The sequence below is a fragment of the Mauremys reevesii genome, linkage group 13 (genome assembly GCF_016161935.1).
Source record: "Mauremys reevesii isolate NIE-2019 linkage group 13, ASM1616193v1, whole genome shotgun sequence".
NCBI lineage: Eukaryota > Metazoa > Chordata > Testudines > Geoemydidae > Mauremys > Mauremys reevesii.
Window position 1 is genome coordinate 6,501,643 of NC_052635.1, and position 139,774 is coordinate 6,641,416.

Below are 139,774 nucleotides of genomic sequence, written 5' to 3' on the forward strand. Positions count from 1 at the left end.
TCATGTTAATAAACTAAACATTGTGAAACAATCTTTTCAATAGATGTAGCTCTACGCTACTTGTCGGATTTGTTTTTAATCAAGGGCATTTCAATCTTTTATACAATTGCTTAGTTTTAATAGAATTATTCTTTTTCCATTTTCAAATCACTATCGTATAGGTTTTTTCTTGCTAACAACATTTACTTGTCACCACGGCTAAACAGAACTTTTGGATGAGGATGTTAATGGTGACACTCCATTTATATATTCACTGATCTGTCTTGGGCTGGGTTGGTTTTTGTGTCCAAAGCACACAGCCATGTGAAAAAGAAAACACAAGCTATTGTGGCTCCTTCTTGGAGCCTCTTTGGGTTTTAATTAAATAGCATGTCTTAATGACAGTTGTTTTATCCATTGCGATAAACACTCCATTTTCACGAGAATGCACCTTCCTTCCATAAAGTAACCCTTACCCTTTATGTGCCATAAAATCACGTTCGCCGATGTAGGGTCTGGATGAGCTCCCGCCTGACATCTAGTGGTGAGCTGGGGAAGAGGACTTCAGGAGCCAACCTTGTTTGCATGGGCACACCCACCCTGCCTAGGTGCTCAGCATGATGGGGATATGATGACTTTCGGCTGGTGTTGGATCACAAGTCACTTTGTAATTGGGGGCAGGGGTACTAAAGGGTTGTTGTCCTTGTTGTGCTAATCAAGGGCAGCAGAACTGTACTTGTACCCTGTGTGACACTCTGTACCTCAAAGTAGCATCCTGAAACCCTCATATTCACCACTGTCAGACAATTATGATGTGTTGTAAAAATATGCCTTGTGAGGTATCATTTTAGAAGTCTTGATCTCTTGAACATTATTATCCTCTTGCATTAGATGTGCTATTCTTGTGTGAAGTTATGAAGCCTTGCTATACGTATTACTAAAATATGTTGTGCGGTTCGAAACACCCACTACCAGTCTTTCAGTTGTAAGGAAATAGTAGCCATCAATAGCCAAATGGGCATTAATGGCTAATCAACTCCCAATCCACTATGCCAGAGACTTCTCAGAGAAGGCATATGTGCCCTGGGGCTAACTAACACTCATCACAGCAAAGATCTTTTTAGCAGCTGGAAGAAAGTCTAAAAGAGGGATAGTGACATTATCACTTGGCCTCTTCCCCGCCCCCGCCCCCATCTCAACACCTGGAAGCAGGTACTAGAGATGTAAAAAACGTGTAAAAACAGTAACCGTGTAAAAGATCAAAATTCTATTGGTTACATGGTTAAACATTTACTCGGGGATGTAGGGGTGCAGGAGGGACCCCCATGTCCAGGGGCCTTGCTGTTGGCCCTATGTCTGGGGATCCCCGCTGCCAGCCCCATGGCTGAGGCTCTGCTGTTGGCAGGCATCCTGGCACACCAGGGGTTCCGGCTGCCACTGCACCTGGCGCTCTGCTGCCGTCCAGCATCCCTGCTTGCCTGGGGTCCTGGCTGCCAGCCTGTGCCCAAGGTCCTGGTTACTACCATGCCTGGGGCTCTACTGCCACCTGGCATCCTGGCGTGCCTGGGATCCTGACTGCTGGCCCCACGCTCAGGGATCCCAGCTGCTGGCCTATGCCTGGGAGTCCAGGTGTCAGCCCCACGCCCGGGAATCCCCACTGCCAACCACGCACCTGGGGCTCTGCTCAGGGGTGGCTGGTTTGTATAATTTGTATAATCTGGTGATGTCCAGAATGGGTTCAAGTCCTGCCCCCGCCCAGGCTCTGGGAGGGAGTTTGGGTGCAGGAGGGGGTTTGCAGTGCAGGCTCTGGAAGGAAGTTTAGGTGTGGGAGAGGTGCAGGCTCTAGGACAGAGTTTGGGTGCAGGGTGCAGGCAGGGCCACTGAGAGCGGGTTTGGGCCCCAGTGAAAATTTTTTTTCAGGCCCCCAGCAAGGGCGGACTGGCTAAAGAGGGCTGCCGGCGGGGGGGAGCCGGGCCCCCTTCCGAACCGCCAGGTTCTGGTAATTTGTACCGGCTTCCCACCCCCATCCCTGGGTGCAGGCTCTGGGCTGGGGCAGAGGGTTGGGGTGTAGGGGGTGGTGCAGGGCAGGGAGGCTGGGCCAGGGATGAGGCATTTGGGGTGCAACAGGCAGGATGCCCCGGGGCTGGGACAGGGGGTCCAGAGAGGAGGACTCCCCCCAGGCCTGTCCCCACTGGAAGCAGCGAGCTCTGGGGGAGGGGGCTCCGCCCCACCCCAGCCCCTCCAGACTGCTGCTCAGGGAGGTCCAGCCAGAGTCGCTTGCCGGGGGGATGGGGGGGGGGCTGCCAGGCGCCTCCTCCCCTTCTCCCCCCGCAGGCGCAGCACCCGCCGCAGCCTGCCCCGGCGCTGCTCCCGTGTAGCCGGCGGCAGCAGCAGGCGGGCAGGGTGCGCAGCGCGGGGCTGCGGGGCAGGCAGGGAGCAGCGCGGGGCGAGGCGGGCGGGGGCGGCAGACGGGGCCGGGGGACTGACCCGCCCGGACATTGGTGTAGCCCGGGACCGCGCATCCGTGTAACTCGCTGTCCCGTGACGCAGCGAGCAGCGGGGGACAATTGGTTTCTCTTTCAAGTTTGCTCCGCTTGTGGGTCTGGGTTTCCCCTCTGGTGCTTCCTGTCAGAGCAGCAGAGAGCTGGGCACAGGGAGGGGCGGCCGTGCCCTCCTCAGCTCTTTGGGTCCTGGCCCCAGACACCACCCCATGGAGCTGCTGTTCTCTCCCCTCTAGCGCGATGGCTCCTGGGGCCAAACCGGGCTTGGTGTCTTTCTGGCTCCTGGCGCTCTGCTCTGTCGCTTTGGCTGGTAAGTGTCCCCTGCTCTCCCGGAGGCCTGGGTCCCATTCCCATCCCAGTGTGTCTCCCCCAGGGCTGGGTGCTGCATGGCCCCCTCGGGTCGCTGTCCCAGACGCCTGGGTCCCATTCCCACTGCAGTCTCTCTCCTTCCTGCAGGGGTTCACCATGTCTCCTATCTCCAGCTCATCTCCCCACAGGCAGCCCCTGATCTGCCCAAGCGGCTGAGTGTGATGAAGGTGAATGACCTGGTGCTCACATCCTATGACAGCAACACCGGCAGGGTGCTTCCCCGCAACGGGTACATCCCGGGTCACAAGGAGACCCCTCAGTTCTGGAGTGGAGGCAATGCTAATTGCATGACCTGGGACTCCTGGGTAGAGAGCAAGTACCAGGCCCTGGTGCAGGAGGTGAACACCAGCTCCCCACAGAGAGGTGAGTCCCTGAGCCCCACCACTTGGCTTGGCTTTGGAAGGGGATGTGTGGGCGGCTCAAAGGAGGTAGGAGGGAGCTGGGGAAGGGTACACCAGAGGGGAGGGACTTCTCTGATACATAGTGTTTAGAGCGGGGGAGGGGGGCTTGGATTCTGGACTCGTGGGTTCTCTCCCTGGGTGTAGAAGGCAGCAGAGCCTAGAGGGTTAGAGCAGGGCATGCTGGGAGTCAGGACTCCTGGGTTCTATGGATAAGAACTTCTCACCCACTCTGGCCCCAGCTGGCAGCTCTGTGCTCAGTTGCTCACTCAGCCATTCTGCCCCCAGAGCCCTACTACATGCAGATCCTGAAGACCTGTGAGCTGGACGATGCCACTGGTGCTGTCCGAGCTGTCACCAGATATTCCCTCAACGGGGAGGACGTGCTGCAGTATCAGTCTGACCAGAACCGCTGGTTCTCGGAGAACCCGGAAGCCTGGCGAGTGGCAGAGCGCTGGAACCGCGAAGGGGAGACTTTCGCTGTGAGGAACCTCTTCCTGCCCCAGCGTTGCAGGCTCGTGATCGAACTCACTCTGCATTTCATCGCTCAGAAGACAGGTGACAGCTTTGCCAGTGCTCCTCACTCCCAATCCACAGTCTCCTGATATCCCATTCCCTGCGACTAAAAACCCTTTCTCACTCTCCCCCCCAGCCCAGCCCACAGTGCATCTGGCCCTCGTCCCAGGGACCCAGGACCAGCCACGCCACCTCGTCTGCCACGTGATGGGGTTCTATCCCCGTGACATCGAGGTGACCTGGGAGCGGGGGGGCCAGGTGGCTCAGGGGGAGCAGCTGACCAGTGGCATCCTGCCCAACGGGGACCAAACCTTCCAGATCCAGGTGTCCATTGAGCTGGGGCAGGAGGGGGTTGGCCCCACAGAGCATGCATGTGTGGTGAGACACAGCAGCCTGGGGCACGACCCGCTGAGGGTGACCTGGGGTGAGTACTGGGGGGGGGGAAGAGCATGGGGAGCAGTGGGGAGAAGCTGGAAATGGGGCACCTCCAACGGAGGGAAGGGGAATGGGGGAGGTGGACACAAAGGGTAGGGGGGAGAAATGGGTGGGAAATGCAAAGAGGGAGTTTTCGGGGGGCACCAGCGGATGGGTAGACAGAGAGAGGTACTAAGGGGAGGTGGAAAGAAGTCTTTTTGGGGGCTCAGAGGGGAGGGGAAGAAGAGAAGGGGCACTGGGGGGCTCACAGACTGGGAGGGGGAGGCAGAAAGAAGGATATCTAGTTGCAGGGCAGACACAAAGAGGGTGGTGACTTGTTGGGCAAACTGGCTGGGGGAGGGGTGATGCTAGCCCAGGGTTATTGGGCAGGGAGCGAGTAGGGGGCAGAGGCTTCGGAGGGCCCATGGCTCAGTCTGTCTCGGTGCATTTCCAGATTCCCAGGTCACAGGCTGGGCTGGTGTGCCGGCGATCGTTGCTGGCTGCATCCTCGCTGTGCTGGGAGTTGGGGCCCTGGGCTGGTACCTGAAGAGGAGGCAAGGTGAGTGATGCCCCCACACAGCGTTCCCTGCAGCACAGCGCTCCCTTCTAAGCTCCTGTCCCTCTCCCTGCAGCAAGGCTCCCCCTAGCACTGCCCTGGGGCCAACATGAGCCAGGAGGGGATGGTGCCCTCTGCTGAGTCCCCATCCTGCACTATGAGCCTGGTTGTGCTTAGCAGGAGGTCACAGGGGCTCCGTGCTGAGGCCTCGCTGGATATAGGGGCAGTAGCTGTGGGAGCTGCCCCAGCAGTGATCCCCATTGTCCCCCTCACACACCTTTGCTGCAGGGGGTCAGGACCAAGCTCCAGGTGGCAGAGTCTCAAGATGAGTCAATTCCTGCTTTGGCTTCCCCTGCAGGGGCCCAGAAGAGGCCGTATCACCCGGCACAGACACAGCCAGGGACTCTCGACTCTGTTCCAGCCACAGATAAGCCAGCAGGAAACTCCTCGTCCCTAGCATCTTCTTGCCCAGCTGCCACCGAGTGACCAGACTCAGAGCCGGCTGTGCCAGGGCCATCGGATTTGGCTGGAGCTACATGGAGCCTCCCTGGAGAAGGGTGTGTGCTGGGGGATCAAATATTGCTCAGTTAATGGATCAAGCACTTCTACTGCTCGCTTCTGTTCAAATGCTTAGTCATGTTCCCACAGCATCTCTCTGTGAGTTTGCTTTCTGAGCCACACACCAATCCGAGACATCTTGGCTCCCCTGCTGATTCCACCAAGCTGCCTTCGGTTTCACTGCTGCTCCACCTTGGCAGGCTCGTGCATTTTAAAAGTTTCCTTTTTTATCCACCATAAAGCCTTCAAGTAATTTGTAACCATTTCTGACCAAACCCCAGTGACTGCAGACTGGTGAAATTTTACACTTGGCATGTTAATCAACTAAATATTGTGAAACAATATTTTCAATAGATGTTGTTACAACCCAATGGCCCCCTCCCTCAGGTCCCCTGGGGAGACAAACCAGCATTGTATGTTGCTAATGCTGTTGCAAGCATTGCAAGGTATTTTGGGAAGAGTTAAAGGTGTGAGTGTGGAATGAAAGGTTCCTTTGCAGATTGCGAGAGGCCGAAGAGGGAGGAAGACAGAGGAGAATGGGTTAACTCAACGCTTCAGCTCAGTCCAAAAATAAAAGGCTGATTCCAGCCCAAGACTACTGCACACAGCTGACTCTTGGCTACCAGCCAAGGAAAACGGGAGCCTAGATTCCAACGCCGATCCGCCGTAAGAAGAAGAACAAAGCTGAGCAGGACTGCAAAAATTGCAAAAACTAGTGAGACTGCGAAGGCCAGCAAGGGGGAAAACAAAGTCTCGCATCCCTGAAGCCGGGGGGTGAACATTGTAAGCCCTGGTTCTGGCGTGGGCAGCATGACATTTCAAGTGACTGGAAAGACCTTAAGAGTTGTACTAAGGGATTGTAACAACATGTTCAGGAAACAGAAGGGTACAGCTGTGGACTCAGGAGTGCCACAGTCTTGGGCGATGGCATCAACGATGGGTTCAAGGCTGGGATGAGCATTAGGGAGCACGGACATGGGAATCTGGCTGCCCGGCCTGCTGGGGTCATGTTAGGTTGGCGGACTGGATGCCTGCACCACGGGGAGGCAGCAAAAAGGGATGGGACCCTGCTGCCTCTTTCAAAGGGGGGTGAGGACCTCTCCCGGCAGGAGAGGGCTCTGATCAAGGTGGAATACAATCCCTGGGGTTCCGTGGCGGAGCTCCAGAAAAGGGTGCAGACTTGGCTGGATTTGTTAGACCTGTCTGCCAAGTATAAAAAGCAGAAGGGTAAAAACCTAGGGGCAGCCTTGGGATTAATATGGACTGCAGCGGCCATGTGGTATCAAATGTTGTTGGAACAGAAAAAGGAATTTGGGAAGTGTGGTATTTTTGTAATTAATATTGTTTAAGGAAAGGAACCAGGAGGGGTGGGGGGTAGTTAAGAAGCCCACCCTCCTTGCTAAATTGGTAATGGAACAAATCCTGTGCCCATAAAAAAATAAAATTAAAACAGGTTGAAAGCCCTGAGGGCAGAGTGGCAGGAGTAAGGGAAGCAATTAGTACAGGCATGGGAAATTCAGATCCCTGGAACAATACTTGGAAAGGTGAAATCTGAGTTAATAAAGGTGTAATGTTAAAAAATAAGCAAGTAATTAAAAAAAAAGTAAAAAGTTAACTCTATAAATGCAAAAAAATCCCTAGGCAATTAAACATTATACAAATATTTTAAAAAAATTCTTGGTTTCTTTGCATCCATTCTAAAAAAAAAAAAAGGGCCTTTTTCCAAAAAAAATCTGTAAATAAGCCAGGCAAAAAAAATCTGATTTAAATCATTTGACTATAAACAATTTTGTCAAATTTGCTAAAAAAAAAAAAAGGGTGTCTATTAAAACTTAACTGCCCCCAAATAAATATAAATGTATCTATATACAGCTGTGTAAAAACTAAAGCAGTGCAAGGGGTGTTAAAAATAAAATAAATTGGTTTTGTTTTTAAATAATGCCACTAAAATCCATTTAAATCTTTCATTCAGAGTTCCAAACCAAAAAATGTTTTTTGCTGAACACGGGTAACTAAAGTGCTGTTTGGCTTTGGTATTTGGCATTTAACCCTTAAGGGGTAACTCAGTGCTTTACAAAATTTAAAATGTTTTTAAATAAAGACCAAAGTCGTGGCTGCAGCAGGGCGGTCAAAACCAAAAGAATGGGAAAAAATTCTAAATTTGTTTTTTGGTAACAAAATAGCAAATAAAAGCTGTAGTAAAAGAAAAAAAGACAGTACCCCACACTCAGCCTTAAGGTGGCTCTGTGTCACTTTTCTAAGGGTACATACAAATTCTGTAAGTACAAAAAAAAAAAAACAGTTACACCTTATGTAAAAATTAATATAGCTATTGTTATACAAACTAAAATATAAAAAATTTGCATTTTCCCCAGAACATGTGCAGTGTATATTGTAATTTTTTTTAAATGAAAATTATACCATACTACTTAATTAGAATCCTATTAGGGCTCCAAAGGAAGCCACAATAGGTTGTGTTTTCTTTTTCAGATCTGTGTGTGTTTTAAAAGCAAAAATTAAAAGTTAAAAGTAATCAAAACTCTGGTGAAAGTTGATTGTGCCCCTTTTAAGACAGAGTTTCTGAGTTGCTAATGACTTTAAAGCAAGCCAGAAAGTGTTTGTGTTAATGCAAATTACCTAACTAATAAAGGTAAAAGCCATTGAAACCTGGCCTGCCTATAGAACAAACACAGGAAAATATGGGGGTAATTCCTCTGTTTTGCCTGCAATCAGCAAGGATATTTATAAAAAATATATATATTTTAAGAAATAACCTGCCGCCCCCAAAGGGGTAAAAATATGTTTGTTTTGTCTTTCAAAAAAACAGAAGAAGCTGATATCAGCTGAAAAGTAACCCAAAATACCATGAATCTAGTGTCACAATAGAAATTGGTTTGTGTTTTGTTTTGTTTTGTGGTGTTTGTCTTGTTCCTAGCACTGTTGTGTATTAAATGCTGCAGGGGAACATCCTCATGTAGCAGACATCATATTAGAAAAAAGTGGTTTTAAAGCAGGAATTATAAATAGTGTAGACCTGGAGGTAATTAAAAATAAATTAAGCTCTCTGTCCCAGCTGCAGGACAGCCTAATACAAAAACGAATAAAAATAAAAAACCAGACTGCTATTGCACATGGAATGTACTGAAAGGCAGATACTTGCTTTGTCCATCTTGGAACACAAAATGTTTTAAATAATATCAAAAAACACTAAGGTTTTAATACACTTGTGTACCAAGATGGACACACCCTGTTCTTCATGTGGTGGCCTGGGAGACCCTTTGGCAAGCGATAGCAGTCCCTGAGCCCTGGATGCAATATTGTTATTGTGACCTCCTAAACCAGGCAAATAACATCCACAACGGAAGCCAGGAAGGGCTGTAACAAAATGACTAATAATTTAAATGGTTTTGTACGTGCCTCAATTTCCCCAATAGGTGCATTGACGTTCTTTTTTCCCCCTTTTGCTTTGTTAACAGGACAGGCAGTAATAGCGAGAGCCCAGGGACACCCCGAACAGTGGTGGTGGGACTGCTCTTGCTGCTTCAGGCCTGCAGAATCCTTCATTGTAATACAATGGTTTTCTGGGTATTTTCCAAGGGCAGCCTCCGGCTGAGAGCCCCAGGTCCCCTGGCCCTGCGTATCCCTCCCCAGTTGGAGCCCAAATGGGATTAATCCAGCAGAGCTCCATACGCCGCCAGGCAGCACCAGACGGGACAATGTTACAGCCCATTGCCACACAGTGGTGGTGGCAAATTCCACCAGCCACTCAACGCTGGCTCCTCCTCAATGCCACCTTGGGAGCTTTAGACATTTATTTGCCTCTGAAGCACTTCCAAGGCCCAGCCTTCCTTCCCAATTGTACCAAGGGGCCCACCCTTCATCTCACCCTCCTTACCAAGATGTTGTCCCCCCAGAAAAGGTGGACCTTAATAAGCTCCTTGTGGGATGGGGCCAATTCAGCAGTCAGTATTTGGAATATTCAGCAAGGGGCCATAAAAGACAAGCGATTGGAACAATTGGAAAAGGCCATGGGGCTGGTTACAAGTGCGGCTCTCACCCACCTGACAGTGGCCACTGCCGCCCTCAAACACACTGCTGAATTGGCCCTCTACACGCGGGACACCTTGCGGGAATTAATTAAAACCATAATTGAGGCCAGACACCAACTAGCTTGGGATTCTGTGTGTGTTCCCAAATCCAACAATATTTAACTCAGCAAATTCGCAGCATCCAGAAGGATGTGCTCCGTAAAGCCTGGCCTGGGGAAATCGATTCCCACTCAGGAATTCCCCGGGAACAATGGCCTTTTCGCTACTCCTGGAGGCTCACTAATTGGAAGTGCACAGGAATAGCCTGCTCCTTCATGGCCTTTGGCCCCATGAAAAAAGTTTGGGCCCTCACTATCAAAATCCAACCAGGCCTTTGGGAAGGCTGCCTCTGGGATTGGGTGGTCCATCACAATGTGTGGGAGGTGGCTCCCCCTAGTGACATGGCTAAGCGGTATGTGCTGACTGCCGCCCCTGACTATCGGCACATATGGATTGCAAAGGGCAACTATGGCCTATGGAATCCCATCAAATGATGTGTAAAAAAAGAGCAGTGCCAGGCCGCTTTTACAAGGTGGGTCAACACATCTGCTGGGACGGGGATGCATCGGGATATGCCCCCAGCAAGGCACGTTTGTTCACCAATACCTCTACGTGTCTGTGAAGAACCACCTACCCCAGGGTGCCCCTACATTTGCAGTTTCAATCTCAAGTGCAAAAAAATTCATTAAGAAAAAATTGGTTGCTGATGAGACTAGAAAAATTGCTTACTTGATCCAGCAAACTCAGATGTCACATGCTAAAATTTTTGCAATTATTTTGCTATCTGTATTCAATAGAGATATGGGGCGGAGGTTGCCACAGTTGCAACCATCTTTGTTCATCTGTAAGATTAAAGAAATTAAAGCAGTCCTCATATCACGAGACATGGTTCATTTTTGGAAAGTTTCAGTGAAGACCTTCCTACCAGTAAGGAGTATGAGCAAAGTGGGATTGCACAAATAGAAATGTTAATAGCATGAAGCCTTAAAGTGTGTCTCTAAGTGATCAGAAAATCACTTTGATAGAGGTTTATGGAAAAACTATAAGCACAAAACAGTTACACTTCATGTGAAAATGACTATGGTGTAACCCTTCTGCTAGTTGAAGTCAGCAGTGACAAGGGCCAGGTTCAATACGTAGGGGTTCCTTTTCAACAGTACAACACAAAACCCTCTTGAATCCCCACCAAGTAACCTGGGACTATTACACACCACCCATTCAGTGCCTATAGAGGTAATACTTCCTCGCTTGCAAGAACAGTGTCTGAGTGTAGAAAAGAAACTTTTAATAAAAAGGGAGAAGATAACTCGGCATTAACTTGGGAAAATGCCACAAGCAGGAGCTGTAAGTGTGAAACTATGAGCAAAACACCCACTCTAGTGTACGTTGGGCTGTGTCCTTTTGCCTCAGGTTCTTAAGTCCAGCAACCAAACGTTCTTTTAACATGCCCCTCCCTTATTCCTCCAGTGCACCCCACTCACAGTTGTTGTCCTTGGTCAGTGAAGTCCCAGAGTTCAGAAGTGCCTCTGTAGAGTTCACCTCCTACCCTGGTGGGGGGGCACCTTGATTGCTCCGCTGTCCAGAGAATCACTCCAGTATTAGCCATCCTTCCAGATGCTCACTGCTCAGCCCCACCGGTTGCCCTACCGGTACTTGCCGCTGCATGCTGCTCCGCCAACCACCCTGCCAGCCGCTCACCACTCCACCAACTGCCCTGCTGGTCACTCGCCACCTTGACGGCCACCCTGACAGCTACTCACCACTTTGTTCAGGCTGGGCAGTCTCTTGCATCAGAGACACAGTCCCAAAGCTGGTCTAATGCTTAGGCCTGGTTATCAGTGATTTCAGCTCTATTCGTCTACAACAAGACTCTCCACTGAGTCTCAATCAGCTCCGTCATTACAGAAACAGGGAGGGTCAAATGATGTCTAGGACCCTTAGGGAGGTCCCACATCACCAGGTACAAGTACTTGTCCCCACCCTCTCTCAACTCCCCTGGGCTTTGGCACCCATGTCCCCTGCCGAGTGAGTGCAGTTTAGTTGAGGGTGAGTCCTTCAGTCAGGTGTGACAGCATCCCCCAGGTACAGCTTGGATTGTAGGACTGCTGAGGCATCCAAACCCAACAACCTGAGCTGCCTCTGACACTGTGATGCTGATGTCAAGCAACAAACCTCTGGCAGGCCCTGCACTTACACAGCCATCCACGGGCAAGGACACACCTACCTGAGTTACATGAATGATCTCCCAGCCACTCATGAACCATTGTACAAGGGTTTGCCGGGGCTCAATCCCCTCCAGGGTGGAAGGGAGCAACACCAGCTCCCTACACACAGTTGATGTTTGGGGGAATTAGTCTGACTGTGGGGTCTTCGTCGGCAGCTCTTGCGGTACTGGAACAAACACCATCAGCCCAGGCCCTGGGTCAGGGCGGGACAACAAGGAGTCAGGGCTCGGGCCCTCAGGTAGGGCTGGGCAGTGACAGTACAAGTAGTAGCAGGCCCAGGCCCTAGGTCAGGGCGGAGCAGTACAGAGTCAGGGGCTCAGGCCCTTAGGCAGGGCTAAGCAACAACAGTAGGCCCCAAGCCTCCAGAGTCCGGGGAGATGGGGAGGTTGCCACCCATGAGTGGGGTGGCAGGGGGGACACAGGCCCACTCACTCCTCTGCATCCCAGCCCGGGGCCCTAGCAGCGGCAGACAATGGGGATCCTGGCCGCAACACACTAACCTGGGCTCTGGCAGTGCTGCAACCAGACTAGGGTCGGCTGCCCCCGGGCTACTTCCAGACTCCCCCTCGGGTAATATCTGGGTTGTGGTGGTGTCCTCTGGGGGGTCCAGCACCATGGGTTCTTCGGGGCAGTGGGCGAGTGGCAGGCCTGGCAACTCCTCCGGGCAGCGAGCTCAGGGCAGGTCAGGCCAGTCCTGGCCTGCAGCTTGGGCCATGGGGGTTTCCCAGTCGCGGGCTACACTGGAGGCATTTGGTCTCTCCGGTGGCTGGGGCTTTACTGAGCTCTGAGGGCCGGCCTTTATACTTCCGGGTCACCACCTGACCCTGTGAGGGGCGGACTCAGAGCTCCCTAGCTCCGCCCACTCCAGCCTCTGAATGGGCCCAACCCCCTCCAGGGCGGCGGGGAGCCACACTGCCTCACTACAACCATTGATTGAGAGGCTTCAGCCAGTTTCCCCCAGCTCACCAGTCTTGCACCCCAGAACTGTACCCTCTGACACTGCTCATAAGCCTGGCCAGGGTAAGCTCATTACCTAGTTCACCACTTCATCTAGGGAAGTGGACATGCACCAGCCTTTGTAACCTGAGCTGCGATTTTCCCCAAGCATACTTCAACCAAAACACACTGTTTTAGGTAAAATATAAAACAGATTCATTAACTACAGAAAGACAGACTTTAAACCACTATAAGTCACAAGCATAGTGATCACAGTTGGTTACCTAAGAAACAAAAATAAAAGTGCAGTCTAATTCTCATTTAAAGAGACTAAGCGAGATTTGACCCAAGCACCATAACAGATGGTACAAGCAAGTTGTCAGATGTCACATGTACCCTTCATAAACTTATATCTAGATACAGCGAAAGCATTTGATAGGGTTGAGTGGCCTTATCGAATGGCTGTCCTAAAAAATTCAGATTAGGACCAATATTCCTGAATTGGGTTACAGTATTATACAACTCTCCCTGCACATCACTATCAACACAATTATTTAAATAATAAATAATAATAATAATTTCTCCCACATTTCAACTAGCGAGAGGGACACAACAAGGCTGTCCCCTCTCACTCCTCCATTTTAATCTCACTCTTGAACCACTGGTATTGTACATACCTCAGCTCTCAGCCACTGAAGGTATGACTATAAAGAGGAAAGAATACAAAATCAGTTTATATGCCAATAACATTTTTGTACTATTGAGGAATCCATCCTCATCAATCCTATCATTATTGAATGTAGTTGATATTTTTGGAAAGATCTCTCATTTTTGTATTAACTAAAACAAATCAAAAGCTATGGATATATCCAAAAGACCAGATCCTTCTTAGTTTCAGCATTTTCTATTGCAAGTATGCAAGGAAATAACTTGCTGATGTGTTAAAAATTGTCCTATATATTAAAAGACATTTCCAAAGATGTAGAGAGGTGGTATCTCCTCCTTTTCTACTTACCGGGGAGAAAAGAAACAGTCAACATGAATATCTGTTCAAGAATAATTTATCTCAGCCTATTGCCTTTGAAGGTCTGTCCTTTGCACAAAAAATGGGCCTCTGATGGAATTGATATAAGACAGCCTTGCTTATCAAAGAAGACTTAAAAAATTTAAAAGTACTGGGCAACTGGAGGTATGGGGTGGCCAGATTTGTGTCTCTATTATCTAGCATTCCTAGTGCACCTTTGTCATAAATATAAAGGGAAGGGTAACAACCTTTCTGTATACAGTACTATAAAGTCTCTCCTGGCCAGACGCACAATATCCTCTTACCTATAAAAGGTTAAGCACCTGACCCAAAGGACCAATAAGGGGACAAGATATTTTCAAATCGGGGGGTGGGGGTTGTCTGTCTGTTCGGTGTGCTTGCTGGACACAGATGAAGAAAGCAAGCAATCCAACCCCAGTAGAATTAGTAAGTACTAGCAAAGGAATGTGTTAGCTTACTTTTATTTTGGCTTGTGATTTTCTCTGTGCTGAGAGGAAGGTGTATTCCTGGTTTTCTTTTTGTAACTTTAAAGTTTTGCCCAGAGGGAAATCCTCTGAGTTTGGAATCTGATTGCCCTTTGAGATTATCTTCCATTCTAATTTTACAGAGGTGCTTCTTTTACCCTTTTTCTTTCTAATAAAGTTCTGTTTCTTTAAGAATCTGATTTTTTTTTTAGCATCCTGAAAACCCCAAGTTTGGTCTGTGCTCATCTTCTTTATTCTCAAGCCTCCCCAGGAAAGGGGGTGTAGGGCTTGGGGTGATATTAGCGGGGAGTAGGAACTCCAAATGGTCCTTTCCCTGAGTTTTGTCTAATCACTTGGTGTGGCAGCGTTACCTAATCCAAGGAACAAGGGGGAGTTTGTGCCTTGGGGAGTTTTTAACCTAAGCTGGTAGAAATAAGCTTAGGGGGGGTCTTTCATGTGGGTCCCCAAGTCTGTACCCTAGAGTTCAGAGTTGGGAGGGAAAACTGGCAACCTTATTGTAATATGATTCCCCTCCAGTAGCTCCATACACACACTGGCCAGGTTTGAGGTTGAAAAAAGCTTAGCTATGGCATTTGGTTCCCTCTCTTCTTTTATATATAGATCATAACCTAACCACTAGATGGTGCAGGGTGGATGAAATGTGTTGCCAGTGCAGGCTGCCTCTCTCCACGCAGATCAGCCTGTCATCAGGAATCCCCTTCTCATGGCCCACTCCTTCCTTTCCTGTCAGCGCCAAACCTCCATGCTGCACATCTTTGAAAGCACCACATTCATCTGCCTCTACATCAGCTAGTAAAATACAGATTTTTCACAAACAACAAATGCAAGGCTTGCCAACCACCTGTCCTCATTTTCCACCCACACCTCTTCCACGGCCACATCCCTCTCCCTATACCTGTGCCCCCCATCCCCACTCTCCACACCCAACTGTTGCAGGGAAAGAGAGCCTGGAGCATGGGTCCTGGTGCAGAACCTGAGGCCTGAACCAAAGGCTGTGAACCAGAGTAGGCCTGGCCTTGACAAAACAATATACTACAGTGTTTCTCAAACTGGGGTCTATGGACCCCTGGCACAGCACCGAAGGGCCAGGGTCCGGAGGGGAGTGGAAAGATGCACCCATGTGTAGTGGCTCTCTGCTGTTGAAATATGGGATAAAAGGCATCCCGTACTGATCGAGTATGGGACAGGCAATTTTCTATTTGAATAAGGGACGTCCCTTGTAATACGGGACTGTGCAGTGTTGATACCACTGGTGCTTCTGGGATAGAAAAACTGAGCAGCTGGCACAGCTCCAGCAGCCTGAATAGTGTGACATTCCAGCCTTCTACACTTAACAGCACCACCCACAAGTCTTGTCTCTGGATAGTCCCTATTGATTTCAACAGCTGTGGGTTGGGTCACCTGACGACTCTTCGGCTGTGCTCACAGAAAACCTCCCCATAAAGTAAACACACATTATAACCGAGACAACTGGAACAAGCAACAGGAGTTATAAAAGCAACAAAGAGTCTTGTGGCACCTTATAGACTAACAGACGTATTGGAGCATGAGCTTTCGTGGGTGAAAACCCACTTCGTTGGATGCAGGAGTTATGTACTCTTCACAGTCCTGCTGGGGAGCGAGGCTTCCTGTGACACAGCAAACAATGCGGGGGAGGGACGGTTGATTTGTCTCTGTTGAATTTTGCTCAGCTTGTGGGTCTGAGTTTCCCCTCTTGTGTTTCCTGTCAGAGCAGCAGAGAGCTCAGCACAGGAAGGAGCGTCCGTGCCCTCTCCAGCTCTCTGGGTCCTGGCCCCAGGCCTCAACCTGCAGAGCTCCGTCCTGTCCCCGCCAGGGTGATGGCACCTCAGGCCAAACCTGTCACAGTGCCCTTCTGGCTCATGTGTCTCTGCTCCATTGCCTGGGCTGGTAAGTGACCCTCTTCTGCCTACGCCTGGGATCCATTCCCCATCCCAGTCTCTTTCCCCTGGGGCTGGGTGCTGCAGGGGTCCCTTGGGATTGTGCCCCACATGTCTGGATCCCATTCCCATCGCAGTTGCTCTCCTTACTACAGGGGTTCACCGCCTCTCCTATCTCCAGCTCATCTCCCCGGAGGGGGCTCCTGGGCTGCCCAGGCGGCTGAGTGTGGAGAGAATGAACGACCTGGTGCTCTCAGCCTATGACAGCACCACTGGCAGGATGGCTCCCCGCAATGGCTACACCCCAGGGGACAAGAACAGTCACCAGTTCTGGACTGTGCGCAGTGCTCGGTGCCCGGTCTGGGACTCCTGGGTGGGGACTGAGTACCAGGCCCTGGTGCGTGAAGTGAACACCAGCTCCCCAAAAACAGGTGAGTCCTTGAACCTCAGTATTCCACTTGACTCAGAAAGGGGATGGGTGGGCAGCTCAAAGGAGGTGGAAGGGAGCTGGGAGAGGACACCAGAGGGGAGTGATTTCCCTGATACGTAGTGGTTGAAGGGGTGCTGGGAGCCAGGACTTTGGGGTTCTATCCCAGCTCTCCCAGAGGAGTAGTTAGAGCAGGGCAAGGTGGGAGCCAGGACTCCTGGGTTCTGTCCCAGCCCTGGGAGGGGAGTGCTCTGGTGGTCAGTCCAGACACAGATTCTGGCTGATGTATCTCTACCAATGGCCCATTAGGCCATTCCTTTCTGTTATTCAAAAAGGGTGCCTGGCAGGATATGATCAAATCATACACCACAACATTTAATACATGCTACATTATTATTCTTTATCCTTCATTCTAAATTATATTAATAAAATCCTACTACTACAATTCTGCCCCCAGAGCCCTACTACATGCAGGTCCTGAAGACCTGTGAAGTGGACGATGCCACCGGTGCTGCCCGAGCTGTCACCAGATATTCCCTCAATGGGGAGGACGTGTTGCTGTACCAGGCCGACCAGAATCGCTGGTTCTCGGTGCACCCAGCGGCCTGGCGAGTGGCGGAGCGCTGGAACCGCGAAGGGGAGACTTTTGGTGTGATGAAACTGTTCACACCCCAGCGATGCAGGTTCTGGATTGAAAGCTCTGTGCCATTCACTGCTCAGAAGACAGGTGACATCTCTGCTGATGCCCCTCAATTCCTGACCTGCAGCCCCTGCTATCCCATTCCTTGTGATTAATAACACTTTTCCCCTGCCCCCAGCCCAGCCCACAGTGCACGTGGCCTTCGTCCCACAGACCCCGGACCGGCAGCAGCGCCTCATCTGCCATGTGACAGGGTTCTATCCCCGTGACATCGAGGTGACCTGGGAGCGGGGGGGCCAAGTTGTCCTTGGAGAGCAGCTGACCAGCGGGATCCGACCAAATGGGGACCCCACCTTCCAGATCCAGGTGTCCATTGAGCTGGGGCAGGAGGGGGTCGACCCCACTGAGCATGTGTGTGTGGTGAGACACATCAGCCTGGGGGGTGACCCCCTGAGGGTGACTTGGGGTGAGTACTGGGGGGGGGAAGAGTGGGGGAACAGTGGGAAGAGGCTTGGAATGGGGTGCCTCCTATTGAGGGGAGGGCATGGTGGAGGAGTGCGGGTGATGAGGGAGGTAGGTAATGCAGAGCTGAAGTTTTGTGGGGCACCAGGGGATGGTTAGTCAGAGAGAGGTCTTATGGGAGGTGGAGACATGTTTTGGGGGACTCTGAGGGGAGGGAAAACCAGAGAGGGAGTAAGGGGGGGGCTCACAGAGAGGCAGGGGAGGCAGTGAATGGGGTTTCTAGCTGCAGGACAGCCATATGGGGGATGGGTGGCTGAGCTGGGCAGTCTGGCTGGGGAAGGGAGGTTGCTAGTTTAGGATTCTTGGGCATGGAGTGGGTGGGCAGGCCCCAGGGGAGGGGAAGGGGGGAAGGATTTTTGGGGGGCCCATGGCTCAGTGTGTCTTGGGGCATTTCCAGATTCCCAGACCGTGGGCCAAGTTCATGTCCCATTGATCATTGCTGGCTGCATCCTCACTGTGCTGGGCGCCGGGGCCCTGGGCTGGTACCTGAGAAGGAGGAAAGGTGAGTGATGCCCCCAGTGCCCCTCCTGAGCCCCCCTCCCCACCCTCTGCAGCAGAGCGACCCCTAGGACTGAGCTCCTACCCTTCAGCACTTGGTCTCCCAGTGAAGTACCAAGCCAGCCTGGCCCTGCTTACCTTGTGATCCCAGGGCTCTGTGCTGAGGCCTGGCTGGATATAAGGGTCATGGCTGTGGGAAGCCCCCCACCAATGTAATCCCCATTGCCCCCTGTCCATGGATGGGCTGGGGGGGTCTAGTGAATAGCATCCCTGCCTCCTGGGAGGCATTTCTGACTCCTTTGCAGGAGGCTGCAGGGTAGGTCTGCTCCTCCCAACCTTCCCCTTCTGAGCTGGGCTGCTCCCTTTTCAAGGCTGTCTCCAATTGGAACATGCTTGCAGGGTTGGAGGGGTGGGGCTAGGTGGGCATAGTATAGTCTTTTAACCCCTTCCATCCCAGCGTGGAGTTTGTATACCAGATCATACCCCTACCCACATGCACCCTCGCTCCAGGGAGTAGGAGCGAGCCCCAGGCAGCCAGGTTTCCAGATGAGTAAATTCCTGGTTGGGCTTTCCCTGCAGGGGGCAATAAGGGGCCGTATCACCCAGCGCAGACACAGCCATGGACCATTGACTCTGCTCCAGCCACGGCTAAGCCAGCAGGAGGCGCCTCTTCCACGACATTTTCTCTCCTGGATGCCACTGAGTGACCAGATGCGAAGCTGGCTGTGCCAGGGCTATCAGCTGGAGCCACATGGACCATCTCTGGCAAAGAGGAGGCGCTGGAGGGGTCACGGATAAGGCTAATATCCCCGAGGTTACAGAGTGGGATGGGATGTACCTCTGCTGAACCTCCATCCTGTGCTGTTCCCCACTCTCCAATCACCCCTGTGCTCCATAGATCCAAGGCCTCCTAAAACCACCCCCAGTTTCCATTCTTTGTCCTCAGCCAAGCTGCCCCTCAGTCATTCTACGTTTGCAAATTTTTCACACATTTTGATACATGACTCATCAGTACAAGTTTCACCTTCAGAACATTTTTTTATCAGATTCATGTCATATATATAAAACCTCCCAAGGAATATACCTAGGTCCCTGAGGCTCTGTGTGCATTTAACTTAGGGATAATCGCACTGTCCCTGGGAGGAAGGGAAGCTGAGTCATCACTGAGTCTGCTGGACAACCAAGAGGGAGAGGAGAAACACAGTTTAGGATGATGGGCTACTGTTGACTTCCAGGAGGGTAGCAGGCAGCCTTCTCAGAGGAGAGGGCAGAGTCAAATGGTTGAGAAGTGAAAGTGCGGGAAGAAGGACAAGCCTGACCAATAGGGAGTGAGATGCCTGCCCCAGGAGCTCGGGGAGGGGGTCAGGGAAGCCATTTTGGAGAGTCTGGGTGTGTGGGGAGTGGGTTAGTCCAAGGCCTGCTTGTAGGGTTTCCTCTGAGAATTGGCTTCTGGGCACCTGGATCGAGATTCCTCAGCTTGGTGCTTTCACTCTTCAAGTTACTTCCAGTTAGTAGAGCTTTGTTGCTAAAACTTCCCCCAACCAGACTGAATTCGCTCCAGTTACCTAGGTGAGATCTGTCACCACATGGCAAGCTCTGCTCTGGCTGCTAGTCCAGGGCTCCCACCAGCTGTGAGTCTGTCTGAGCGCTAAGGTAGGACACTAAAGTTTGGATTTTTAGTATAGTTTTGTAACCTGCACCTTGAGCTTTGCACCCCTTTGAGGCCAGGGGAAATCCTGGGATCAGACGCAGCCTGACTCCTGCACATCTCTGAACCTGAGGATCATTTTCAGCGTTGAGTGCACCATGTTTTAGTTAGCTGGTCAGGGAAGTTGTGTAGGAGACTCCCTACTTCCTGAACTGTTGCCCTGAAGCCAGGGGGTCAGTGTTTGGGGATTTTATTAGCTGCTGCCTATTAAAACAATGGAGGGACTTATCATCTTATACAGGTGTGAGGTTTTTGGGCTCTACTGAACCCAGTCAGCCATGTTGCTAACTGCGGCACAGAAGATACCATGGTCACAGGTCATCAAGGGCCCCTACAAAGTATGTGTAGCAACGGGACACTAATTTTACATTTCCTGTATCAGGTCACATGACTGGGAAAATTCAAGGGTATTATCAGTGTGGGCACCGGTGGTACTGAGAAGAGTGTTTTATCCTGTTGTATAATGTTATGTTCTATCTCCTGTTTAATATAATGACTATAGTGGATATATTGTATGTGTCTGTGTTATTTCTGGGGAGTCTCTAATTATCTGGCAAGTAAATGGGGGTTATCCTGTGGTTAGAATTTTCCTCCCAAGCTGCCCTGGTGACCCTGCCAGGAAGGAGCGAGGGGGGTGGAGGCATGGCCATTTAAATTCATATGGGAAGAAAACAAGGAAGTTACACCCTGGTGAGTTGGAGGCGGGATCCAGAAGAATCTAGGCCTGTACATCAAAACCCATAAGGGGATTGTCACTAAAGGAGGTAACTGGGTGGATAGGGGATGGTATATATCGTTAAAAGCTCTTTATTAATAATTTTTAATTTGTTGCCTTTCATGATGTTAGAAGGTTTTCCCTTCACCCCCTCCCCTGGTTCTTGTCATGCAGACAGAAAGCAGAAGACCAGAAGTCCAAAGTGCGGGCCATGGGATGTTTATTGGGGTTAGTTCCAAGCAAGCAGATCCACAGCTCTACACGCCGGGAGAGTCTGTTTCCCAGTGTTCTGTTCCCAGCTGTGATGCTGCAGAGCCTGGCCTGTGTCCCCATTCCCCCGTCCCCATTCCTATTCCCACCTCCTCCTCCTTAGCAGGCCCAAGTATACTCACAGTGCATGCCCCTAGTCACACCCCTTGCAACTTATGGTCATGTTCCATTTCGAGAGGTCGTGGGTCTGGGGTCTTCATCCCACCTCTTTTGTATCCCATGGGAGGGGTAAGGAGTGAGGTTGTGCTCTGGCCAAGGCCTGGCATTGTTTTTTAAAATGTTCTTATGCCTGACCCCCATCCCCCTTGCCCCTCCTAACTGGTTGCTTAACCTTGGCCAGGCAGCCTTCCAGTGTACGCTCACCTATCACACTCCCACCATACCCTGACACACTTTAGTTCCATCTCTTCTCGCTTTTCACCCATCTCCTCGTGGGCAGGTGTAACACACAGTGTCTTTGTCTTTTGTTCTTCACACATGTTAGTATAAAATATAAAAGTATCAAAAAGTGAAACCCCAAATTCTAGCTCAGGCTAACAAACAAGCCTATTTACTATCACATAATATGGTACTTTTGATGTTAATTCTGGCTGAAAGCCTTGCTAATGTAATGGATCAAGTAGTTCTGCTGCTAGATTCTGTTGAAATGCTTGGTCATGTTCCCACAGCATCTCTCTGTCAGTTTGCTTTCAGAGTGACACACCAGTCCCAGACATCTCAACTCCCCTTCCAATTCCACCAATTGCCTTCAGGTTCACTGCTGCCCCACCTTGGCAGACTCATGCATTAAAAGTTTTCTTTTTTGTCCATAACATCTTTCAGTGGTTTGTAACCAGTTTTGACCAAACCCCACTGACTGCAGACTGGTGAAATGCAACACTTCGCCTATTAATAAACTAAATATTACTCAACGATAATTTCGGTAGATGTAACCCTAAGCTACTTGTTGGATTTGTTTTTAATCAAGGGGTTTACAATGTTTTATATAATTGCTTAGTTTTAATGCAATTATTCTTTTTCCATTTACAAAACACTGCCATATGGGTTTGTACTTCCTAATAGTGATTACTTTACACCATGACTAAACAGAACTTTTGGATAAGAGTGTTGATGGTTAAGCTCTATTCTTATAGTCACTGATCTGTCTTGGTGCTGGGTAGGTTTTTGCATCTGAAGCACACAGCAGTCTGGAAAAGAAAACGAAACCTATCGTGGCTCCTTGTTGGAGCCTCTATGGGTTTTAAATTAAATAGCATGTCTTATTGAGAGTTGTTTTGTCCATTTGCGATAAACACTCCATGTTTCATGGGAATGCACCTTTCCTCCATAGTGCAACCCTTACCCCTTATGTACCATAAAACCATGTTAGCCATATTCATTTTCACACAAAGTGTAACTGTTTATTATGTGCTTATAGTTTTTCCATGTAACCCCATCAAAGTGATTGCCTGATCACACCAAGCCATCTTAAGACTTCATGTTCTTAATATTTCTATTTTTGTGCCCCTCACTTTGCTGTTACTCCTTACTGGTAGAAAGGTTTTCACTGAAACTTTCCGAAAAGGAACCATGTCTCATGACATGAGAACTACTTTAATTACTTGAATATTAAAGAGGAACAAAGATGGTTTCAACTGTGGCAACTTCTGCCCCATATTGCAATTGAACACAGATTGACAGAACAAGGAGTAATGGTCTCAAGTTGCAGTGGGGGAAGTTTAGGTTGGATATTAGGATAAACCTTTTCACTAGGAGGGTGGTGAAGCACTGAAAGGGGTTACCTAGGGAGGTGGTGGAATCTCCGTCCTTAGAAGTTTTTAAGTTCAGGCTTGACAAAGCCCTGGCTTGGATGATTTAGTTGGGGATTGGTCCTGCTTTGAGCAGGGGGTGGGACTAGATGACCTCCTGAGGTCCCTTCCAACCTTGATATTCCATGATTCTAAATATAATTGCAGAAAATTTAGCAACATGATTAAACATCACCATCCCATCAATCATACACACATGAGGTTGGTTTTATTAAAGGAAGATCGGCTGCTGATAATATGAGAAAAAATTGCTCACTTGATCCAGCAAGCTCAGATGTTGGATGCTCCCTCCAGAGCCTTGTCTCTAGATGCAGAGAAAGCCTCTCCCACCTCCATTCCCATCTCAACACCTGGAAGCACGTTTGTAAGACAAAGTCTTTGAACTGGGAAAGTTTGGTCCAAGGCTGAAAAAGAGTCCCAGTCTATGTACTGAGGAACCTGCTTGTACTATCTGTCACGGTGAAACACGGCTTGATTCAAATCTTGCTTAGTCTCTTTAAATTACAATTAGACTGCAAATTTATTTTTGTTTCTTAGGTAACCAGCTTTGATTGCTATGCTTGCTACTTATAATCACTTAAAGTCTATCTTTCTGTAGTTAATAAATCTGTTTTCTATTTTACCTAAAACATTGTGTTTTGGTAAAAGTGCCTGGTGAAATCCAAGCTCAGGTTACAAAGGCTGGTGCATGTCCACTTCCTTTGATGAAGTAGTGAACTAGGTAATGAACTTACCCTGGCCAGGCGTCTGACCAGTGCAAGACAGGACAGTTCTGCGGTGCAAGACTGATGAGCTGGGGGAAACTGGCTGAAAGCTCTCTATTATTGTTTCATGAGTGGCTGGGAGATCATTCATATAACTTAGTTGGGTGTGTCCCTGCCTGTGCGTGGCTGTGTAAGTGAAGTACCTGCCAGAGGGTTGTAGCTTTATATCAGCATCACAGTGTGAGAGGCAGCCCAGGTTGTTGGATTTGGAGGTCTCAGCAGTCCCATAATCCAGGCTGCACCCAGGGGACTCCGTCACCCCCTGACTAAGGACGAAATCTCAACTGAACTACATTTGCTAGGTAGGGGACATGGGTGCCAAAGCCCAGTGGAGTTGAGTGAGGGTGGGGACAAGCTCTTGTACCTGGTGGTGTGGGCCCTCCCTAAGGGTCCTAGACATCATTTGACCCTTCCTGTTTCCACTATGTAATGACAGAGCGGATTGAGACTCAATGGAGAGCCTTGCTGCAGACCAATAGGGCTGAAATCACTGATAACCAGGCCTAAGCATTAGACCTGCTTTGGGACAGTGTCTTTGATGTAAGAGACTGCCCAGCCTGCACTAGCCATGAGACTCCCCCAGTAACAGCTGAAACAACTGAGAGCTCTGTTACATGGTGATACATCAACACATCCCAAAGGGTGCAGAGCAGAGTGGTGAGTAGCCATCAGGGCAGCTGTCAGGGTCACAAGGGACCATCAGGGCAGCCGGGGAAGTGGTGAGTGGCTGGTAGGGTGGCTGGCCGAGAAGAGTGCAGTGGTGATTGACCAGCAGACTGGCTGGTGGAGCACAGAGGTGAGTGGATGGCAGGGGATCTGGCGGAGCAGAGCAGTGAGCAGCCAGCAGAATGGCTAATACTGGAGAGAGCCCTGGACAGCTGAGGAACCAAGGTGCCCCCCCCCAACCCCACCCCCACCGCCAGGGTAGGAAGAAGGCTCTGCAGATGCACCTCTGAAGTCTGGGTCTTCACTGATCAAGAACAACTGTGGGTGGGGTGCACTGGAGGAATAAGGGAGGGGCATGTTAAAGGAACTTTTGGTTGCTGGACTTAAGAACTTGAGGCAAAAGGACACTGCCCAGCGTACTCTAGGGTGGGTGTTTTGCTCATGGTTTTATGCTTACAACTCCTGCTTGCGGCATTCCCCCAAGTTAATGCCAAGCTATCTTCCACCTTTTATTTAAAAGTTTATTTTCTACAATCAGACTCTGTTCTTGCAACAGGGAAAGTATTGCCTCTATAAGCACCCAATGGAGGGTGCATAACTGTCCTTGGGTATTCAATGAGGGTTCAAGCCAGTTTTCTGTTGTATTGTTGAAAACGAACTCTTAGATATTGAACCTGGCCCTTGTTGCTGCTGACTCCAACTGGCAGAAAGATTACACCATATTCATTTTCACATGAAGTGTAACTGTTGGTTTTGGGCTTATAGTTTTTCCATATATCCATATCAAAGTGATTGTCTGATCACTTAGAGACACACCTTAAGGCATCATGCTATTAACATTTCTGTTTGTGTAATTCCACTTTCCTCTTACTCCTTATATGAGGACTGCTTTAATTGCTTTAATCTTAAAGATGAACAAAGATGGTTGCAACTGTGCCCCATATCCCTATTGAATACAGATAGTAAAATAATTGCAAAACATTTAGTGACATGACTGAATACCATCATACCATCCATTATTAACAGATCAGGTTGGTTTTATTAAAAGAAGTTTGGCGGCTGATGATACTAGAAAAAATGCTCATTTGATCCAGCAAATTCAGATCTCACATGTACCCTTCATAACCTTATCTCTCGATATGGAGAAAGCATTTGATAGGGTCGAGTGGCCTTATCCAATGGCTGTACTAAAAAATTCAGATTTGGACCAATATTCCTGACCTGGGTCACAATATTATAAAACTCTCCTTGCCCATCACTATCAACACAATTATTTCTCCCACATTTCACCTAAAGAGAGGGACATGACTGGGCTGTCCCCTCTCACTACTCTGTTTTAATCTCACTCTTGAACCACTGGCAATGTACAAACATCAGCACTCAGCCGTGCGACTATAAACAGGAAAGAATAGCAAATCAGTGTATTTGCCAGTAATGTTTTTGTACTGTTGAAGAATCCATCATCATCAATCCCACCATTATTGAACGTAGTTGATATTTTTGGAAAGATCTCTCCAAAACTAGAATAAATCAAAAGCTATGGATATATCCAAAAGACCAGATCCTTCTTAGCTTCAGCATTTTCCATTACAAGTATGCAAGGAAATATTTTGCTGATGTGTTAAAATTTGTCCTATATATTAAAAGAAATTTACAGAGATGTAGAGAGGTGGTATCTTCTCCCTTTATCCTTTTGGGGATAATAGAAACAGTTGTATGGGGGGATTTTGACAAACCAGTAAAGTGCCTGAAACCACTACTGCTTATTGCTAAAGCAGCCAAGTCAGCAGGGCGAAAAGTGGCCATGCAGCAGCCTCAGCTTGACCAAGGCAGGAGGGAAGGAGGGTTTGGGTGCCACAGAAAGGGCAGCTTGACCCCACCTCCTTCCTGATAAGAATTGTGCTGAAGTTGCTGATACATGCATTTTAGAAGAGCAGGATGTGCCCCCAGGAATGTCTGTTAGGGCCTCAAGGCTGCAAACTCTGAAAAAACCCACACCTGGTTAATCAATAATCAGAAGGAACCTCTTGCTTGACTGTTGAAACTGCTTGTTTTACAAGGTTTCTTTAAGTGACATGTCATTATATTACTTAATGTATAAATAAGGTGGGAAAGTTTGAGGTGGTTGGACTGGTCTTTTCCTCTGGATGCATCTTGTGTTCTGCACCGGCAGACGGGCTGCCTCTGTGCCACTCTAGAGCCACACTCAGCTTCTGTAATTATTGAGGGTTGGGGGTGTTTTACTAACCTGTTACGGACGTGTGAAAGGGCTTGTGACTAAGTACAGTTTATCTTTAAGTGAAAGCACTGTTGAGTTGTCCTGTCTGTGCCAGCCATCTATCGGTCGGACGGCCGTGTCTCCCCTGATTTATTTCCTGACACCACCTCGCACAGAGTAAAAGTTACCAAGAGCTTTGGGTTGAAAGAACCCCGGATAACACAGTCAGAATGAATAGCTGTCCAGGAATGATGTATCTCATGCCTATTGCCTTTCAAGGTCTCTCCCTTACTCTTTGCTCAAACAAATAGGCTTCTCATGCAGTTACATGAGAGAAAAAGCAGCTTCGCTTGTCACACAAGACCTTTAAAAAACACTGGGCAACTGGAAGTATGGAATTGACAGATTTGTATCTATATTATCTAGCATTCCTAATGCACCCAATTGTAATATGGCTTCCTTCCAGTAGCACCTTCTATACACTGGCCAGGTTTAAGGTTGAAAAAAGATTAGCTATTGCATTTGGTTCCCTCTCTTCTTTTATATATAGATCACAACCTAACGACTTAGATGGTGCAGGGTGGGTGAAATGTGACACCAGCACAGGCCACCTCTCTCCATGCAGATCAGCCTGTCGTCAGGAATCCCCTTCTCATAGCCCACTCCTTCCTCTCCTGCAAGCTTATGGTACCTTATGCGTGACGGGTTCAGTCACAGAGACCCCCCTTGGGAGTGTTACCCGATGTACTGAGACTATATCTGAGCCCGTTTTCTTTGCCAGTTTGGGCCTCCAGAACCCTGCCTTGTTGAGCCAGACATGCAAGCCTGCTGCAGCACAGTCCCAGGGTCTGAACCACGCCCCCAAAACTGCAGACTTCACTGAGAACAGCTTAAGAAGTGCTCCTGTCTCCAGCACCCAGACACCCAGCTCCCAATGGGATCCAAACCCCGAATAAATCCGTTTTACTCTGTATAAAGCTTATACAGGGTAAAGTCATAAATTGTCTGCCCTCTATAACACTGAGAGAGAGATACGCACAGCTGTTTGCTCCCCCAGGTATTAATCACTTACTCTGGGTTAATTAATAAACAAAAGTGATTTTATTAAGTATAAAAAGTAGGATTTAAGTGGTTCCAAGTAATAACACACAGAACAAAGTAAGTTACCAAGCAAAATAAAACAGAACACACAAGTCTAAGCCTAATACATTAAGAAACTGAATGCAGGTAAATCTCACCCTCAGAGATGTTCCAATAAGCTTCTTTCACAGACTAGACACCTTCCTAGTTTGGGCCCAATCCTTTCCCCTGATACAGACCTTGTCAGTTCCAGCAGGTATCTTAGGTGAAAAGCAGGAGATTCCACATGACTGGGACCTTCTTTGTTCTGTTCCAGCCCCTTTTATAGCTTTGGAAGAAGGTAGGAATCCTTTGTCTCTCTCTGGGTTCCCACCCCTCCTTCTCAATGGAAAAGCACCGGTTAAAGATGGATTCTAGTTCAGGTGACTTGATCACACGTCCTGGGAGACTTCATTACCCAGTGGCTGGCACACATGTATTCAAGAAGTCTTACAAGTAAACAGAGCCATTTACAACCAATTGTCCTGGTTGATGGGAACCATCACGATTCCAAACCACCATTAATAGCCCACACTTTGCATAATTACAATGGGACCTCAGAGTTATATTTCATATTCCTAGTTTCAGATACAAGAAAGATACATTCATACAATAGGATGATCACACTCAGTAGATTATAAGCTTTGTAATGATACCTTACAAGAAACCTTTTGCATAAAGCATATTCCAGTTATATCCACCCTTATAAACATATTTTTATAAAAATATGGAGTACAATGTCACATTGTGATACAGGAAATGGCCAGAATCCACCGGTTTCTTATCCCACAGTGGTCAGCTTCAAACCTCCATGCTGCACGTCTTTGAGAGCACCGCATTCATTTGCCTCGACATCAGCTGGTAAAACACAGATTTTTCACAAACAACTAATGGAAGGCTTGCCACCCACCAGTTCTCATTTGCAACCCACACCTCATCCACAGCCACAACCTTTCTCCCTATAACTGTGCCCCTCATACACATCCTCCACATCCAAATATAGTAGAGAGAGAGAAAACTTGAAGAATGGGGCCTGGTGCAGGGCCTGAGGCCTGAACCAAAGGCTGTGAACCAGAGTAATATAATATAATGGTCAAAATAATAATATGCTAGATATTTATGTAAATACATTTCAGAAGGCTAGTACAGATACACCCCAATCTAGTAAAAGGTAAGATGGTTTGATGGAACAATGTATAGGGATGTTTTGTCAAAGATATCAGGAACAAGGGGAGGTAACAAGCAGATATCATGAAACACGTCAGGTGGTATGTAAGTTGTTTGTCTCAGTCAATAAATATTGGGGCACTTTGCCTTATCCCTTTGTGGGGCCTATGGGACAACAGAGACTCCCACTGCTGACTGAACTGCTCCTTGTCAATGGGCACCTGTGTGTTAGTTTACCTGTCACCACGGAGCCAGGGTGTTAGGACTGTGCCTCGAAGGCAATGCACCTGGCCGCGTGCCTTTGTCACCATACTGTGCCTATGGTCTTCTTTTATGAGCTATTAGGGTTGCCAACATAGTTTTTCAAAAATAAGGGACGGTTTTCTTAGTACTCCCACCCCACCCTCCTCCCGATATCATTATCATTATTATTAATAATACCAAGCAGGACTCACCTACATCCACCAGAGGTGTTTCTTGCTGGTTTTTGCAGCACTGATGCTGGTCTTGGCTGCCAGGACCAGGCTCCCTGCCCGTCTCGCTCCCCCAGGCTGCAACTGTAGCAGCCACCAACCAGCAGTTATTCTCCTCTGCTGGGGACGTGGTCAGAGACTCTGTGATCAGGGAGACTACACTCTGGGACTACTGACGCCCTGGCCAGACAGTAGCCTCTTCCCGACCCCGGCCCTTCAGCGCAGCCCCAGGGCACACAGTTCCATCCACTTGCATTGCCAGACAGAGCTTGCATAGGGCAAACAGATGGGGCTGCACTCTGGGGCTTGAGCATGGTTCAGTCTGCTTTCCCTGCGCAGCACTGAAGGGCCAGGGTCCGGAGCAGTGTGGAAAGATGCCCCCATGTGCACTGATCCTCTGCTGTTGAAATATAGGAGAATCAGCACCCCCTACTGATTGAGTACGGGACAGGCAATTTTCTATTTAAATGAGGGACGTCCCTTGTAATACAGGACTGTTGGCAGTGTTGATAACACGGGAACTACCGGGTTAGAAGAACTGAGCAGCTGGCACAGCTCCAGCAGCCTGAACAGCGTGACGTCCCAGCCTTTTACACTTAGCCACACCACCCACAAGTCTGTTATCTCTGGATACTCCCTCTGCATTTCAACTGCTGTGGGTTACCTCACCTGACCACTCTGTTGCTGTGCTCACAGAAAACTTCCCCATAAAGTAAACAGGTTATAACAGAGACAACTAGGAACAAACAGTAGGAGTTATTCAAGCTTCACGGTCTTGTTGGAGAGTGAGGCTTCCTGTGACGCAGCGAGAAGTGCGGGGAAGGGAGGGCTGATTTGTCTTTCTTGAAGTTTGCTCATCTTGTGGGTCTGGATTTCCTCTCTTGTGTTTCCTGTCAGAGCAGCAGAGAGCTCAGCATAGGGAGGGGCGGCCGTGCCCTCTCCAGCTCTCTGCGTCCTGGCCCCAGACACCACCCTGTAGAGCTGCAGTCCTACCCACTCCAGGATGATGGCTCCTTGGCCCAAACCTGCCTTGGTCTCCTTCTGGATTGTGTCTCTCTGCTCCATCACCTTGGCTGGTAAGTGACCCCTGTTCTGCTGGATGCCTCAGTCCCATCTCCCATCCCAGTCATTTTCCCCCAGGGCTGGGTGCTGCAGGGCCCCCTTCGGTTGGTGTCTTACATGCCTAGGTCCCATTCCCATCCCGGTCTCTCTCCTTCCTACAGGGGTTCACCATATCTCCTATCTCCAGCTCATCTCCCCGCAGGCGGCCTCTGGTCTGCCCAAGCGACTGAAAGTGATGAGGGTGAATGACCTGGTGCTCTCAGTCTATGACAGCAACACACGCAGGCAAGCTCCCCGCAATGGGTACAGCCCAGGGAACCAGGAAAGCCAGCAGTTCTGGAATGCACGCACGGCTGGGTGCCTGGCCTGGGACTCCTGGGTGGAGACCGAGTACCAGGGCCTGGTGCGGGAGATGAACGCCAGCTCCCCAAAGGCGGGTGAGTTCCCATCCCTCAGAACTGGGAATAGTTGAGCAACTCAAAGGAGGTGGGAGGGAGCTGAGGGAGGGGACACAAGAGGGAGTGACTTTCAGAAATACATAGTGGTTAGAGTCAGGGAGGGAGGCTGGGATCCAGGACTTCTCAGTTCTTTTCCCAGCTCTGGGAGAGGAGTGGGGCCTGGTGGATTGCAGGGTGGGGAGTGCTGGGAGTCAGGAATCCTGAGTTCTGTGCATGGGAACATTCCTCCCCAATGCTGTCCCCTGGTGGCAGCTCCATGCTCAGTTGCTCACAAAGCCGTTCTTCCCCCAGAGCCCTACTACATGCAAGTCCTAAAGACCTGTGAGCTGGACGATGCCACTGGTGCTGTCCGAGCTGTCACCAGATATTCCCTCAATGGGGAGGACATGCTGCAGCATCAGACCGACCAGAACCGCTGGTTCTCAGTGCACCCGGCAGCCTGGCGAGTGGCTGAGCGCTGGAACCGCGAAGGGGAGACTTCTGCTGTGCTGAACCACCTCCCACTGCAGCAGTGCAGATTCTGGATGGAGAGGTCTGTGCCATTCACCACTCAGAAGACAGGTGACAGCTCTGCCAGTGCCCCTCAGTCTTGACCTGCAGTCCCCTGCTATCCCATTCCCTGTGACTAACATCCCTTCCTCGGCCTCCCCCCAGCCCAGCCCTCAGTGCACGTGGCCTTTGTCCCAGAGACCCAGGACCGGCAGCAGCGCCTCATCTGCCACGTGACAGGGTTCTATCCCCGTGACATCGAGGTGACCTGGGAGCGGGGGGGCCAGGTTGCCCTCGGGGAGCAGCTGACCAGCGGGATCCGACCAAATGGAGACCCCACCTTCCAGATCCAGGTGTCCATCGAGCTGGGGCAGGAGGGGGTCAGCCCTGCAGAGCACGTGTGTGTGGTGAGACACAGCAGCCTGGGGGCTGCCCCTCTGAGGGTGACCTGGGGTGAGTACTGGGGGGGGCAGAACAGGGGGAGCAGTGGGGAGAAGCTAGGAATGGGGCCACTCCTACTGAGGGAGGAGATGGAAACAAGGGGTGGGGGAAGAGGGAGTTGGGAAATGCAGAGGGACCGTTTTGTGGGGTACCAGGATATGGGTAGGCAGAGAGAGGTACTAGGGGTAGGTAAAGAAGTGTTTTGGGGGGTTCAAAGGGGAGGGGCAGGCAGAGGAGCACAATGGGGGGTTCAGAGGTGAGGGGAAAGCACAGGGGGTTTTAGGGCAGTTGGCAAATAATGAGGTGATGCAGAGAAGGGTTCTAGTGGGGCATGGAGGGGAGGGGAAATGAGGGGGGGCTCACAGGCTGGGAGGGGAGGCAGAGAAGGGGCTGTTTAGATGCAGGGCCGACACATGGGGGATGGGTGGCTGGGAGGTCCAGTTCAACTGGGGGATGGAGGCACTAGAGAGGCAAAAGGGCTTTGGGGCACCATGGCTCAGTTTGTCTCGGGACATTTCCAGATTCCCAGGCCACAAACCAGCTTGGTATCTTGGTGATTGTTGCTGGCTGCATCCTTGCGCTGCTGGGAATCGGGGCCCTGGGCTGGTACCTGAGGAGGAGGCCAGGTGAGTGATGCCCCCCCACTTCCCTGCAGCACAGCTCGTGTCCTGCAGCACAGCGTTCCCTAGGGCCACACTGGGGTCCTGGGGTCAGCACTGACTGGTGGAGGAGAGCGCCCCCTGCTGAACCCCTACTCTGCAGCACTTGGTTTCCCAGCCAAGTACCAAGCCAGCCTGGCCCTGCTTAGCATCAGATCCCAGGGGCTCCGTGCTGAACCCTGGCTGGATAAAGGGGGAGTGTCTGTGGGAAGCTGCCTCCCAGCTGTGGTCCCCATTGTCCACACACACACACACACTCGTTCCCGGGAAGCAGGGTCTCCAGATGAGTCAATTATTGCTTGGGCTTCCCCTGCAGGGGCCCAGAAGGGGCCGTATCACCCGGCACATACACAGCCAGAGACTGTCGACTCTGCTCCAGCCACTGCTAAGCCAGCAGGAAACTCCTCGTCCACAGCACTTTCTCTCCCAGATGTCACTGAGTGACCAGACACAGAGCCGGCTGTGCAATGGCCGTCACCACAGACTGGAGCCACATGGCCCATCCCTGGCAAAGGGGAGGTGCAGGGGGTGGGGGGCAACGAATAAGGCCAAAATCCCTGAAGTACAGGGTGGGGAGTGTGACGTTGCACTACATATGTTTTATAGAAATATGCTTATGAATGTGAATGTGATGTAAATGGAATATGCTTTATGCAAATGGTACCTTGTATCATGTCCTTAGGAAGCTTGTAATCTACTAAATGTGTTCATCCTATCTGTTTGCTTGTATTATTTCTATATGGGGAGTTAGGAAAATAAGATATACACTTGTATCACTGCTATGTAATGGTCTTCTCTTACTGTGACAGTCTGAGGCCTGGTTCTTCAGCTAAGCAGCCATAAACTGTGAAATGTATGGTCACATCCTCACATTCCAAACTAGTCATATTAAAATAAGGCAATCTGGGGCTATTAGGAAGGTGATTCGATCTATCACCTCCAGAGAAAGGGAAGAGCCTAAAACATGTCAAAGAAAACTTAGTTTGATAGTTTTCTGTCTGGCAAGAACTCACTTATCAATAGACACATCTGGAGAACCCTTATGTCTGTATAGATGTAATTGTGAAATCCTCACTTCTGTATTGTTTTGTATGTTTATTTGCATGGTCTCTGTCTGGTTCTGTGATTGTTTCTGTCTGCTGCATAATTAATTTTGCTTGGTGTAAACTAATTAAGGTGGTGAGATATAATTGGTTAGCTAATCATGTTACAATACATTAGGATTGGTTAGGTAAATTTTAGTAGAATGATTGGTTAAGGTATAACTGAGAACTATATAAATTAGGGGCAAACAGGAAGTAAGTTGGGATTTGAAAATAAGGAAAAGGAACTGGGATTTAAGTTTCCTGGAAGTTCACCCCAATAAACAATTGTTTGCACCTTTTGACTTCAGGTATTGTTGTTCTCTGTTCATGTGAGAAGGGCCAGGGAGAGTGAAGGAATAAGATCTCTAACAACCCAGGAAGAATGGGGTCTTAGAATCATAGAATATCAGGGTTGGAAGGGACCTCAGGAGATGTCTAATCCAGCCCCCTGCTCAAAGCAGGGCCAATCCCCAGACAGATTTTTGCCTCAGACCCCTAAATGACCCCCTGAAGGATTGAACTCACAACACTGGGTTTAGAAGGCCAATACTCAAGCCACTGAGCTATCCCTCTCCCCCATGTCTTACAGTGACATGTAACCATGTCACATGATACTGGAATTCAGCTTAGTCCTTGTACTTTTCCATTGATGAGGCGGTGGTGGGGACCAAGCACAGACAAAAGATTTCCCCCCTTGTGCCAAAGTTATAAAAGGGGGTGAAACAGGAGAAAGGGGGCTGCCAGTCAATAGAAAACCCCTGCTTACCACCTGAGATGTCTACTAGTACTAACAAGGACTGTACGAGGGGAAAGGATTGCACCCAGACTAGGAAGGAGTCTAGTCTGTGAAAGAAGCTTATTGGAACATCTCTGAGGGTGAGATATTACCTGCAATCAGTTTCTTAATGTATTGGGCTTAGACTTGCGTGTTTTTCCTTTATTTTGCTTGGTGACTCACTTTGTTCTGCTATTACTTGAAACTTAAATCTGTTATTACTTGAAACTTAAATTCTACTTTTTATACTTAATAAAATCACTTTAGTTTATTAATAAACCCAGAGTAAGTGATTGATACCTGAGGGAGCAAACAGCTGTACATATCTCTCTATCAGTGATATAGAGGGTAAACAACTGAAGCTTTATACAGAGTAAAATGGATTTAGTTGGGGTTTGGATCCCATAGGGAACTATGTGTCTGGGTGCTGGAGAGAAGTAACTTGCTGAGCTGTTTTTAGTTAAGTCTGCAGCTTTGGGGGCATGGCCCAGACCCTGGGTCTCTGTTGCAGCAGGTCCCCCCCATTACCTTATTGCTGGGCCATGCCCTGAATTGCAGACTTTCCCCCTGGCCCCACACCCCAGCACGAGGCTCTTCTTTTTTTGTGTCTGCCAGTTTGCTACTTACCAGTAGAAAGGTCTTCACTGAAACATTCCAAAAAGGAACCATGTCTCATGACACGAGAACTGCCTTAATTAATTACTTGAATATTAAAGAGGAACAAAGATGATTTGAACTGTGGTGACTTCTACTCCATATTTCTATTGAACACATATTGTCAAATAATTGCAAAAATGCTAGCGACACAACTGAACACCATATTGTCAAATAATTGCAAAAATGCTAGCGACACAACTGAACACCATTATCCCATCAACTATACACACAGATGAGCTTGGTTTCATTAAAGGAAGATAGGCTGCTGATAATATGAGAAAAATCACTCACTTGATCCAACAAACTCAGATGTCAGATGTACCCTCCATAGACTTATCTCTAGATGCAGAGAAAGCATTTGATAGGGTTGAGTGGCCTTATCTAATGGCAGTCCTTAAAAAATACAGACTTTCAGCATTTTCCATATTCCTGAATTGGGTCAATGTCTTACACAACTCTCCCTGCACTTCACTTCAACTAACAGGAATTATTTCTCCCACTTTTTCTGCTAAAAAGAGCACCAAGACAAGGCTGTCCCCTCTCACTCCTTTTTAATCTCACTCTTGAACCCACCGGCAAGCTACATACATCAGCACTCAGCCACTGAAAGTGTTTGTATGAACAGGAAAGAATACAACATCAATTTTATATGCTAATGACTTTTTTGTACTATTGAAGAATGCTTCCTCATAAATCTGATCACTATGGAATGTAGCTGATGATCTCTTTTGGAAAGATTTCTGATTTTTGCCTTGACTGGAATAAAGTAAAAGTTATAAATATATCCAAAAGATCTATCCTTCTCAGTTTCAGCATTTTCCATTGCAAATATGCAAGGAAATGTTACTGAGGCCTTAACATTTCTCCTAATCTTCCCAAAATTGTTTCTATAAGTATGAAATATATATTCAAAGACATTTCCAAGGCTGTACAGAGGTGGCATCTCCCCCCGCTATCCTTACTGGAGAGTACAAAAACAGTCATAATGAATATCTGGGCAAGAGTGTCTTATATCTTCAGACCTTTCAAGGTCTCCCCCTTGCTTTTGCTCAAATAAAGAGGCTTACCATCCCATTTATATAGGATAAAAAAGAACCTTGCTTGTCACAGAAGACATTTAAAACATCCTGGGCAACTGGAGGTATGGGGCTGTCAGAACTGTGTCTATATTATCTAGCATGCCAAATGGATCCTCCTGTAAGTTCACCCTCCTCCAGGAGCTCTGTGTACACACCAACTTGGTTTGAGAGTGAAAAAAGCTTAGCTATGCCATTTGGTTCCCTCTCTTATTTCATATATGTTAAGATGCCACCCTCACCCTTAAGGAAAAAAATCCAAACTTGCATCTACAAGGGGCATCCTGACGTGTGTTAAGATGATTAGAGCAACATATTTTACTAATTCTCTCCTTGCACCACTATGGGATAATCCATACCTTAATATCGAGGCCAACACCACAGTTAAAATAATTTGGAAAGAAAAAATTAACAAAAATTAAAGATATAATAAAAGGTGATACATCAGTGTCTGTCACTCACCTGGGTGTCAAATATCAGCTACCTGTCCCGCAGTTCCTTCTTTCAGCAGCTATGCCCCAGGATTCCTGCTCTTTCAGAGGTGATGAAGGGCCTTAGCACAGATGAGAGAGCCAAGATCTATGAGTTGCCTCTCAGGTGCCATGTGGGGACCAGTATGTGAAGTGTGATGGGACACTGAGCATCCTCTTCGAAGGTTGGACCGTACTCTGCTGCATCATGGCTTTGAGAACAGATGAAGTCAGCTGTGACTCCCCCCTGTCCAAGACTCTTAATGCTGCAAGGGATTCTACTTCTTGAGGATCCAGCTATTCCTAACCCTGATCGAAGTAGACAAGAAGAGGGGGTTCAATTCCACTGTAACCAGGATAAGAGATACCCCAAACTGATCTCCTTCTATTCCACCCACTGGAGGTGCTCAACTTCTTCCCTGGGGGCCTGACCTTCACCAAGGACACCTGTCCAGAGGCTACAAGTGTATCAAGACCCTGCACAGCGACTCTGACTGTTACCAGATTTGCCTGTTATTTTGGGGTATGCTCATTTTTAGGGTTACTCTTCAGGAGGGTGGGGGAGGGTGTCTGTAATTCTATCAATGTTCTGCTGCTGTCACTGGTGTTCTCATGCAGAGCTCGACTTCTCCCTGCTGCAAATTCCCCCCTCAATGGAGCTGTCCTGCAGGACCTCGGTTCCCCAGGGCTGGGTTCTTCCAGCCCCAGAATCAGACAAACACACACACACACACACACACACACACACACACACACACACACACACACACACACACACACACCATGTCTGAGAGGACTGGCTTAATCAGTGCTCTCAAGCTGACCCCTTATATGTCCCTGGACTTAGTAGGCTGGGTTGAGCAGCATTTCCAAGCTGTCAGCCTCATATGCCCCAGGTTCAGCACGTCCTTATCCCCACTTTCACGTTACAATCATTCTAGTAATAGCCCACCTGATGAGCAAACCCCACAGGATTTTTGGGTGCTGCAGGGTGTCATAAACAGATAGTTAAGGGTTAAGGTCTCTTTTACCTGTAAAGGGTTAACATGCAGTACCTGATGACCACCTGACCAGAGGACCAATCAGAGATGAGATAATTTCAAATCTCTGTGGAGGGAAGCCTTTGTCTGTGTTCTTTGTGAGAGCTCTCTTTGGATCTAAGAGAGGTCAGTCATGTCTCCAAGTTCTCCTGGAGTAGTTTCTACTATTTAATAGTAAGTATTAATTAGAAAGGCGAATTAGTCTTATAATTTGATTTCTACATTTGCAATTGTGTGTTGTGCTAAAGGAAATTCTTTATTCCTGTTTGCTGTTACTTTGCTTTTACTAAGAAAGAAAGGAGGGGGGATTCTCTCCAGAGATTGATAAGCTTAGACCCTGTATTGTTCTATCTTGAATTACAGAGACAAGTTACTTTCTTTTTATTCTTTAATAAATTCTTTTCTATTAAGGACTTGTTTGGTCTTTCCTTGGGTGGATTCTCAGGGAAAGAGAAGGGGGAGGTATCCCTCTGTAGTTAGATCCCGGTATCTCTCCTAGGAAAAGGGAGGGGGGAGGAAGCAGGGGGAATGGTTTATTTCTCCTGGGTGTAAGAACTCCATGGATTTGGGGCTCTTGGAATCCCCTAGGATTTTGGGGAAGGACTGTGTCTCAATCCACATTTCCTGATTGAGTGGTGGCAGCTTACTAGATCTAAACTAGGATTTTAGTTTAGAGGGAAACCAAGTCAGGTCCCCACATTGGAACCCAACAGCTCCAAGTGGGGGTGAGACCTATGACACAGGGATCTTTAGCTTAGGTACAAAGAGCGTTGCTGCAGAGCAAATGGGGAAGCCAAAAACACCCATGGCGGGGGAGGGAAGGGGAGAGGAGGGTGGAAGGAACCAATTTAACCATGACTGTTATTTATTGCCAGGTAATGGGGCATCCAAACAAACAAAACAGCTATAATATTAAATCTTATTTAAATTGGATGACAAAAGTCAGGTTTAGAAAACTATAACTGATCACACAAGTCAGGGCCAGAAGGCTTTACCAAGAGAGAAAGAGGGGTGAAATTCCCCTCTGGTGTTATCCGGACCAGTGATCTGCTAGGTCACTCCAATCCTTGACTCTGGGAGCCAGCCTTACCCTGCTCTTCTGTGAGAACCCCCACCCCTGGACTATTCACGCACAGCCTCTGGCATGTAAGCTGCTCCTTGGATTGTGCAACCAAATGACACTAGCCAATATCTCCGGTCCCAGACACAACCCTAGGAACCTCCAATCTGCAGTTTCCAGTTATACCCACTGGATGCTGCAAGTTTATATAAGTTCATCAATTTAACAAAGAAATTGATATGTACCAGGCTTGTTATCCCAAGGGGAGTCTCTCATAGAATATCAGGGTTAGAAGTGACCTAAAGAGATAATCTAGTCCAACCCCCTACTCAAAGCAGGCCCACTCCCCAATTTTTGCCCCAGATCCCTAAATGGCCCCCTCGAGAATTGAACTCAGAATGTTGGGTTCAGTAGACTAGTGCTCAAACCAAGCTACCCCTCTGACCCACTTCAAAGCCCATTCACTGCTTCAGGTAAAATAAACAGATTTATTAAGTATAAAAGGTAGATTTTAAGTGATTAGAAGTCAAAGCACAAGAAGTCAGATTTAGTCAAATGAAATAAAAGCAAAATGCATTCTAAGCTGGTCTTAACACTTTCAACGTCCTTACAGACTTAGATGCTTCTCACCACAGGCTGGCTGGTTGCCCTTCAGCCAGGCGCTCCCCTTTGATCAGCACTTCAGTCCCTTGGTGGTGGTGGTTGTTAGGGGGCTTATTTCTTCACCCTCTCACTTCCCTGGTCCCTCTCGCATGAACAGAGAGCAACAATACCTGAAGTCCAAAGGCGCAAACAATTTGATGTTTATTGGGGTGAACTTCCAGCAAGCATGATTCCAGTTTCCTTCCTCAGTGTCCCCCTTCCCAGCTCTGACACCACAGAGCCTTGCCTGTGTCCCTGTTTCTGTTCCCATCCCCTGTTCCCATTGCCCCCTTTAGCAAAACATGATCCCAATTCCCCCATCCCCAGTCTCTGTTCCCATCCCCACCCCCACTTACTTCCTGATTGACTGCAGACTCTATAGTAAAACCTGAGTTTTGCTTAGCAATACCTTAACCAATCATTTTACTGAAATTTAACTAACCAATCCTAACATATTGTAACATGGTTATTTAACCAATCGTATTCCACCACCTTCATTGGTTTACACCCAACAAAATTAATTATACAGCAGACAGAAACAATCACAGAACCAGACAGAGACCATGCAAATAAACATACAAAACAATACAGAGGTGAGGATTTCACAACTACATCTGTACAGACATAAGGTTTTCCAGCTGTGTCTATTGATAAGTGAGTTCTTGCCAGGCAGGATGCTATCAAACTAAGGGTACGTCCATACTACCCGCTGGATCGGCGGGTAGCAATCGACTTCTCGGAGTTCAATATATCGCGTCTCATCTAAACGGGATATATCGAACTCCGAACGCGCTCCCGTCGACTCCGGAACTCCACCGCCGTTTGCGGCGGTGGCAGAGTCGACGGGGGAGCCGCGGACTTCGATCCCACGGCGTGAGGACGGGTAAGTAGTTCGAACTAAGGTACTTCGAGTTCAGCTACGCTATTCGCGTAGCTGAACTTGCGTACCTTAGTTCGACCCCCCCCCAGTGTAGACCAGGCCTAAGTTTCCTTTTACATCGTCTAGGCTCTTCCCTTTCTCTGGAGGTGATGGAATATCAGGACAGGATTGTATTCCTAACAGCCCAATAGCATCTTATTTCAATGTGACTAGTTTGGAATGTGAGGATGTGACCGTACACTTCCCAGTTTATGACTGGCCTCTGCTGCTTAGCTGAAGAACCAGGCCTCAGACTATCACAGTAAGAGAAGGCCATTACACAGACAGACAGTGATTTTGATTCTTTCTTTTATACCTCTATAACTAGCTAAGTGATAAGAATACACCTAAATTCTTAACGTATAGGCCTTTGCAGACAGGCCTGAATATCTATATCCTAACGGTAGTGTCTGTAGATGTAGGGCAGGGTTTCTCAAACTGGGGTCGCTGCTTGTGTACGGAAAGTCCTTGGTGGGCCGAGCCGGTGTGTTTACCTACCCCATCTGCAGGTCCGGCCGATCGCGGCTCCCACTGGCCGCGGATCGCTGCTCCAGGCCAATGGGAGCTGCTGGAAGCGGCACAGCTGAGGGACTTACTGGCTGCCACTTCCAGCAGCTCCCATTGGCCCGGAGCAGTGATCAGTGGCCAATGGGAGCCGTGATTGGCCGGACCTGCGTACGGGGCAGGTAAACACACCAGCTCGGCCCGCCAGGGGCTTTCCCTACACAAGCGGCGACCCCTGTTTGAGAAACCGTGATGTAGGTGGAAGAGAGAGAGATCATGGCAAATGTCTCTTCCTTTTATCATTTCCTTTCTTCCCTACTGGCTTTGCCCCCACCCCCACACCTTTCAGAGTCAGGTGAGCATTACTGAGGCTCTCCAAGGTTGAGCAAATCCCCTGGCGTGGCCTCATGTAGGTGAATCATTGCATTGTAGCTCCCTGGCTGTACAATGGCTGTTGATGGGTTGATTGACACCCAGCCGGGTGTTGGTTACTTTCCTTGCTGTTGCCTCTGGGGAGCTAATATCTGGCTGATTTTCTGAATGCACAGCATGTTTTAGTGACAACCATATTACACAATTCTCATAACTTCATATGCATTAATGATTTACATGTATGGATAGCAAAATGACTTTCAGCAGATCATGACCTTTCTCCTGATACCTTACACGTCATGCTTTATATATAGGGATCACAATTATATGAAAATGAGGAATATGGGGCTTACAGTATGCTCCCCCAAGGTATAGAATGTCACAGGGCGGGGGTGGTAGCTGAGAGTCTGGAGTGCTAGAGACAGGCAGAGCCCCAGCACAATCCGTCAGGGGAAGATGAAGTCCCAATGGAACTGATGCAGATTTTGGATCCAGGCATCAGAACATATACGTGAGCATGGGTAAGGGCTTTTGTAGGGAAAGAACAATGGTTCAAGGGGGAACACTAGATTTGTTTATGGGTAAACTGATGGCTCAAGTAGTGTACCAAAGTGGTTTTCTTCTAGATGGATATTCCTGGCTATGGGTGCTGTTCCTTCAAGGAAGCTCACAATGCAATTAGGCAGTTTCAGTATTTTGGATACCAATAGAGGATTTATTACAAGAATTGGTCTGATAATTACTGAGCTGGGTGTGTGCAGGCGTGGGTTCATTAACATCTGGAGCAGAGATCCCCCATGATGCACTGCTTCCCTGTTTTGCTGGTCCCAGAGCTCCGTGCTGTTCTTGCCTTGGAATCTCTGGTCTCCATTCTGTAGCTAATGGAGATGCCTCCCTGTCCCATCTTTGATACAAATGAGGCCAGGGGAGTTTCCTTAATCCTGTCATCCTTATCCGGAGGGGCTTAGGTTTTTCTCTCAGGGCTGGTCCACACTAAGAAGTGGGGTCGAACTAGGGTACGCAAATTCAGCTACGTGAATAGCGTAGCTGAATTCAAAGTACCCTAGTTCGAACTACTCACCCGTCCAGACGCCGCGGAATCGAAGTCCGCGGCTCCCAGGTCGACTCCACCACCGCCGTTTGCAGTGGTGGAGTACCGGAGTCGACCGCGGCGCTTCCGGAGTTCGAACTATCACATCCAGATTAGACGCGATAGTTCGAACTCCGAGAAGTCAAACTCACCGCGTCGACCTGGCTGGTAAGTGTAGACTAGCCCTCACTGCAATTTCAGTGCTTTTCGTAAGTCTTTTGAGCAGTTTTGGTTCAAGCAAAGGCTGGTGTGCATGTATGTGTCCTTCATGAGTCAGACAGGCTGGATATTGCACCTTGGTTCCCCAAGAATGCAGAGATGATAGCTAACACCAATTCTGTCGACCCCCAAGCCCTGCTCTCTGATGAAGGCCATGATTGTTTCACCAGATAGCGGTGTCCCTGCCTGACTCTTATCTGCATGGTCCGTATTGTGGTCACACCCTCTGTCAGCCCATCCCGTGCCTGCAGCAGTTTGAACATTTCCAGCGAGGAGAACAGGGCATAATCGATTGGGGCTGAAGATTACCCTGTTTTTGAGAGGGTCAGTGATTGTGTCAAGGGGCCTTTCCCCTCTAGGGGGTGCTGGATCCAATCTAGTCCCAGGGCTGCGGGATTGTTCACTCAGGGAGGGAGGGGGGAATGGGACACTGGGTTTTTCCCCTCTAGATGAACTAAGGGGCAGGGAATGGAAGATAAGGAACCTAACCAAAGCAGCTCAACCTGGTGCTAACATTTGCAGCCCTGTATGAAGACAATTACTATCATCCAATCTCATGCTTCCGGACGTCCCCTGCAGGGGTCAGGCAGGAAGAGTTACCCTGATGCCCCCTTGGCTCCCTGTATTCTGGGATGTTTTCTCACCTTCCTCTGAAGCATCAGGTATCATCCACAGCCAGAGACAGGGTTCTGAGATGCCTGGCTGGTGGGTCGGGCTGAAACGCTCTGGGTCCATGTGCTCACAAGAATTGACAGGGGGCAGGAATTTTCCACCACCCGGGGCACAGAGTGGGCTGAGGCTGAGACTGGCCAGGCCCCAGAAGGGGAGGTTGGGGGAGGATTTGGGGGAGGGTCACACCAAGAGGAGCTAGGCCCTGGGTCTGTGGGGGAAGAGAGGCCTGGCCCCAGTTGGGGCTGTGTGGAATTTGGTTCTGCACTAGGCACCATAGGTAACCAGCAGCCCAGCAGAGCCTCTGCTCCCCCCACCACTGAAGGAGAGTCCCCACTTGCAGAACCCCCCAGGACAGGGCAATGGGGCAACCTGGAAGGGGGGAAATATGGCACCTGGATCTCACTGGCACTGGGAGCGGAGATGCGACTGTGTGCCCCTCTCCAAGGCCTGCGCTCTTGGTGTCCTGTGCCCCTCTCCAAGGCGCTGGCTAGAGATCCGTGCGGAGCAGCCCAACGGGAAGTCATAGCTAAAAGGGAGGGGAAGCAGCCGGCCAGCTCCTTCCAGCTGCATATCCATGAAAGAGCTCGGGTAGGGGAAAAGGATGGGTAAAACAGAACGCCTGGGTTCTGTCCCCAGCTCGGAGAGGTCAGTGGTGTCTAGTGGTTGGTTGGGAGTGTGTGTGTGGGATCAGTACTCCTGGGTTCTATCCTCTGCTCAGAGAGGGGGGGGGGGTGTAGTGATTGTAGTAGGAGGAGTTGAGGGCCAGGATGCCTGCATTCTTTCCCATGCTCCGAGATAGGAGGGGTGGTTGAGTGGTTAGAGTGGGGGAGGGCAGGATGTGTGGGTTCTCTCCCTGGCTCTGTGAGGGGAATGGTGTCTAGTGGTTAGAGCACTAGTGTAAGGGGCTGGGTGGTACAACTTTTGAGGTTTCATTCCCAGCTCTCCCCATCTGTATGTGAATCAATCCCCCTCAGTGAATCATCTGGAGCTGGAATGTAGCTGGGAGGTAACTGGCCCAGAATTGCCATGGCATGCTCTAAATCTGCCTGTTGTTGAAGAATCCCTAGGCTCCATGAGCCCAGGGAGCCCATCTAGCCTGGCCTTTGAGAGTGGCACCCCTGGCAGACAATTGTAGAACAACCTTCCCAGGGGAGCCACTTCCTCCTACCCCCTTATTGCTGGGCCATGCCCTGAATTGAAGGCTTCCCCGCCATCCCAGAGTGTGGCTCCTCTGCCTTGCTGCCAGTAACACCCATGAACTTTTGATTGGCCCTTGAGCATCTCTTAAATTCATGCGGCGGTGAGTTCCACAGACTGTTCCTGTCCCCATGGCTCTCATGGTCCCATTCCTTCTGCCCGCTCCCCCACACCAGCCCTGTCCAGTGGTGTAACCTTTATAGCTATGTGCTGGGTGCTCAGGAAGAAGGGGGTAGGGAGTGGAGGGGATATAGAAGGCTCATGGGAGATGAGATAGGTTCCCTGCCTGTGTACCTCCACCTTGCCTGCATCTTGCATGTCCCCTGCCCGACGTGCCATTATAGGGTGTGCTGGGCATTTTTCTACCACTTACTGGGGGCTCTGTCATGTGGGGGCACTGTGTCTGAAGAAGCTCTCCTGTCTGGGAGAAAAGGACAGCAAGTTCAAAACCTCTAGAGTACCCCGTCACCTGATTTAGGAGGTTAATAAATATTAATTTGGATAGTATGGGTTATAGGCTCACCAATTTGTTTCATTAGAAGATAATAAGTTTCTTGTCCTGAATCAGGCTCCTCAGAATTTACAAAGGACCCTCGGGGGTATGACAGGAAGCTCACACTGAGACAGACAGACAGAGCATTAAAGACTTTTTATTAAGCTAAATGAAGTAGTAATTAAAAGGGTAAAATAATCAGTTACAAGCGTATTACTGCTATTCAAAAGGTACATATGGTATTATATGCTACAAAGCTTTGGTTAACATACTCACACCCTTCCATGATGGGTGGTGGTGAGAGACATAGGACCAGCCTCACCTCTGGTGGTTCAGGTTCCTCAATTCTTGAGTGAGAGGTGCAAAGCTTAGAAGAAGCTAAAGTGAAGAGCTATCGAAGCTAAGTTAGTTCAGTAAACTCTAACTTAAAATTAAAACCTAATAAACAAAACTAAGACCAAAAGCTTAGGGATACCAAGCTTAGCCTAGTTTCCTTGGAACTTAGAAAGTTCTAAGAAAAACAACTGCAGCTGACTAGTCTACTCTAGCAAGGTGGGTCACCTCTTTTATGGGCACAGGTGCCTGAAATCCTTCCTCCTATACCCAAACTTCATTCCTCACCATCAGAAACGGTAGGATACATTTACTCCATAGGCTAGTATTTTTGTACCTATTGATGACATTAGATCATACACACACGTTATTTTTGTTGTCCCGGTTATTTTGGTTCTTTTCTTATGGTGTACCTGTTAAGTCTGTGGGTACAGACTTGGAAACCCCATATGCCATTCTCCATCTGGGTGAAAGGTCTCGGACATAGATATGCTAACTTTACCTTAGCTTAACATACAGAATATGGCCTGTAGGTCGCTTGCATTACAGCCGAACTTATATATTAAAGTAAGTCTAGAAACCTATTACAATAAACCAAATACTTAAACTATAAGATTATATATATATAATTATGATCATCGCAGCTCCCTCCTGCTTTTTACACTTCTACAGAGCCCAAACCAAGGAGAAAAATCAAGGAAATTCAACCCCAGTAACCTGATGAATGCTGGAAAAAATCAATTCTTTATTCTGGCTTGACTAATTCTTTGCGTTTCGGCATCAGATTCGAGCCCAGAATTATCCCAAAGCAGAATTCAGACTGCAGGTTATAACGAGAGAAGACAGAGAGAACATGTCATGAAATCACCTGCCTTGGTAACAAGATTTGGAGAGAAGCTGGGGAAGGGGAAGTGGATGAGCCAGGTTTGCAATCTGGGAGGAGGGCGCTGGGAAGTGGTAAGCACGGATTTGAAAGGACTGATTTGATCCCATTGATTTACCGGAGGCCAATGCAAGCCTCAACCCAAGAAGTTCTCGCTCCTGCAGGCACCCATGGTGTTCATAAAAAACCCAATCTGGCATCTTCAGGCACCTAAATACCTTTTAAAATCTGTCCTGGTGTCCACTACATTTAGAGGAACTAGATAAGACTGTGTCTGTTTTCTTTTAAACAATTTGTTGCCCCTGGAAGTGATAGGAATTTTCTGGGACAAGAAGGAAACTGAATTACTGAAAGGCAGAAACACCGAGCATGTGTGTGACTTCAAAACTTTAAAAGAAATTGCTTTAAAAGGTGGGAAACCCAATTAATAGGTTGGTTAATACAAAAATACAATGTTTAAATCAATGCCTAACACACACAATGCCTCCTATAAGCAAAGAATGAAAGAAAATGTTGATACACCAGTGCCATCTACTGGATAGTGATGGGAGCAGCAGAGAAGGAAAATCTCAGAGCTGGTAGTAAAGGTCGAATACAAAATAAGAGAATTGCCCTCTTCCAGCGAACCCCAAAACAGGATGTATACAATGGGGCCAGCATGGTGGATTCCACAGTTAATTGAAGCCAACAGTGAAGCTGTAGAATGGACAAGCCAGGTGTCCTGCTCTTCTCAACTGCTGGGTTAGGTGAGATGAAGCAGTGAGAGCATTTTGGGGGACTGTTCTGAGGAAAAATTGGATTTTTTTGCAAAAGGAAAATATTCACAGAAATTGTTGGTTTCCCTCAAAAGCTGTTCCTGTTTCATCAGAAAACCTGAAAACTTTTTGCTAAAAATAAAACAATATTCCCTTTTCAGCAAATATATTTTGATTTATTTTGGGCAGCTTTTTGCCAAGATTTTTCAGTTTTTTCTTCATTTTTTTGCCAAACTTTTTTCATCCCAATTTTGAGAGGTTAGGCTAGTTGAAGCCATATTTTTTTGGTGTTTCAATAGAAAGTGTAATTTTTTTGTGGGAAAAATCAAACACCATTTTCTGACTGGCTGTAATAATAATAATAATAGCAAGGACAGATGATTTAATTAACTGTTCTATGTTGCAAATGAGGTTTGGGTAAAGCTGGGGACACGAAGCAGAACATCAGGAGAAACAGCTGGGATGAGGTGGGAGAGATTTGGGGTAACCCAGGGGAAGACCTAAAAGGGCCAAACTGGATCAGAGAAGCTCTTTCAAACACATGTCAACAATAGCATCATGGTGCTGCATTCTCCTGGATGCTTAGGGGACTGGAGGCAGCGGGATGCGGTCGGGTGGGTTGTGTTCTTTGGTGAACTGGATGTCTCTGCAGAACAAGACGGGCTCCTGGCCCATGCAGAGGCGGTACTGCCAGATGTAGAGGTTCTTTTTGGGCTCCAGGGTCACCTGGATTGACTCCTCTTCTTCTCGGGCTTCGTTCCAATCCTCCTGCTTCGTGTGGATGATTTTCCCGCCGTACTCGGCCTTGAGAGAGAACTCGCATTTGGTGATGAGCTTGGTGAGGGCTCCAGCCTTAAGCGACATCTCAGCGGAGATGCTCCAGTTGTGCTCAATGCTGGACATCTGCTGATTGGCGTAGCCCACCTTGCAGGTGACTTTGTCGGACCAGGTGATGGGGGAGTCAGAGTCATTGTGCAGGGTCTTGATGCACTCCCAGCTGCCGGTTAAGGTGCCATGGGTGAAGGTCAGCCCCCCGGGGAAGAAGATCAGCACATTGGGGTGGATGGAGAATATGTCTCGGGGGGCCGAGTTTATGTCACCGTACAGGTAGCACTGAACCCCCCATTTCTTATCCACCTGGATCAAGGCTATGCAGGGAACGTAGCCGAAGTAGTAGAGCCCCTTTTGGAGTTCTGGCTTCAGGGGCACATCCTTCCCTTTTTCATCTGTGGTCAGGTCATAGACCTGGTGCATAACCCCCCGCTCTAGGAAGATGACGCAGAAAAAGATATCATAGACACTGGGCAACTCATAGACATTGCCGAAGATCTGTAAAAGACTACCACGGTACATGTAATGGTCCCCACCACGGCAGCTGGGATGCAGCTCACGGACTGTGGCCCCGGCATCTGTGCTCAAGTCCTTCACCACCCGGTAGGAGTCGCCCTTGATGATGTAGATGTTGGGGGGGTCCTTTATGTCACTCAGGTAGTGATCCCCTCCCTGGCAGGCGGGGTGCAGTCTCCGGATCTCAATGCCAGTCCCTGTCTTTAGTTCCTTTGTCTGCAGGTAGCAGCCCAGGTCGGAGCGGACAATGAAGACTCCCCCTCGATTACAGAAGACGTCGGTGCCCGGGGCGTCTTTGTGAGGCACCAATGATCCATTGACAGGAGTCCAGTCCTGAGGTGGGGATAGAAGAGGGGAACAGGGAAGGGACGACCTTAGCTTACCTGATCTTTTGTGAATCTTTGATGCTTCAAGAACCCACAATTTCAGTATCAACCAGGCACCTGGGACAGGAATTGGAGCAGCCCTGGGAGGTGCCTGCAGTGAATTCTCCTAGATGTGCCCTGCAGCTCTGTCTCCAGGGGGTGTCACTGTCCTTAGAGAGGAAGGGAGGGGAAAACCCAGCGTTTGCCCCGGCAGGATCCCACCTCACACGGGATCCCACTTACCACTGATGATCTCTCTGACCGGGCCATGTCTCCTCTGTCTCACCCCGTAAGTAGGAAGGGCTGCCCTGCATTGAGATAAAGAGGGGAGGAAATATCAACAGTTATCCTGATGTATAACTCTGCACACAGCTACAAGTCTATGAATAGAGCTCACAGAAAAACAAGGTGCCAAAGTTCCCTCAGTCCCAACCCGCAGTCCCCTGCTAGCCCAGCTCTGGGCTCAGTCCTCGCCACCAGTTCTGCCAGTGCCCCTCAATCCCAACCCGCAGTCCCCTGCTAGCCCAGCCCTGGGGTCCCCCCCTGAATTCCAATTAGATGTTCTCAGCTGATGACAGCCCTGCTTGGGGTGGGAGTGAGCTCCTGGGCCGTACCAAGATGGACAGAACCTTAGAGGAAAGTAAAACCAGCCCTGCAATTCTCTGGGTGTAAACGCTCATGAGGGTGGTTTGCTTCTTCTCCACTGGCTCCGCCCCCTTTCCATTGACTCCGCCTTCTCAACAGGCTCCTCTTTCCTCCCCCATACAATGCCTCCCTTTTCTCCCAAAGTGTCCTTTTCCCATCCCACCTCCCCTCTCCCACTCTCCATTCCACCCCCAACTCCCACTCCAACTCCTCCCCCAATTCCTTTGGGTCAATCTAGCTCCGTGTTAAAGGGTCCTGTAGGCTGGGGCCCATCCCCATCCAGGGCAGCAGGGAGCCAGACCGCCTCGCTGCACTGGTCAGGTATGTTGGGGAATTAGTGTGACCCCACAGCAAACAGCCCATATTAGCCGGTCCCAGCCCCTGGGTCAGGGCGGGGCAAGAAAGTCACTAGCACAGGCCCTCAGGCAGGGACTGAGCAAACAGTTTAATAGTAGCAGGCCCAGGCCTCCAAAGGTCTGGGGGAGGGGGAGATGCCACCAGGGCCGGCTCCAGACCCCAGCGCGCCAAGCAGGCGCGTGGGGCGGCATTGTCGGGGCAAGGCGGCATTTGGCTCCGGCGGACCTTCCGCAGTCATGCCTGCGGGAGGTCCACCGGAGCCCCGAGAGGAGCGGACCTGCCGCAGGCATGACTGCGGAGGGTCCCCTCTTCCCGCGGCTCCGCTTGAGCTCCCGCAGGCATGATTGCAGCGGGCGCGCTGGTCCCGCGGCTCGGACGGAGCTCCCGCAGGCATGCCTGCGGATGCTCCACCGGAGCCGCGGGACCACCGCACCCGCCGCAGACACTTCTGCCCCGGCCGCGGGACCGGGGAAGGGCGGCGTAATTTCTAGAGCCACCCCTGGATGCCACCCATGAGTTAGGTGGGAGTGGGGGACGCAGGCCCACCCACTCCACTGCATCTCAGCTCGGGGCCCTAGCAGCGGCAGAAGACCCGCTGCTGTGTCAGTGGGGATCCCAGCCACCACACACTGACATGGGCTCTGGGTGTGCTGCAGCCAGACTAGAGTCGGCTGCCCCCGGGCTACTTCCAGACTCCCCCTCTAGCAGTACCTGAGTCACGGTGGTGCCGTCCAGGGGGTCCAGCACCATGGGTTCCTCAGGATAGCTGGCGAGAGGTAAGCTTGGCAGCTCCCCTGGGGAACTGGCGCACGGTAGACCTGGCAATTCCTCAGGGTAACAGGCGAGGAGTAGGCTTGGCAGCGTCTCTGGGCTCAGGCCAACTTCAGGTGGTGTCTGGTCTGGCCAGTCCCCAGGTCGGCCACCGATCGCCGGGGTGTCCCCACTGGTTGCTACGCCACAAGCATCTAGTCGCTCCGGTGGCTGAGAGTCAAGCAAGCTCTGGGGGCGGGCTTTTATAATTCCTGTCCTGTGCCCTGACCTCTGAGGGGCGGGCGCAGGGTTTTCTGGCTCCGCCCACTTTGGTGTCCAGGGAGGCTCATCCCCCTTCTGGGCAGCGGGGAACCGGACCGTCTCGCTACACCCCCACCCTTAAGTCTGGCTCCTGTTCATCGGGGCCAAACCCTTCCATACCCCCCAGGTGTGACAGGAAGTCGGCATTAGCATGGTCCTTGTCGGCCCTATGGCGAATCGTAAAGGCATGGGGCTGGAGCACTAGGTACCAACGCTGTATCCTCATATTATTCTTTCATTTTGTTCATTCCACCGAAGCAGGATGTGGTTGGTGACTAAGGTGAACGGGGCTCCAAGAAGGTAATAACGTAGGGCGTCACAGGCCCATTTCACTGCCAGGGCCTCCTTCTCCACCACCACGTAGTTCTTCTCGCGCGAAAACAATTTCCGGCTGCTATACAAGACCGGATGGTCTTTGCCACCTATTTCTTGAGATAGGATGGTGCCTAGTCCTACCTCTGAGGCATCAGTTTGGAAGATGAATTCTTGGTGGAAATTTGGGCTGTAGAGAACTGATTCACGGCAGAGACACTTTTTGAGTTCCTGAAAGGCGTCTTTGCATTCCTGGGTCCAAACCGCACATTGAGGGCTGTCCTTGCTTAAAAGGCTGGTCAAAGGGGTGGCTATCGATGCAAAATGGGGGATGAAACGCCAATAATAGCCAGCAAGGCCCAAGAACTGTAACACCTGATGCTTTGTGGTGGGAGGTGGACAGGCCGCCAGGGCCTGGACTTTTTCAACGAGGGGCTTCACTTGTCCATTCCCTGTTGTGTAGCCCAGATAAATAGTCTCTTGCCATCCAATGCGGCATTTTTTTGGGTGGGCGGTCAATCCAGCAGCCTACAGGGATGTCAGCACTGCCGCTACTTGTACCAAATTATATTCCCATTGGCGGCTCTAGATGACCACATCATCCAGGCAGGTGGCCGCATAATCTCGATGGGGTTGGAGGACATGGTCCATCAGCCGCTGAAACATGTCTGGGGCACCATGGAGACCGAAGGGCATCCAGGTAAATTGGTACAGATCTGTTGGGGTGGCAAATGCGGTCTTCTCCCTCGAAGCGAGGTCAAGGGGGGGATTTGCCAGTAGCCCTTGCTGAGGTCGAGCGTGGTGATGAAGTGAGCCTCCCTTAACCGACCAAGCAGCTTGTCTACGCGTGGCATAGGATAGACACCAAACCTGGAGATGGCGCTGACCCGTCGGAAGTCGATGCAGAAGCACCGTGTCCCTTGGGGCTTGGATACAAGCACTATCGGACTACGCCATTCGCTCTGTGACGGTTCAATTACGCCTAGTTCTAGCATGGGGATCTGCCACATGCGGTGCTGCAAGGGCCTAGCTGTTTCTAGGATCACTACCCCAGGTTCTGTCTGAATGGTATGGTAGACAAGGGTTGCATAACCCGACTGGCCGGTGAAGGTTCGTGGGAACGCCTGCAGGAGGCACTGGACTTGCTTACGTTGTTCGTCCATGAGGGTCTCCGCGAGCTGGGGTCCCTCGGCGTCTTGGGTTAGGGCAGCATGGGGACCCAGTTCTGGCTCCGGCGGGTAAGGGTTAATTAATAGGCCCTCGCATTCCCACCAGGGCTTCAGGAGGTTGACATGGTACCTCTAGATTTTCTTACGTCGATCTGGCTAGTTGACTTCATAGGTGATGGGCCCCACCTTCCGGACTACCTCGTAGGGGCCCTGCCAGTGGGCCAGTAGCTTGGACTCACTCGAAGGCAGGAGAAGCAGGACCCGGTCCCCAGGTTTAAAGTCGCGGCTCCACCTGTCTTGGTTATAGGTTCAGGCTTGAGCCTTCTGGGCGGCCTTTAAGTTTTCCCGGGCAAGAGCCCCGGCCTGTGTGAGGCGTTCCTGAAGCTGGAGGACATACTTCAGGAGGCCCTGGGTGGGTGATGGAGCTTGTTCCCAGTTTTCGCGCATCAAGTCAAGCAACCCCCGTGGGCAGTGGTCATACAGCAACTCAAAAGGGAAAAACTTTGTGGAGGCCTGGGGCACCTCCTGGATCGCCAGAAGCAAAGGCGGAAGTCAGTGGCGGAGTCAGTGATGAGCTGCCAAAATCTTAACAACTGGTTCCCTATAAAAAGTTCTGATTTAAGGTACTTTTTGTACCTTTCTCTATAAGAAAGGCCAATGCATTGAGTCATTGGGAGTCATACTTAACAATAAAAAACAACATTTTTACAGGTTTATTACAATAGAAACAAAGTATTGCTTTATTACATGAATTTAAAATACATTTGAAAAGAAAATATAAAGAGATGTATGAGTAAGCAAACGATAATATGTAAGAATGAAATGCCTATTCTTGTATTTTAAAATATTACATGTGAACTACTTAAGTTATTTTAAAAAGTGTAATATTTATGCTGAAGTATACAATGCAATAACAAACAACATTTTAAAGAACATTTAAGTACATTATTTTTTACTAATTAGGTAGTAATTTCCAAATGGCTTCTTGATCTTCTCCATAATCTTTGGTGTTGGATACACGAACTCTGGTATCTAATGCGGATCGATGACTTCTCATCCATGATTTAACATATGGTATTGGGTTCCAGGAACTTCGTGGTTTTCCCAACAAATTGAATGTCATAAAGCTTGAGATACGTTTAATTGTTAAATTCATCCTTTTATCACTACAAATAATATTCATCAACGAAAAAGCTCTTTCTGCTTCTGCAGAACTAATTGCAATTGTGTTCATAATTTGCTTTGCTTTACTTATTGTTTCCAGATCAGGAAGATTTTTTGATTGAATGTTATTCTCTACATAGTCACGAAAATCATTTAAATCGACTACAAATTTTATGAATTTACTTAGTTCATGCACTTTTTCTTCTCCTGATTTCCAAGGTAACCTGACTTCTGCAATATTCCATGAAGTGGGATCCATAACATTGAATAATTAAACTATTTTAGGTGTATTATGAGAATAACCTAAATTATCTTAATTTAAATGTGCTTTTCATTTAATAATCTTGCCTTCATTTTTTCAATAATGCACTCTATTACTTTGTCCCGTGGCAGTGATTTAAACCTTACATTATCTCCAAACTCTATGCATTTAAAAGCATCACTTTCTATCATTTCATTAATTTTATTTTCATGTATACCAAAAGTATTTTTAATTGTATGAAAAAAAACAATCGTTCGTTTGATTAGTTTATCTGCCTTTGTTAAACTCAACTGTCTCGGTTGCAGTGCATTTGATAATAATGAAAGTTCATCCAAAATGTCAATCATTAATGCCAAGTCTTTTAAAAATTCTTTTTTTTCCCCAACCTTTTTGCCATGTCAGAAAATTTCTGATTTTTGGAAAAGTAAATATAAAGAGCTGGATAAGCTCCCCAGACTGCTTTGACAGCTCTAAGGCTACAAGAAGCCCATCTTGAACCAAAAACATGGCCTATTTTGATGATTTCAATATACTCTTCTTCAGAAACTTGTTTAAGTTCAAACGGACTTTTACTTGACTGATGAAAAATTGCATAAATCTTGTCCAAAAAAATCTTGAAATGGCTTATTTGATTGATATCATTTATAGCATCATCTAAAGCCGGTTGTAGCCGATGATTCAAACAATGCCAAATTATAATGTTTGGAAATCTTGAATCAGTCTTGTAGGAACTCCAGATTTATGTCTAAGCATGGTGCTCGTGCCATCAGAACAAAATCCAATTAATTTTTTCTTTAAATATTCTGTGTCAAATCCTGTATCAGTTAATGTATTTCTCAAAGCATTATAAATATTTTCTCCTTTTGTTGATTCTATTTCCACTAAATTGAGAAAAATTGTTGGTGAAAAATCTTGTAATTCACATTTTAGAAGAATTACAAGCACAGTTTTACTTGAAATTGTAAACGCTTCATCAATAATACAAATCTGAATCGTTTTTGATGATTTTACTAAAAATTTGTTTTCTTATTAATTCAGCAATATGTCCTAGGATTCTGATGGCCAAAAATCAAGAATGTAGGCAGTTTCAGTCTTAATTTGTAGCTCTACTTCATCCTCCATATCTGATATTGGTCAGTTTCTTTTTACTAAGCTGTAAACCATGTTGAAAATTTTGCTGGTTATTGCAATATTTTTTTCAGTAAGTCTATTCATCACTGTAGTGAGAGGTTCTTTTTTAGATTCATTTAAAATATTTATAACTCTCAAATGAGAGCTTTAATTCAAAATGTTCCTTCATTTTTTTCTTAATGAAGCTTGCTTGAATTTTTTTTTTTAAATCAGTTCCAGATGCTTTAATAGTACACTTTTGCCATTCTGAAGAAATGTGTGAAGATTTTCCTCCAAGGACCCCCAAATGTGATGTCTTTGCACAGTGGGAACAGCCAAGATTTTTGCCTTCAATTATCAAGCCATTATATTTCTTTAAAAAAAATATTGTGCCTGCTCAGAAGTCCAACAATCAGGTACTACATTTTTCACAATCATGTATATCCTCTTCCATTGCGGACACATTTTCAGATGATTCAAAATTTAAGATATTATCACCAAAATTATTGTCATCGGCGTTTTCAGTAATTAAATCATTATTTTCACTACTAGAACTACTGACTAATGATTTTGTCATTTTACTGGAAAACCAATCACTAATGCATTTCTCGTGTTTCAAATGAAGGGTAAATAATACTGAATAGAAAACTTTAATCTTCGAATAACAGTTCAGTTAGTATTACACACCGAAATATCACACGCAATTTAATAGAAAAAAAACAGACTGACTATGACTGGTCATGTTAATTGTATAGAAAACAGCTGTGCAAGTGCACGAAGAAAGCAAGTGGAACTTCGATTAATTAACACAAGAAACAAGATGTCTCTCTCTCGGCAGGATGAACTTTGGCAGCAATGACATTTGACTCACATGAGCATATCAACATAAACAAAGCAAGTGCGCGACTGTTAATAAAATAATAAACTAGACCAGGGATGGGCAAACTTTTTGGCCCGAGGGCCACATTGGCAGGGCCGGCTTTAGGCCAATTCCCCCGAATCAGGCCCCACACCCAGTGAGAATCCCTTCCCTGGCTAGAGGCACCTTTTTAATTCTTACTCACCCGGAGGTGCTCCGGCTCTTTGGTGGGTTCTTTGGGGTCCGCTTGGGGCTCTGAGAACTGCAACAGGAAGCTTGTTTGCAGAAAGGGACTTAGGGCTTGGCTACACTGGACAGTTGCAGCGCTGGTGGAGGCTTTACAGCACTGCAACTTAGTAACTGTCCACACCTGCAAGGCACATCCAGCCCTGCAACTCCCTGGCTGCAGCGCTGGCTGTACTCCTGGTCTACTTGAGGTATAATGATTGCAGCGCTGGTGATGCAGAGCTGCTCGTCAAGTGTAGCCACACACCAGCGCTGTTATTGGCCTCCAGGGTATTAGGAGATATCCCAGAATGCTTTTAACTAAATTACTCTCTTTGTTTTGTTATGATGCCTCTCTTTGTTTTGTTGTGAACTCGGGGCTCCGGGAGCTGCTTATCTAAAAAAACAAACAACTCTTGTTTGCTGTGATCAATCTGTAACTGACTGTGAACAATCAATTGAGAGAACCCACTACCTTGCTGTGAATTAGGCAGGCAGGGAGATGAGTGTTTGCTTGAGGAGAGAAACAGCGGGGGGGGGGGGGGGGGGGGCGGAGGAGGAGAAAGGGATTACGTTGGAGCAGCTGCTTAACTGCAAACAGCCTGCAGACCAGATAAGAGTAAATGAGGGGTCAGGGAAATTTTCAGATGTTGCAAGGCAGGGAGCTGACACACAGTGTCAGCTCCAAAAATCCACTCTCTCTCTCTCTCTCTCCCCCACTCCCTGTCACACTCCCCCCCCTTTTGAAAAGCACGTTGCTGCCACTTGAATGCTGGGATAGCTGCCCATAATGCACCACTCCCAACAGCGCTGCAAATGCTGCAAACGTGGCCACACTGCAGCGCTGGTAGCTGTCAGTGCGGCCACACACCAGCGCTCTCCCTACACAGCTGTACGAAGACAGCTGTAACGCCCAGCGCTGCACACCTGCAAGTGTAGCCATACCCTTAGACAGAATGTGCAGATACTTGGACGGCTGCAACTGTCTGCAAACTCCACAGCGAGTTGCTGCCAGACAGCCCCAGATGGCCACCGGGCACAGCACTGCCAAGTGCTACCGGGGCACACAGGCTGCTCCATGTGGCTTACCCGGGGTAGGGTGACCAGACGGCAAATGTGAAAAATCAGGACGGGGTGGGGGGTAATAGGAGCCTATATAAGAAAAAAAAAAATTGGGACTGTCCCTATAAAATTGGGACATCTGGTCACCCTAACCCGGGGCCACGGACCTTGCCCCGCTGCCTAGCCACCGCTCGCCTTACCAAATGCGGCTGTAGGAGAGGTCTGTACCCACCCAGAGGCAGAACTGGGGGCTGACTCTCCCCTGGAGGATAAAAGGAGCCCCCCCCCTACACACACCTTGTCCTGGGTCCACCCTTCCCCTCCTGCCTTCATCGCACAGGCTCCTCCAGGAGCTGCATTCGGAGGCTTATAAATTACAGCTCAGCAAACAAGCTGCTGGCTTCCAGGAGCCCTAGGCAGCCAACCCAAGGCACAACAACAGCTACACAACCCTTTACTGCACAACAACCCCCCATCTACACCACTCTTAAACAATCCGCTGTGCTGCAAGAACCCTGTGCAGGCCCAGCAGAGCATACAGCACCCCCACCAACACAACCGCAACACACTGTACACAGCCCTCCTTCTTCCATACACACCGTAAGTGATCTGAGCTGCACAACCCCAAGCATTATACATCCCTCCCCAGCGCACAGTCCCCATCCCCATCCCCACCACTGTGCAGACCCTCTCCCAGCTGCACAACTCCCCTGCTACACAGCCGCCCCCCAACACACAACTCTGTTCGCACACACTATACACACCTCCCCACTACACAGCACTCCCCGAACTACACAATGCAAAATACTCTAAGCAGGGGGATGAGGAAGGGGAAGGCAGGGCAGGGGGGAGACATCCTCATGGGGCTGGGGGCCCCTGCAGGGCCTGGGGCAAATTGTCCCACTTGCTCCTCCATGGCCCTGGAGCTCACAGCCCTCCCCCCCCCAACTTGCCTTGCCAGCAGCCCAGAGCCCAGCTGAGCTGGACATGCTGCGGCTCTGCGGGGTGGGGCAAGTGGGGGAGGGGCCAGAGGCCCAGGGGCAGACACACATCCTCATGGGGCCAGGGGCCTGGGCAAATTGCCCCACTTGCCCCTCCCCGGCGGCCCTGGAGTTCGCAGCCCCCTCCCCCCCCAACTTGCCTTGCCATCAGCCTAGAGCCCAGCTGAGCTGGACATGCTGCGGCTCTGCGGGGTGGGGCAAGTGGGGAAGGGGCCAGGAGCCCAGGGGCAGACACACATCCTCATGGGGCCAGGGGCCTGGGCAAATTGCCTCACTTGCCCCTGCCAGCGGCCCTGGAGTTCGCAGCCCACCCCCCGCTTACCTTGCCATCAGCCTAGAGCCCAGCTGAGCTGGACATGCTGCGGCTCTGCAAGGTGGGGGAAACAGGGGAGGGGCCGGCGACACGGGGGGAGACACACATCCATGTGGGGCTGGGGGCCCAGGGAAATTGCCCCACATGCCCCCCCCTTACCTTGCTGGCAGCCCAGAGCTCAGCTAAACTGCTGCGGCTCTGTGGGGAGAAGACATCCTCATGGGGCCAGAGGCACCTGCAGAGCCAGAGGCAAATTGCCCCACTTGCCCCCCGAGCTTGCAGCCCTCCCCCGCCCCGCTTACCTTGACAGCAGCCCAGAGGCCAGCTGAGCTGGCTATGCTACCTCTACAGGGTGGGGGTAGTGGGGGAGGGGCCAGGGGGAGATGCACATCCATATGGGGCTGGGGGCCCAGGGAAATTGCCCCACTTGCCCCCCCCAGTGGCCCTGGAGCTCACACCCACCCCCCTTACCTTGCTGGCAGCCCAGAGCCCAGCTGAGCTGGCCATGCTACCTCTACAGGGTGGGGCAAGCGGGGGAGGGCCCAGGGGTAGACAGACATTCTCATGGGGCTGGGGCCCGGGCCCAGGCAAATTGCCCCACTTGCCCCCCTGCCCCCAGCGGCCCTGGATCTCGCAGTCCACCCCACACCCTTACCTTGCCTGCAGCCCAGCTGAGCTGGCCATGCAGCTGCTCTGTGGGGTGGGGGAAGCGGGGGAGTGCCGCCGTGCCGGGGGGGCGGGGGGAGAGACATTCTCGTGGGTCCGGGGACCTCGGCAAATTGCCCCACTTGCCCCTCCCCCATTGCCCTGGAGCTCGCAGCCCCCCCCTTACCGGCAGCCCAGAGCCCAGCTGAGCTGGGGATGCTGCGGCTCTGCTGGGTGGGGCTAGTGGGGGAGAGGCCGGGGCCTGGGCAAATTGCCCCACTTGCCCCCCCTCCCTTGCCTTGCCTGGCCTGGCCTGCAACCCAGAGCCCAGCTGAGCTGCTGCGTCTCTGCGGGGGGCCGGGTGTCCCCGCCTTGACTTGCCTGCAGCCCAGCTGAGCCAGCCACGCTGCGGGGGAAGGGTATGGGGGGGAGACAAGCATCCGCCTGGGGCTGGGCTCTTAAAGGCACAGGCAGCCCAATTCCTAGAGTGTGGAAGCTTAGACACTGCAGCTCCTCTCTATCCTATACAAGTGCTGCAGGGCTACGTTAGTGCTACAGCCGGGAGACTGAATGCGGTGAAATATTGTACAGACGCCCCCTCCCTCCCTCCAACTCTGTATTTCACATTTGGAATATGTAAAAGAGCCTTCTCTCAGTTTCTATGTCTCTATTAAATCAGTGCAGCTGCTTTCGCTCATATCACCTGCTGCTGAGTTGCCAACTCCCTCCCAGAGCCCACATGTCTGCACCCCCTCAGGTACCATCTCCTGCCCCAGGTCAGAGCCTGCATCCCTCACTCAAACTCCCCAAAGCCTGCAACCCTCCTGCCCCCCAACTCCATCCCAGAGCCTGCACCCCAAAAAGGGCCAGATTAACCTTTTGTGGGCCCGGTGCTAAATATATTTGTGGGCCCCATGGGGGAAATGGGGACATGGGGGAGGGGGCAGAGTCCTCAGAGCGAGGGGCTGGCCGGGGGCAATGGGAGATGGGTCATGGTACGGCAGGGACAGTCCTGCTCCACCCAGCCCAGTTCAAGGGCACTGTTTACAAACCGGGAGCTGCCAGACCCACGCTGTCCAGCCTGGCCCTGTGCTGCCATCGTGCTTCCCCACCTTGGGGGTGGGCCCGTGTTGCACCATGCTACCCTCCTGCCCAGCACCCCTCTGACTCCCTACGCCCAGTGCCGCACCACCCAGAGACCCCCACAAACCCCCTGCCAGCACCCCTCTGACTCCCTATGCCCAGCGCCACACCACCCAGAGACCCCCACAAACCCCCTGCCCAGCACCCCTCTGACTCCCTCCGCCCAGTGCCGCACCACCCAGAGACCCCCACAAACCCCCTGCCCGGCACCCCTCCGTCTCCCTACGCCCAGTGCCGCATCAACCAGAGACCCCCACAAACCCCCATGCCCAGTGCCCTCCCAGTCCACTCCCCCGCCCACTCAGAACCCCCCCCCACAGATCCCCTCACTGCCCAGTGCCCCCCTGCCACAACTGCACAGCACCCCATGTAGACCCCACACTTCCCAGTGCTCCGACACACACAGATCTCCCCACTGCACAGCCCCCAACACACACAGATCTCCCCACCCCCACTGCCCAGCACCCCCCCCCAGACCCACTAGAGACCTGCTCTCCCACACCCTAACCCCCAGCCACAGTAGCTGGCCCTGATGGGAGGTGACTGTGTCTGCCAGGCTGAGCAGCTTTGCATTTGAGAGTTTGGCTACACTTGCAGGTGTGTAGTGCTGGGAGTTAAAGCTGTCTTTGTACAGCTGTGTAGGGAAAGCGCTGCAGTGTGGCCACCTCAGTCCCTGGAAAAATCATGGAACAGGTCCTCAAGGAATCAATCCTGAACCACTTAAAGGAGGGGAAAGTGATCAGGAACAGTCAGCATGGATTCACCAAGGGCAAGTCATGCCTGACTAACCTAATTGCCTTCTATGATGAGATAACCGGCTCTGTGGATGAGGGGAAAGCAGTGGATGTGCTATTTCTGGACTTTAGCAAAGCTTTTGATACAGTCTCCCACAGTATTCTTGCCAGCAAGTTAAAGAAGTATGGGCTGGATGGACGGTAAGGTGGATAGAAAACTGGCTAGATGGTCGGGCTCAACGGGTAGTGATCAATGGTTCCATGTCTAGTTGGCAGCCGGTATCAAGTGGGGTGCCCCAAGGGTCGGTGCTGGGGCCGGTTTTGTTCAATATCTTCATTAACGATCTGGAGGATGGTGTGGACTGCACCCTTAGCAAGTTTGCAGATGACACTAAACTGGGAGGAGTGGTTGATACGCTGGAGGGTAGGGATAGGATACAGAGGTACCTAGACAAATTAGAGGATTGGGCCAAAAGAAATATGATGAGGTTCAACAAGGACAAGTGCAGAGTCCTGCATTTATGATGGAAGAATCCCATGCACTGCTACAGACTAGGGACCGAATGGCTGGGCAGCAGTTCTGCAGAAAAGGACCTAGGGGTTACGGTGGACGAAAAGCTGAATATGAGTCAACAGTGTGCCCTTGTTGACAAGAAGGCTAATGGCATTTTGGGTTGTATAAGTAGGGGCATTTCCAGCAGATCGAGGGATGTGATCATTTCCCTCTACTCAGCACTGGTGAGGCCTCATCTGGAGTACTGTGTCCAGTTTTGGGCCCCACACTACAAGAAGGATGTGGATAAATTGGAGAGAGTTCAGTGGAGGGCAACACAAATGATTAGGGGGCTGGAGCACATGACTTATGAGGAGAGGCTGAGGGAACTGGGATTGTTTAGTCTGCAGAAGAGAAGAATGAGGGGGGATTTATAGCTGCTTTCAACTACCTGAAAGGGGGTTCCAAAGAGGATGGATCTAGACTGTTCTCAGTGGTACCAGATGACAGAACAAGGAGTAATGGTCTCAAGTTGCAGAGGGGGAGGTTTAGGTTGGACATTAGGAAAAACTTTTTCACTAGTAGGGTGGTGAAGCACTGGAATGGGTTACCTAGGGAGGTAGTGGAATCTCCTTCCTTAGAGGTTTTTAAGGTCAGGCTTGACAAAGCCCTGGCTGGGATGATTTAGTTGGGGTTGGTCCTGCTTTGAGCAGGGGGTTGGACTAGATACCTCCTGAGGTCCCTTCCAACCCTGAGATTCTATGATTCTATGATTCTATGCATTATGGGCAGCTATCCCACAGAGCACCTCTTCCCATTCTGGCGCCGTGGGTTGTGGGAAGGGGGCAGAGGGTGCGGGTCATTCTGGTTCCTGTCCCAACGCCCCGTGATGCATCGCTTCACATCCCAGCAATCCCTGTTTTTCCATCCATGTTTGGCGCCATCTTGCATCTTTCAACGTTTTCTGTGCAGTGCGATTCTGTGTTCCATTTCGGTCTGCAGGAAATGGAGCCCGAACTGCTGAGGAATATGCTGACGAGTCTCGCCAGCACATCACGTTTGGCAATTGAGCTATTCCTTAAGATCCAAAGTGACAGTGAGGAGTCTGACGATGATAGCGAGTCGCGTAATGCGTATGACATTGTGGCATTCCCAGACATGCTCAGCACCGTGGAATGCCGCTTTTGGGTTCGGGAAACAAGCACTGAGTGGTGGGATCACATCGTCATGGAAGTCTGGGATGACGAGCAGTGGCTGCAGAACTTTCGGATGAGAAAAGCCGCTTTCATGGGACTATGTGCTGAGCTCGCCCACTCCCTGCGGCGCAAGGACACGAGATTGAGAGCTGCCCTGCCAGTGGAGAAGCGGGTGGCTATTGCAATCTGGAAGCTGGAAACACCAGACAGCTACTGATCGGTCAGGAACCAGTTTGGAGTGGGAAAGTCGACCGTTGGAAACGTGTTGATGCAAGTTTGCAGGGCCATTAATCGCATCCTGCTAAGAAGAACCGTGACTCTGGGGAACGTGCAGGACATTGTGGATGGCTTTGCACAAATGGGTTTCCCTAACTGTGGAGGGGCGATAGATGGGATGCATATTCCTATTCTGGCAGCACCCCACCTAGCATCCGAGTACATTACTCGGAAGGGATATTTCTCTATGGTTCTCCAGGCGCTTGTGGATCACCGTGGGCGTTTCATTGACATTAACACAGGCTGGCCCGGAAAGGTGCATGACACACGCATCTTTCAGAACACTGGCCTGTTCAGGAAGCTGCAGGCCGGGACTTTTTTCCCAGACCGGAAGATCACAGTAGGGGACATCGAAATGCCCATTGTGATCCTTGGAGACCCCACTTACCCGTTAATGCCTGGCTCATGAAACCGTACACAGGGATCCTTGACAGCAGCAAGGACCAGTTCAACTACAGGCTGAGCCGGTGCCGAATGACTGTGGAGTGTGCTTTTGGCCGTTTAAAAGGGCACTGGCAATCTCTGTATGGGAAGCTGGATTTGGGGGAAAGCAGCATCCCCGTGGTTATATCCGCGTGCTGTACCCTCCATAATATTTGCGAAGGGAAGGGTGAAAGATTCAGTCAGGCATGGACCTCCGAGGTTCAATGCCTGGAGGCTGAATTTGCACAGCCAGATAGCAGGGCTACTAGAGAGGTCCAGCACAGGGCTGCAAGGATTAGGGATGCCTTGAGGGAGAAATTTGAGGCTGAAAACTAACAGTAATGTTTGGTGCCTTGCACGGGAGTGAAGTGCAGTGGTTACAATGTTAGTAGGAATCTGTGTTTCCTAAGCTGATTTGCAATGCCTGTTTCTTTCCTGGGCTAAGGTATCTTTAACTTTCTGCAATAATAAAGACTGTTTCAAAGCCAAACATTCATTTATTGAAAAGAAAATCAATTTATTGAAAGACACACAACGTTTTTGGAATCTGAAAGGGCAAGGGGGTGGGGTGGGGAACTGTACAATCACAGGTTTGCATATATCCTGTCTGGAGTGCTGTGCAATGACTGCTGCACTGCAGGATGGCTATACTGCATGGTGATGGGGGTTGAGTGCAGAGGGTAAGGGTCGTAGTTCTCAGAGCTGGTTGGTGAACGTACAGGTGTTGGAGGCAGCTGGTGGTGGTAAGAACCCGGCTGCTGGGGAAGGGGGTTTGGAGCTGACATGGGGGCACAAGGGAAAGAGCTTTGGGACAAGGGCAGCGGGGGCAGTAGTGCTCTGCCTGCATGGCTATGAGTGCCTGGATAGAGTCTGCTTGGCGCTCCAGGATGTTTATCAGCCGCTCCGTGCATTGCTTCCTTTGTGCTGCATTTTCCTTGCGGATCCTACTTTCCCTCTCCTTCCACTCCTGTGCTTTTTGATTCTCTGTGAGAGATTGGTGCATCACTTCTTGCAGCATGTCTTCTTTGCTTTTTCGCGGCCTCTTCCGGAGGTTTTGTAGTCTCTCAGCCAGTGATAACACGGGCAGCCAAGATCTCACGGTTGCATCTATAAAGGCAAAATGCAACACTTAACAGAGGCAGCATTGTTTATACCAGACAGGGTAGTTCCCCCGCATTGAAGCAGGTCACATTAACAGTCTTCACAATAGCATAATTATCCCATTCCAAAGAGAGTGCACATAACCCACGGGAGCCCCAAAATGGTGAGTAAGGGGGACTGATTGGTTCAGGGCTGTACTGTCCTCTGGGTTTCTGTGAATTGGGGAAAGCAAACAGCTGCAGATGCTCTGGCCAGGTAGACAGGAAAAGCCTTGGGAACTTTTGAATTTCATTTCCTTTTTGCCCAGCATGGAGCACTGATCAGCACGGGTGGCCATGCAGTCCCAAATCCAAAAACAAGTCCAGCACGGACTGTACGGGAGATACTGGATCTGATCGCTATATGGGGAGACAAATCTGTTCTATCAGAGCTCCATTCCAGAAGACGAAATGCCAAAGCATTTGAAAAAATCTCCAGACTATGATAGACAGAGGCCACAGCAGGGACTCAACACAGTGCTGCGTGAGAAGCATAACGGAAAGCCAAAGAATCAAATGGATGCTCATGGAGGGAGGCAGGGGGTACTGAGGACTCCAGCTATCCCACAGTCCCCGCAATCTCTGAAAAGCATTTGCATTCTTGGCTGAGCTCCCAATGCCTGAAGGGTCAAAAACATTGTCCCGGGTGGTTCAGGGTGTATGTCGTCAATTTACCCCGTTCCCCCCCCTTCCCGTGAAAGAAAAGGGGAAAAAATAGTTTCTCGCCTTTTTTCAATGTCACCCTATGTCTACTGGATGCTGCTGGTAGACGTGGTGCTGCGGCGCTGAACAGCAGCATCCCCTCCCCTTCCTTACCTGTTGGCAGACAGTACAAAAGGCTTGAAAACCATCCTCATCATCCCGTGAGTGCTCCTGGCTGGCCTCGGTGAGGTCGGCCAGGGGCGCCTGGGAAAAATGGGAATGACTCCCGGTTATTCTCGGCAGACGGTGCAATAGGCTTGGTAACCGTCCTCATCATAGCAGCTGGAGGCTGAGCTCCTCTCCCCCTCCCCTTTCATGTCTAATGAAGATTCTGTACTGCCTGGACTATCATAGCAATGGGAGGCTGCCTCCCCCTCATTTTATCTCACTAAAAAGTCAGTATTTCTTATTCCTGCATTCTTTATTACTTCATCACACAAATGGGGGGACAGTGCCACGGTAGCCCAGGATGGGTGTGGGAGGAGGGAAGCAATGAGTGGGGTTGTTGCAGGGGCACCCTCTAGAATGGCATGCAGCTCATCATTTCTGCGGGATAGCTGGGGCTCTGACCCGGAGAGGGTGTGCTCTCTGGTTCTCTAGTAGACTTGCCCCATATTCTAGGCAGGACTGACTCTATTTTTAGACAAAACATAAAGAAGGGAATGACCTGGGGAGTCATTCCCATTTTTGTCCATGCGCCCCCGGCTGACCTCAGCGAGGCCAGCCAGGAGCACCCATGACAGCAGCAGATGGTATAAAACTATACAAGCGGCGACCCCAGTTTGAGAAACCCTGCACTATGGGGATCTGCAGTCCGCTAATGTACTCTCTAAAAATTTCAGAAACTTCATCAAATGATTAACTAGCAAATCCTCATCTGATTGGAATAGTAAAATTGTTCAGCATCCCAGACAAAGTGATGGCCACAACTGCGGATTACTCATCTTAAAGGTATTGAATACCAAATTGCCATTACTATTTGTTATGTATGTGAAATTATCCAGGGTGAAAGTAAATGCCAGAGATTACCAGTGAGCACTGCACCGGCATCCTTGCCAAGGTGTGTGGGGTGGGCTTGTGGCCCCCAGAAGGGATGGAGTGTCCGGCGGAAGGTGTGGTGCCGGGGGTCCAGATTCCACCTTCCTGACAGCTTCTGCTGAATTGGCCAGGAGCACCCGGCCCTTGTAAATTGCTGGAACACAGGGCCTCTTTTGCTCCCCCCACTGTCAGTGGCCCTGTCAGTAGCATGCAACAGCGTTGCTGGACCCTATGGCAGGGCCGCTGATGTGGGGGCGGGGAATGGGATAAAGGGGGCAGCGACGTTAAAGCATAAAGCACTGCCACAGCGGAAGTGTAACGTCAGCCGCGTACGGGTCGGTACTGGTGGCCGGTTCTTACTGGTATGCTGGACTGGCCCACTTTCACGTCTGGTAATTATGATTCTTATTCTAAATATCAGTGTTGTTAGTTTGCAGAAACATATTTACAGCACAAAGACATCAGTCCGGTAGAAACAACACAAGAGGCTAATACTGCGTTTAGAAGACATATAGCAATTCTTCTAATGAAGGAGTCAAGTAATTACTTTCTACCATGTACTGTGGACTCATTAGGCACATGTGAAGATAACAGGAAGAGTGGAATTATGTCATGTAGCAGACAGTTATCTTAATACCCCTAAAGTGGGATATCTCACAGGTTTGGTTCTGTAATGGTGACTATGAATCAATAATATCTTTAACTACACAAAAATTTGAATGGGGTGAATGATTGCTATTGATCGACTAGTTAAATGAAATTGGTATTTTTATACAGAGGTGCAGTAAAGCAAAAATTTGAGAAAATGTGACTCACAAAAAAGAAAAAGATATGTTTAAACCAGTGACTGGATTAAAGTATTGACATTAATTAATAAATCAAGATTTGCATTTTCAGTGTTGGTCGTTACCAGGGCCAGCTCTAACTTTTTTGCCGCCCCAAGCAAAAAAAAAAAAAGAGTGCCACCCCGCCGTAACAAACAACCCCCTCGAGCGCCGCCCCACCAAAACAAAACCAACCCCCCTGAGCTCCGCCCCATCAAAACAAAAGCAAAAACACCCCCCCGAGCACCGCCCTACTGAAACAAAACCAACCCCCCTGAGCTCCGCCCCGTCAAAACAAAAACACCCCCCCGAGCACCACCCCACCGAAACAAAACCAACCCCCGCTGAGCTCCACCCCATTGAAACAAAACCAACCCCCCTGAGCTCCGCCCCATCAAACCAAAAACAAAAACACCCCCCTGAGCGCCACCCCACCAAAACAAAACCAACCCCCTGAGCGCCGACCCTTCAAAACAAAAACCAAACCACACCTCCGAGCGCCGCCCCACCGAGAAAAACACCCACCCCGAGCGCCGCCCCACCGAAAGAAAACCACCCCCCCTGAGATCCGCCCCATCAAAACAAAAACAACCCCCCCCCGAGTGCCGCCCTGCTGAACCAAAAGAAAAACAACCCCCGTGTGCCACCCTGCCACCCCAAGATTGGCTGCCCCTTACAAAGTGCTGCCCCAAGCACGTGCTTGGTCGGCTGGTGCCTGGAGCCAGCCCTGGTTGTAACCTATTCATCATTTCATAAAGCTATATTTATTTTTAAGAAAGCGTGGAGGACAACTGCATATATTGCAACCTTGTCAACTGTGAAAAGGAAAGTGAGGATTGCACAATGGTAAGAAACATGGAATTGTATGAGAAATAAATGCCATAAACTGCCTAAGGATCATGATTCTTGTAAAAATTCCACATCCGTAAACATTTTCATCATGCTGATAGACATATAGATTCATAGATTCTAGGACTGGAAGGGACCTCGAGAGGTCATGGCAGGACCAAATACTGTCTAGACCATCCTGGATAGACATTTATCTAACCTATTCTTAAATATCTCCAGAGATGGAGATTCCACAACCTCCCTAAGCAATTTATTCCATTGTTTAACCACCCTGACAGTTAGGAACTTTTTCCTAATGTCCAACCTAAACATCCCTTGCTGCAGTTTAAGCCCATTGCTTCTTGTTCTATCCTTAGAGGCTAAGGTGAACAAGTTTTCTCCCTCCTCCTTATGACACCCTTTTAGATACCTGAAAACTGCTATCATGTCGCCTCTCAGTCTTCTCTTTTCCAAACTAAACAAACCCAATTCTTTCAGCCTTCCTTCGTAGGTCATGTTCTCAACACCTTTAATCATTCTTGTTGCTCTTCTCTGGACCCTCTCCAATTTCTCCACATCTTTCTTGAAATGCGGTGCCCAGAACTGGACACAATACTCCAGTTGAGACCTAACCAGCGCAGAGTAGAGTGGAAGAATGACTTCTCGGGTCTTGCTCACAACATACCTGTTAATGCATCTCAGAATCACGTTTGCTTTTTTTGCAACAGCATCTCACTGTTGACTCATATTTAGCTTGTGATCCACTATAACTTCTAGATCCCTTTCTGCCGTCCTCCTTCCTAGACAGTCTCTTCCCATTCTGTATGTGTGAAACTGATTTTTCTTTTCTAACTGGAGCACTTTGCATTTGTCTTTATTAAACTTCACCCTGTTTACCTCAGACCATTTCTCCAATTTGTCCAGATCATTTTGAATTATGACCCTGCCCACCAGAGCAGTTGAAATCCCTCCCAGTTTGGTATCATCTGCAAACGTAATAAGCGTACTTTCTATGCCAATATCTAAGTCGTTGATGAAGATATTGAACAGAACTAGTCCCAAAACAGACCCCTGCGGAACCCCACTTGTTATACCTTTCCAGCAGGATTGGGAACCATTAATAACTACTCTCTGAGTACGGTTATCCAGCCAGTTATGCACCCACCTTATAGTAGCCCCATCTAAATTGTATTTGCCTAGTTTATCGATAAGAATATCATGTGAGACTGTATCAAATGCCTTACAAAAGTCTAGGTATACCACATCCACCACTTCTCCCTTATCCACAAGGCTCATTATCCTATCAAAGAAAGCTATCAGATTGGTTTGACACGATTTGTTCTTTACAAATCCATGCTGGCTATTCCCTATCACCTTACCACCTTCCAAGTGTTTGCAGATGCTTTCCTTAATTACTTGCTCCATTATCTTTCCTGGCACAGAAGTTAAACTAACTGGTTTGTAGTTTCCTGGGTTGTTTTTATTTCCCTTTTTATAGATGGGCACTAGATTTGCCCTTTTCCAGTCTTCTGGAATCTCTCCCATCTCCCATGATTTTCCAAAGATAATAGCTAGAGGCTCAGATACCTCCTCTATTAGCTCAGTGAGTATTCTAGGATGCATTTCATCAGGCCCTGGTGACTTGCAGGCATCTAACTTTTCTAAGTGATTTTTAACTTGTTCTTTTTTTATTTTATCATCTAAACCTACCCCCTTCCCATTAGCATTCACTATGTTAGGCATTCGTTCAGACTTCTCGGTGAAGACCGAAATGAAGAAGTCATTAAGCATCTCTGCCATTTCTAAGTTTCCTGTTACTGTTTCTCCCTCCTCACTGAGGAGTGGGCCTACCCTGTCCTCTTGCTTCTAATGTATTGTTAAAAAGTCTTCTTGTTTCCCTTTATTCCCGTAGCTAGTTTGATCTCATTTTGTGCCTTTGCCTTTTTAATCTTGCCCCTGCATTCCTGTGTTGTTTGCCTATATTCATCCTTTGTCATCTGTCCTTGTTTCCATTTTTTATATGACTCCTTTTTATTTTTCAGATCATGCAAGATCTCGTGGTTAAGCCAAGCCGATCTTTTGCCACATTTTCTATCTTTCCTACCCAGCAGAATAGCTTGCTTTTGGGCCCTTAATAGTGTCCCTTTGAAAAATTGCCAACTCTCCTCAGTTGTTTTTCCCCTCAGTCTTGATTCCCATGGGACGTTACCTATCAGCTCACTGAGCTTGCCAAAATCCACCTTCCTGAAATCCATTGTCTCTATTTTGCTGTATTCCCTTCTACCCTTCCTTAGAATTGCAAACTCTATGATTTCATGATCACTTTCACCCAAGCTGCCTTCCACTTTCAAATTCTCAATGAGTCCCTCCCTATTTGTTAAAATCAAATCTAGAACAGCTTCCCCCCAGTAGCTTTTTCAACCTTCTGAAATAAAAAGTTGTCTGCAATGCAGTCCAAGAACTTATTGGATGGTCTGTGCCCCGCGATGTTATTTTCCCTACATATATCTGGATAGTTGAAGTCCCCCATCACCACCAAATCTTGGGCTTTGGATGATTTTGTTAGTTGTTTAAAAAAAGCCTCATACACCTCTTCCACCTGGTTAGGTGGTCTGTAGTAGACTCCTAGCATGACATCACCCTTGTTTTTTACCCCTTTTAGCCTAACCCAGAGACTCGCAACACTTCCGTCTCATATGTCCATCTCCACCTCAGTCCAAGTGTGTACATTTTTAATATATAAGGCAACATCTCCTCCCTTTTCCCCCATCTATCCTTCCTGAGCAAGCTGTACCCATCCATACCAACATTCCAATCATATGTATTATCCCACCAAGTTTCAGTGATGCCAACAATGTCATAGTTGTATTTATTTATTAGCACTTCCAGTTATTTATTAGCACTTCCTGCTTATTACCCATACTTCTCGCATTTGTATATAGGCATCTAAGATACTGGTTTGATCTTGCCTGTGGGATTGTTGTGCATGAGAGTGTGAGAAACTGACATGCAAGTTTCAAGGTTGAGGCTACTTCTTATCTGCTGGTAGGCAGTAAACAGGATAATAAATTAGAAAGTGGGACAGAATGGCAATTACCCAATGAAGTTACAGTTGTGCCTGTGTGTACCTTATTAACCAATTAGCAATTGCTTGATTGCTTGGCCTTAATTGTATATAAGAGCATGCTGGAGAGAAATAAATGACTTTGCTGCCAATCACACTGGTTGTTGAGCTTTGTTCATATACGCCTGCGATGCAACACTTGCCTTCCAGTTTTGCCCTGACCCTCCTTTCTCTCTGCCATTATAGCCCATGCTCCCTCCTATTTCTGACCTATCTCCCAGGTCTCCATGCTCCCCACTTACCTGTGGGCTTTGCTCACCTGGCCCCGTCGAACCTAGTTTAAAGCCCTCCTCACTAGGTTAGCCAGTCTGTGTGCAAATAGGGTCTTTCGAAAGGTGAACGCCATCTCTGCCTAGCAGTCCTTCCTGGAATAGCATCCTGTGGCCGAGGAAGCCATCTTTGCAGCCAGGCATTCACCTCCATGATGCATCTGTCTCTGCCCGGGTCCCTATCTTTGACAGGAAGAATCGACGAGAATACCACCTGTGCTCCAAACTCCTTCACCCGTACTCTCAGAGCCCTGTAGTCACTGTTGATACACTCAGTGTCACACCTCGCAGTATCATTTGTGCCCACATGGATGAGTAGTATGGGGTAGTAGTCAGAGGGCTGGATAATCCTCGACAATGCCTCTGTAACATTTTGGATACGTGCCCCCGGCAGGCAGCATACCTCCCGAGATGAAATGTCAGGGCAACAGATGGGCGCCTCCGTCCCCCTCAGGAGAGAGTCTCCGACCACCGATACCCTACGTTTCCTATTCGCAGTGGTGGCAGCAGACCTGCCAGCCTTAGGGGTATGAGGCTTCTCCTCCTTTACTGTAGGGGGTGATTCCTTCTCTCCTGTATCAAGAAGAGCATAATGGTTACCTATTACCATGGTGGGAGGGTTCAGAGCAGGGGTGGAGCACTGCCTGCTGCCAGAAGTAACCAGCTGCCAGCGTCCACTGTGAGCCATCTCCTCCTCTACCAGTGGTGTGTCAGCAGTCCTGTGTACTGGGACAGCTACCTCAGCTGTCTCCACATGGACACTGTCCAGGAATTGCTCGTGGATTCAGATGCTCCTCAGCCTAGCCACCTCCTCCTGTAGCTCTCCCACCTGCTGCCTGAGAGATTCCACAAGCAGGCACCTTTCACATTGGATGCCCCCTGCCCCCAGCCTGGATATCAGTAAGTGGAAATTGCAAGTTACAGTCCCTGAAAAAACACACCAGAATCTGGGTAGAAGCATCCATGCTCAGGTGCTCTGTCTGGCTACAGGCACAGGTGGAGGAGACAGAAGCAGTGCTGGCACAGGTGTTGCGGGTCTTCCTAACCCTTGTAAGCCTCCCTCTGTCAAACTCCCTCTCAAACTCCCCTGTCTGCAGCCCCCTGTCCACTCTGTGAGGTAATGCTGACATGTGGAAGGAATAGCATGAGTGAATGCAAAGTATGTGTAACATTATAACTTCTGTGATTTCATTTTCTCAATTGTTACTTATCAGAGGTCCAGTATGATTCTTGCAAGAGGTGGGCACATATGCCCTGCATTACAGAAGGAACCAATCAAGACTACCTGACTGATGAGAAGAAAGAGTACAACTGCAAAAAATGTGCATAGTTCACTTCTTTTATATATATATATTTTCAATGCCTCTAGTTTGAAACATAATGCAACCAAAATAATTTTTTTTATTTATATACCAGATTATAATAATAAATGTTTTTTATTTGAAAAAAAATTATTCTCTGTATTTGTGTCCATGTGTATAATGCAAATTATAAAAGCAGCAAGGAGGAAGCAAATCATGAGTGTTTTCGACCAAAAACCCCATCCCTCCTGATTCGCAACCATCCCTGGACCAGTGGCAGGTGCATGGGCAGCCAAGTCATTGGAAATAAGCAAGGTGGAAACCAGTGAAAAAAATCAAAGGGGCCACTCTGGTATCACCTTGGGTTCAGGGGCGTGCTCTGTACCCCCAAACCTTACCTCCCTTTTCATGTATTCACACACAAACAAGTGAAACAGCACACCTCAATAATCCAATAGATCAATTTGTCACATTAGCCAGGAGGAAGCAAATCATGCGTGTTTTCAACCAAAACCCCCATCCCTCCTGATTCACAACCCCTAGACCAGGCAGTGCAAGGAGGAAGCAAATCGTGAGTGTTTTCAACCACAAACCCCATCCCTCCTGATTTATGCATCAATCATCCAATAGATCAATTTGTCACATTAGCCAGGAGGAAGCAGATCGTGAGTGTTTTTGACCAAAAACCCCCATCCCTCCTGATTTGCAACCCCTGGACCAGGTGGGAAAGGAGGAAGCAGATCGTGAGCGTTTTTGTCCAAAAACCCCCATCCCTCCCAGGGCTGCCTGATGGGGGGGGAGGAGGGGACAAGTGGGGCAATTTGCCCCAGGCCCCACAGGGGCTCCCATGAGAATATAGTATTGCAACTTTTTTTTATGGAAGGGGCCCCCAGAATTGGTTTTTCCCCAGGCCCCTTGAATCCTCTGGGCGGCCCTGATCCCTCCTGATTCTCAACCTCATGGACCAGGCAGTAGCAAGTCCTGAGCAGTAGCCCAGATGGTCAGGTTGCGTGGTGGAAACTGCACCTAGTTGCAAAACGGAGGGTTGCTAAACATGGTGTAAAGAAGGATACTGCTCCCGTAGAAATGTGCTACTTATGGCGTACTGAGCATGCTCAGTACATCTGCTGAAGCCACTGCCCTTCCCCTCTGACCTTATACCCGTAGGACTCTGCTGACTGCTTTTGACAGGAGTTAAAAAGGGGCAAAGTGGGCAAATCGGAGCAGAGGGGTGATCAGGGTCTGAGTACAGGGTGGAAATTGACTGGTCGGGGGGTCAGGCAGCTGGAGGCAGGGTTAGGAGAGGGGCTAAAGGGCAAAATCAGGGCTGGGGGGGAGGAGCAGGCGTTAAGTTCGGGTTGAGGCGCTGGCAGAGGATGACCAAGGGCAAAACCCAGCACAGTCAGGGGCAGAGGGGGTAGCAGTCACCCCAGTGTGACTGAGACACCAGTGTTTGCAAAAATGGTGGCGGGCAAAGGGGCTTTTTTATTTCCCCTCTCACAGACAGCAGCTCTCTCAGCAGGGGCTTCCCAGGGCTGGGTTCTTAAAGGCTCTGGCCCATCAATGCAGCTCCTCTTTGTCTGGTCTAACTAGGGTGACCAGGCAGCAAATGTGAAAAAATGGGACGGGGTGGGGGGGTAATAGGAGTCTATATAAGATAAAGACCCCAAAATTGGGACATCTGGTCTAACCTACTGAGGCTATGTCTACACTACAAATTTCAAAGTGCTGTGCTCCTGGTAATCCATCTCAATGAGGGGATTAGCTCTGAGCACTGGGAGACAAGCCTGTCCACACTAGCGCTTTAAAGCACTCAAACTTGCTGTGCTGGGAGGTGGGAGGGGTGGGGGTGTGATAGCCCCTCAGAAACAAAAGAATCTCTTATCACTGTTTCTGATTGCATAGAGTCTCTGAGCAGTTTCCCAAGTTGTCTTATCTGCTGCTGGGATTCCCTGATTTTTTTCTTCTAATTTTTTCTTCTCATCTTTAGAGCAGATGTTTTTATTCTGTTGGATCATCTGACTTCCACTCTGACTGAATTTCTGGCCTATTGTCAAAACTTTGTTTTGAGTCAATCCACCAATGGTATAAATATTGGTGGTCAGACCAATAGTCCACCTAATCTAGTATCCTGTCTTGTGACAGTGGCCAATGCCAGGTGCTTCTAAGGGAATGATCAGACCAGGCAGTGACTCATTGAACCATCCCATTGTCCACTCCCAGCATCTGGCAGTCAAGGGACAGTTTAGGGACATGCAGAGCATGGGCCTGCATCGCTGATTATCTTGGCTAATAACCAATCTACTTATCCTGAGGGACCGATCTAATTCTTTGTTCAACCCACTCATAGTTTTTCCTTTCAAATATAATGAACACACATCTACAACCCCAAGATACATTTACAACCACAAGAATTTTAAAATCATGAGTTGTACACCCTTGAGTCAAGACATTGTAATAAATAAGTGATATCTTTTTTTGTGCCTCTTTGTTCCTGAGCCTGTAGGGTGCAGTAAGGCCAGTTCCAATGCCTTGAGCCGAAACACCTGAATGAATCGTAGTGTACCGTCATACTCCCAAACATTTCATATACCTAAGGCCATATCTACAGTTTAAGTGTGGGTTATGTCACCATAGAGTTATGTCACCATAGAGTCACTACGGTTACTATGCCACTTGTGTGCATTTCTCCTGGACTCCTTGCCTCAGATGTCAGTGTACTCACTCTGGGTTAATTAATAAGTAAAAAGTGATTTTATTAAATATAAAAAGTAGGATTTAAGTGGTTCCAAGTAATAACAGACAGAACAAAGTAAATTACCAAGCAAAATAAAACAGAACACGCAAGTTTAAGCCTAATACATTAAGAAACTGAATGCAGGTAAATCTCACACTCAGAGATGTTCCAATAAGCTTCATTCACATACTAGACTCCTTCCTATTCTGGGCCCAATCCTTTCCCTGGTACAGACCTTGTCAGTTCCAGCAGGCATCTTAGGTGAAAAGCCGGGGAGTCCACATGACTGGGACCCTCTTTGTTCTGTTCCACCCCCTTTAATAGCTTTGGAAGAAGGTGGGGATCCCTTGCCTCTTTCTGGGTTCCCACCCCTCCTTCTCAATGGAAAAGCACCAGGTTAAAGATGGATTCCAGTTCAGGTGACATGATCACATGTCCTGGGAGACTTCATTACCCACTGGCTGGCACACGCGTATTCAAGAAGTCTTACAAGTAAACAGAGCCATATACAACCAATTGTCCTGGTTGATGGGAACCATCAAGATTCAAATCCACCATTAATGGTTGTGACAGATCCAGACCAGTGGGGTACAGGAGTCTGGTAGAGAGCAAATATACTGCTCACTGGATGAGTAGTTTTCTGTTCCCTGAGTGACCAGAGCAGGGGCTGCACTAGAGTAATCAGGAACCTGCTAGAACCAATTAAGGCAGACAGGCTGATTAGATCACCTGCAGCCAATCAAGGCAGGCTAATCAGGGCACCTGGGTTTAAAAAGGAGCTCACTCCAGTCAGGCGAGGAGGAGCCAGAGGAGAGAAGTGTGTGTGAGGAGCTGGGAGCAAGAGGCGCAAGGAGCTGAGAGGGAGAGGGTGTGCTGCTGGAGGACTAAGGAGTACAAGCGTTATCAGACACCAGGAGGAAAGTCCTGTGGTGAGGATAAAAAGGGTGATTGGAGGAGGCCATGGGGAAGTAGCCCAGGGAGCTGTAGCTGTCATGCAGCTGTTACAGGAGGCACTATAGACAGCTGCAATCCACAGGGCCCTGGGCTGGAACCCGGAGTAGAGGGCGGGTCCGGGTTCCCCCCAAACCTCCCAACTCCTGATCAGACACAGAAGAAGTTGACCCAGACTGTGGGGAAGATCACTGAGGTGAGCAAATCTGCCAATAAGCGCAGGACCCACCAAGGTAGAGAAGGAACTTTGTCACATGGTCCACACTTTGCATAACTACAATGGGACCTCAGAGTTATATTTCATATTCCTAGTTTCAGATACAAGAAAGATACATTCACACAAATAGCATGACCAGACTCAGTAGATTATAAGATTTGTAATGATACCTTACAAGAAACCTTTTGCATAAAGCATATTCCAGTTATATCATATCAACTCTTATAAACATATTTGTATAAAAATATGGAGCATAACGTCACATTGTGATCCAGGAAATGGCCAGAATCCACCGGTTTCTTATCCCACAGCTTCAAACCTCCATGCTGCACGTCTTTGAGAGCACCACATTTATTTGTCTCGACATCAGCTAGTAAAATACAGATTTTTCACAAACAGCCATTGGACGGCTTGCCACCCACCAGTTCTCATTTGCAACCCACACCTCATCCACAGCCACAACCTTTCTCCCTATAACTGTGCCCCTCATCCACATCCTCCACATCCAAATATAGTAAAGAGAGAGAAAACTTGAAGCATGGGGCCTTGTGCAGGGCCTGAGGCCTGAACCAAAGGCTGTGAACAGAGCTGCCCGGGGGAGGGGGAGGGGCAAGTGGGGCAATTTGCCTCAGGCTCCGGGCCCTGCAGGGGCCCCCACAAGAGTTTTTCAGGGTCCCTGGAGCGGGGTCCTTCACTCGCTCTGGGGGCCCCGGAAAACTCTCGCAGGGCCTGGGCCCCTGGAGCTTCCTTTGCTCCGGGTCTTCGTCAGTAATTCGGTAGCAGGAGGTGCTTCCACCCTGGGACCTGCCGCAGACGTGCTGGGTCTCAGCGGCAATTTGGCGGTGGGGGCCCCCCGCCGCCAAAGACCCCAGGCCCCCTGAATCTTCTGGGTGGCCCCGCCTGTGAACCATATATAATTGGCAAAATAATAATATGCTAGATATTTATGTAAATACATTTCAGAAGGCTAGTACAGATACACCCCAATCTAGTAAAAGATAAGATGGTTTGATGGAACCATGTATAGGGATGTTTTGTCAAAGATATCAGGAACAAGGGGAGGTAACAAGCAGACATCATGAAACACGTCAGGTGGTATGTAAGTTGTTTGTCTCAGTCGATAAATATTGGGGCGTTTTGCCTTATCCCTTTGTGGGGCCTAGGGGACAACAGAGACTCCCACTGCTGAGTGAACCGCTCCTTGTCAATGGGCACCCGTGTGTTAGTTTACCTGTCACCACGGAGCCAGGGTGTTAGGACTGTGCCTCGAAGGCAATGCACCTGGCCGCGTGCTTTTGTCACCATACTGTGCCTATGGTCTTTTTTTATGAGCTATTTGGGTTGCCAACATTGTTTTTCAAAAATAAGGGACGGTTTTCTTAGTACTCCCGCCCCACCCCTCCTCCTGATATCATTATCATTATTATTAATAATACCAAGCAGGACTCACCTACATCCACCAGGGGTGTTTCTTGCTGGTTTTTGCAGCACTGATGCTGGTCTTGGCTGCCAGGACCAGGCTCCCTGCCCGTCTCGCTCCCCCAGGCTGCAACTGCAGCAGCCACCAATCAGCAGTTATTCTCCTTTGCTGGGGACATGGGCAGAGAGTCTGTGAGCAGGGAGACTACACTCTGCGACTACTGACGCCCCAGCCAGACAGAGCCCCTTCCCGACCCCGGCCCTTCAGCGCAGCCCCAGGGCACACAGTTCCATCCACTTGCATTGCCAGACAGAGCTTGCATAGGGCAAACAGATGGGGCTGCACTCAGGGGCTTGAGCATGGTCCAGTCTGCTTTCCCTGCCCAGCACTGAAGGGCCAGGGTCCGGAGCAGTGTGGAAAGATGCACCCATGTGTATTGACCCTCTGCTGTTGAAATATAGGAGAATCAGCACCCCCTACTGATTGAGTATGGGACAGGCAATTTTCTATTTAAATGGGGGACGTCCCTTGTAATACAGGACTGTTGGCAGTGTTGATAACACGGGAGCTTCCGGAATAGAAGAACTGAGCAGCTGGCACAGCTCCAGCAGCCTGAACAGCGTGACGTCCCAGCCTTTTACACTTAGCCACACCACCCACAAGTCTGTTATCTCTGGATACTCCCTCCGCATTTCAACTGCTGTGGGTTACCTCACCTGACCACTCTGTTGCTGTGCTCACAGAAAACTTCCCCATAAAGTAAACGGGTTATAACAGAGACAACTAGGAACAAACAGTAGGAGTTATTCAAGCTTTATGGTCTTGTTGGAGAGTGAGGCTTCCTGTGACTCACCAAGTGCGGGGAAGGGACGGTTGATTTGTCTCTCTTGAAGTTTGCTCATCTTGTGGGTTTGGATTTCCTCTCTTGTGTTTCCTGTCAGAGCAGCAGAGAGCTCAGCATAGGGAGGGGTGGTCGTGCCCTCTCCAGCTCTCTGGGTCCTGGCCCCAGACACCACCCTGTAGAGCTGCAGTCCTACCCCCTCCAGGATGATGGCTCCTTGGCCCAAACCTGCCTTGGTCTCCTTCTGGCTCCTGTCTCTCTGCTCCATCACCATGGCTGGTAAGTGATCCCTGTTCACAGGGCCGGCTCCAGGCACCAGCACGCCAAGCGCGTGCTTGGGGCGGCATGCCGCGGGGGGCGCTCTGCCGGTTGCCAGGAGGGCGGCAGGCGGCTCCGGTGGACCTCCCGCAGGGACACCTGTGGGAGGTCCACCGGAGCCGCGGGACCGGCGAGCGGCAGAGTGCCCCCCGCGGCGTGCCGCCGTGCTTAGGGCGGCAAAATTGCTAGAGCCGGCCCTGCCTGTTCATAGAATCATAGAATATCAGGGTTGGAAGGGACCTCAGGAGGTATCTACTTCAACCCCCTGCTCAAAGCAGGACTAATCCCCAGATTTTTACCCCATTTCCCCAAATGGCCCCCTCAAGGATTGAACTCACAACCCTGGATTTAGGAGGCCAATGCTCAAACCACCGAGCTATCGCCCCCGATCATTCATTCCCGTGAACAGTCAGAATGCTATCAAATATGACAGACAGCACAACTCGAGCAATGGATTCATGGGTACATCTGGCATGTTGTTTGACATAAACAAGTTAAACAAAACATCAGCATTCTGCAAGTCCAACCTCAGTCCCATTTCCCATCCCAGTCATTTTCTCCCAGGGCTGGGTGCTGCAGGGTCCCCTTGGGTTGGTGTCTTACATGCCTAGGTCCCATTCCCATCCCGGTCTCTCTCCTTCCTACAGGGGTTCACCATATCTCCTATCTCCAGCTCATCTCCCCACAGGCGGCCTCTGGTCTGCCCAAGCGACTGCAAGTGATGAGGGTGAATGATTTGGTGTTCTCAGTCTATGACAGCAACACACGCAGGCGAGTTCCCCGCAATGGGTACAGCCCAGGGAACCAGGAAAGCCAGCAGTTCTGGAATGCACGCACGGCTGGGTGCCTGGCCTGGGACTCCTGGGTGGAGACCGAGTACCAGGGCCTGGTGCGGGAGATGAACGCCAGCTCCCCAAAGGCGGGTGAGTTCCCATCCCTCAGAACTAGGAATAGTTGGGCAACTCAAAGGAGGTGGGAGGGAGCTGAGGGAGGGGACACAAGAGGGAGTGACTTTCCTGATACGTAGTGGTTAGAGTCAGGGAGGGAGGCTGGGATCCAGGACTTCTCAGTTCTTTTACCAGCTCTGGGAGAGGAGTGGGGCCTGGTGGATTGCAGGGTGGGGAGTGCTGGGAGTCAGGAATCCTGAGTTCTGTGCATGGGAACATTTCTCCCCAATGCTGTCCCCTGGTGGCAGCTCCATGCTCAATTGCTCACAAAGTCATTCTTCCCCCAGAGCCCTACTACATGCAAGTCCTAAAGACCTGTGAGCTGGACAATGCCACTGGTGCTGTCCGAGCTGTCACCAGATATTCCCTCAATGGGGAGGACATGCTGCAGCATCAGACCGACCAGAACCGCTGGTTCTCAGTGCACCCGGCAGCCTGGCGAGTGGCAGAGCGCTGGAACCGCGAAGGGGAGACTTCTGCTGTGCTGAACCACTTCCCACTGAAGCAATGCAGATTCTGGATGGAGAGGTCTGTGCCATTCACCACTCAAAAGACAGGTGACAGCTCTGCCAGTGCCTCTCAGTCTTGACCTGCAGTCCCCTGCTATCCCATTCCCTGTGACTAACATCCCTTCCTCGGCCTCCCTCCAGCCCAGCCCTCAGTGCACGTGGCTTTCGTCCCAGAGACCCAGGACCGGCAGCGGCGCCTCATCTGCCACGTGACGGGGTTCTATCCCCGTGACATCGAGGTGACCTGGGAGCGGGGGGACCAGGTTGCCCTCGGGGAGCAGCTGACCAGCGGGATCCGACCAAATGGAGACCCCACCTTCCAGATCCAGGTGTCCATCGAGCTGGGGCAGGAGGGGGTCAGCCCTGCAGAGCATGTGTGTGTGGTGAAGCACAGCAGCCTGGGGGATTCCCCTCTGAGGGTGACTTGGGGTGAGTACTGTGAGGGGGCAGAACAGGGGGAGCAGTAGGGAGAAGCTAGGAATGGGGCCACTCCTACTGAAGGAGGAGATGGAAACAAGGGGTGGGGGAAGAGGGAGATGGGAAATGCAGAGGGACCGTTTTGTGGGGTACCAGGATATGGGTAGGCAGAGAGAGGTACTAGGGGTAGGTAGAGAAGTGTTTTGGGGGGTTCAAAGGGGAGGGGCAGGCAGAGGAGCACAATGGGGGGTTCAGAGGTGAGGGGAAAGCACAGTGGGTTTTAGGGCAGCTGACAAATAATGAGGTGATGAAGAGAAGGGTTCTAGTGGGTCACAGAAGGGAGGGGCAATGAGAGATGGAGGCTCACAGGCTGGGAGGGGAAGGCAGAGAAGGGGCTGTCTAGATGCAGGGCAGACACATGGGGGATGGGTGGCTGGGAGGGCCAGTTCAACCGGGGAATGGAGGCACTAGCCCAGAGATATCAGGCAGGTGCAGGGGCAGGACCCAGGGGAAGTGAGAGGCAAAAGGGCTTTGGGGCACCATGGCTCAGTTTGTCTCGGGACATTTCCAGATTCCCAGGCCACAAACCAGCTTGGTGTCTTGGTGATTGTTGCTGGCTGCATCCTTGCGCTGCTGGGAATCGGGGCCCTTGGCTGGTACCTGAGGAGGAGGCCAGGTGAGTGATGCCCCCCCACTTCCCTGCAGCACAGCTCGTGCCCTGCAGCACAGAGTTCCCTAGGGCCACACTGGGGTACTGGGGTCAGCACTGACTGCTGGGGGAGGGCGCCCCCTGCTGAACCCCTACTCTGCAGCACTTGGTCTCCCAGCCAAGTACCAAGCTAGCCTGGCCCTGCTTAGCATCAGATCCCAGGGGCTCCGTGCTGAACCCTGGCTGGATAAAGGGGGAGTGGCTGTGGGAAGCTGCCTCCCAGCTGTGGTCACCATTGTCCACACACACACACACACACACACACACACACACACACACACACACACACACACACACACACACACACACACACTCGTTCCCAGGAAGCAGGGTCTCCAGATGAGTCAATTGTTGCTTGGGCTTCCCCTGCAGGGGCCCAGAAGGGGCCGTATCACCCGGCACAGACACAGCCAGAGACTGTCGACTCTGCTCCAGCCACTGCTAAGCCAGCAGGAGGCTCCTCGTCCACAGCACTTTCTCTCCCAGATGTCACTGAGTGACCAGACACAGAGCCGGCTGTGCAATGGCCGTCACCACAGACTGGAGCCACATGGCCCATCCCTGGCAAAGGGGAGGTGCAGGGGGTGGGGGGGTAATGAATAAAGCCAAAATCCCTGAAGTAGAGGGTGGGGAGTGTGATGTTGCACTACATATGTTTTATAGAAATATGGTTATGAATGTGAATGTGATGTAAATGGAATATGCTTTATGCAAATGGTACCTTGTATTGTGGCCTTAGGAAGCTTGTAATCTACTAAATGTGTTCATTCTATTTGTTTGCATGTATTATTTCTATATAGGGAGTTAGGAAAATAAGATATACACTTGTATCACTGCTATGTAATGGTCTTCTCTTACTGTGACAGTCTGAGGCCTGGTTCTTCAGCTAAGCAGCCATAAACTGTGAAATGTATGGTCACATCCTCACATTCCAAACTAGTCATATTAAAATAAGGCAATCTGGGGCTGTTAGGAATGTGATTCAATCTATCACCTCCAGAGAAAGGGAAGAGCCTAAAACATGTAAAAGAAAACTTAGTTTGATAGTTTTCTGTCTGGCAAGAACTCACTTATCAATAGACACATCTGGAGAACCCTTATGTCTGTATAGATGTAGTTGTGAAATCCTCACTTCTGTATTGTTTTGTATGTTTATTGGCATGGTCTCTGTCCGGTTCTGTGATTGTTTCTGTCTGCTGTATAATTAATTTTGCTGGGTGTAAACTAATTAAGGTGGTGAGATATAATTGGTTAGCTAATCATGTTACAATACATTAGAATTGGTTAGGTAAATTTTAGTAGAATGATTGGTTAAGGTATAGCTGAGAATATTACTATATAAATTAGGGGCAAACAGGAAGTAAGTTGGGATTTGAAAATAAGGAAAAGGAACTTGGATTTAAGCTTGCTGGAAGTTCACCCCAATAAACATTGAATTGTTTGCACCTTTGGACTTCAGGTATTGTTGCTCTCTGTTCATGTGAGAAGGGCCAGGGAGAGTGAAGGAATAAGATCTCTAACAACTCAGGAAGAATGGGGTCTTAGAATCACAGAATATCAGGGTTGGAAGGGACCTCAGGAGGTCATCTAGTCCAACCCCCTGCTCAAAGCAGGACCAATCCCCAGACAGATTTTTGCCCCAGATCCCTAAAGGGCCCCCTCAAGGACTGAATTCCCAATCCTGGGTTTAGCAGGCCAATGCTCAAACCACTGAGCTATCCCTCTCCCCCATGTCTTACAGTGACATGTGACCATGTCACATGATACTGGAATTCAGCTTAGTCCTTGTACTTTTCCATTGATGAGGCGGTGGTGGGGACCAAGCACAGACAAAAAATCCCCCCCTTGTGCCAAAGTTATAAAAGGGAGTGAAACAGGAGAAAGGGGGCTGCCAGTCAATAGAAAACCCCTGCTTACCACCTGAGATGTCTGCTGGAACTAACAAGGACTGTACGAGGGGAAAGGATTGCACCCCGACTAGGAAGGAGTCTAGTCTGTGAAAGAAGCTTATTGGAACATCTCTGAGGGTGAGATATTACCTGCAATCAGTTTCTTAATGTATTGGGCTTAGACTTGCATGTTTTTCCTTTATTTTGCTTGGTGACTCACTTTGTTCTGTTATTACTTGAAACTTAAATCTTTTATTACTTGAAACTTAAATCCTACTTTTTATACTTAATAAAATCACTTTAGTTTATTAATAAACCCAGAGTAAGTGATTGATACCTGAGGGAGCAAACAGCTGTACATATCTCTCTATCAGTGATATAGAGGGCAAACAATTGAAGCTTTATACAGAGCAAAACGGATTTAGTTGGGGTTTGGATCCCCTAGGGAACTATGTGTCTGGGTGCTGGAGAGAAGTAGCTTGCCGATCAGTTTTCTGTTACGTTTTCAGCTTTGGGGGCGTGTTATAGCAGGTCCCCCCCCTTACCTTATTGCTGGGCCATGCCCTGAATTGCAGGCTTTCCCCCTGACCCCACACCCCAGCATGAGGCTCTTCTATTTTTGTGTCTGCCAGTTTGCTACTTACCAGTAGAAAGGTCTTCACTGAAACATTCCAAAAAGGAACCATGTCTCATGACACGAGAACTGCCTTAATTAATTACTTGAATATTAAAGAGGAACAAAGATGATTTCAACTGTGGTGCCTTCCACTCCATATTTCTATTGAACACATATTGCCAAATAATTGCAAAAATATTAGCGACACAACTGAACACCATTATCCCATGAACTATACACACAGATGAGCTTGGTTTCATTAAAGGAAGATAGGCTGCTGATAATATGAGAAAAATCACTCACTTGATCCAACAAACTCAGATGTCAGATGTACCCTCCATAGACTTATCTCTAGATGCAGAGAAAGCATTTGATAGGGTTGAGTGGCCTTATCTAATGGCAGTCCTTAAAAAATACAGACTTTCAGCATTTTCCATATTCCTGAATTGGGTCAATGTCTTACACAACTCTCCCTGCACTTCACTTCAACTAACGGGAATTATTTCTCCCACTCTTCTGTTAAAAAGAGCACCAAGACAAGGCTGTCCCCCCTCTCTCTTTTTTAATCTCACTCTTGAACCCACCGGCAAGCTACATACATCAGCACTCAGCCACTGAAAATGTTTGTATGAACAGGAAAGAATACAACATCAATTTATATGCTAATTACTTTTTTGTACTATTGAAGAATGCCTCCTCATAAATCTGATCACTATGGAATGTAGTGATGATCTCTTTTGGAAAGATTTCTGATTTTTTTCTTAACTGGAATAAAGTAAAAGTTATGAATATATCCAAAAGATCTATCCTTCTCAGTTTCAGCATTTTCCATTGCAAATATGCAAGGAAATGTTACTGAGGCCTTAATATTTCTCCTAATCTTCCCAAAATTGTTTCTATAATTACGGACTATATATTCAAAGACATTTCTAAGGCTGTACAGAGGTGGCATCTCCCTCGCTATCCTTACTGGAGAGTACAGAAACAGTCATAATGAATATCTGGGCAAGAGTGTCTTATATCATCAGACCTTTCAAGGTCTCCCCCTTGCTTTTGCTCAAATAAAGAGGCTTTATCATCCCATTTATATAGGATAAAAAAGAACCTCGCTTGTCACAGAAGACATTTAAAAAATCCTGGGCAACTGGAGGTATGGGGCTGTCAGAATTGTGTCTATATTATCTAGCATGCCAAATGGATCCTCCTGTAAGTTCACCCTCCTCCAGGAGCTCTGTGTACACACCAATTTGATTTGAGAGTGAAAAAAGCTTAGCTATGCCATTTGGTTCCCTCTGTTATTTCATATATCTTAAGATGCTACCCTCAGCCTTAAGGAAAAAATCCAAACTTGCATCCTGAAGTGTGTTAAGATGATTAGAGCAACAAATTTTTGCTAATTCTCTCCTTGCACCACTATGGGATAATCCATACCTTAATATTGAGTCCAACACCACAGTTAAAATAATTTGGAAAGAAAAATAATTAACAAAAATTAAAGATATAATAAAAGGTGATACATCAGAGTCCATCACTCACCTGGCTGTCAAATATCAGCTACCTGTGCCACAGTTCCTTCTTTTGGTGGCTATGCCCCAGGATTCCTGCTCTTACAGTGGTGATGAAGGGCCTGAGCACAGATGAGAGAGCCAAGATCTATGAGTTGCCTCTCAGGTGCCATGTGGGGACCAGTATGTGAAGTGTGGTGGGACACTGAGCATCCTCTTCGAAGACTGGGACGTACTCTGCTGCATCATGGCTTTGAGAACAGATGAAGATAGCTGTGACTCCCCCCACCCACCCCTGAATGCTGCAAGGGATTCTACTGCTTCAGGATCCAACTATTCTTAACCCTGATCGAGGTAGACAAGAAGAGGGGGTTCAATTCCACTGTAACCAGGATAAGAGATACCCCAAACTGATCTCCTTCTACTCCATCCACTGGAGGTGCTCAACTTCTTCCCTGGGGGCCTGACCTTCACCAAGGGCACTTGTCCAGAGGCTGCAAGTGTATCAAGACCCTGCACAACGACTCTGACTCTGTTACTAGGTTTGCCTGTTACTTTGGGGGTACGCTCATTTATTAGGTATCAGAGGGGTAGCTGTGTTAGTCTGGATCTGTAAAAAGCAACAGAGTCCTGTGGCACCTTATTGACTAACAGATGTATTGGAGCATAAGCTTTCGTGGGTGAATACCCACTTCGTCAGACGCATAGGTGAATACCCACATGCATCTGACGAAGTGGGTATTCACTCACGAAAGCTTATGCTCCAATGCATCTGTTAGTCTATAAGGTGCCACAGGACTCTTTGTTTCATTTAGTAGGGTTACTCTTCTGGGGGGCAGGGGAGGGTGTTCTGTAATTCTATCAATGTTCTGCTGCTGTCACTTGCGTTCTCGTACGGAGCTCGACTTCTCCCTGCTGCAAGTTCCCTCCCAATGGAGTTGTCCTGCAGGACCTAGGTTCCCCAGGGCTGGGTTCTTCCAGCCCCAGAATCAGACAAACACACACACACACACACAAACACATTAACAGCATGTGTGAGAGGACTGGCTTAATCAGTGCTCCCAAGCTGCCCCTTATAAGTCCCTGGACTCAGTAGGCTGGGTCGAGCAGCACTTCCAAGCTGTCACCCTCATATGCCCCAGGTTCAGCACATCCCTATCCAGTGATGAGCTGCCAAAATCTTAACAACCAGTTCCCTATAAAAAGTTCTGATTTAAGGGACGGGTGAACGGGGGAGGGGCCGGGGGAGAGATCCTCATGGGGCCGGAGGCCCCTGCAGGGCCTCTGCCAATTTCCCCACTTGCCCCCTCCCTTTCCCTCTGGCCAGCCCTGGAGCTTGCAGCAGCCCCCACCCTCACCTTGCTGGGCCATTCAAAAAGCGGCAGCAGGACGACTCCAGAGCTCAGCTGAGCTGCCCAGCTGGTGCCGGTGGCTGGCCACACTGCAGCTGGGGGGAAGCGGGCGAAGGGCCGGGGGAGCCTCAGCCTCCCCAGGTGGGAATCCTGGGAGCAAAAGGATGGTCCAGCCCATGGACCAGAGTTCTTTGCCCACCCCCTGGCCCTTTAACAACCGGTTCTCCACGGAGGTCTAATTTTAGCAACCGGTTCTTGAGAACATGTGGGAACCTGCTCCAGCTCACCACTGTCCCTATCCCTCCTTTCATGGTACAATCATTCTAGTAATAGCCCAATTGATGAGCAAACCCCACAGGATTTTTGGGCGCTGCAGGGATCTTTAGCTTAGGTATGAGGTGCGTTGCTGCAGAGCAAATGGGGAAGCCAAAAACACCCACGAGGGGGAGAGGAGGGGAGGGGAAAAAAGCAGTTTAACCATGAATGTTATTTATTGCCAGGTAATGGGGAAGCCAAACAAACAAAACAGTTACACTATTAAATCTAACTTAAATTTGATTTAAAAAGTCAGGTTTAGAAAAGATAACTGATCACACAAGTCAGGGCCAGAAGGCTTTACCAAGAGAGAAAGAGGGGTGACGTTCCCCTCCGGTGTTATCTGGACCAGTGATCTGCTAGGTCTCTGCTATCCTTGACTCTGGGAACCAGCCTTACCTTGCTCTGCCGTGAGAACCCCCACTCCTGGGCTGTTCACGCACAACCTCTGGCATATAAGATGGCATATAAGATAGCCAATATCTCCAGTCCCAGACACAACCCTAGGAATCTCCATCTTGCAGTGTCCAGTTGTGCCCACTGGACGCTGCAAGCTCATATGATTTTGTCTATTTAACAAAGAAATTGATATGTACTAGGCTTGTTATCCCAAGGGGAGTCTCTGACATGCTTCAAATCAAACACACTGCTTCAGGTAGAATAAACAAACAGATTTATTAACTATAAAGGTAGATTTTAAGTGATTATAAGTCAAAGCAGAACAAGTCAGATTTGGTCAAATGAAATAAAAGCAAAACGCATTCTAAGCTGGTGTTAACACTTTCAATGTCCTTACAAACTTAGATGCTTCTCACCACAGGCTGACTGGCTGCCCTTCATACAAGCACTCTCCTTTGATCAGCATTTCAGCCACTTGGTGGTGGTGGTGTCTGTAGATGTAGGTGGAAGAGAGAGCCGGGCAAATGTCTCTCCCTTTTATCATGTCCTTTCTTCCTTCTTGGCTTTGTCCCGCCACTTCAGAGTCAGGTGAGTGTTACTGTGTCTCCCAGTCTGGGCTATGTATAATGACGTCATTGAGATAGGCGGCTGCGTACTTGCCATGTGGTCACAACAGTTTGTCCATGAGCCGTTGGAACATAGCGGGGGCCCCATGCAACCCAAAGGGGAGGACGGTGTACTGATACAGACCTTCTGGAGTTGCAAAGGCCGTCCTCTCTTTGTCGGCCTTGGCCAGGGGGATCTGCCAATAGCCCTTGGTCAGGTCAAGGGTAGACCTACTCAAGCAGGACCAATCCCCAGACAGATTTTTACCCTAGTTCCCTAAATGGCCCCCTCAAGGATTGAACTCATAACCCTGGTCTTAGCACTGAGCTATCCCTCCCCCCAGGTTCCGAAGGAGCCTTTAAGTGTGGTTGGGACCCAAGTATCTGGCATTCTGAACAGGATGTACAATATCGCCGGACTGCCGCATAAATGCCAGGCCAAAAAAACCTCTGTAGAATCCGATCAAGGGTCTTCTCTACCCCTAGATGGCCCCCAAACAGATGGCTGTGGGCCAGATCCATCACACCGCTCCGATGCTTCTGTGGGACCAAGAGTTGTTCTATGACCTGCTCTTGGACCCAGACTACTCTGTATAGCAGATCTTTCTTAATCACATAATATGACCCTGGGCCCTTAACTCTCCCCTCCATGGGGACCCCATTTGCCTTGACTACTTCTTTACAAATATTGTATATTGGATCATTGGCCTGATCTTGACCAAAATTCCGGAGTGCAGTCCCCATTTGTCCAAACTCAGGGGTGTCTACCTCCATCTCCCCCTCGGGGAAAGTCTCCGGGGAACCAGGTCCAACAATAGGGTTGTTGATCGCTGGCCCAGTCCCGCTGTCCGTTGAGCCCCCTCTTTCCCCTACAAGTGTATACTTCTGGTACTGGGTCAGGATCCTCGTCACCCTCCTTTTATCCTCCCTCCATTCTCTCTGAGTCTTTCTAGGCTTCTCCAGCAGGCAGAACAAATCCTGACCAAATTCTGGCAATCTAAGTACACTATGTCCACTGGATCCCCCTTGTCCACCTTTGTTGACCCCTTCAAAGAACTCTAATAGATTAGTAAGACAAGATTTCCCTTTACAGAAACCATGTTGACTTTTGCCCAACAATTTATGTTCTTCTATGTGTCTGACAATTTTATTCTTTACTACTGTTTAGACTAATTTGCCCGGTACTGATGTTAGACTTACCGGTCTGTAATTGCCAGGATCACCTCTAGAACCCTTTTTAAATATTGGTGTTACATTAGCTATCTTCCAGGCATTGGGTACAGAGGCCGATTTAAAGGACAGGTTACAAACCCTAGTTAATAGTTCCACAACTTCACATTTGAGTTCTTTCAGAACTCTTGGGTGAATGCCATCCAGTCCCGGTGACTTGTTAATGTTAAGTTTATCAATTAATTCCCAAATCTCCTCTAGTGACACTTCAATCTGTGACAGTTCCTCAGATTTGTCACCTACCAAAGCCGGTTCAGGTTTGGGAATCTCCCTAACATCCTCAGCAGTGAAGACTGAAGCAAAGAATCCATTTAGTTTCTCCACAATGACTTGATCGCCTTTAAGCTCTCCTTTTGTATCTCGATTGTCAAGGGGACTCAGTGGTTGTTTAGCAGGCTTCCTGCTTCTGATGTACTTAAAAAACATTTTGTTATTACTTTTGGAGTTTTTGGCTAGCTGTTCTTCAAACTCCTCTTTGACTTTTCTTATTACATTTTTACACTTAATTTGGCAGTGTTTATGCTCCTTTCTATTTACCTCACTAGGATTTGACTTCCACTTTTTATAGGAAGTTTTTTTTATCTCTCACTGCTTCTTTTACATGGTTGTTAAGCCACAGTGGCACCTTTTTAGTTTTTTCCCCCTGTGTTTCTTAATTTGGGGTATACATTGAAGTTGGGCCTCTATTATGGTGTCTTTAACTTTAGTCACTGTACCTTTTAATTTCTGTTTAACTAACTCCTCATTTTTGCATAGTTCCCCTTTTTGAAATTAAATGCCACAGTGTTGGGCCATTGGGATGTTCTTCCCACCACAGAGATGTTAAAAGTTATTATACCATGGTCACTGTTTCCAAGCAGTCCTGTTATTATTACCTCTTGGACCAGATCCTGTGCTCTACTCAGGATTAAATCTAGCGTTGCCTCTCCCCTTGTGGGTTCCTGTACCAGCTGCTCCATGAAGCAGTCATTTAAAGTATCAAGAAATTTTGTCTCTGTATTTCGTCCCGAAGTGACATGTTCCCAGTTAATATCAGAATAACTGAATTCCCCTACTATTATTGAGTTCTTCTGATAGCCTCTCTAATTTCCCTTAGCATTTCATCATCACTATCACTGTCCTGGTCAGGTGGTGGATAATAGATCCCTAATGTTATATTCTTATTAGAGCATGAAATTACTATCCAAAGAGATTCTATGGAACATGTGGATTCACTTAAGATTTTTACTTCATTTGATTCTACATTTTCTTTCACGACTTGTTCTGTCCTTCCGATATATTTTGTACCCCGGAATGATTGTGTCTCATTGATTGTCCTCAGTCCACCAGGTTTCTGTGATGCCTATTATATCAATATCCTCCTTTATCACAAGGCACTCTAGTTCACCCATCTTATTATTTAGACTTCTAGCATTTGTGTACAAGCACTTTAAAAACTTGTCACTGTTTATTTGTCTGCCCTTTTCTGATGTGTCCGATTCTTTCTGTGAATGTTTCTCATCTGATCCGGACCTTACATTATCCTCTTCCATCCTCTGCTGCTGACTATAACTCAGAGAATCTCTATCAATAGACTGTCCTATTAGAGAAGTTTCTGTCCGATCCATGTGCTCCTCTGCAGCACTCGGCTTTCCCACATCTCCTAGTTTAAAAACTGTTCTGCAACCTTTTTAGTGTTTAGTGCCAGCAGTCTGGTTCCACTTTGGTTTAGGGGGAGCCCATCCTTCCTGTAGAGGCTCCCCCTATCCCAAAAGTTTTCCCAATTCCTAATGAATCTAAACCCCTCCTCTCTACACCATCATCTCATCCACACATTGAGACTCTGAAACTCTGCCTGCCTACCTGGCCCTGCGTGTGGAACTGGGAGCATTTCTTAGAATGCCACCATAGAGGTCCTGAATTTCAGTCTCTTTCTTAGCAGCCTAAATTTGGCTTCCAGGACATCTCTCCTACCCTTCCCTATGTCATTGGTACCTACAGGTACCATGACCACCGGCTCCTCCCCAGCACTACACATAAATCTATCCAGATGCCTCGAGAGATCCGCGACCTTTGCACCAGGCAGGCAAGTCACCATACAGTTCTCACAGTCATCACAAACTCAGCTATCTACATTTCTAATAATCGAATCTCCCATTACTAACACCTGCCTTTTCCTAGAAACTGGAGTTCCCTCCCCCGGAGAGGTAACCTCAGTGCGAGAGGCAACCCCAGCACCATCTGGAAGGAGGGTCCCAACTATGGGAAGGTTTCCCTCTGCTCCTGTTGATTGCTCTGCTTCCCTGGGCCTTTCATCCTCCTCAACAGCGCAGGGGCTGTCTGAGCGGAGGTGGGACAATTCTACAGTGCCCCGGAAAGCCTCATTAACATACCTCTCTGCCTCCCTTAGATCCTCCAGTTCTGCCACCCTGGCCTCCAAAGCTCGTACGTGGTCTCCGATGACCAGGAGCTCCTTGCATCGAATGCACACATGCGCCACCCGCCCACAGGGCAGGTAATCATACATGCTGCACTCAGCGCAATAAACTGGATAGTCCCCACTCTGCTGCTGGGCTTCTGCCTGCATGGTCTCCTAGTTAATGAAAGGGACTAGTTTAACTATCAAAAGCAGTTGCTTAAAGTTCTTGTAGGGGGTTCTCTTAAGCCATTGACTTGGATGGATGAAGCAGAAACATGCAAATGGCATTGCTTGGTTAAAATCCAAGATGTGGTTCCTTGGGAACATGCTAGAAAGGGCAGATGCAAAAGAGGAACTTTCAGACCCTGCGACTAAAGAAGCACCTAGAGATGCAATCTCTGAAAGGAGGTTTCACCACTTCTTCTCAGCCTGGTAAGATTGAGACAGGAGAGAGCAGGACACGTGGCTTGTCCATGTGTCTGGTAGAACTTCTCAGTTCCCTAGCTTCACTGGTGGCTTCAGCAAAACTCTGGAGTTCACCATGCTGATGCAGTTTTTGGGTTCATTGGAGGATGGCAACCCTCTTATTTTCTGTTGGACGCTTACCAAGAAGTTCTACTAGTCTTACTTTCTCTGCTGCTTCTGTCAGTAGCCAGTAGATGGCGATGGTGCATCAATATTCTCCATCATTCTTCTGCTTATCTGAGGCTCTTTATGGTTAGAGCAACAGGTAGCACTGTCAGGGGATGGATAGATGGATGGGGAGGGAGGCAGGGATGGAGACTTGCAAATGCACAGGGAGAGAATGAGGAACAGATGGCAGGATGGATTGACAGAAGGGTGTGGATGGAGAGGGAGGGAGGGACGTGTAGAAGGGGTGTATGGACATAAACACATTTCAGAAGGAAAGTGCCAGAACATCCTAATAATACAAGGTAAACACCCCCAATACAAGTTAAACACACTTCCTGAAGATGATAGAGGGACACACCGCCCCCTCCTAAAGATGAGGTCAAGATGACAGGGTGATGGAATGAGATGTTTTGAGCAAACCAGCAAGTACAAGGTAAAGGGGGGTAACTACCCACATCACAGGGGCAATACATAGCTTGTTTGAATCAGTGTATAAAAGAGGGGTCACAGAGGTGGTGTTCTTGTTCGGCTGAGTGGGGAGCAGGAAGTCCCTCACTGAGTCGAGTCCATAGTCTCAGGCGTACATGTATTGAGTGTACCCGTAGCATGTATACGGCACTAATACCATGCTTTGTCGGCAATAAACCTGGCCGAGCGCCTTTGCCACAGAACCAAGTCTGTGGTCTTCTTGGACAGTTCAATAGAAATCTGCTGTACGGGCTTGTGACGGAGCGATTCTGGCGGGACTCAACTGAGAGTGCCAAATCAGGACCAATTGCTCAAACAGGGCAGTTACAGCCCTAGGCTGGGGTTTTTCCACCTCTAAGGCAAACCAAACCAGCCAGACAAAAAGGACTTTGGTCTCACCCCACTGGCTAACCACAAGTCACACAAGCAATTTCCTTAGACACTCCAGTCTCCCAGCATCACCACCAGTGCACTCGTCCTGGGGATGAATGGTTATGAAAACCAACACCCCAATAAAAGAAAAAGGTTCCCTCGATCCCAAAGGACCAAGCCCCAGACCCAGGTCAATATACACATCAGATCTTACCCACAAATCACGCTGTTGCCAATCCTTTAGAATCTAAAATCTAAAGGTTTATTTACAAAGGGAAAAAGGTAGAGATGAGAGGTAGAATTGATTAAATGGAATCAATTACATACAGTAATGGCAAAGTTCTTAGTTCAGGCTTGCAGCAGTGCTGGAGTAAACTGCAGGTTCAGATTAAGTCTCTGGAATACATCCCCCACTGGGATGGGTCGTTCAGTCCCTTGTGTAAAGCTTCAGTTTGTAGCAAAGTCCCTCCAGAGGTCAGAAGCAGGATTGAAGACAAGATGGAGATGAGGCATTAGCCTTATATAGACTTTTCCAGGTGTAAGAATCCCTTTGTCCTCACGGTGGAAACTTACAGCAAAAAAATATGGAGTTTTCAGTCACATGAACAAGTTTCTGCATACTTTGCTGAGTCACAAGGCGTGTCTGCCTTCTCTCCATGGGTCAATTGTGTAGCTGATGGCCCTTTAATGGGCCATCAAGCCAGCAATGCCGGGCTAACATCAGCTTTGTCTGGGACACTTCCCAGAGGCAGAGCATAATACAAAATATAGACAGTAGAGCCAATACTTATACTTAAACTACAAAATGATACACAGACATACAGACAGCATAATCATAACCAGCAACCCGGAACCTGGTCTTAGACACCTTATATGACCCCCTTTACTTAGGATTTGGTGCCACCACAGGACCTTGGTTGCAACCCATGTTCTATATGGTTCCCATTTATATCAATAACGTCACACCCCCAACGCAAAATTGATGCAGGAAGGGATGACAAAACATCGCTGACTGCATCCCAAGAGCCCCCTTTCCTTGGGTCTGTCTCACTACAGCTAGGGTTGGGCTAGAGGCCGTACCAGTGTATAACCGAAATGGTTTATCAAAGTCATGTTCAATAACATGAATGGATCTCTTTACAAACTTAAGGTATAACTTGGTTAGCTTTTGCAGCATGGTTCCTGTATGTTTCATGTGATCTTGCCAAGAGCTAAAGAAAACAGCTACTTTATCCATACCAGCTTTGGCCAATGTTTTGAACCCAATTAACATTAAACCAATGTAGATATTGAGGTTGTTCATAGTACAGGACTCTTGGCATTTAGCCATGAAAGCAATATGGTAGTGTGCCTCAGTTTCCCCTTTCATACAGCACATCAGGTCTGGAATGTATTTTCCCCTGTGAAAAGTTTCAACACTGTTTACATGCATTAACTGTGAAACATCAGTATAGCAAGGCCCTTTAACATAAAGTGTGTTTTCATGTATTTCTTTCAACATGTTTAAGGGACTTTCCAAAAGATTGGGCACATTGTACATTGTTACAGTTCTTGGCAATAGCAACACATTAGTTACAAAATTTAGCATTAGTAATAACAACAAATTCGTTGCAAGTGTCCATTTACAATCATATTTGTCATGCCACACCCTTGGCTCAATACCATTGGAGTTTGGGCATTTTAGGGTTAACCTGTGGCTTCACTTTGCAAAATTCAGTCTTCTCTTTCCTTCTGGATTAAACCCTGATTTCTCTTGCTTAACAGAATTCACTGGCTGATGGGGTGGGCCCTCTGTGCAAACAGCTATTAGCAAGTCCTTCTTCTCCCTGCCAGCCAAGTAATTCCCATCAACACAGACACTAGCTTTTAACTTCTTAGCTGCTATGGATTCCAAGGCTGGACTTTGTCTTACAGAGATACCACACCAATCCAAAGAGTCTGAGGGTGAGAGCTGGCTTGCTCTCCCCTGCCTCCTTAAGCATTCAGCCGTAAAATTTGAAACACCAGTAACTGAATCTGTCCTCAGATCCTGAAGCACAGACTGCTCCCTTACCGATTCAGCATGGAGACATTCCTGTCCCAACAGCATTGTCTCCCCAACAAGCTGGCTACACACAGCCAGGTGGTTATAGGGCTGCTCAACTTCCTTAACAGCTTCTACTCCACCTGAGACCTTTTCAAAGCTGCCCACACTGGATCTCTCAAAAGGAAAGTCAGTGGATCCATTCACAACAGAAAATTTCTGGCTGTTAGGAACTGAAACTTCCCTGATTAAATCACTTTTACACCCTTCAGTTGCAGTAAACTGCTTGCACAGGCTACCATGAGGATTCCTTTCCCTAGGAGCTTCTCTAAGCAGCAATTCACCCCTCTCAGAAATTCTGCCCTTCCCCTCTTCACCTAGGGCTTGCTCTACAGGAACACTTCCCTGAGCAACCACAGCCGCTTTCTGGGTCTCACTTACACTTAGACTCACTTCAGGCCCCACAGGCGGATTTCTACACAATCCCCTTTTAGGCACACCTACAGACTTTCTAGATAACAGGTCAGAAGCAGTCTCCTTCCCTTGGCCATGAACAAGTTTAGGAATCTTTTCCTACTTGCTACAAGTTGTCAAACTGTCAGTAGGTAACACACTTAAATCACCTTCATGCTCTCCTTGTGCCCCGGCTAGGGTATTACCCTGATCAGACAGAGTTGCTGCACCCTTTTCCAACCACACATTAGCAACTGGCAAACTACAAGCACCAGAACTGTCTGGTCTTTGGGACCTTGCTATGACACTAACTGGATGCAACCTAGTCACAGTGCCATTCTCCCCAGCAGACACAAACTCAGGACTATTCCCTTCCTGGGCTTTAGCTGTATTTACAACCAACTCCGAGACAACTGAACCACCCTCAACCATCACAGGCTGAAAGGCCCCTTCTGTTTGCTCCACGGACACAGAAGAGCCGGAAACACATTCTCCTTTACCAGACACACAGCTTGGGATCTCACTTCCCTTGTCCCAGCACACAGGGCTGTTCACAGACAACTGCTTGGAGACCGAGGTAGCTCCCTTCATAGGCAAGTCAATACTCCTGACAGAGACAGGCACATTCCCTTCACTGTCACATTTCTCCACACAGGAAACAGGTAAGGGATATGGACACTTATTTTCCACTATCCCTCCCTTCCCAAACTGCTGATTAGACAAAGCCATCAGCTCACAAGGCTGCCTAGGCTTCTTCAAACTTTCCCTACCAGGCACATTGCCTCTCCCAACAGATAAGCTGATGCTCTTTTCACTACACTGAGCTACTTTTAGCAAATCACAGTTACCCATTTCAGGTTTACTTCTACAAGCTGCACTAGCCAACAATCCATTACCCATTACAAATTTACCCTTTCCTTCCTTAGTTAGGGATTTAACCTGAGAAACATTTTCCTCACCAATGAGATCTTTCTGCTCTTGATTTAACTCCAGATTCACTTCTGAGACATCAGACAGACATTCAGAAACTTCATTCCCAGACACACTGCTTCTTGGCACAGACAAACCTTTGGAGCAACCCACCTCAGGCAAATCATTGCCCACACTAGACACAGGTTTAAGATCATTCCTCTCCTGTGACTGGCTACCTGGATTGAACAAAGCTTTAACATTTTCCCCAATTAAAAGATCTTTAGGCAATAACTTCCTGACGCCAGCTATCACTTCATGCTGAGCCCCATTCCACTCAAGGTGGATTCTGGCTAAAGGCACACGGACAGTAAACTCACAGAGGATCACAACATTCACACTCTGATTTGGTAAATAATCTTCCTCTTTGACCAGATCTGCTTTAACAAGAGTGATGTTAGAAGCCATAATTTGCCCTAAACAGCTTTTACCATTGACTTTTACACACTCTATGAATTTTCCATTACCATTCCCATCCATAGCACTGGCACAATTTATGGGGCCACCCCCTACTGAACACACAGTAACAGCATTGACATAAAAGGTGGCATTGTTGGGGTACATTTGGTTACCCCCAGACAACTGCTCAGATTTATACAACATACCAACATTGTTACAAACTGGACTTTCAAGAGGATACAGTCTCTGCTGTTCTTCCACTGCTTTTTTGACTTGGAGTTGGAGTCTAGCCGTCTCCTGTTGCATCTGTCGAGTTTTCTCCTCAGCAGCCAGCAGCTCCAGACGCTTCTTACGAGCTTTTTCTTCTCTCTTAGCAATTTCTTTCTTTCTCTTATCAGCCTCTTTCTCCATTCGAATTTCTGCCAGTTCTTGCTCATAATCAAACTGCAGGCTGTCTCTCAAGGCTTGCAGTTTCCTTGCTTTTCCTGATGCTTTCTGTCTCATGGTCACTGATCTTTAACCAACCAAACTCTCAATCCCAAAGATAAAATTTGGATAGCGTGGGGTTCTGACCCAAAGCTTAATTGACCTGGTTCTGTGGATCCTGCCGACTACGCCACTGTGACGGAGCGATTCTGGCGGGACCCAACTGAGAGTGCCAAATCAGGACCAATTGCTCAAACAGGGCAGTTACAGCCCTAGGCTGGGGTTTTTCCACCTCTAAGGCAAACCAAACCAGCCAGACAAAAAGGACTTTGGTCTCACCCCACTGGCTAACCACAAGTCACACAAGCAATTTCCTTAGACACTCCAGTCTCCCAGCATCACCACCAGTGCACTCGTCCTGGGGATGAATGGTTATGAAAACCAACACCCCAATAAAAGAAAAAGGTTCCCTCGATCCCAAAGGACCAAGCCCCAGACCCAGGTCAATATACACATCAGATCTTACCCACAAATCACGCTGTTGCCAATCCTTTAGAATCTAAAATCTAAAGGTTTATTTACAAAGGGAAAAAGGTAGAGATGAGAGGTAGAATTGATTAAATGGAATCAATTACATACAGTAATGGCAAAGTTCTTAGTTCAGGCTTGCAGCAGTGCTGGAGTAAACTGCAGGTTCAGATTAAGTCTCTGGAATACATCCCCCACTGGGATGGGTCGTTCAGTCCCTTGTGTAAAGCTTCAGTTTGTAGCAAAGTCCCTCCAGAGGTCAGAAGCAGGATTGAAGACAAGATGGAGATGAGGCATTAGCCTTATATAGACTTTTCCAGGTGTAAGAATCCCTTTGTCCTCACGGTGGAAACTTACAGCAAAAAAATATGGAGTTTTCAGTCACATGAACAAGTTTCTGCATACTTTGCTGAGTCACAAGGCGTGTCTGCCTTCTCTCCATGGGTCAATTGTGTAGCTGATGGCCCTTTAATGGGCCATCAAGCCAGCAATGCCGGGCTAACATCAGTTTTGTCTGGGACACTTCCCAGAGGCAGAGCATAATACAAAATATAGACAGTAGAGCCAATACTTATACTTAAACTACAAAATGATACACAGACATACAGACAGCATAATCATAACCAGCAACCCGGAACCTGGTCTTAGACACCTTATATGACCCCCTTTACTTAGGATTTGGTGCCACCACAGGACCTTGGTTGCAACCCATGTTCTATATGGTTCCCATTTATATCAATAACGTCACAGGGCTACCTGGCCAGAGCTGGTGCAGCACACACAGAGAACACACATGTAGCCAACAGCTGACAACACTGGTGACTCTGACCGCTGATCTGGTAAGTCGGTGAGCTGCCCTCTGTAGGAATCGCGATCTAACATGGCAGAAAGCTACGAGCTAGGGAATCCCCATATCTGCTGCATGCAAATCCTTACAGAGTTTGATGGGATATGGACATACTGGGATGTCAGCAAAGGACGTCTATATGAATTTTAAAAAGATAGTGGGGAAGAAACATAGAATGGAATCTGTAAGGCTAGGGCAGAGACTGCAGACTTGAAAAATAATAAGAGTAAGTTCTCACTGGAGGGAAATCTCACAGCAGGCTCGACTGGTTGTTTGTTCATTTCTTTGGAACATCAGTAGCTCTCTGTCTACCTTTCCTCTCAATATCCAGCTGTCTGTCTTTTTATCTGCCACATCCATCCATCCAATTTTCTTCAACATCTATTCATGATCAATCCAACCATCCTTTTGCAATATCCATCCCTCCATTCATCCTTCTGCAACATGCATATGTTTTCTCATTGGCCATGTCCACCTGCCCAATGTTCTGCAGTATCTATCCATCATCTCTCACCCATGGGTACATGTTTTCCCATAACCTTGTGGCATAGGGTCATTCTTTGTTCACTTACTTATGCCAAGCATTTCTTAAGCCAGTGGCTCTCAAACTTTTGTACTGGTGATCCCTTTCACATAGCAAGTCTCTGAGTGTGACCCTCCTTATAAATTAAAAACACTTTTTAATATATTTAACACCATTATAAATGCTGGAGGCAAAGCAAGGATTGGGATGGAGGTTGACAACTCGCGACCCCCCATGTAGTAACCTTGCGACCCCCTGAGGGGTCCTGACCCCCAGTTTGAGAACCCCTGTCTTAAGCCTATGGCATAGTATGACTAAGCTAAAATGTTACAGGCCTCAGCCTGTAGGCCTTGCATTTAAGCCCTCCTTACTTAGATACCTAGTACCTAATTATCCCTTCTAACTACTGATCAATCTTATCCTTCTATAACACTACAACGTAACTCTATTTACCATGCAGAGATTATATATGACATCACATGCTAGTTGACCATAACATCACACAATAAATGAATAATCAACTAAAATAATTGGCTACACATCCATCCATCCATCCCTCCATCCATCTGCAACACCCAGCAAGCCAGCCATGCCTCTGCAACACCCAGCTATCTCTCCATTCACGCTGGAGGAGATGGACATTCCCCTCTAAGGCTTCAGCTTGCGCAGAGTTTTCTTGATCTACAAGACGCATTTGGAGACCTTGGTGAACATGTGGGGTGCTGACCCATCAGGTTTGCCATAGGAGACAATGTCCTGGGCCTTCCTGTCACAGACAGGGGGGACCCAGAGTCACCCTGAGAAGCAAACACCAGGTGTGGGATTACCGATGTCCAAGCAAAGGGTGGGCTGTATTCTCTATTCACGGTCCTGAAATCCACCTCTGTACCCCGCTTCCTGGGGACTCATGGTCAAATCATTCCCAGGACCTCCCCCACCCCCAGGGCTCACACCCCATGGTCCAGGGATCCAGCTGACCCTGTCCCTGATTTCTAGGATCTGGCCAGTTCCCGTGTCTGATTTCTAGCATCCATCCCAAATTTCTTTAACCTGCTCAGTTCCTGTCCCTGATTCTTGACTGATTTCCAATGTCTGGCTGACTCCTGCTCTTTATTTCTAGGATCTCCTGCTGATTTCTCTGAACCACTCCTGGGTTCTGGATTCAGGAATTCCCCTCTCTGTCTTCTAGGATCCAGTTGATTCCCAACCCTGATTTCTAGAATCTGTCCCTCAATATTAAGATCTATCCCAGATTTCCAGAATGTGGCTGATTTTTGTCCCTGATTTTTTCTAGAACATCTTGAACATCCAGCTGATTTCTGTCCCTTGCCAGTACCTGTCCCAAATTATTAGGATCTATTCCTCATTTAAAAGACTGCTAGTTCTAGCCTCCATTCCTGATTCCTAGGATCTGGCCAGTTTTGGTCCCTAATGTCTACCCTCCATCTTGAGTCCTGGGATCTAGTCAGTTATGGTTCCTGGTTGCCAGGATCTGCCTGGCTTACCATGGATCCTGGCTCTCCCCATTCTGCCCAGCACTTTCAGTTTCCAGTTCTAGCAGCTCCTTGCCCTGGGTACCATGTGTCCCTTTCCCACACTCACCTGGAATGATGCCTTCCTCTCCTGGGGGTCCCCCATGCACAATATTCTGGACGGGGCGTAGTGTGGATAAGGCTGAGACAGATACATGCCCCTGCTCATGACCTTCAGTTCCACTGCCTGCAGGGTTGGGGCAGGCCAGGCATTTGCCTCTGTACTAATCAGGCTCCAGTTGGCCACGCTGCACACAGCCCCCTCCCTCACCTTCACTGGGGCAGAGGGATGGTGCCCCCGTCTGGGTCAGATTGGGCTTGTGCCTCAGCTGTGATGGGGGAGAGAGAGAAGGGAAATCAAACTTCTCTTGGAGGATGTATCCTGTCCTAGGGGGATGGGGCCAGATGGGAGCAGATGGGGCATCCCCATGACAACTGTGTAACACTGTGATGCCATGGGCTCACCGGGACCCCGGGGGGGCGGGGGAGGGATGGAATGGGGCAGTATGTACAGCAGTGTGAGGTCACTGGGGGGGGGAGGGTGATGGGATGGGGGTGGTACCTGGAGCAGTGTGAGGTCACTGGGGGCGGGGTGATGCGATGGGGGTGGTGCCTGCAGCAGTGTGAGGTCACTGGGGGTTGGGGGATGGGATGGGGGCGGTACCTGCAGCAGTGTGAGGGTACTGGGGCGGAGTGATGGGATGGGGCAGTGCCTGCAGCAGTGTGAGGTCACTGGGGTGGGGTGATGGGATGGGGACGATACCTGTAGCAGTGTGAGGTCACTGGGCCATTCAAAAAGCGGCAGCAGGATGACTCCAGAGCTCAGCTGAGCTGCCCAGCTGGTGCCGGTGGCTGGCCACACTGCAGCTGGGGGGAAGCGGGCGAAGGGCCGGGGGAGCCTCAGCCTCCCCAGGTGGGAATCCTGGGAGCAAAAGGATGGTCCAGCCCACGGACCAGAGTTCTTTGCCCACCCCCTGGCCCTTTAACAACCGGTTCTCCACGGAGGTCTAATTTTAGCAACCGGTTCTTGAGAACATGTGGGAACCTGCTCCAGCTCACCACTGTCCCTATCCCTCCTTTCATGGTACAATCATTCTAGTAATAGCCCAATTGATGAGCAAACCCCACAGGATTTTTGGGCGCTGCAGGGATCTTTAGCTTAGGTATGAGGTGCGTTGCTGCAGAGCAAATGGGGAAGCCAAAAACACCCACGAAGGGGAGAGGAGGGGAGGGGAAAGAAGCAGTTTAACCATGAATGTTATTTATTGCCAGGTAATGGGGAAGCCAAACAAACAAAACAGTTACACTATTAAATCTAACTTAAATTTGATTTAAAAAGTCAGGTTTAGAAAAGATAACTGATCACACAAGTCAGGGCCAGAAGGCTTTACCAAGAGAGAAAGAGGGGTGACGTTCCCCTCCGGTGTTATCTGGACCAGTGATCTGCTAGGTCTCTGCTATCCTTGACTCTGGGAACCAGCCTTACCTTGCTCTGCCGTGAGAACCCCCACTCCTGGGCTGTTCACGCACAACCTCTGGCATATAAGATGGCATATAAGATGGCATATAAGATAGCCAATATCTCCAGTCCCAGACACAACCCTAGGAATCTCCATCTTGCAGTGTCCAGTTGTGCCCACTGGACGCTGCAAGCTCATATGATTTTGTCTATTTAACAAAGAAATTGATATGTACTAGGCTTGTTATCCCAAGGGGAGTCTCTGACATGCTTCAAATCAAACACACTGCTTCAGGTAGAATAAACAAACAGATTTATTAACTATAAAGGTAGATTTTAAGTGATTATAAGTCAAAGCAGAACAAGTCAGATTTGGTCAAATGAAATAAAAGCAAAACACATTCTAAGCTGGTGTTAACACTTTCAATGTCCTTACAAACTTAGATGCTTCTCACCACAGGCTGACTGGCTGCCCTTCATACAAGCACTCTCCTTTGATCAGCATTTCAGCCACTTGGTGGTGGTGGTGTCTGTAGATGTAGGTGGAAGAGAGAGCCAGGCAAATGTTTCTCCCTTTTATCATGTCCTTTCTTCCTTCTTGGCTTTGCCCCGCCACTTCAGAGTCAGGTGAGTGTTACTGTGTCTCCCAGTCTGGGCTATGTATAATGACGTCATTGAGATAGGCGGCTGCGTACTTGCCATGTGGTCACAACAGTTTGTCCATGAGCCGTTGGAACATAGCGGGGGCCCCATGCAACCCAAAGGGGAGGACGGTGTACTGATACAGACCTTCTGGAGTTGCAAAGGCCGTCCTCTCTTTGTCGGCCTTGGCCAGGGGGATCTGCCAATAGCCCTTGGTCAGGTCAAGGGTAGACCTACTCAAGCAGGACCAATCCCCAGACAGATTTTTACCCTAGTTCCCTAAATGGCCCCCTCAAGGATTGAACTCATAACCCTGGTCTTAGCACTGAGCTATCCCTCCCCCCAGGTACCGAAGGAGCCTTTAAGTGTGGTTGGGACCCAAGTATCTGGCATTCTGAACAGGATGTACAATATCGCCGGACTGCCGCATAAATGCCAGGCCAAAAAAACCTCTGTAGAATCCGATCAAGGGTCTTCTCTACCCCTAGATGGCCCCCAAACAGATGGCTGTGGGCCAGATCCATCACACCGCTCCGATGCTTCTGTGGGACCAAGAGTTGTTCTACGACCTGCTCTTGGACCCAGACTACTCTGTATAGCAGATCTTTCTTAATCACATAATATGACCCTGGGCCCTTAACTCTCCCCTCCATGGGGACCCCATTTGCCTTGACTACTTCTTTACAAATATTGTATATTGGATCATTGGCCTGATCTTGACCAAAATTCCGGAGTGCAGTCCCCATTTGTCCAAACTCAGGGGTGTCTACCTCCATCTCCCCCTCGGGGAAAGTCTCCGGGGAACCAGGTCCAACAATAGGGTTGTTGATCGCTGGCCCAGTCCCGCTGTCCGTTGAGCCCCCTCTTTCCCCTACAAGGGTATACTTCTGGTACTGGGTCAGGATCCTCGTCACCCTCCTTTTATCCTCCCTCCATTCTCTCTGAGTCTTTCTAGGCTTCTCCAGCAGGCAGAACAAATCCTGACCAAATTCTGGCAATCTAAGTACACTATGTCCACTGGATCCCCCTTGTCCACCTTTGTTGACCCCTTCAAAGAACTCTAATAGATTAGTAAGACAAGATTTCCCTTTACAGAAACCATGTTGACTTTTGCCCAACAATTTATGTTCTTCTATGTGTCTGACAATTTTATTCTTTACTACTGTTTAGACTAATTTGCCCGGTACTGATGTTAGACTTACCGGTCTGTAATTGCCAGGATCACCTCTAGAACCCTTTTTAAATATTGGTGTTACATTAGCTATCTTCCAGGCATTGGGTACAGAGGCCGATTTAAAGGACAGGTTACAAACCCTAGTTAATAGTTCCACAACTTCACATTTGAGTTCTTTCAGAACTCTTGGGTGAATGCCATCCAGTCCCGGTGACTTGTTAATGTTAAGTTTATCAATTAATTCCCAAATCTCCTCTAGTGACACTTCAATCTGTGACAGATCCTCAGATTTGTCACCTACCAAAGCCGGTTCAGGTTTGGGAATCTCCCTAACATCCTCAGCAGTGAAGACTGAAGCAAAGAATCCATTTAGTTTCTCCACAATGACTTGATCGCCTTTAAGCTCTCCTTTTGTATCTCGATCGTCAAGGGGACTCAGTGGTTGTTTAGCAGGCTTCCTGCTTCTGATGTACTTAAAAAACATTTTGTTATTACTTTTGGAGTTTTTGGCTAGCTGTTCTTCAAACTCCTCTTTGACTTTTCTTATTACATTTTTACACTTAATTTGGCAGTGTTTATGCTCCTTTCTATTTACCTCACTAGGATTTGACTTCCACTTTTTATAGGAAGTTTTTTTTATCTCTCACTGCTTCTTTTACATGGTTGTTAAGCCACAGTGGCACCTTTTTAGTTTTTTCCCCCTGTGTTTCTTAATTTGGGGTATACATTGAAGTTGGGCCTCTATTATGGTGTCTTTAACTTTAGTCACTGTACCTTTTAATTTCTGTTTAACTAACTCCTCATTTTTGCATAGTTCCCCTTTTTGAAATTAAATGCCACAGTGTTGGGCCATTGGGATGTTCTTCCCACCACAGAGATGTTAAAAGTTATTATACCATGGTCACTGTTTCCAAGCAGTGCTGTTATTATTACCTCTTGGACCAGATCCTGTGCTCTACTCAGGATTAAATCTAGCGTTGCCTCTCCCCTTGTGGGTTCCTGTACCAGCTGCTCCATGAAGCAGTCATTTAAAGTATCAAGAAATTTTGTCTCTGTATTTCGTCCCGAAGTGACATGTTCCCAGTTAATATCGGGATAACTGAATTCCCCTACTATTATTGAGTTCTTCTGATAGCCTCTCTAATTTCCCTTAGCATTTCATCATCACTATCACTGTCCTGGTCAGGTGGTGGATAATAGATCCCTAATGTTATATATAAAAACTGTTCTGCAACCTTTTTAGTGTTTAGTGCCAGCAGTCTGGTTCCACTTTGGTTTAGGGGGAGCCCATCCTTCCTGTAGAGGCTCCCCCTATCCCAAAAGTTTTCCCAATTCCTAATGAATCTAAACCCCTCCTCTCTACACCATCATCTCATCCACACATTGAGACTCTGAAACTCTGCCTGCCTACCTGGCCCTGCGTGTGGAACTGGGAGCATTTCTTAGAATGCCACCATAGAGGTCCTGAATTTCAGTCTCTTTCTTAGCAGCCTAAATTTGGCTTCCAGGACATCTCTCCTACCCTTCCCTATGTCATTGGTACCTACAGGTACCATGACCACCGGCTCCTCCCCAGCACTACACATAAATCTATCCAGATGCCTCGAGAGATCCGCGACCTTTGCACCAGGCAGGCAAGTCACCATACAGTTCTCACAGTCATCACAAACTCAGCTATCTACATTTCTAATAATCGAATCTCCCATTACTAACACCTGCCTTTTCCTAGAAACTGGAGTTCCCTCCCCCGGAGAGGTAACCTCAGTGCGAGAGGCAACCCCAGCACCATCTGGAAGGAGGGTCCCAACTATGGGAAGGTTTCCCTCTGCTCCTGTTGATTGCTCTGCTTCCCTGGGCCTTTCATCCTCCTCAACAGCGCAGGGGCTGTCTGAGCAGAGGTGGGACAATTCTACAGTGCCCCGGAAAGCCTCATTAACATACCTCTCTGCCTCCCTTAGCTCCTCCAGTTCTGCCACCCTGGCCTCCAAAGCTCGTACGTGGTCTCCGATGACCAGGAGCTCCTTGCATCGAATGCACACATGCGCCACCCGCCCACAGGGCAGGTAATCATACATGCTGCACTCAGCGCAATAAACTGGATAGTCCCCACTCTGCTGCTGGGCTTCTGCCTGCATGGTCTCCTAGTTAATGAAAGGGACTAGTTTAACTATCAAAAGCAGTTGCTTAAAGTTCTTGTAGGGGGTTCTCTTAAGCCATTGACTTGGATGGATGAAGCAGAAACATGCAAATGGCATTGCTTGGTTAAAATCCAAGATGTGGTTCCTTGGGAACATGCTAGACAGGGCAGATGCAAAAGAGGAACTTTCAGACCCTGCGACTAAAGAAGCACCTAGAGATGCAATCTCTGAAAGGAGGTTTCACCACTTCTTCTCAGCCTGGTAAGATTGAGACAGGAGAGAGCAGGACACGTGGCTTGTCCACGTGTCTGGTAGAACTTCTTGGTCCCCTAGCTTCACTGGTGGCTTCAGCAAAACTCTGGAGTTCACCATGCTGATGCAGTTTTTGGGTTCATCGGAGGATGGCAACCCTCTTATTTTCTGTTGGACGCTTACCAAGAAGTTCTACCAGTCTTACTTTCTCTGCTGCTTCTGTCAGTAGCCAGTAGATGGCGATGGTGCATCAATATTCTCCATCATACTTCTGCTTATCTGAGGCTCTTTATGGTTAGAGCAACAGGTAGCACTGTCAGGGGATGGATAGATGGATGGGGAGGGAGGCAGGGATGGAGACTTGCAAATGCACAGGGAGAGAATGAGGAACAGATGGCAGGATGGATTGACAGAAGGGTGTGGATGGAGAGGGAGGGAGGGACGTGTAGAAGGGGTGTATGGACATAAACACATTTCAGAAGGAAAGTGCCAGAACATCCTAATACAAGGTAAACACCCCCAATACAAGTTAAACACACTCCCTGAAGATGATAGAGGGACACACCGCCCCCTCCTAAAGATGAGGTCAAGATGACAGGGTGATGGAATGAGATGTTTTGAGCAAACCAGCAAGTACAAGGTAAAGGGGGGGTAACTACCCACATCACAGGGGCAATAAATAGCTTGTTTGAATCAGTGTATAAAAGAGGGGTCACAGAGGTGGTGTTCTTGTTCGGCTGAGTGGGGAGCAGGAAGTCCCTCACTGAGTCGAGTCCATAGTCTCAGGCGTACATGTATTGAGTGTACCCGTAGCATGTATACGGCACTAATACCATGCTTTGTCGGCAATAAACCTGGCCGAGCGCCTTCGCCACAGAACCAAGTCTGTGGTCTTCTTGGACAGTTCGATAGAAATCTGCTGTACGGGCTACCTGGCCAGAGCTGGTGCAGCACACACAGAGAACACACATGTAGCCAACAGCTGACAACACTGGTGACTCTGACCGCTGATCTGGTAAGTCGGTGAGCTGCCCTCTGTAGGAATCGCGATCTAACATGGCAGAAAGCTACGAGCTAGGGAATCCCCATATCTGCTGCATGCAAATCCTTACAGAGTTTGATGGGATATGGACATACTGGGATGTCAGCAAAGGACGTCTATATGAATTTAAAAAAGATAGTGGGGAAGAAACATAGAATGGAATCTGTAAGGCTAGGGCAGAGACTGCAGACTTGAAAAATAATAAGAGTAAGTTCTCACTGGAGGGAAACCTCACAGCAGGCTCGACTGGTTGGTTGTTCATTTTTTTGGAACATCAGTAGCTCTGTCCACCTTTCCTCTCAATATCCAGCTGTCTGTCTTTTTATCTGCCACATCCATCCATCCAATTTTCTTCAACATCTATTCATGATCAATCCAGCCATCCTTTTGCAATATCCATCCCTCCATCCATCCTTCTGCAACATGCATATGTCTTCTCATTGGCCATGTCCACCTGCCCAATGTTCTGCAGTATCTATCCATCATCTCTCACCCATGGGTACATGTTTTCCCATAACCTTGTGGCATAGGGTCATTCTTTGTTCACTTACTTATGCCAAGCATTTCTTAAGCCAGTGGCTCTCAAACATTTGTACTGGTGATCCCTTTCACATAGCAAGCCTCTGAGTGTGACCCCCCTTATAAATTAAAAACACTTTTTAATATATTTAACACCATTATAAATGCTGGAGGCAAAGCAAGGATTGGGATGGAGGTTGACAGCTTGCGACCCCCCATGTGGTAAACTTACGACCCCCTGAGGAGTCCTGACCCCCAGTTTGAGAACTCCTGTCTTAAGCCTAAGGCATAGTATGTCTAAGCTAAAATGTTACAGGCCTCAGCCTGTAGGCTTTGCATTTAAGCCCTCCTTACTTAGATCCCTAATACCTAATTATCCCTTCTAACTACTGATCAATCTTATCCTTCTATAACACTACAACGTAACTCTATTTATCATACAGATATTATATATGATAACACATGCTAGTTGACCATAACATCACACAATACATGAACAATCAACTAAAATCATTGGCTACACATCCATCCATCCATCCATCCATCTCTCCCTCTGCAACACCAGCAAGCCAGCCATGCCTCTGCAGCACCCAGCTATCTCTCCATTCACGCTGGAGATGGACATTCCCCTCTAAGGCTTCAGCTTGCAGTTTTCTTGATCCACAGGACGCATTTGGAGACCTTGGTGAACATGTGGGGTGCTGACCCATCAGGTTTGCCATAAGACACAATGCCCTGGGCCTTCCCCTCACAGACAGGGGGCCCCCAGAGTCGCCCTGAGAAGCAAACACCACATGTGGGGTTACCGATGTCCAAGCAAAGGGTGGGCTGTATTCTCTATTCACGGTCTTGAAATCCACCTCTGTACCCTGCTTCCTGGGGACTCATGGTCAAGTCATTCCCAGGATGTCCCCCACCCCCAGGGCTCACACGCCACGGTCCAGGGATCCAGCTGGCCCCTACCCCTGATTTCTAGGATCTGGCCAGTTCCCGTGTCTGATTTCTAGCATCCATCCCCAATTTCTTTAACCTGCTCAGTTCCTGTCCCTGATTCTTGACTGATTTCCAGTGTCTGGCTGACTCCTGCTCTTTATTTCTAGGATCCCCTGCTGATTTCTCTGAACCACTCCTGGGTTCTGGATTCAGGAATTCCCCTCTCTGTCTTCTAGGATCCAGTTGATTCCCAACCCTGATTTCTAGAATCTGTCCCTCAATATTAAGATCTATCCCAGACTTCCAGAATGTGGCTGATTTTTGTCCCTGATTTTTTCTAGAACATCTTGAACATCCAGCTGATTTCTGTCCCTTGCCAGGACCTGTCCCAAATTATTAGGATCTATTCCTCATTTAAAAGACTGCTAGTTCTAGCTTCCATTCCTGATTCCTAGGATCTGGCCAGTTTTGGTCCCTAATGTCTACCCTCCATCCTTGAGTCCTGGGATCTAGTCAGTTATGGTTCCTGGTTGCCAGGATCTGCCTGGCTTACCATGGATCCTGGCTCTCCCCATTCTGCCCAGCACTTTCAGTTTCCAGTTCTAGCAGCTCCTTGCCCTGGGTACCACGTGCCCCTGTCCCACACTCACCTGGAATGATGCCTTCCTCTCCTGGGGGTCCCCCATGCACTGGGGCGTAGTGTGGATAAGGCTGAGACAGACACATGCCCCTGCTCATGACCTTCAGTTCCACCGCCTGCAGGGTTGGGGCAGGCCAGGCATTTGCCTCTGAACTAATCAGGCTCCAGTCGGCCACGCTGTACACAGCCCCCTCCCTCACCTTCACTGGGGCAGAGGGATGGTGCCCCCGTCTGGGTCAGATTGGGCTTGTGCCTCAGCTGTGATGGGGGAGAGAGAGAAGGGAAATCAAACTTCTCTTGGAGGATGTATCCTGTCCTAGGGGGATGGGGCCAGATGGGAGCAGATGGGGCATCCCCATGACAACTGTGCAACACTGTGATGCCATGTGCTCACCAGGACACGGGGGGGGGGGAGGGATGGAATGGGGCAGTATTTACAGCAGTGTGAGATCACAGTGGGCGGGTTGAGGGCCTGGGGCGGTACCTGCAGCAGTGTGAGGTCACTGGGGGCGGGGTGATGGGATGGGGACGATACCTGTAGCAGTGTGAGGTCACTGGGGGCGGGGTGATGGGATGGGGACGATACCTGTAGCAGTGTGAGGTCACTGGGGGCGGGGTGATGGGATGGGTGTGGTACCTGTAGCAGTGTGAGGTCACTGGGGGCGGGGTGATGGGATGGGTGTGGTACCTGTAGCAGTGTGAGGTCACTGGGGGCGGGGTGATGGGATGGGGGTGGTACCTGGAGCAGTGTGAGGTCACTGGGGGCGGGGTGATGGGATGGGGGTGGTGCCTGCAGCAGTGTGAGGTCACTGGGGGTGGGGTGATGGGATGGGGGCAGTACCTGTAGCAGTGTGAGGTCACTGGGGGTGGGGTGATGGGATGGAGGCGGTACCTGGAGCAGTGTGAGGTCACTGGGGGTGAGATGATGAGATTGTACCTGTAGCAATCTGACATCCGTAGGAGCAGGGAGATGCAAAGGCATGGTACCAGCAGCAGTGTGAGGTCATTGGGGATAGGGGGATCAGATGTGGGTGGTACCTGCAGCAGCATGATGTCATTTTCATCTGTCTCATGATTGTATTCTGGGTGGGGGATTCCCAATCTCCTGCCTCCCCGGTTCATCTATTTCAACATTGTGGGCCCCCAGCAGCACAGTGATGTTGCTATGAAATATAAGGGGATGCAGGTGCTGCAGACAGGCCAATACAATGGATTCAGTCATGGGCCGTTAACTTCCTTAAAAGTGGGAGGGTCTAACAGTCATCTTGTTCTCAGGATCAATGTACAGAAGCCATTATAAACTTGTTTAGGTAACAAGGAAGCTGAATCACTAGAATCACCTGTCACACAGGCCTGGCCTAAACTTAAAACTTAGCTATGTAGGCCAGGGGTGGGAAAACCCCACATCCCTATCCAACGTAGCTATGCTGGCAACCCCACAGTGTCGAGGTAGCTCTGTTGATGGAAGAGAGTCTCTGTCGACATAGCTAACACTGTTTGGGAAGGTGGTGTTCCAACACCAGCAGAAAACCCCTGTCTGTCAGAGTACACTGCATCAGGTCTAGGGCGCTGGGCTGATACAGGCTGTGTCATGTAGACATAGCCACAGGCATGTCAGAGAAGTAGGAGCTGAGCCGTTTCACCCAAGGGGTTTCCCTGGGGACCGACCTAACAAACGCAGGGGCTGGGGCATTGACCAGTGGAGTTGTGAGTGTCTGACCGAAGCAGCAAAAAGACCAAAGAAGTTGCCAGAGAAGGCACCAGGCACATCCCACTAGCCCGCAGATGCCTTGGCCATGGGGCACCTCACATGGAGGCAGAGGAGATGGTGAGGAGAAGTTGCCTCCTTTCAGAGCCCCCAGGATTGCTGTATTGGGGAAGCAGCCTCAGGCCCTTCCACTGAGCCACATGCAGGCTCTGCTCCCTATGCCCCCCCCCCCAGCAGCCCAAGCCCTGTGGGGCAGGAGAACGGCCATGAGGAGCAGCAGCAGCAGCAGCAGCAGCATCTGCACCAGAGCAGGGAAGGAGAAGGTGGTTCACATGCAGCCCTGGGGGGTTTATAGACACAGCTGGGGGAGGGGGGGGACAGGAAACCTCAGCATCAAACTCTCTGCCCTGTGGCTCTCTGGAGACCTCCCCACGTAGGCTGGGGGGAGGGTCAGGCCCTGCTGAGTCTGCACATCTGGGCATCTTCTGGGGCTGCTCAGTGCCTGGGGCCCTGCACGGCTGGGGCTGGCCCATGACCCATTGTGCCCAGCTGGGGCCCTGCCGCCGCTGTTTCCATGCACATCTGGTGCTGAGCTGGGGGATGTGAGTTCACTGCTAACACCAGAGACACTAGAGTCTCTCCCCGCCTATAATTATAGTGGGGGCTGTGGGGGAGGGGCTGAGGACAGAGACCAAATGCTGCACTTCAAGGTGTCGGTGATAGCAGGGCCTCTCACAGGTATGGTGCCGAGGCTGGGAAAATACAACCCGCTGAGTCAGCCAGTTCTCTTCCCTGCGGCCAGATGGGAGCCAGTGTCCTGAAGAGGGGAAAGGCCCTATGTCCCATTCCCTGCCCCATCACCAAGCTGGGGTCAGTGGGCTGCAGCTACACTGGAGTCAATAGGGCAGATCCCCACCTATTATTAATCAGCCATGACTCCATTAGCGTCAATGGTGCCAGATGTCAGCTGGGGTCAATGGGACATGGCTCCATTGGGGTCAATAGGGCCAGATGTCAGCTGGGGTCAGTGGGGCGCAGCAATGCAATAACCTGCAGTGTAACTGTCAGTGGTTAGGGGTCTCCCAAGCGGTGGGAGAACCCCACGGCAGGGCCACCCAGAGGATTCAGGGGGCCTGGGGAAAAGCAATTTTGGGGGCCCCTTCTGTAAAAAAAAGTTGTAATACTGTAGAATACTATAGTCTTGTGGGCAGTGGCGTAGCCAGGTTCTAACATCAGGGGGAGCAAACACATAAAAAAGGCACCACCCAACATATCAAATTACTAATTACATCCACTCCCTCCCCCTTCCTGCCCCCTTCAGAACCCCCAACCCCCCCCCCCCCGCTCCTTGTCACCTGACTGCCCCCTCCTGGGACCCCTGTCCCTAACTGCCCCCCTAGGATCCTACCTCCTACCTGTCCCCTGACTGCCCCGACCCTTATCCACACCCCTGTCCCCAGACAGACTGCCAGGACTCCCACACCTATCAACCCCTCCCCGCCCCCTGACAAGACCCCCAATATACACCAAGACACACCCCGTAATCCAAAGTGTGTGTGTGGGGGGGCAGGGCGAGGGACCACGCACCACTCCTGCCATTGAGGGTACATGGGCAGCTGCTTCTGCCCTAGCACCTGGATTTAGTGTGTAGCCAGAAGCCCTTGCGAGCAGGCAGAGGGATACTGCTAGCAAAGGGAGTGCTTGATTTTAGAGTCTGATCCAAACAGACCCAGCAGAGAACACAACAATAGCTCTGCCTCTGCCATCCCAGCACAGAGCCCATAAAGAAGAGAGGCAGAGACGTGCTTAATCCAGTGCATGGGGTGGAGAAGGAGTACAGACAAGGGACGGGGCATGGAGAAAAACCACAGAGACAGAGAGAAGGAGAAAGTGAGGAAAAAGGGGCAGCCAGGAGGCTGCATCTCTGGAGGGAAGGCCTGGGGGAGGGGCGTTCGGATGCAGCATGTTAATGAGACCCTTGCAAACACAAGGGAAAGAAGCAGGGAAGGGATTGCAGAGGACAAGTGCGGCTACTCACTCAAGTCTCCCCTGTGGGGCCCTGTGGCATTGGGTAGCAGGGCCCAGGAAATGAAAATCTCTTAACCACACAGAATTGTTAACTGCTCCCAAATCCTGTTGTGCCACGGCTGCAAGCTTAGGAGAGCTTAAGCTGTGAGCTGCACGGACTTCCTCAATAAATCTCTCTTGTGCAGTGCCTCAAGCAGGTTTGCGTTGTATGACCAAGCTTGCAACTTTCCCAGCTCTTTCAGCAGAGTTTGGGGCCTATAAATCACCCAGGCTGCATCTTCCAAATAAAATGTATTGATAATACAGCTCAGACAAGCAGGCTGGGTGCCGTGCAGGCTGCCCGGGCCAGCTGATAGCACTTCCCACTGAAGGCTGCTTTTATATGCTTGTGTTTTGCTGTTGGACAGAGGCCCAGACTTCCTCCCATCTAACCCCTCCTTACTCCCTGACTGCCCCAGCCCCTCTCCCCACCCCCAGAAAGTCCCCCCCGAAACATCCAACCTTCACCCTGCTCCCTGACTGCCCCCTGGGACTCCCCTTACCACCAGGCAGCTCCAGCCGCTGGCTGCCTCTGGAGCCAAAGTTAAACATGTGCTAGCACATAGCCCCTTCCCTGCGTGCTGAGGCGGGGGGGTGTCTAGCTGCTGGAGGCCCAATGGGCGTGGCTCAATCAGGCCCAGGCGGCCAATCAGCAGTGCCACACTCTACAGGGGGGAAAGGGGATGGGGGAAGAATCCCGGACCTTTCTACCTCCTTACAAATTCCTACTAAGGTGCCACTTTGGGGGAATGTGCTCAGTGGGGGAGTGGCGGCCCCCTCCTGGTCCCCCCTAGCAACACTCCTGCTTGTGGGGGCCCCTGCAAGACCCCGGGCCTGGGGTAAATTGCCCCACTTGCCCCCCCGCCCTGGGTGGCCCTGCCCTGCAGTGTTTGTTACACGGTGGGAGACAGACTCTGTTTAACAGGAATTGCCCTGAATACAGAGAAGGAAATACCGTGAAGGTGGGAAGGTTTCTATCACGTTGATGCTGAGCTGTTCGTAGAGCAGGAAAGGTGATGGCCAGTGGGGACCATCAGACCATCTCATCTCCACACCCCCATACAGTGCGGGCCGGAGCGCCCAGCCCAGGGGATCGGAATGACGTTGGCTGGGAATTGGCCATTCAAATCCCTTTGGTGGCTGGGCCAGTGTCAGGCTCGGAGACGCTGCTGCCAAGGGCTAGGCTGGATTCTCCATCCCTGGTGATGTGTAACTCAAGATGGGATGTTTCTCTAACAGCTCTGCTCTAGTTCTAGCCAGGATTAGCTCAGGGCCGTCCCAGGGCCGGGGCTACACAGGGGTCAGACAGGACAAGAACCGTGGTCCCTTCTGGCCTTGGAATGGATGAATCTGTTGAAGGAACGTGGCTGTCTTATTGCACTGGGTCGGGGTGGAGGGACCCAGGGCATCTGAGGGCAGCTCTGGGAATCTCTCTCATGCCTCTGGCTCAGACAAATCTGGCCTTTAGCCAGACAGGGATCAGCACCATGACATCTCCTGGTACTGGGGAGCGCTGGCCAGCACTGCCCCTGTTACCAGACAGAGAGAGCCAGATGGAGGGGCAAGAAGCAATGGTCTCAAGTTGCAGGGAGTGGGGGAGGTCTAGGTTGGATATTAGGAAACACTATTTCACTAGGAGGGTGGTGAAGCACTGGAATGGGTTACCTGGGGGGGGGGGTGGAATCTCCTTCCTTAGAGGTTTTTAAGGTCAGGCTTGACAAAGCCCTGGCTGGGATGATTTAGTTGGGGATTGGTCCTGCTTTGAGCAGGGGGTTGGACTAGATGACCTCCTGAGGTCCCTTCCAACCCTGATATTCTATGATTCTATGAGGAGAGTGTGGAGACACACAGATCGATACTGTCTGTATTTGCTCCACAGCCACTAGATTTGGGGGTGGGAATAATTCCAACCCTGCAGACGTTACATCCTCACATTCTCTAACCTGAGACCATCCCTGCCGTGGTGGACCTAGTGCCACCCTAGACGACACGGGTGAGGTGGGAATTCAGTGCTGGAGGAGTTTGTGTCAGCTCTGTACTGACTCCAGAGAACACAGGATGGGAATTGAAATTAACAAGCAGTGTGGTTGAGGGGCTGGGAAGCTGTGTGGCCAAGTAGCCAGAGCAAAGGCCTGCAGCTGGAGACACCTGTGTTCTGTTCCCGGCTGTGCTGCTCCGTGACCTTCAGCAAGTTCCAGCCCCTTTCTGTGACTCAGTTTGCCCATCTGGGGCTAATGATCCTGACCACCCTTTGTAAAGTGCTTTGAGATCTCCTGGAGGGAAGAGCTAGGAGCCTAGATCCCCAAAATTATTCAGGCTCCCAATGATTTCAATGGGAGTTAGGCACCCAAACACCTCTGAGGATCTGGGCCTTGATGTTTTTATTTAGCACCAATTTTATTTATGGCTCATCCCAGCACCTGCATCCTGCCCACTGCCCCATTATTCTCCCAAAACCCTGTATCATCCACACATGCAACGTCCAGTCTACAGGCCAGTGATGGAAAAGGCAGCGCAAATTGTTCAAAGAAAACATTTTTTATTTAGAAAAATGGCTTTCGTTCCTTCAAGTGCCATTTGTTTTTCAAACAAGTGTCCGTTTTCAATATTCTCCAAATATTTGGAATTAGACAATTCTTTCTTTTGCCTCAATGTATCTCAGCAACGCTTTCTGGATTCCCTTCCTTTGGGTTTTTCCAACCTCTGGTCAGTATCACAATAATAAATAATAAATAATTAAATACTTGTGGGGTGGGGAGAGAAAAAAAGAAAAAGAAATACTGAAAACAAACAAATTTGGGTCTGGCTCAAAATGTGTGAAACAAAATCATTGAAATTTCAATTTTTTTAACACAACCATTTCAATGTGCTATTATCATGGGCTGTTTAATTCGACTAGCCATGCTCTGTGGTCACAGGTTGGCCACCAAAGCCACATGGCCCCGTTCCTGCTCTCTGGTAGGGGGAAAGAATGTTTTTAAGCCAGCCAGAGACACGCTGGAGCTGGGAATTTTGATGGTGGAAAACCTGTGAGGAATGGATTAGGTATACAAATGATCAGTATTTGTAGAGGTCCTATAGAATTCAGCACAGAAAATTCTACCCTTGTTCCAGAATCCCCTTAGCTGATGTAAAACCCTGTGCACACGTGGGAATTCTAATGACTCAGGAGGAAAGGTTGTCACCGAATATTGTTCTGGGGTAACAGGGCATGTGGATCAGACAGACACAACATAAACAGAGCGATCCAGGGACAGAAGTGAAACAGACACAAAGTAAACAGCCAGGCAGACACAACCTGGGAGCACAGGAATGTGGCCCTGAGAAAAAGCTAAGAGAACCATCTTGGGCACTGAGTCTTGGCTGGAGAGGCAGGCTCTGTACATTGAACAGAGGAGCTGTCTGCTGCTGTTTGATTTCAATGTGCTCAGGGAAACAGGACTTTGGATGTTTCTTGTAAATAAACTTGATTGCATCACAGGAAATACCAGACTCCATTGTCAATTTCTGCTCCCAACCGGAACACGTGTAGGGTCCCAAACATTGATTAGACACTTGGGGAGACAATATAACAAAATTTCAAACATCAATGGGGTATTTCTAGCTGCAAAAGAATTTCAGGACTGAGCCACTTGAAGTATTTCTCTAACACTAGAAAGAAATACTCTTGATCTAAAGCACCTCGGGGTTCCACACAGGCATGGATCCCTGTATGGCAACATTGGCCCTTTACAGGGGAGCGTCTCCTTTAACTCAGCTTCTGCAGAGTTTTGTCGATCCAGGGGATGAATTTGGAGATTCTCGTGTATACGCTGGGGGGTCGCCCATCCAGATTTCCATTGGAGATGATACCCTGGACCACCCCGTTGCACACCAGGGGCCCGCCGGAATCGCCCTGCCAATAAGGAGAATAACATCAGTGACTGACATTACCCAGCCCAGCCTGTCCTGTGGAGATCTCAGATTGCATGCGGGACAGGTGTTCTCTGCAGCTGAAGGCCCAGCCCTTCCTGCCAAACAGAACCAGCCTGGAAATGGGTCAGCAGAGAGAGAAATCTAGAGCTGCACAGAATGTGGAAAAGGCAGTTTCTACAAACTTGAAATTTGCCACAGAAAACAATCAATTTTCAATTTTTGCTTTAGGAAAATTGAAAGGAAATATTCCATCTTGGGTCAGTTCCATCTGAATCAGAATATTTTACTTTTTAAAAAATGTCCTGAAACATTTAATTTGGAATCAGTTCAATAAGATGTTAAACTGCTTTCTCCTAGGGTGACCAGACAGCAAATGTGAAAAATTGGGACAGGGAGTTGGGGTAATAGGAGCCTATATAAGAAAAAGACCCAAAAAGCATGACTGTTCCTATAAATTGGGACATCTGGTCACCCTACTTTCTCCTAACCATGCATTGGCTTATGGGAGTTGTCCTTCAGGTCTGCATTCTCTCCTAAGGACTTGGCTCCCTAGAGCAGTACATCTCCCATAATGCAACTCAGAATTGCTTCTGACTGAGCTGTTTGGGGCATCATGGGAATCACATGACAAAGTGCATTGTGGGAGATGTAGTCCAGGCAGGGGCTATATAAGGGAAAATAGAGGCCTGATAAGGAACTGCAGCCCCTTCAGCCTCATCTTCTCTGCCTAAACATGCCCAATTCTTTTAGCCTTTCCTCCTACATAAGGTTTTCTAAATCTCTGATCATATTTTTTTGTTCTTGTTTCTCTCCTCTGGACTCTCTCCAGTTTGTTCACATGGAAGGAAATGTTTCAATCTGTTCATATCTCAGCTTGTTTCATTTTGATTGAAAATGTTGCAATGAAACATTTTGAAATTTCTGAGTCAAACCTGCTTTTGGAATTTCCATTCTGCCAAAAATGTTGAAATCTCAACTTTTCTTCAAAAACAAAGATTGAAATGTTGCCATTTCCTGTTAGATGGGAACACTGATTCTCCCTTAGCTCCAATGCCAACCTGGCCCTATGCACATCATCAGCAAAGCTCCCATCCACATGTGTGGGATCAGGATTTCACCCAGGGTCCTATCTGTTGGATAGCCTCAGGGTTTAGTTCACCAGTAGACCCTCCAGTGAAGGTGAAGAGTAGAGATGGTCACAACGTGATAGGGAAGAGGGGAGGCTTCCCCTTTTTTCATCAACAATCTTCCTGGAACATTTTGCTAAAAACTCAAGGCCTAACTATGTGTAATCATGGAAGTTGTATTTTAGGTGCCTCATTCTCTTATGGGAACACAGGACTGGAAGGCCCTACTGGGTCATAAAGTCCAATTTCTGCTATTATAGGCAGCCCTGTCATATTATCCCATCCATAAACTTATCAAGCTCTGTCTCTATCCTTGTTAGGTTGTCTCCCCCTCCCCCACAATGCTCCTGTTGGATGTTGTTCCAGAACCTCCTCCCTCTGATGGTTAGAAACCTTCCCCTCATCTCCAGCCTCCATTGATCCCTGCCACTTTTATCCCCATTTGATTTGTCCTTTAGCTTCAACAGCTCGTCTCCCTCCCTAGTGTCCCCCTGCCCGCTCCTGATGTATTTATGGAGCAATCAGACCCCTCTCAGCCTGTGTTCTATGCCAAGCTAGCCCAGGTATTTTATTCCTTTTTTGACTGACCAGCTTTCCATTCCCCTGATCGTCCCACCAGCCCTTCTTAACACCTGCTCCAGCTGAGATTCCTCTTTCTGGGACAGGGCTGCCCAGAAGTCTGCACCGGATTCCAGCTGAGCAATGCCCAGAACCTTCTCCGCTGGCATTAAAACCCCCCTCTCTATTGGAGACACCTTGGCTGCTTCACCCCAGGACCCATTTCAGCCCATTTCCACTAGCACTTTGCACAAAGGCAGTAACACTGGAGAGACCTCTCTGCAGTCATCCTATGTGCTGGGCTCACCAGCTGGGCTGCATCTCCCATGATGCAGGATGGGCTCCCATCTTGGGGCAGTGGAGCAAGGGAGGGGCATGGCCATACTGGTTTCCACCAGCTCCTTGCCCTGGAGCAGCTTGCTGTACCCCCAGTGGCTTTGGGCAGGGAGATATTTACCTGGAAGGCTGATTTCTTGGTGTGGGGGCTGCCAGCGCAGAGCATGGTGATGGGGTCATAATGATGGTACTGCTCTCTGCACAGGCTATCCGACACCACCTCCTGCTCTGCCTCCTGCAGCGTGTCGGTGGTGGTGTTCACTCCTGTCCGACCCCATCCGGCCACGCTGCACTCGGATCCTGGGCTGATGTGCTGATCAGCCTCCGGCAGGGAGACAAGCCCCACCCACTCGGTCAGCTCCGCGCTGTGCCACAGCTGACATGGAAGGAGAGAGAATGCACCTGGATCAGCACAGGTATCGAAGAGGCAAGGAGCAGCACCACCTGGCCAAAGCGTGGATGTGAGTCCAGGAAGTGAGTGTGGGGTCACTGGGGGTGGGGGGATGGGATGGGGTGGTACCTGCAGCAGTGTGAGGTCACTGGGGGCAGGTGATGGGATGGGGGTGGTGCCTGTAGCAGTGTGAGCTCACTGGGGGTGGGGGGATGGGATGGGGGTGGTACCTGCAGCAGTGTGATGTCACTGGGGGCAGGTGATGGGATGGGGGTGGTGCCTGTAGCAGTGTGAGGTCACTGGGGGCAGGTGATGGGATGGGGGCAGTACCTTCAGCAGCATGATGTCATTGTCAAAGTTCTCATTGTTGAAGTCAGGGTGCTGGATCCAGCGACGGGCCCGGATCCGTTGCCAGTTCTGTCCTGGCTTTGTGAAGTCTTGGACTCCCAGGTAGACAAAGATGTTTCTGGAAAAGCCAAGGGGAAAATATGGGCGTATTAGTGCCTATTGGATAGTGGGGTGGGGCCATCACAGACCCTCTGGAAGGGACATCAGCCCAGATCCTGGTCTGTGCAGATTTCTACCTACATTTGTGTGACTGCATAACACAGAGACCATCTTATGCACCTACATGTGGATGGACTTCTTCCTTCTCCATTCTGGTTGGCTAAAGAGACCCAAAAGACTGAGTAATGGACTGTTCTCCTATGCAGGGTGACCCATTGTCTAGTTCTTGTCTCCACAGTTCAAGAAAGATGTTGATAAATTGGAGAGTGGTCAGAGAAGAGCCACGGGAATGATCAAAAGATTGGAAAACCCACGTTATACTGAGAAACTCAAGATCAATTGGTTTCAAATTCAGAGGGACTATAAAGGATTCTGTTTGGTTTCTTTCTCAATGATTGTTTCGTGATATGAGTTTTTAGCAGGGACTGTAATTAATGTTGGAACCACTTACTAAAGTTCATTGTGGATTCTCCAACACTGGCAATTTTTAATCAAGGTTCGATTTTTTAAAAGATCTGCTGTAGATCAAAAGGAATTATTTGGGAGATGTTCTCTGGTCTGTGTTATACAGGAGGTCGTTCAAGATGATCACAAAATCTTGAAATCTATGAATCATTGAAGTGCTTATGGCAGAAGAAGGAAAATACCCATGGGAAGGTGTAAGGCCCTAACCTGGGCGCAACTTTGAAATATTAAAAGAAATTTTTTAAAGCAGGGAAATCCCAGATGCCTTGGCTGGGCCGACACAGAAATAAGGTCGCTGGAATGAATGACACATGCAAATAAGAAAAGGATCAAAGAGTTTTTTATGCACTGGTGCCATCTACTGGATATGGACACCAGTAGCAGGAAGCCCAGATCTGCCTGTGAAATGACCCTGGGGACAGAGATCACAATGTGGGACATAAGCGGCTGCTGAGTCCATCAGAGAAGATGTTGAAGTCCAGAAGGAATCAGGACACTTGGCCCGGCCCCTCTGGACAGCCCTTTCCCTCCTCCAGGGTTAGCAGGACAAAGAAAAACTGGTGAGACTTCATGACAGAGATTGAATCTCCTCGTCTTTCTTTAATCTCTGTCTAGATGTTCCCCTTTTGATACCAAGAAACGTGCTACAGACCCAAAAGAATTGATGGCTGATGATCGGAAGTGGATGTCATAGGAAATCCTGGGGATTGGATCAGTCTCTGGTACAACAGCTGGGTCCCAGCACTGATCTATGTTAACTGCCTACAAGGTTGCTCTGTTCAGTAGGGCTCAGATCCCCAAAGGCAATCAGGGGATTTCTTGATTGGTTAAGAACAGCCAGGGGTCTGGGTTTGAGAAGCGATGGCCAAGGGAAAAGACTTGAGAAGAGGCTGGGTTTCAACTGAGTGAAGTCACCCAGTGACAGGGGTTGTTCTTATTGAACTGACTAAAATCATCAGCTGGGATGTTCGCTCTGTGGGACAGGTCTAGTTTGGTGGGTTTGGGCTTTAAAACAGGCACCCAGTGAAGTTCGCCATTTTCTCATCCCATAAACACTTCTGGTGTTTGGGGCAACATATTGCCAGCTCCAATCCCATCCCAGAGATGGAGACTGGCTGGCTCAGGGGGTGGGAAACGGGACATGGGGCCTTTCTCCTCCAGAGGCACCAGCCCTGATCTAGCTCCGGGGTGGGCGACCGGCTGGCTCAGGGGTGGGGGATTGTCTGTCTCAGGGGGTGTGTGTGTGTGGGGGGGGAATGGCGCGTTTCTTACCCTAGGTTGCAGTTACAATGAGCCGCTGTCACCACCACGTCCTCACGAATCAGGAACCCTCCGCAGCTTCCCACTGACCCGATTTGCACGTAGGCCATGTAGGGTCTGGTGCCAAGCGGGGCTTCCTGGCCCCCGATGACCCGAGCTGGAGAGAGACAGGGAGGGGTTCAAAAGGGAGCTGGACAGTGGGACTAAAAGCCCAGTGCAACCTGGACCCTCATCTCTTAGCTCAGCCCCCTGTTGGCCTGGATCTCAGCTCCTTAGACCCCCGCAGCCCAGCCTGCCCCTAAGTCACCCCCTCTCCCCAACCAGCCCAGTCTATCCCCTACATACACGTACCCGCTGCACATCCACCTATTTCCACGTGGACCCGTCCATCCTTCCATCCATTCTTTATCCCATACATGCCCATCCATGTTCTGGCTGTGGGGCCACCCCCGGCCATCTCCCCTCTCAGAGAACTGGGTCAGGAATTCCCTGTCACCCCTCAGCCTCATTCTCCCATCTCCTGACACCTGCCTGAGCCCATGGCTAATTCTATCCCCCTGCCCTTGGTGTGGGTTGTGCTGCCCACAGCCCCAGTCTCCCCATTCTCACCACTAGAGCCAGGAAAAAAATTATAAGGAATTGGCAAATTTGCTTTAAAAAAAGCAATTTTCAGGCATCAAAAGAACCTGTGAATTCAGGTGGAATTCGATGGATTGTTTTGGCTACAAAGAAATGATTATTTTTTTCCAGGAAAAAGTAGAAAAGTTTTGTTATGAGCAATGGGAAACGAAACATCTTGAGTTTCTGTTTGAAATGGTGCTTTCTTTAGAAATGGAGCAAATTGGGTTCTTTTAAACTAATTTTTTAAAAAGTGATTAAAGCCCCCTCTAAAGCGACCTGAAATCAAATGAAAAAGTACCCCCCAAAATTGTTTTTAGTTGAAAGCAAATGAAAAAGCAAAAAAAAAATCAATTTTTGTTTCAAAATTGCATTTCAGTTCAAGTATCAGAGGGGTAGCCGTGTTAGTCTAGATCTGTAAAAGCAGCAAAGAGTCTTGTGGCACCTTATAGACTAACAGACGTTTTGCAGCATGAGCTTTCATGGGTGAATATCCACTTCGTCGGATGCAAGAGACGAAGTGGGTATTCACCCATGAAAGCTCATGCTGCAAAACGTCTGTTAGTCTATAAGGTGCCACAGGATTCTTTGCATTTCAGTTCAAAACTCAGCTAATTAAAAATAAGGGTGAAAAACACCTGAACAGGTCCCATAACGAAACCAAAAAGCAAAAAAAAAAAAAAAAAAAACAATCCCCCCCTCCCCCATTTGTTTTGAAACAATGTATTTTTAGGGTTTCTGCATCTGCAAGAAAAAATGAAAAAAAAAATTGGGGAGGAACCCAGCTTTTCCCCAGATTTTATGGTTCAGCCCCTGAACTAAGAACACTGTGACTCGCTTAGCCCCACTCCCAGTGTGAGTCCCCCGGAGCTGGGAAATAACCAGTCGCTCAGCTCTACTCACCAGTATGAAGCGGGAGAAAGATCGTGTAGAGCAGGAGCAGCAGCATCATTGGTGCACATCCAGGAGCTGGGGCTGGTGGCTCTGTCTCAGCCCCCAAGGGTTTATATACAGCGGGCAGCGGGGAGGGGAGGCTGGGAAGAGGTGACCCGGGAAGTGCAGGGTCATGTACCCGGCTACCAAGAAATTCCCCATCAGCGATGAATCAGGGGAGGGGATTCCCAGAGAGGAAACCTTGAGCCATGTCCCTCCCACATCCCGGGACAGGGGTGGGGGTGGGGTGGGTTTCCTTCCTGCACTGGTGCCTTCCCTGCCCCGAGCTGGGGACGTGGCCAGTGCTGAGGCCTCCCCGCTGCAGATGGCAGAATCCCCCCTGGTCCGATCTATCACCTCCAGAGAAAGGGAAGAGCCTAAAAATTTAAAGAAAACTTAGTTTGATAGCATCCTGTCGGGCAAGAACTCACTTATCAATAGCTGGGGTGTAAAATCCTCATTTCTGTATTGTTCTATCACTGTAGTCTCCACTTCCCTGTTGTTTGTCTGCATAATCTCTGTCTGCTTCTGTGATTGTTTCTGTGTGCTGTATAATTAATTTTGTTGGGTGTAAACCAATTAAGGTGGTGGGATATAATTGGTTAAATAATCATTTTACAATGTGTTAGGATTGGTTAGTTAAATTTCAGTAAAATGATTGGTTAAGGTATAGCTAAGCAGAACACAATTTTTACTATATAGTCTGCAGTCAATCAGGAAGGGGGGGGATGGGAACAGGGGATGGGGGACTTGGAATCATGTTTTGCTAAGGGGGGAATGGGAACAGGGACACAGGCAAGGCTCTGTAGTGTCAGAGCTAGGAAGGGGGACACCGAGGAAGGAAACTGGAATCATGCTTGCTGGAAGTTCACCCCAATAAACATCAAATTGTTTGTACCTTTGAACTTCGGGTATTGTTGCTCTCTGTTCATGCGAGGACCAGGGAAGTGCAAGGGTGAAGGAATAAGCCCCCTAACACCATCCATCCCACCTATTCATCCCTCCATCCATTTGTCCACCTATCCATCCATCCCCACCTATCCAGCCAGCCATCCCCGCCTATCCATCCGTCCACCCATCCCCACACTTAAATTCATAGATTCATAGATTCCAAGGCCAGAAGGGACCATTATGGTCATCTAGTCTGAACCCCTGCATAACAGGCCAGAGACCTGCCCCACAATTATTCCTAGAGGAGATCATTTAGAAAAATCTCCAGTCTTGATTTAAAAATTGTCAGTGACCTTTGGTCAGTTCTGATTGTTAATTACCCTCACTGTTAAAAATGTACGTCTTATTTCCAGTCTGAGTTCATCTAGCTTCAGCTTCCAGCCATTGGATTGTGTTAGACCTTCATCTGCTAGACTGAAGAGCCCATTATTAAATATTTGTTCCCTGCGTATGTACTTATAGACTTTGATCGTGTCAGCCCTTCTTTCTGTTAAGCTAAACAGATTGAACTCTTTGAGTCTACCACTAGGTGGCAGGTTTTCTAATCCTTTGATCATTCTTGTGGATGTTTGCAAAACCCTCCTCAATTCGTCAACATCCGTCCTGAATTTTGAGGGCACCAGAACTGTACATAGGATTCCAGCAGTGGGTTGCACCAGTGCCAAATGCGGAGGTAAAATAACCTCTTTGCTCCTACTCAAGATTCCCAGGATCGCATTAGCCCTTTTGGCCATGGGGTCGCACTGGGATCTTCTGTTCAGCTGCTTATGCACTGTGATCCCCAAATCTTTTGCAGAGTCTCTGATTCCCAGGACAGAATATCCCAACCTGTAAGTATGTTGGAGAGCTGCAATTGCTGGAAAAAGTCCTGAAACCCCTGGTGTGGGCAGGTGAAGGGAGCTCTAGAATTTCTTTCTATTTTCTGTGTATTTCTAATGGAGCCAGACTGGAGGGCCCAGGCAGGGCTTTCCCAGCTCTGTATTTGGTTTTCCATTGGCATTCCAGACTGGCAGTGGAGAGCTACCCATGATAATGGTGATAGCACCCAGCTCTTCAAGACTGTCCGTCATAGAATCATAGAATCATAGAATATCAGGGTTGGAAGGGACCTCAGGAGGTCATCTAGTCCAACCCCCTGCTCAAAGCAGGACCAATTCCCAACTAAATCATCCCAGCCAGGACTTTGTCAAGCCTGACCTTAAAAACCTCTAAGGAAGGAGATTCCACCACCTCCCTAGGTAACCCATTCCAGTGCTTCAACACTCTCCGAGTGAAAAAGTTTTTCCTAATATTCAACCTAAACCTCTCCCACTGCAACTTGAGACCATTACTCCTTGTTCTGTCATCTGCTACCACTGAGAACAGTCTAGATCCATCCTCTTTGGAACCCCCTTTCAGGTAGTTGAAAGCAGCTATCAAATCCCCCCTCATTCTTCTCTTCTACAGATTAACAATCCCAGTTCCCTCAGCCTCTCCTTATAAGTGATGTGCTCCAGCCCCCTAATCATTTTTGTTGCCCTTCGCTGGACTCTTTCCAATTTTTCCACATCCTTCTTGTAGTGTGGGGCCCAAAACTGGACACAGTGCTCCAGATGAGGCCTCCCCAATGTCGAATAGAGGGGAATGATCACGTCCCTCGATCTGCTGGCAATGCTCCTACTTATACAGCCCAAAATGCCATTAGCCTTCTTGGCAACAAGGGCAGAGTGTTGACTCATATCCAGCTTCTCATCCACTGTAACCCCTAGGTCATGCATAGGCCTCACAGCACAGGCGAATGTCATTATCCCAACAGGGCTGGGGCGTAAACTGAGGCAAAGGGAGGAATGGGAGATGCCCACAACCCCCCAGTAGTCCAGGGTGAGAGCTTTTCCACTGGGCTTTTTGCATCCACTCTATCGCCTTCAGCAGCGAAAAGGCAGCCCCTGTTTCTGGATCCCCTTGGCTGGGGCCTAAGCTCTACGGACAGTTTGCAGGTTTGGAGTTGTTGCTTCATGCAGGGGAGGAATGTGGAGATCCTTATGTGTAGGTGCTGGGCAGGGCCCATTGGAGTGCAAGCTCTGATCCAGGACCAGGGCAGGGGACTGACTGGCTCAGGGGAGTGGGAAATGGGATATGGGCTTTCCCTTCTACAGAAATTCAGTGCTTCCATCTCCTTTCCAAGGCCCAATTTCTATCCTTCCCTAGCTAACCCTTACATGGTCTGTGGGTAATGCTGATTGGTATTGATCCCGGGTGAGAGAACACACCCCGATCCCACCCCTGTGTGTGCAGGATAGAGGGGGTTGCAGCTCTGATCTCCCTGATACCAGCCTCCCCCAGGGACATAGTGTCATAACTATAAAGGGAAGGGAACGGCCCTCCTGTGTACAATACTATAAAATCCCTCCTGTCCAGAGACACCAAAATCCTTTTACCTGGAAAGGGTTAAGAAGCTCAGGTAACCTGGCTGACACCTGACCCAAAGGACCAATAAGGGGACAAGATACTTTCAAATCTTGGTGGGGGGAAGTCTTTTGTTTGTGCTCTTTGTTTTGGGAGTTGTTCGCTCTTGGGACTAAGAGGCACCAGACATCAATCCATGTTCTCCAAATCTTTCTGAACCAGGCTCTCATATTTCAAACTTGTAAGTAACAGCCAGGCAAGGCGTGTTAGGTTTATCTTTGTTTTCTCAACTTGTAAATGTGCCTTTTGCTAGGGGGTTTACCTCTGTTTGCTGTAACTTTGAACCTAAGGCTAGAGGGGGTTCCTCTGGGCTCTATGAATCTGATTACCCTGTAAAGTTATTTTCCATCCTGATTTTACAGAGATGATTTTTACCTTTCTTTCTTTAATTAAAAGCCTTCTTTTTTTAAGAACCTAATTGATTTTTCCTTGTTTTAAGATCCAAGGGGGTTGAATCTGGACTCACCAGGGAATTGGTGAAGGGAGATATTCGGGGAGGAGGTAGACAGAGTTTCCCAAATAACTCTTAAATGATTTGGGTGGTGGCAGCAAAACCAGATCTAAGCTGGTAATTAAGCGTAGAGGTTCTCATGCAGGTCCCCACATCTGTATCCTAGAGTTCAGAGTGGGGAAGGAACCTTGACACATAGTATATGTGATTCCCAGGGTGTCTCTGAACCCCCACCCCCATAAACACATTGTCAGAGCCAGATGCCTCCCCTCCTCCTGCTTCCCACACTGGGTTTATCAGCCCCTGCCTGGGGGGTGGGGGATCATCCCTACCCCCTATCATGGATCCCTGGCCTTTCAGTGGAGACACAATCCCACTGTGGGGATTCCCATAGACAGAGCCAGGAGCATCTCTGGTCCAACCATTCCTGCTTCCAGGTTCTCCCAGGGGCCGGTCCTGGATGCTCCCAGCCAATCCCCAATGCTGGCCTTGGAGACCAGTTAGTGACCCCTACTGTAGCTACCAGCAAAACTCTTTGAGTCCAGCAGTACATGGCTCATGAATGGGTCTAGAAACTAATGGTGTGGGTCTAGGTGGATCTAGAATCAATTTGCATAGATGAGAGTCGATCAAGACTGATAGCTCTAGACTGGAATTTGCATTGATCCAGAATTGACCTAAATGGAACCAGTAGCACATTTGTGCATCTGCATTGCTCAAGCATGGATGTCAAATAGTTTGGGCATGGCTCTACATGGGCAATTGTGGGTCTACATCGGGGTGGGAAAACTACGGCCCTTGGACCATGTCCAGCCTCTTAGAACTTTTAATCTGACCCTTGAGCTCTCGCTGGGAGCAGGGTCGGGGGTTTTCCATGTGTCTCCCAGAAGCAGCGTCATGTCTCCCCCCTGACTCCCATGCGTTGGGCCAGCCAGGGTGGTCCATATGCTGCCCCTGCCCCAAGGGCCAGCCCCACAGCTCCCATTGGGTGGGAAACATGGCCAATGGGAGCTGCAGGGACGGTGCCTGCAGGCAGGCAAGTGCACAGAGCCGCCTGGCCGATGCTACGCCTCCATGTAGGAGCTGGGTGGGGGCATGATGCTGCTTCCGGGGGAGGCACCTGTGGACAGGACAGCGTGCAGAGCCGCTCTGGCCATGCCTCCATGTAGGAGCCAGAGGGAGGACATGCCGCTGCCTCCAGGAGCTGAATGAGGTAAGCGCTGCCAGAGCCTGTACCCCTGAGCCTGCCCCCCCCCGCGCTCCAAGCCCCTCCTGCCCTCTGAACCCCTTCGTCCCAGCCCAGAGTACCCTCCTACACTCCAAGCCCCTAATCCCCAGCCCCACCCAGAGTCTGTACACCCAGCTGGAGCCCTCAGCCCCCCTCATCCCAACCCCCAATTTTGTGAGCATTTGTGACCTGCCATACAATTTCTATATCCCAGATGTGGCCTTCAGACCAAAAAGTTTGCCCACTCCTGGTCTACATGGACCGAGATGGAATGGGTGTGATGGGGCCCCATCAATAGAAGAGACAGAGCTATAACTGAGACCAATCAACATGATTCTGTGGACAGCTGGCCTTGTTAAATGAAGACAATGTCGTTTTTTGACAACGTTGTAAGGCTGGTTGATAGAGGCGACAATGCTGAGGGAAGAGATAGATTTGGACTCCTGGAAGGCATTTGAGAAAGTGTAACATCAACATGGCCCATGTGAAATGGATTAAACAAACCTGACTCGCAGACTGAGCACAAAATGCAATCCTCAATGGGGAACCGGGGGACTTTCGGGGGGAGGGGGGGCGGTTCCCAGAGGGATATGTTCCGGGCAAGGGGCTCTAGAGAGGCTCATGCTTTTAGCTCTGGAGGCCCCTAGTTCAATCCCTGGTGTATCAGCTAAGATGACAGATGTGATACTCCAGCCCCCATAGCCACACTGCCAGCACTCCTGTTACTGTCTGCTCGGTTATCTTGCGACTTCTGTCTCTCTCTGTCCCTCCTCTCTCTCACACATGGACAACAGCTGTTCCACCGAGCAAAGCCCTGGCCCCCGCCTTTGCTAGGCGCACCCATGGAAATCCCTGGAACCACGTGGTTCGGCGTCTACTCCAGCTTTCCTATGAGCCTGTGTCAGGCACTATGGTTGTGGGTTCCCCACATGGCTACAATCGCTTATTTCCATTGATCTACGAGGGGGGAGGCCCCACCCAGAACAAGGTTTAACCCACCCCCCAACAATAGCATTGGCCCATCTCCTCCTTAGGCACTGGACACACTGGTTTCACATGATGACTAGGAGATCACATCTCCCGGGCATCTCTGACAATCTTGACCTTAAGACAAATGACCCCATCCCATAGTTAGGTAGCATGAATCCCTGAGGAGAGCACTGGGGGATCAAGGGAAGACTATATCCCTCTGAGGTTTAGTGGACAGGTCCCTGTCTCTGGCAGTGATGGGCAAGGAGTAGGATTTGGAAAGGCACATGGCACCAACTGTGCATCATCTGGAGCCCAGCACACCTGGGCTTCCTGTTTCCAATTTAGGTGCTTCAGTGGCTGGAAGCCTTTCCCCTCTAGGGGGTGCAGGCTCTGATATGGCAGCAGGGTAGGAAACTGGCTGGCTCAGGGGTGGGGAATGGAACATAGGGCAGCTTGGTGCTGCTGTCACTGTTCCAAGGGATTATTTTTGCCCTTCCCCAGCTCTTCCTGACCTGGGCTGTGGCTAACACTGATCAGTATCAGTGCTGGGTGAAACGACACACCCTGGTCCTTTCCATGTGTGAGATAGATGAAGGTGCAGCTCTGATCACCCCGATGACAGCCCACCACTACAGTGTGTACGTGACGCCCAGAGTGTCTCTGACTTCCTCCCCCACAAACACATTGTCAGAGCCAGATGCCTCTTCTTCTTCTGCTGCCCCATTGGGGCCATCATCCCACAAAGGGGGTTCAACACTGTCCCCTGTCTGGTTTTGCCCTGGCAATGGAGGTGCCATCTCCACAGAGAGATGCACACATAGAGAGCCAGGACTATCACTGGTCCAGTCATTCCTGCATCCCGCCTCCCCCAAGGGCCAGTCCTGGATGCTCCCAGCCAACATCTCAAAAGGACTTGGAGCCAGGTCAGGTGGGTCCAGCACTGTCAGGGGGGGGAGGTGGGTTTAGAATGGATGTATTGGGATCTAGGGGAAACTAGACTGGATCTCTATGGATGTGGATTGATCTAGAATGGGCCCACATGTACTTATGTGGAAATGGATAGATATAGAATGCAATAGTGTAAACCGAAATCATAGAATCATAGAAGATTAGGGCTAGAAGAGACCTCAAGAGGTCATCTAGTCCAACCCGCTGCTCAAAACAGGAACAACCCCAAGTAAATCATCCCAGCCAGGGCATTCTCAAGCTTGGCCTTAAAAACCTCTATGGTTGGAGATTCCACCACCTCCCTAGGGAACCCATTCCAGGGCTTAACCACCCACCTAGTGAAAGTTTTTCCAAATATCCAACCTACACCTCCCACACTGCAACTTGAGACCATTGCTTCTTGTTTTGTCATCTGCCACCACTGAGAACAGCCTAAATCCATCCTCTTTGGAACCTCCCTTCAGGTAGTTGAAGGCTGCTATCAAATCTCCCCTCACTTTTCTCTTCTGCAGAGTAAATAAGCCCAGTTCTCTCAGATTCACCTTATAAGTCATGTCTCCCAGCCCCCTAATATTTTTTGTTGTTCTCTGCTGGACTCCCTTCAATTTGTCCACATTCTTTGCCTAGTGGGGGGCTCAAAACTAGATGCAATACTCCAGATGTGGCCTCACTAGTGCCAAATAGAGGGGAATAATAAGTTCCCTCAATCTTCTGGCAATGCTCCTAGTAATTCAGCCTAATATGCCATTAATCTTCTTGGCAACAAGGGCACACTGATGACTCATATCCACTTTCTCATCCACTGTAAACCCCAGGTCCTTTTCTGCAGAACTGCTGCTTAGCCAGTCAGTCTCCAGCCTGTAGCGGTGCATGGGATTCTTCTGTCGTAAGTGCAGAAAGCTGCACTTGTCCTTGTTGAACCTCATCAGATTTCTTTTGGCTCAACCCTTCAATTTATCTAGGTCACTCTGGACCTATCCCTACCCTCCTGCATATCTACCACTCCCCCAGCTTAGAGTCATCCATGAACTTGCTGAGGATGCAATTCATCCCAACATCCAGATCATTAATGAAGATGTTGAACAAAACCGGCCCCAGGACAAACCCCTGGGGCACTCCACTTGATATCAGATGCTAACTAGACATCAAGCCGTTGATAACTCCTCATTCAGCTCAACAATCTAGCCAGCTTTCTATCCACCTTATAGTCCATTCATCCAATCCATACTTTTTTAAGTTGCTGGCAAGAATACTGTGGGAGACTGTGTCAGAAGCTTTGCTAAAGTTAAGATATATCACCTCCACTGCTTTCCCCATATCCACAGAGCCAGTTATCTCATCATAGAAGGCAATCAGGTTGGTCAGACATGACTTGCCCTTGGTGAATCCATGTTGACTATTGCTGATCACCTTCCTCTCCTCCAAATGCTTCAAAATGGATTCCTTGAGGACCTGCTCCATGATTTGTCCAGGGACTGAGGTGAGGATGACCAGTCTGTAGTTCTCGGATTCTTCTTCTTCCCTTTTTTAAAAGATGGGCACTGTATTTTCCTTTTTCAAGTCATCCGGGACCTTCCCTGATCTCCATGAATTTTGAAAGATAATGACCAATGGCTCTGCAATCACATCAGCCAACTTTCTCATCAACCCTGGATGCATTAGATCTGGACCCATGGACTTGTGCCTTTCCAGCTTTTTAAAATAGTCCTTAACCTGTTCTTTCACCACTAAGGGCTGCTCACCTCCTCCCCATACAGTGCTGCCAGTGCAGTAATCTTTCAACTGACCTTGTCTGTGAAGACTGAGGGGAAAAAAAACATTGAGTACTTCAGCTTTCTGCACATCATCAGTCACTAGGCTGCCTCCCCCATTCAATAGGGGTCCCACGCTTTCTCTGACCTATTTCTTGTTACTAACATACCTGCAGAAACCCTTCTTGTTGCCCTTCACATCCCTTGCTAGCTGCAAGTCCAATTGTTCCTTGGCCTTCTTGATTACACCCCTGCATGCTCGAGCAATATTTTTATACTCCTCCCTAGTCATCTGTTCAAGTTTCCATTTCTTGTACACTTCCTTTTTGTGTTTAAGCTCACTGAAGATTTCTCTGTTAAGCCAAGTTGGCCACCTGACATATTTGCTCTTCTTTCTGCACACTGGGATGGTTTGTTCCTGTGCCCTCAATAAGGCTTCTTTAAAATACAACCAGCTCTCCTGGACTCCTTGTCCCCTCATATTAGGCTACCAGGGAATCCTGCCCATCAGTTCCCTTAAGGAGTCAAAATCTGCTTTTATGAAGTCCAGGATCCATATTCTGCAGCTCTCCTTTCTTCCTTTTGTCAGGATCCTGAACTCAACCATCTCATGGTCACAGCTGCCCAGGTTGCCACCCACTTCTACTTCCCCTACCAATGTCAAGAGGAGCATGACCCCTAGTTGGTTCCTCCTGCACTTTCACCAGGAACTTGTCCCCAACACTCTCCGAAAACTTCCTGGATTGTCTGTGCACTGATGTATTGCTCTCCCAGCAGATGTCAGATCCCCCAGGAGAACCAGGGCCCATGATCTGGAAACTTCTGTTATTTGTCCAAAGAAAGCCTCGTGTACCTCCTCCTCCTGGTCTGGTGGTCTATAGCAGATGTTCACCACAACATTGCTATTGTTGCTCTCATCTCTAAACTTAATCCAATGATTCTCAATTGGCTTTTCTCCAGTTTCATACTGAAGCTCTGAGCAATCATACTGCTCCCTTACATACAGTGCAACTCCTCCACCTTTTCTTCCTGTCCTGTCCTTCCTAAACAGTTTATACCCATCCATAACAGTGCTACAGTCATGTGAGTTACCCCACCAAGTCTCCATTATTCCAATCACATCATAGTTCCTTGACTGTGCCAGGACTTCCAATTCTTCCAGTTTGTTTCCCAGGCTTCTTAGGTTTGTGTACAGGCTCCTAAGATAACTAGCCGACTGCCCTACTTTCTCAGTATGAAAGAGGAGACTTCCCCTATTACATCCTCCTCCTTGTGTTTCCTCCTGGGATCCCTCTTCCCCACTTACCTCCAGGCTTAAGTCACCATCCCCCGACAGACCTGGTTTAAAGCCCTCCTCACTAGGTTAGCAAGCCTGCCTGTGAAGATGCTCACCCCTCTCTTCGTTAGGTGGATCCCATCTCTTCCTAGCAATCCTTCTTCCTGGAACAACATCCCATGGTTGAAGAATCCAAAGCCAACACCACCTGCGCAACTACACATTTACCTCCACAATTCGATGGTCCCTTCCATGGGCCTTTTCCTTCAATAGGGAGGATGTACGAGAACATGACTTCTGCCTCAAACTTCTTTATCCTTCTTCCCAGAGCCACGTAGTCTGCAGTGACCCATGCAAGGTCATTCTTGGCAGCATCATTCATGGCCATGTGGAGAAGTAGGATGGGGTAGTGGTCCTAGGGCTTGAGCAGTCTCGGCAGACACCCCATCACATCCTGAATTGTAGCTCCAGGCAAGCAGCACACTTCTCGAGTTTCCCGGTGTGGATGGCAGATGGATGACTCTATCCCCCTTAGGAGGGAGCCCCAATCACCACCACCCATCTCCTCCTCTTGGGAGTGGTGGTCGCGGAACCCCCATCCCTAGGACAATGCATCCCATGCCTTCCGGTCAGTGGGGTCCCCTTTTGATCCCTTCCCTCAGATAGCTCTTCCAAGCCATTCTCTGCCATAGTACCTGTGCAGAGAGCCTGAAAACGGTTTCCTACCTCTGTCTGCACTGGGGGTACATGAGTTCTCCTCCTTCTTCTTCTGGAGGTCACATACTGCCAATTTTCTTCCCCTTTCTGCTCTGCCCTCTCTGATTCTTCAGCATGCTGTGCCTGCAGTACCACACACTGACTTCTATCCAGAAACTCTTCATTTTCTCTGATGGAATGCAGGGTTAATACTTAGGTCTCCTGTCCTTTAACCTTCTCTTCCAATATGGAGACCAGCTTGCACTCTGTACAGACAAAGTCGCTTCTATCCTCTGGGAGAAAGACAAATTTGGAACATCCTGTGCAGGTCACAAGAGCTGATCGCTCACTATCCATATTGTCTTCCTTCTAAGAGCCTCTTCCGATGTTGTGTTTACTGCTCACGGAAGCCTGAAAGGCAAACAACTCCATGGGAACTCCCACCAGGTGAAATCCCAGGCAAACTCCCTCTGTTTGCCTGTCCTGCCGTTTGCTGTCCTAAGCCATGGCTGGGGCACATAAGTGCAACATTAGTGCACCTAATAAATAACGTACAGCACCTGTCTTCTGGTGCTACCATAATAAACATAATAAACACGGTACAGCACCCAGCACAATGGGACCCTGTTACTCTGACAGTCCCGGCCATGCTGAACGTCTCAGGTTGGACACCTGAAACTGGAGTCACCCAAGTGTCCCAGCTGAAGCTGTGATCGGATCTGCGGGTATCACAGAGTTGGGCAGTGCGGTACAGGGCTGACAAGGCAGAGGCAGGTACAGGGATCGTGCTGGGGCACTTGGTGAGCTGAGCCCAGTCACACACCAGGGGTGTGAATCCAGCCGATGCAGAATTCTCCATCTTGGCCCAAGAGATCTGGGCACCTCCCCGGAGCTGGGACTGGAGAACTGGGGCTCTACAAAGGATCTAGGGGGGCTTACAGTGAACAAGCAACACCATGAACTCCCCACACGCCGCTGGGACAAAACTGGCCACAGTCTGGGCTGTAAAACCAGGGGCATAGGAGCAGGGAGGGGATTTTGTCTCTCTGAGCAGCATTTGTGAGACTGATACTGGCCCCAGGATCGGGGACAAACTGGCGCAGGGGAGTGGGGAATACACATGGAGCCTTTCCCCTATCGGGGGTTCCTGCTCTGAGCCGCCCCATAGCAGGGGACTGTCTGGTTCAGGGGGTGCCTAATCAGACATGGGGCCTTTCCTCCCTAGGGCACCTCTGTGCTGCTGTCACTGTTCCAAGCACCAAGTTCTGCCCTTCCCCAGCTCTCCTGTGAACATGGGCTGTGGGTAACACTGATCGGTATCGGAGCTGGGTGAGAAAACACACCCCTGTGCCCCTGTGTGTGAGATAGAGGTGGGTGGCTCTGATCACCCTGATACCAGCTCCCCACCCCAGACATTGTGTACGTGACACCCAAAGTGTCCCTGACCCCCCCACAGCAGATTGTCAGAGACAGGTGACTTCCCTGCTTCTTCTGCCCCACTGAGTTTATCAGCCCCCAAGGGGGCTCAGCCCCATCCCCGCCCACAGGGTACCGGGCCTGTCAGGGGAGGTGATTCACAAGCACAGAGTCAGGAGCATCACTGGTCCAGTCATTCCTGCATCCCACCTCCCCAGGGACCAGACATGGATGCTCCCAGCCAGCACCCCTGCTGGTCCTGAGTCAGGTCAGTGACCCCTACTATAGCTACCAGAAGGGTGCAGACAGTGGGTGGGTCCAGCATTGGTAGGGTGAGGAAATGGATATACAAATTAATGTATGGGGATCTAGATGGCTCTGGAATGGATGTAGAGAGATGTGCATTGATCTAGAAGGGATCTACAGGTAGCTATGTGGGTATGGATAGATCAAGAATGGAACAGCATCCACTGAAATTAATCTAGCTTGAATGGAGTTGGTTGGGTCTCCATGCATCTGTATTGATTGTGAATGGATATAGAGAGGTTCTGGAATAGTTCTACATGGTGACACATAGATCTAGTCATATCTGGATGGATAGATCCCACCGCTCATTCATGAGACATGTCAATTCCAAGAGGGGGATCCAGAGCCAAAAAATGGAATGGCTGAGATTGGATCTAACAATAAGCAGATACTAAAGGGTGGAAACAGAATTAATGCCAGTCAATATGAGTTCATGGAGAGCAGACCATGTTGAATAACCACTCTAAAAAAAAAAGAGAAGTCCTTGTGGCACCTTAGAGACTAATAGATTTATTTGGGCATAAACGTTTGTGGGCTAAAACCCACCTCATCAGATGCATGGAGTGGAAGATACAGTAGGCAGGTATAAATACACAGCACATGAAGAGATGGGAGTTGTCTTACCAAGTAAGGGGTCAGTGCTAACGAGCCAATTCAATTAAGGTGACTCCAGCGAGAAACTGCAGAACTGGAATTAATTTGCAAACTGGACACCATCAAATTAGGCCTGAATAAAGACTGGCAGTGGCTGGGTCACTACAAAAAGTAATTTTCCCTCTGTTGATACTCACACCTTCTCGTCAACTGTTTGAAATGGGCTATGTTGATTGCATTGGCCTCATTGGCACTACAAAATTGATTTTCCCTCCCTTGGCATTAACCCCTTCTTGTCAACTGTTGAGAATAGACCACTTCCACCTTAAGTGAATTGGCTCGTTAGCATTGACCCCCTAACTTGGTAAGGCAACTCCCATCTTTTCAATGGCTGTGTATTTATACCTGCCTACTCTATTTTCCACTCCAGGCACCTGATGAAGTGGGTTTTAGCCCACAAAAGCTTATGCCAAAATAAATGTGTTAGTCTCTAAGGGTAGGTCTACACTTACCGCGCGGGTCAACACGGTGAGTTCGACTTCTCAGAGTTCGAACTATCACGTCTAATCTAGACGCGATAGTTTGAACTCCCCGCGCGCTCCGGTCGACTCCGGAACTCCACCACTGCGAACGGCAGTGGCGGAGTCGACCTTGGAGCCGCGGACTTCGATCCCGCGGCGTCTGGATGGGTAAGTAGTTCGAACTAGGGTACTTTGAGTTCAGCTACGCTATTCACGTAGCTGAACTTGCGTACCCTAGTTCGACCCCCGCCCTTAGTGTAGACCAGGCCTAAGGTGCCACAAGGAATCCTCATTGTTTTTGCTAATACAGACTAACACAGCTACCCCTCTGAAACCAATAACCACTCTCATTTCTGAGCAACGTTAAAAGAGTGGTTCATTAAGGTGACTGCGCTGATGTGATATATATGTGGATTCCCATAGGGAGTTTGCCCAAGTACCACACAACATTTAAATTGAGAAATTAGCTCTGCAGAGAACACAAGGATAGGTGGGGTGGGGGACACCTCCAAGCTACAGAGCTACCTGGGTCACCTCGTGAGTTTGGCTCAATTAGACCTGCACATGAATCCAGCCAAATGCAAGGTCAAACATTGAGGAACAAGGGATGTTGCTCATGCTGGCAGGACCTGGAGAGCAGGGGCTCTGAAAGGGAGCATGGTGGAACCCAACCAAGCAAGATATTTCAGTGGAATGCTGGAGCTGAGCAGGCAGATACCATCCTTGGGTGTATAAACAAGGGGATATTGAGTAGCAGCAAGGAGGTGGGGTCACCTCTGGATACAGCAATTGTGGGACCATGACTGGAGATTGTGTACAGCTCTGGTGTCCACACCTCCAGCAGGATGTTGGGAAATTGGAAAGAGATACAAGAACAAGCTGAGATCTGGAGACACTGCTTTGCGGGGAGAGCTACAAGGAGAGTGATCTCTTGAGGGTTTTGGAGGCGAAGAGGGGATTCGGCCACCTTTGTCGGAACCTCCAAGGGGAGGGGGTTTCTGAGAGCAGGGTCTTCACCCTCTCTGGCCAAGGCAGGACAAGACCCGACGGACAGGAGCTGGAGTCAGAAAAGGTCTGGCTGAGACTGATATGCAAACAATAAACATAGAGCCATGGGAACAACTGACCCAGGGCCGTGGTGGAGGCAGGAGTTGCTGGGTGGGTTCTGGCTCTGAGGTGTCCACCAGGGGGTCAAGTTGGAAGGTCACAATGGTCCCTCCTGCCCTTAAAATCTATGGGTCTGGGTATCTTGGCGCAGAGAAGCCCAGGGGTGTTTCTTACACCTGCAGTAGGGAGGGGGCAGGGTTAACCACATCCGCAGCCAGGCCGAGCGGGCACCAGAACAGAGAGGAAACCACCCACTCTGATGTGGGCACAGCTGTGGCTTGAGGCTTCGCCAATCCGTGTCTCCACCCCTCGGCCATCCGGGTGGGAGTTGGTGGGCAGGAGGGTACATGTCCCTGTGATTGCCAGCCCCTGACCACCCCTCCTGCTGCCTGGTCCATATAACCCCTGGGGCTCAGGCAGAGGCTCCGTGTCCATCACTGGATGTCTCTGATGATGCAGCTCCTGATCTTGGTCCTGCTTCCTGTGGCCTTTTGCCTTCCCCCTGGGTCTCAGGCTGGTGAGTTTGGGGTTGGATCAGGGCCTATGGGGAGCGGGACCCTTGCCCCATATGGGGAGCTGTGGGCAGCGTTTCGGTTCTCCCCCTTGCTCCTACTGACGCAAAGCACCTGTATTGAAACCTGTATCCTCTCCTGAGTGTGGCAGGGGCTCTCAGAGCAGCCCAAGGGGTTGGGTGGCCAAGCCCCCACAGGGTCCTTTGGGGCCCTGGAAAAATCAGATGCTCAAGGAATCAATTCTGAAGCACTTGGAGGAGAGGAAAGTGATCAGGAACAGTCAGCATGGATTCACCAAGGGCAAGTCATGCCTGACAAACCTAATTGCCTTCTATGAGGAAATAACTGGCTCTGTGAATGAGGGGAAAGCAGTGGATATGTTATTTCTTGACTTTAGCAAAGCTTTTGATATGGTCTCCCACAGTATTCTTGCCAGCAAGCTAAAAAAGTATGGGCTGGATGAATGGACTATAAGGTGGATAGAAAACTGGCTCAACGGGTAGTGATCAATGGCTCCATGGCTAGTTGGTAGCTGGTATCAAGCGGAGTGCCCGAAGGGTCAGTCTTGGGGACAGTTTTGTTCAACATCTTCATTAATGATCTGGAGGATGGCGTGGGCTGCACCCTTGGCAGGTTTGCAGATGACACTAAACTGGGAGGAGTGGTAGATACGCTGGAGGGTAGGGGTAGGATACAGAGGGACCTAGACAAATTAGAGGATTGGGCCAAAAAAATCTGATGAGGTTCAACAAGCACAAGTGCAGAGTTCTGCATTTAGGACAGAAGAATCCAATGCACTGCTACAGACTAGGGACCAAATGGCTAGGCAGCAGTTCTGCAGAAAAGGACCTAGGGGTTACAGCGGATGAGAAGCCAGATATGAGTCAACAGTGTGCCCTTGTTGCCAAGATGGCATTTTGGGCCGTATAAGTAGGAGCATTGCCAGCAGATCGAGGGAAGTGATCATTCCTCTCTATTTGACATTGGTGAGGCCTCATCTGGAGCACTGTGTCCAGTTTTGGGCCCCACACTACAAGAAGGATGTGGAAAAATTGGAAAGCATCCAGGGGAGGGCAACAAAAATAATTAGGGGGCTGGAGCACATGATTTATGAGGAGAGGCTGAGGGAACTGGGATTATTTAGTCTGCAGAAGAGAAGAATGAGGGGGGATTTGATAGCTGCTTTCAACTACCTGAAGTGGGGTTCCAAAGAGGATGGATCTAGACTGTTTTCAGTGGTACCAGATGACAGAACAAGGAGCAATGGTCTCAAGTTGCAGTGGGGGAGGTTTAGGTTGGACATTAGGAAAAACTTTTTCACTAGGAGGGTGGAGAAGCACTGGAATGGGTTACCTAGGGAGGTGGTGGAATCTTCTTCCTTAGAGGTTTTTAAGATCAGGCTTGACAAAGCCCTGGCTGGGATGATTTAGTTGGGGATTGGTCCTGCTTTGAGCAGGGGGTTGGACTAGATGACCTCCTGAGGTCCCTTCCAACCCTCATAATCTATGATTCTATGATCCCACTGCTAATCCATGTCCCAGACAGGGAGGTTGGCCATGGGGCTAGGTTACTGGGCTGGGACCAAAGAAATCTGGGACCAATTCCCAGATCTGCCCAGGATCTCTGTGGACAGGGATATCTATAGATTGAGGATGGT

General features: G+C 49.0%; 7 protein-coding genes across 21 annotated transcripts in view; 5 read left to right on the forward strand and 2 right to left on the reverse strand.

Moving 5' to 3' along the window:
* Positions 1 to 2,475: 2,475 nt before the first annotated feature.
* LOC120380375 (H-2 class II histocompatibility antigen, E-S beta chain-like) lies at positions 2,476 to 10,261 on the forward strand. 4 transcript variants are annotated; one of them, XR_005587746.1, is made up of 7 exons: positions 2,476 to 2,790; positions 2,937 to 3,212; positions 3,536 to 3,805; positions 3,900 to 4,187; positions 4,632 to 4,736; positions 5,092 to 5,290; positions 8,768 to 10,261. XR_005587746.1 is itself a non-coding variant. In XM_039498073.1 (6 exons), exons 1-6 carry the CDS (start codon positions 2,721 to 2,723, stop codon positions 5,217 to 5,219), a joined length of 1,137 nt encoding a protein of 378 aa, XP_039354007.1. In that variant the 5' UTR covers positions 2,476 to 2,720; the 3' UTR covers positions 5,220 to 7,484. The 4 variants fall into 4 exon arrangements, 3 of the variants coding, with proteins under 3 accessions (XP_039354007.1, XP_039354008.1, XP_039354009.1); XM_039498073.1 differs by lacking the exon at positions 8,768 to 10,261 and having other exon boundaries at positions 5,092 to 7,484; XM_039498074.1 differs by lacking the exon at positions 8,768 to 10,261 and having other exon boundaries at positions 2,477 to 2,790; positions 2,963 to 3,212; positions 5,092 to 7,484.
* A 5,230-nt stretch (positions 10,262 to 15,491) lies between these two features.
* LOC120380377 (DLA class II histocompatibility antigen, DR-1 beta chain-like) lies at positions 15,492 to 20,269 on the forward strand. 2 transcript variants are annotated; one of them, XM_039498076.1, is made up of 6 exons: positions 15,492 to 15,978; positions 16,124 to 16,399; positions 16,853 to 17,122; positions 17,214 to 17,501; positions 17,955 to 18,059; positions 18,635 to 20,269. In XM_039498076.1, the coding sequence occupies exons 1-6, from the start codon at positions 15,909 to 15,911 to the stop codon at positions 18,760 to 18,762; spliced, it is 1,137 nt and encodes a 378-aa protein (XP_039354010.1). In that variant the 5' UTR covers positions 15,492 to 15,908; the 3' UTR covers positions 18,763 to 20,269. The 2 variants fall into 2 exon arrangements, with proteins under 2 accessions (XP_039354010.1, XP_039354011.1); XM_039498077.1 differs by having other exon boundaries at positions 15,889 to 15,978; positions 16,150 to 16,399.
* Positions 20,270 to 29,568: 9,299 nt separating this feature from the next.
* Positions 29,569 to 32,983, forward strand: LOC120380373 (H-2 class II histocompatibility antigen, A-U beta chain-like). 2 transcript variants are annotated; one of them, XM_039498068.1, is made up of 6 exons: positions 29,569 to 30,039; positions 30,187 to 30,462; positions 30,775 to 31,044; positions 31,138 to 31,425; positions 31,935 to 32,039; positions 32,389 to 32,983. In XM_039498068.1, exons 1-6 carry the CDS (start codon positions 29,967 to 29,969, stop codon positions 32,514 to 32,516), a joined length of 1,140 nt encoding a protein of 379 aa, XP_039354002.1. In that variant the 5' UTR covers positions 29,569 to 29,966; the 3' UTR covers positions 32,517 to 32,983. The 2 variants fall into 2 exon arrangements, with proteins under 2 accessions (XP_039354002.1, XP_039354003.1); XM_039498069.1 differs by having other exon boundaries at positions 29,956 to 30,039; positions 30,228 to 30,462.
* Positions 32,984 to 44,480: 11,497 nt separating this feature from the next.
* On the reverse strand, positions 44,481 to 100,350 carry LOC120380378. 8 transcript variants are annotated; one of them, XM_039498081.1, is made up of 4 exons: positions 58,409 to 58,573; positions 57,736 to 57,774; positions 48,270 to 48,334; positions 44,481 to 47,994 (listed from the first exon to the last, which is right to left on the reverse strand). In XM_039498081.1, the coding sequence occupies exons 3-4, from the start codon at positions 48,294 to 48,296 to the stop codon at positions 46,897 to 46,899; spliced, it is 1,125 nt and encodes a 374-aa protein (XP_039354015.1). In that variant the 5' UTR covers positions 48,297 to 48,334; positions 57,736 to 57,774; positions 58,409 to 58,573; the 3' UTR covers positions 44,481 to 46,896. The 8 variants fall into 8 exon arrangements, with proteins under 8 accessions (XP_039354015.1, XP_039354019.1, XP_039354014.1 ...); XM_039498085.1 differs by lacking the exons at positions 57,736 to 57,774; positions 58,409 to 58,573 and adding an exon at positions 100,330 to 100,350; XM_039498080.1 differs by lacking the exons at positions 57,736 to 57,774; positions 58,409 to 58,573 and adding an exon at positions 58,603 to 58,641.
* On the forward strand, positions 77,656 to 81,738 carry LOC120380374 (rano class II histocompatibility antigen, A beta chain-like). Of its 3 annotated transcripts, none has more exons than XM_039498070.1 (6): positions 77,656 to 78,156; positions 78,843 to 79,118; positions 79,430 to 79,699; positions 79,793 to 80,080; positions 80,640 to 80,744; positions 81,150 to 81,738. In XM_039498070.1, the coding sequence occupies exons 1-6, from the start codon at positions 78,084 to 78,086 to the stop codon at positions 81,275 to 81,277; spliced, it is 1,140 nt and encodes a 379-aa protein (XP_039354004.1). In that variant the 5' UTR covers positions 77,656 to 78,083; the 3' UTR covers positions 81,278 to 81,738. The 3 variants fall into 3 exon arrangements, with proteins under 3 accessions (XP_039354004.1, XP_039354005.1, XP_039354006.1); XM_039498071.1 differs by having other exon boundaries at positions 78,070 to 78,156; positions 78,869 to 79,118; XM_039498072.1 differs by having other exon boundaries at positions 78,077 to 78,156; positions 78,884 to 79,118.
* A 15,021-nt stretch (positions 100,351 to 115,371) lies between the features above and the next one.
* On the reverse strand, positions 115,372 to 123,026 carry LOC120380384 (duodenase-1-like). The gene is made up of 5 exons (XM_039498092.1): positions 122,914 to 123,026; positions 121,405 to 121,549; positions 119,491 to 119,626; positions 118,891 to 119,145; positions 115,372 to 116,728 (listed from the first exon to the last, which is right to left on the reverse strand). Exons 1-5 carry the CDS (start codon positions 122,960 to 122,962, stop codon positions 116,582 to 116,584), a joined length of 732 nt encoding a protein of 243 aa, XP_039354026.1. The 5' UTR covers positions 122,963 to 123,026; the 3' UTR covers positions 115,372 to 116,581.
* A 15,020-nt stretch (positions 123,027 to 138,046) lies between these two features.
* The window catches only part of LOC120380379 (mast cell protease 1A-like), a 4,891-nt gene continuing 3,163 nt past the window's right edge, over positions 138,047 to 139,774 (forward strand). Inside the window, exon 1 of the mRNA XM_039498087.1 lies at positions 138,047 to 138,122. Coding sequence (XP_039354021.1) covers positions 138,047 to 138,122 — 76 coding nt within the window. The remainder of the gene's footprint in view (positions 138,123 to 139,774) is intronic.

What these genes read in the sequence shown, in the direction of transcription:
- LOC120380384 (XM_039498092.1), bottom strand. Translation starts at nt 122,962, where the DNA reads ATGATGCTGCTGCTCCTGCTCTACACGATCTTTCTCCCGCTTCATACT. An exon ending in ATGACATCATGCTGCTGAAG is followed by an intron (nt 119,146 to 119,490) that starts GTACTGCCCCCA and finishes CTTCCATGTCAG; the next exon opens with CTGTGGCACAGCGCGGAGCT. An exon ending in CCAAGAAATCAGCCTTCCAG is followed by an intron (nt 116,729 to 118,890) that starts GTAAATATCTCC and finishes CCTTATTGGCAG; the next exon opens with GGCGATTCCGGCGGGCCCCT.
- LOC120380375 (XM_039498073.1), top strand. Translation starts at nt 2,721, where the DNA reads ATGGCTCCTGGGGCCAAACCGGGCTTGGTGTCTTTCTGGCTCCTGGCG. An exon ending in CTGCTCTGTCGCTTTGGCTG is followed by an intron (nt 2,791 to 2,936) that starts GTAAGTGTCCCC and finishes TCCTTCCTGCAG; the next exon opens with GGGTTCACCATGTCTCCTAT. An exon ending in CACCAGCTCCCCACAGAGAG is followed by an intron (nt 3,213 to 3,535) that starts GTGAGTCCCTGA and finishes TTCTGCCCCCAG; the next exon opens with AGCCCTACTACATGCAGATC.
- LOC120380373 (XM_039498068.1), top strand. Translation starts at nt 29,967, where the DNA reads ATGATGGCTCCTTGGCCCAAACCTGCCTTGGTCTCCTTCTGGATTGTG. An exon ending in ATTCACCACTCAGAAGACAG is followed by an intron (nt 31,045 to 31,137) that starts GTGACAGCTCTG and finishes GCCTCCCCCCAG; the next exon opens with CCCAGCCCTCAGTGCACGTG. An exon ending in CCCTCTGAGGGTGACCTGGG is followed by an intron (nt 31,426 to 31,934) that starts GTGAGTACTGGG and finishes GGACATTTCCAG; the next exon opens with ATTCCCAGGCCACAAACCAG.
- LOC120380378 (XM_039498085.1), bottom strand. Translation starts at nt 48,296, where the DNA reads ATGGCCCGGTCAGAGAGATCATCAGTG. An exon ending in GGTCAGAGAGATCATCAGTG is followed by an intron (nt 47,995 to 48,269) that starts GTAAGTGGGATC and finishes TCCCCACCTCAG; the next exon opens with GACTGGACTCCTGTCAATGG.
- LOC120380377 (XM_039498076.1), top strand. Translation starts at nt 15,909, where the DNA reads ATGGCACCTCAGGCCAAACCTGTCACAGTGCCCTTCTGGCTCATGTGT. An exon ending in ATTCACTGCTCAGAAGACAG is followed by an intron (nt 17,123 to 17,213) that starts GTGACATCTCTG and finishes CCCTGCCCCCAG; the next exon opens with CCCAGCCCACAGTGCACGTG. An exon ending in CCCCCTGAGGGTGACTTGGG is followed by an intron (nt 17,502 to 17,954) that starts GTGAGTACTGGG and finishes GGGCATTTCCAG; the next exon opens with ATTCCCAGACCGTGGGCCAA.
- LOC120380374 (XM_039498070.1), top strand. Translation starts at nt 78,084, where the DNA reads ATGATGGCTCCTTGGCCCAAACCTGCCTTGGTCTCCTTCTGGCTCCTG. An exon ending in CTGCTCCATCACCATGGCTG is followed by an intron (nt 78,157 to 78,842) that starts GTAAGTGATCCC and finishes TCCTTCCTACAG; the next exon opens with GGGTTCACCATATCTCCTAT. An exon ending in CGCCAGCTCCCCAAAGGCGG is followed by an intron (nt 79,119 to 79,429) that starts GTGAGTTCCCAT and finishes TTCTTCCCCCAG; the next exon opens with AGCCCTACTACATGCAAGTC.